The sequence below is a fragment of the Narcine bancroftii genome, chromosome 9 (genome assembly GCF_036971445.1).
Source record: "Narcine bancroftii isolate sNarBan1 chromosome 9, sNarBan1.hap1, whole genome shotgun sequence".
NCBI classification, from domain to species: Eukaryota; Metazoa; Chordata; class Chondrichthyes; order Torpediniformes; family Narcinidae; genus Narcine; species Narcine bancroftii.
In genome coordinates this window covers 107,818,007-107,962,185 of record NC_091477.1, presented here as the reverse complement: position 1 = coordinate 107,962,185, position 144,179 = coordinate 107,818,007, and the positions used below count along the sequence as shown (strand labels likewise).

Below are 144,179 nucleotides of genomic sequence, written 5' to 3'. Positions count from 1 at the left end.
TTTGAGTTTGACACCCCTGCTATAGTTTATTGTACAAAGCCAGATGAATAGCAATCAAGGTAATCTCCTTTAGAGCGCTGCCATAATTATAATTATATATGATTCTTTTGGGAAATTGCTGTTCCTATTGAGATTTAGTCTGTAATAATTGTTATCGCAATCTAACCATCTGTGAATTGTTTCCCAGATCAACAGGGTGTTCATGAAAAACCACCATGCCTTGGATGTGTTTCACCCATCACAAACGAAAATCACATCATAAATAAAACAAGTTCCCATGCTACTATAACATTCAACAATAACAGTACATATGAACATTACTTTCGGATTGCAGAGGTGTACAACTTAACTCAGCAGGTTAGACTTCTTTTTACAAATATATTAATAATTCAGTTTTTTTAGATATTTGAATTTTCTAAAGGAACATAGCCCTTTGAATCTGTTCCAAAATTCAATGAGATAATGGCTGATCGGTAGCCTTTGTGCCACCTTTATTAAAACTTTTACTACCATATATTATACTTACATTCTTGTCAGGCCTGGTTCTAATTTTGCATTATGTCCAAATGTGCTAAATTCCACAATCACCACAAATAGTTTCTCATTGTCAACTCTGACAAATTATGTCATGTTTGTGTTGTATATAAGTATGTTTTTGGGAGATAAATTGGGGCAGGTTTTTTAGTGCAGGTCACGTACAAATATTTTAAAACAGATCTTATTTAAAATACCGGAGCTCTGCTTATACTAGACATGTCGGCCCCAGAGCCTTTGCAAAAGCTTTGGAAAGTGCTGCAATTCACTAATAGATTGTTGTTTACAAAAAGGCCACAGATGAAAGAACTTGTCGGAGCCGCAGATTGTCTGGAGTGGAACTTGCTGTTCTAAGAGGGTCATGCAGTTTTTGCAAGCAGAGTGAGAGAGAGAGAGAGAGAGAGAGAGAGAGAGAGAGAGAGAGAGAGAGAGAATTTAGTTCTGTAGTTTTACGGTCAGCAGCAGCAGCAGCTGGGACTGGAACAGGACAAGCTGGCAAGCTTGTGGAAAACCACATTTAGAAGACAGGTTGTGAGTGCCTGATTCAGCCTGGTCAAAGCCCTTGTGGTTCATGCAAGAGGAGAGGACTGGCTGTCTAATGTTTCACTTGAAATAAGAGAAACAAAAAGAAACTCTGTAATGATCTGAAAGAAAGAGGTTATCATCTGGAGAACCCCGAGGGGGCAAGTTTCTTCGGTAAGACACGGAAGTGGCTGATTAAAAAGGAATCAGTTGTGGGTGTCCAACAAACAACAAATCTCTCTCTCTGAAAACTCACAAGAACCTTCCTGAGTGGTAGCCATTTCAAGCACCAAAGCCTGGTGAACTTCATAAATGTTACATTCTGTGCACAGTATAAGAATTGTCTGCAACCAGTAAACTTGGAGGAATGAGAAGTGAGATTGGACTGTGAATCAAATAACTTTTCTGAACTTACACATGCATTACATACATATGCGCTTAGAATTAGATTAAGTTAGGTTAGTTAAGTCAACAGTGATAAGTTAAAGTGTGATTCTGTTTTCATGTTCAAAGATCATTAAAAGCAACTTTTGTTTAAGTAACCATTTATCTTGGTGAATATCTATTGCTGCTGGGTTTTGGGGTCGTCTGGGCTCGTAACAATACCTATGACCTCTGCTTAATATTCTGAAAACTCCATGCTTCAGGATAACAATAAATATTCCAGGGAAGATAAACCTAGGCTGTGTGATCGATCACTGCATGTAATTTACCTCTAAAATTATTCCAATAAACTTATTCTGTGTTCCTTCCAATGTATCTTTCAAAACTAGGATGCCCATAATTGCCCAAAATACTTGAGATGTTGTTCAAACATAGTCTTTCTACCTCTGCATATATACTCTTTTTTCCACTCGCCAACATTCCATTGACCTACCCCTTAATCTGAATCTGCCCATAGCATTTTTAATTATTTATGTTCATGGACTACTAATTACTATGGATGTCATCTGTCACAATTGTATCTCCTTTCTCTTTGTATTTTAATGCTTTCTATGTTGTTATGTAATTAGTAAAATGTACATGTGATTTTTGTTTTAAATCATGTGAGCTGTTTATTAATAGAAAATATTTACAATCTCAATGTAGAATCAAGCAGGATACCTCAAGTTCCATCCTGCCAATTTGAGTACTTGTTTATTTTCTCTGCTCTATATCCTCCTGTTCTGCAATTTCATAACAAAGTTTAAAATTGGCTGAGCAACTTTCAATTCTTTGAACTTGATCTAATAAATTTTATCAAAAGTCTATTGGAAATCCTTATTAACAACACTGATATGCTTACCCTGCCCATTACATTAATCACCTCTTCAATAAATTGGTCCAAGCTCATTTGCTGTAACCTACACTTGGGTTTCTATGATCAATTGAAAATATAGTTTCCCTTTTGTTACAGATAACAGCAAATTTCCTAAACGCATATCTATTTTTCTTATTATCCAATTCAAAGGAATGTATCAATGCTAAATTTAAAAAAAAATTAAATGTTGCAGTTAGAAATCTGCCCCTACTTAGTTAAAATTTCAAAATGGGGACTACGCAGTCTAAAGGATTTTTCCATTCATTAATGCCATTATTTCCTTCACTGCTGTTCTACTCAATTAACGATTAAATTTAAATATAAGCTACCTTGGAACACATGGTTTATTTCTATTTCCCACCATTTCGAATACAGATGCAAACTAATAATTTGACATGCAAAGTAATAATTGGCAACACCCCTAAACAAGAAGACAGGATCGTATTTAAATATTACCTTTGGTACAGCCACACAATGAAGAAAATAGTGGAATTGGGGGGGGGTATTTTTTTCTCCCGCATTAAACCTTTTCATGAACAGGATGCAGGTAGTAAAGCTGTCTCAGCAACCCAGGTTTCATTCTAACCTCTTTGATCACCTAGCACTTTTTCCTGTGAGACACAGGGGTTTTCCCAGGTGCTCAGGGATTCTCCTATTCAGGAAGATTAACTGGTTCTTGCAAGTTATATGAGGAATAGCTGACTGATGGGTAGTTAATAGTAATGGGATATACAGTATATGAGAGAATAGGTTACAATGAAATAAATGGAGGAATGGGATCGATCTGAGAATCAGCACAAATTGGGTAGATGATGTGGTTATGAAGTATGATACATTTTTTCATGATTTTAGCAGCCTCATATTTCTGGAATAAAAGTCATGGTAAAATACTCTGATCTCTAAGATTATTCAATGAAAGCTAGGAAGATGTAATTTGTCTGAATGACCTGCATTATTCAATCTGGACTGGTAATTTTCTTCAGCAATGGCCATTTTGTAGAGAAACCTTTTCTGAAACAAAATCATTTTAGCTTTTACTCATCTAATCATTCAAAATCTTCTAAATCTTTACCCTTATCTGCACAAATTTAGTTTTATCAGTAGAATGTAAAGTTTGCTACACTTTGTTATACCAGTATAACAAAACTCTTAATATCTTAATATCATCATCAAGTTTGGGGACGAAGCATCTGTGATTGAACTTGTTTCAACAGGAGATGAGACAGTCTACAGGGATGAAGTCCAAAGACCGACAGCGTTGTGTTCAGAGAACAATCTTGTCTTGAACTCTTCAAAATCACTTAAACTAAACTTCAGGAGGAACAGTATAGTTCCAGACCCATTATATATCAATGTGGAAAGGGTCACTGCTTTCAGGTTTCTAGATACACATTTTGCTGAACATCTTTCCTGGACTACCAATACAATCAGAGTAGTTAAAAAGGCACAACAATGTCTCCATGCCTTGAGGATTCTCAGGAAAATCAAACTGCAGGAGAAATTCTGATGTCCTTCGCTCACTGCTCCATTGAGAGTGTACTGCATTCCTGCATGGTTTGCCAGCTGCACTGCAGCAAACAAGAGGGACCTTCAGAAGGTCATCAATATGTCCCATAGATTATCGGCTGCACACCGCCCTCTTTGGAGGATTTATTCAGCTCTCACTGTCTTAGCAGAGCAGCCAAAATCCTGAAAGACCCTGGTCATCATCTGTTTGAGTTCCGTTATCTCATGGACAAACAGACTTAAAAAGAGTTTTTACCATAGAACCATAAGTGAATTGAATACCACCAAACATTGAATGTTGTGTTATTGTTTTTATATCTTATTTGTTTGATGTATGTTGTGCACTGTCAGGATGTGCACTCAATTTCATTGTACTTGTGCAATGACAATAAAAGGTTATCTTATCTTATTTCAACATTTTTTCCATAGGCCACTAACTTAATAACACTTCTGCCTTGTTTACCTTTGGAAATTTCCTATTACTGATTGGTTATTTATCGGTTGAACCTGCTCAAAATAGTGAGGGACTGTGAAAGCAGGGTGTTCCTAACATAAAATATAAAAACTGCTTTGACAGTTGGTTAAGCTATGGCCATCAACTGACAAAGAGTGAAGGGTAAATTGTACTGATATTCCACTTCATCATCTTCAAATTTATTTCTGGTGCTGATCTTAAATAATAACAGATTTGCTGTATCTGTGGAAAAAGAAACAAAGTGGATGTTTCAGATTGGTGACCTCATCAGAATGTCTCAGGTCAATTATTGTACCCGTCTGATGAAAGATCATTGATCTGAAATAACAATCTTAGTTCTTTCTCTACAGACGCTGGTTGTTCTGCTGGGAGTATACCCAACATTTTCCGATTCTCCTCACCGAGAGCAGGTTCAAAGTGGAAGATTATGTGACACATCTGCTAGGAAACTGCACAAGTTTAAACTGCACCATTAAATTATATATTTATTTCAAAGACCATCTTGGTCAAATGGTCTTGACCACAGCAATCAATTGAACTCTAGTTTATGATTTATTCCTCAGGATTTTTAATTTGCTTTTAAATGGTACCTTTCATTTCTCTTTGTCCTACCTAATTAAGCAAACCTATCTCATTTATCTTTGCATGTTTCTCCCTATTCTTATCATGCACTTTGGAGGTTTGAAGAACTTTTATATATTTAGGTCATTTAAATTTAGACAAGCAGCACAGTAAAAGAGGTTTTTGGCCTACAAGCCCATGCTGCCCAATTACACCAATTGACCTTCAACCATGGTGCATTTTGAAGAGTGGGAGGAAACAGGAGCACCCAGAGGAAATGCATGTAGATACAGGGAAAACTCCTTACAGACAATGCCAGATTCGAACCCTGGTCGCTGGCGCTGTAACAGTATTGTGCTGTTTAGGTAAAATATAATTGTTAAAAAACTTAGTCTGAGTTAATTCCAGGAAGATACTGTCATATCAAGAGTTACAGAGCATTTGACTCATAGTTCAAACAACTTAATTCATCTGCTATGAAAACATTGCATAGATTAGAATGTTTCAAAAGCCAATAATTGTTTTTGTTGGAAATCTGTTCAATAAATATTATTAGTGGAAAAATTGCTGCTATGCTACCATTTTGCCTAAGCCACTTTAATTTATGTGTTCTGTTTAAGACTATTGATTTCAGATCTAACCACACAGGTAGTATAATGTTTTGGAAAAATAATGTTTTAGAGTTCTCATCTGAGAAAACAATTAAACTTTAATCTTAACAGAATGTTTGCAATCCTAGTGCCAAATATAAATCAAAATAGGTTGATGTGTGAAATCTGTAGTCAATCCATTAATAACTGTTTATTTTTTGAGATACATGTGAAAACTGACTCATATTTTTAAAATAATTAAATGATTTTCCTCCCAATCCTTTTGTTAATAATATTTAAGACAAAAACATCCTTTTCATTTTTTGATCAGAATATTTTGTCTTTTGTATCCAAGATGGCTTAATTCTGTACATTTTAAAAGAAAGTAGTGTGAAAAAAAATAAACATGGAAACAAAATAAAACTTTTAAAATAATTGTATTGCATGGGGTGGGGGTGTTTTCCACACTAATGCTACACTGTTCATATTCTTCAAACTCAGGTGGTGGCTGGAATGAAATACAAAATGACATTCTTGAACCAGGAAACAGAATGCAGCAAGGATAACCCTTTACCTTATGAAAATATTACTAGCTGCCCTTTTAAGCCCGATGGTAGAAAGGTTAGTATTTTAAGATGAACATCTGCATTGTTTATCACTTTCTTGAGGCCTATTCACACTCAAAAAAGCCCACATTTAATTTTTTCCAAAAACAAAATACTACAGATGTTGTAAAGCTGAAATAAAACTGGTGTTGGAGATTAGAAAGGAAAAAAAGTGAAAGCCTGAGGAGGAGTAAATAGGAACAGAGGTACAGAGGAGTCTAGTTCAGCTTACCAATTGTTAGGTCTGCTTTGTTCATGAATGAGTGAGACAAACACCAGGCTGAGTCGAAATCAGGGTTCTTTGTTCTTTATTACCGGATTGTAACACTTGCGACTAACCGTGTTAGTCGGAGAATGCATTCTGCCGTTATCAGCAAAATGGTGATTTTTTATACCCTTGGATATGTGCTTAGAACATCATCATATCATTACTTGTCCAATGACTAAAACTGTTGCTATCCTTTCCCTGCTAGCTTCCTGCCTCTCAATCCATCAATGTCTCTCTTATCTTGTAAGTACAAGGATGCATTCACATCTTGTTACAGCCCTGTACATTCCCATCTCATGATGTTTTACCTAACAGGAGTACAAGGACACCTCCCCTTCTTGTTACAGCCCTGTACAGGGTAACTCCCTACACATTCCCATCTCATGATGTTTTACCTTACACTATGCATGTTCCAGAACAGATTAAAGACTGCAGAATGTTTAAAGCAGTGGTTTTCAAACTGCCCCCAAACTCAAATTCCACCTTAAGCAGTTTTTATGCCATAAGTACTCTGTGATAGCTAAGGGATTGTTTAAGGTGGTATGTGAGTGGGAAGGGAAGGTTGAGAACCACTGCTCTAGACCCAATTGTTAATGAAATATTTTGCTTGAGAAAAATTGTCATTGGCCCATTTCCTTTGGAATTATGTAACCATGCACATAAAGAGTCAATTAGGTACAATTAAAACAATGGTTTTCAAACCTTTTTGCTTCCAGTCACATACCACCTTAAGCAATTCCTTACTAATCACAGACCACTTATGGCATAGGGCTTGTTTAAGGTGGAACGTCAGTTTAGGGGGGCAGTTTGAAAACCACTGGTTTAAAGAAACAATGTAGAAAAAGCACTTGTGGGAAACTTTGGGTAGGTACAATTACCACTAGTAATGGAGCTATGGTTGTAATAGCTTAGGTTATAGGTATTTATAGGTATATCTTTTTAAAATTATTATTATTTGCAAAGATGTGTATAAATAATTGCGACGTGGGGGCATACTTATCGCTGTGGGCTGGGGTATACCCACGTGGGGTATTAGATAAGAATCAGAATTTCTTATTATGAACATGCCACAAAATTTGTTGCTTTGTGCCAGCATTACAGTGTAAATACTGCTATAAATTATATTTCAAAATAAATCAATAGTGTAATAATAATAGGGGAAAGTGAGAGAGTCTGTGATTCATTGTGCATTTAGAAATCTGATTGCAGAGGGGAAGAAGCTGTTCTTGTTCAGGCTCCTGTATGTACCTCCTTCCTTCCTGATGGTAGCAGAGTGAAGAGGGCATGACCTTGGTGGTTTTGGTCCTTGAGGATAGAGACTGCTTTTTAAAGACATCGCTTCTTGTAGATGTCTTCAATTGAAAGAAGGCTGATACCTGTGATGTCACTGAAGATGTTTCCAGTCCTGTGGATTGGCACCTCCATACTCCATAAATCTGTGGACATACATGATATAATGAAAACTGACAGTTCCAACCACACAATTCATTCAGCAGGAATTCCAATTTGATGAATACCTAGTACCACTCAAAGTTAGTCTACTTTAATGCGATCCGAACATCTTTAAATCTAAGCAGGGATCACTCCCTTTGTAATTCCCTCGGACATGCCCAACAACCCATTCCCAGACTTGGAATTTAAAAGAAATGCATTTGAAGAAATAAATCTATATTGTTATTTTTATTAAAATAAAGAAATAATATATTTTGTCTTACAGCTCCACTGCAATTCAGTTTTAATTGAACAAGTCTGGTTAAAATATATTACGGGAAAAGTGTCCTGTCGCCCTCATTTAGATGACCCGGTAATTTTATTATTCATTCTTTGTTCATCATATTAATTTCTGCAAGAAATTACACTTTTGACAGCATTTTAAAGGTGATCTGATGATCCTGATTAATATGACAAATTTCAACTTGTTAGCTTGATAGATTATTAAGTGGTTCAATTTCTGGCAAGGTGAAAAACATGAAATTTGTGGGCATTTTAATAGCAAAAAAGGGTGACTTTTTTAATGCTCCTTTATTTATCCCTATTTATTAGACTTTAAACATTGTTTAACCCTGCCCTTTTCCAACTTCTCATATTAATTCTCTGCTCTTAAATTTCCTTAAATCTTTTCTCATTCGGAATGTTTTGCTTTCTGCGTTGCCATTGCTCAAGTGACACTTCTGTTAATGCCATTTTATAATTAGTCCTCTCCACTCTAGTCTGACAAACAGGCTAACAGCCTATTCCAAAGCTATTTTTTTGTCAATTTCAAGTATTTACATTCTACGATTTAAAAACTCCAAGTCATAGTTATTTTGTCAAATAACAAATTTGTGTGTGAAACTACCAATTTTTTTTTCCAAGCGTGAAAAGCAAACACATTAGAGAAGGGCCACAGCTAACATTGGAAACAGAGCTGGCTGGTCAGCAAGAAATTATGGTTTATAAAACATCTTTACCATTGATAATATTGCAGGACCTTTAATTCAGCTTTTATTTTTCATTTCCCTCTAATTGTCTCTCATCCACTGTTTATTTTTCTGTCTACCTCCTTTCCAAAGGTGGGGATGCATGGTCCAATATTGCTGTATGGTACCATCATTTGGAGTCCAAATGATGTACAAAGAACCTGACCCTGAGTCAACCTTAAGCTCAGTGAACATAAGAACAGAAGAAATGGGAGCAGGAGTTGGCCATTTGGCCTGTCAAGCCTGATCCGCCATTCATTGAGATCATGGCTGATCTAGCTGTGGACTCAGCTCCACCTACCTGCCTTTTCCCTATAACCCTTAATTCACCCAGCTATCAGAAATATATAATTGAACAGAAAAGGGTGCAAAAAAGATTCATGAGAATGTTACTGGAAAAGTAGGCTTGAACTGTAATGAAAGGCTGATAGGCTGAGAATTTTCTCCCTGGAGTACAAGAGGATGGAGTGAGTGGGAGTAGGGGGAAATCTTATAGAGGTTTACAAAATCACAAGACATGATAAATAGACAAAGCATTTTTCTCAGGAAAAAGAAATTTAAACCGAGAGGGCACAGATTTAAGGTGAGAGGGTAAAGATTTAAAAATGACCAGACACTGATGGATATAAGGAACAAATGGAAGTGGTAGACATGAGGACAATTACTATGTTCAAAAGATATTTAGACAGTAAATGGGTAGAAAAGATTTACAGAGATATGAGGCAAATGTTGCAAACTGTACTAGTTACGTCAGCATGTTTGTTGGGCTGAAGTGCCCATTTTCAGCTGCAGAACCCTATGACTCTTCTATGCAAAAACTGATCAAACTTTGTTTTAAATATATTTAATGAGTAAGCTCATCCTGCTTCCTTGGTTAGGGAATTCCACAGATTTATTACTCTCTGGGAAAAGCAGTTCCTCTTCATCTCCATGCTAAATGTACTCCATGGGATCTTGAGGTTATTTCCTTTAGTCCTAGTCTCACCTATCTTTCCTCTATCCTTTTCATAATTTTATGTTTTATAATACCCTCTCTCATTATTCTAAATTCCAGAAAACATATCCCAGGTGACTGAATCTCTCCTCACAGGCTAGGTCTCATCTCTGGAATCAACCAGATGATTCTCATCCGAACATTTCTCAGTGAGGAAACCAGAACATGCACACAGTACTCCAGTGTGACCTCACCAGTACCCTGTACAGTTGCAGCAGAATCTCCCAGCTCTAGCAATGAAGGCCAACATTCCATCTGCCTTTTTAATTACCTGTTAAACCTGCATACCAACCTTTTGCAACTTATGCAACAGCACTCCCAAGTTCTTTTGTGCCACAACATGTTACATTCTTTCACCCATTAAATAATAACTTGATCTTTTAGTTTTTCTTTCCAAAGTGGATGACCTCACATTTATTATTAACATTGTACTCCATCTGCTAGAATCTTGACCAGTCACAGCCTATTTACATCTTTCTGCAGACTCCTCATCCTCCACACAATTCGCTTTTCCACTCCGTTTCATGTCATAAGTAAACTTTGGTATGCCACATTTGGAATCCTCTTCCAAAATGTTAATATACATTGTGAACAGTTGTGGGATCAGCCTTGACCTCTGCAGCACTCAGCTCACCACTTATTGCTAATCAGAGCAACTCTCTGCCTTCTATTGATTAACCAATTCTCTATTCATGTTAATATTTTACCCCACATTCCATGTATCCTTGCCTAATAGATAAGTATTTTAAGCAGCAACCTGTCGAATGCCTTTGGATATCCAGGTTTATAACACTCACCTAATTTCCAACTATCTACTGCACTCATTATATTCTCAAAAAATTTTATTAATCAGATAGAACCTAGCCTTTCTGAATCCATGCTGCATCTACCTGATGAAATGATCTCTATCCAAATACGTTTCTATTTCTTCCTTAATGATAGCTTCAAAAAATTTCCTTACGACAGATGTTAAACTAACTGGACTATAGTTGCCTGCATGTTGCAAACTGCTTGAATTATTGTATCTTCCATTTGTATGAGAAAATCAATCATACTGTGATCACTTTCTTAGAATATCCCTAACTACAAGATCATTAAATTTATCTGTCTTGCTGCACAGGATCTGATCTAAGGTGGCATGTCCTCTCTTGTGATTCAGTAATATGCCCTTCAGGAAAGCTATCATGGATGCATTCTAATGACATCCTCTCAAGAGTGCGCAAACCAAACTTTTTTAATTTTTGTTTTGGCCTCTGCACTGCTTCCCTCATCTTCCTCCAGAAGTCCCATAATCCTGCCATATAACCATATAACCATATAACCGTTTACAGCACGGAAACAGCCATGTCGGCCCTTCAAGTCCGTATATGAATTTAAAACTTCCCCAAATGCTCTACCAAACAATCACCTGAGGCCACTGATCCTGGTCCTCCCCAGATGTTGACTGACCCGTTTGTACCTTTGCCACTTGCCTGGAACTAGTTCCAATGCCCCAGCAATCAAAAAACTTCCCTCCGACATCGCTACTCAAAAGCCACATATTCATCATTGCTATTCTTACTCTGACCAGCAGGCGGTGCAGGTAATAATTCTGAGATTTCCACCTTCGGGGACCTACTTTTTAATTTATCTCCCAGCTCCCTAAATTCGACTTGTAGGACCTAATCCTGCTTTTTTCCTGTTTCATTGGTACCTACATGTACCATGACACCTGACTGTTCACCCTCCCCTTTGACTGTCCTGCAACTATTGGAAGACTTCCCTGACCCTTGCACCCAGGAGGCCACACTCCAACTGGGAGCCCTGTGTGCAGCCACAGAAATTCCTGTCTACTCCTTTACCTTGGAATCCCTCCCAATATTATAGCTCTGTGATTTTTTTTTCCTGCGTTCCTGTGCGACAGAACTCAATTCATAGTAAGATCTGAGAGAAGATGATATTACTGTATATTCCTTTCCCTTCCTCTTTCTACCTGTACCATCCTCTACATAGGGCCGACATGCCCTGTTTCCGTGCTGTAAACGGTTATATATATCAGGAATTAAATCTAATCCCTGTATTGTCGAATGGATAATTATTGCCTTCTTTTGAATATCTTTTATCTTAAAAATACTTTTCCATTTTTAAGTATTAGTCAATATCATTTCCTGATTAAATGACTTCCTTCTTTTTTTTTTTGAAGACTTTATTAAAAATTTTATAACATGAATACAATAGAGAATTACATTTAAAGAAATATTTTAAAAAATCAAAATGGTATGATTACAATATTACATCAGAAACCCCCATTTTCCTGCCTTCTCCCCATAACCTATGACACTTTTACTAATCTAGAACTTATCCTTTAAATATATCCAATGACTAAGGCCTCCACAGCCACCTGTGTCAACAAATTTCACAATTTCACCTCCATCTGACTGAAGAAAAAAAATTTCTTCTCTGATCTAAAAGGATGACCAATTATTCTGAAGCTCTTCCTGAGTTTGGTCCCAGACTCTCCCACTACTGGAAACATCTCCATGTCTACTTTACCAAGCCCTTTCAACATTGCATAAGGATTCCCCCTCATCCTTCTAAACTCAAATGGGTACAGGCTAGGGTCATCAAACTTTCCTCATATGTAAACCCTTTCATCCCTGGGATCTTCTCCAATGCTAGTACATCCTTCCTTTAATATTGGGCCTAGTATTGCTCACAAAAATCCAAATGTGGCCTAATAAAGTCTCAGCATTACATCTTTACTTTTATATTCTATTCTCCCAAAATGAACATTAACATTGCATTTGGCTTCCTTACTACCAACTCATCCTAAGAGTTAACCTTCTCATGTAATCTATACTAGGACTTCAACGTCTCTTTGGGACTCCTTTTAATGAATTCTTTCCCCATTTAGAAATTAATATATGTCTTTATTTCTTTTACCAAAGTGCATGAAGATGAACAGATGCTATATTCCATCTGCTCCGTCATTGCTCATTCTCCTAATCCATCTAAGTTCCTTTGCAGACTTCCTACTTCTTCAACTCTACCCATCCCTTCACCTATCTTCTTATCATCTTGACTACAAAACTTGACTAGAAAACTATAAATTTCATCATCGAAACCATTTAGATACCATGTGAAAAGTAGTGGGCCCAATACTGACCCTGTGGAACACCATTAGTCACTGGCAACCAGCCAGAAGAGGCCCTTGTTATTTTCACTCTTTGAACTATGCCAGCCAATCTTCTTATCCATGTTAGTGACATTCCTACAACACAATTTTTAGCAGTCTCATGTCAAAGGCCTCTGACATTTGATGAAGGAGTCAAGCCTGAAATGTTAGCTATGCATCTCTGCCTTTGTTACATAAAGGACACTGACCTGCTGAGTCTCCCCAGCATTGTGTGTTTTTACTGAAAATCCAAGTAAATACATTCACCAACTCTCCTTTGTCCTGCTTGTTACTTCCTTAAAGAACTCCAAAAGATTTGTCGTAAAGATCTTTCCTCAAGGATACCATGCCAACTTCGGCCTGGTCTATCTTGTACTGTACAGGTACACCCCGACTTCCAACCAGAATTGGGACCGAAGGATCGGTCATATCTCGAAATGGATGCAAGTCGGAATTTTGCCTGTTCACGTGGATACCAGAGTCTTAAGCAAACTTTTTTTCATTATAGATTTGATGATTACAACTTAAAGCTTCCTGAATTTGTCAATCAACCTTGGTGAATCTTTCCACATTCTGGCCTATGCTAACCTTGTTAGTTGATGTCCTGAGATCCGTAGGCTGGGTGCGGCCATCTTGATACTTGTGCACATGTGCAACTCTTCTGTTGGCGCATGCGTGGTGGGATCACCTATTGGAGTTTGGTTGATGCATGCTCAAGAGTTAAGTGCCCTGATGATATTGAATTCACACCCTTAACCCATCACGCATGTGTCAACCAAAGACTCACGCATGCACACAGGAATCAAGATGGCCACACCCAGCCTATGGGCCCCAGGAATCTGAATAACAAGGTAAGTATACACATTTTGGTTCTTACATGCCCTGTATCCCAGTTAAAGTTCGTCAAATACAACATAAACTCTGTAAATTTTATATTTTTTCTAATTAAAAAAAAATTTGTTCATATGTGCAGATGGACATAAGCCAGGAAGTATCTGTACTTTCAAATACCTCAAAACAACATTCTTAATAATGAACTCTATAAGCTGGTCACCATGAAAGATAGGCTAACTGGTCTATAGTTTCCTGTTTTTTTGCCTCTCTCCCTTCCATAAGAGTGGGAGATATTTGCAAATGCAGATTGATTAAATCATAGAAAGTGATACGAATCTAAAATTATTTGCTTTGTTTAAAATTTCTGACAATAATAATGCATTTAGATGACTTTTTATACAAGATTTTTTGAGTCTGTATATTTTTCAACATTATAAATCCATATTTAAGGTGTCACAGTTAGTATTGCTATTATAATAGCACTTAATATTGCCTCACAGTTCCAGCAAAACAGCTTTAATCTTGAGTTTCAGTGCTGTGTGTGAGGAGTTTGAAAGTTCTCCCTGTAATCAGAAGATCACAAGAAAATGGAACGGAAGTAGCCCATTTGGCCCATTGAGTCTGCTCTGCAAATCCCCCCTGAGCTAAATTGTTCTTACATCTAGTCCAAGTTCCAGCCTTTTCCCCAAATCCCTTAATACCTTGAATAATTAGATACCTATCAATTTCCCTCTTAAACTCTCCCAATGACTGGCCTCCACAGCTGGATGTGGCAACGAATTGCACAAATCCACAACCCTCTGGCTAAAGAAATTTCTCCTTATCTTTGTTTTAAATGGGCATCTTCTTATTCTAAGACTGTAGGTTTTCTCCAGGACCTCTCATTTCCTCTCACATTGCTAAGATCGATGGGTTAATTAGCTAATGCAAACTTTATCTTTTGTAGATGAATGATTGAATCTTGGAGGGGGATTAGTGGGTGATAGATGGGTCTATGGGGTAAACAAGTGAAAGGAAATAAGATTGCTGTGTGCGCCACCATATACAGTTAGTTGAATGGCATCCTATCCTGTAAGGAATTATGGAAATATTTAAATTTAAGATTGTAATACTGTATCTGCCAATGTATAAGATGCCTCCTGTTTTAGAACACCCCCCCCCCCGAATTTCTACCTAAAATGTAGGTTTTGAGCTATATTCGCTGTATAAGGCTACCCAAACTTACTACCCTAATAGTCCTTTACCAACTATCCCACTGACAAGTGAGGTAATGCTATCACAAAATTTTAAAAGCAAATTATCCAGTAAAGGTTTAAATCTTATTAATATATTTTGAAATAAACTACCTTTGGCTCCTTTAACAGACCGTTTAAAGGCTGTACAGAGCTGACAGCAGTCAAATTGGGCAGATGGACCCCAAGGGAGACTTTGCTGTTAAGGTTTGGATTTTATACAGTGCAGGGGAGTGCTGAGACTTCACTGTAAAAGTTTGGATTTACTTGGCACATAAGGGTTCTGGGGTAAAATTTTTAAAGTTCAAATACTGTCTTATATGTTGGCATATACGATAAATCTAATACGTAGACAGTACACTTTAAGAAAAGTGAAGAAAAAAATCTAAACTTTTGGAATGGTGAATTATTACAAAGACATTTAATAACATTAAATTTCCCACCCAATAGACGATCACTTTGCGACTAGCAGGATGGGGACCATTTTCAAGAATGTCCTTTTCCCAAAAATCTAAAATACAGTCAAATTCAACAGAGGTCCACTCCTCTGCGGAAGATACAGCTATTCCTCATACCAGCACCTGCCCAGGTGAACCATGGAAGCCCATACATTTCGTTAAACCAGCTCTTCCACTGACTAAGGAGCACCATGACAGTGGAGAAGATGAAAGTACAGAGGAACATCATTAAAGTCTTTTAGGCACAACAGTCTCTGCATTCATGTAAAAATAACATGAACTAAACACTACATAAAGATTTATGGTTGTAATTTCAAAGTTCTTGTTTCAAATAAACCTGGTCTTTTTTCACAAGAGTTATTTTATGGAATCTCTCAAGTATCACGAAGGTGGGGGTACATAATAATCTGCAAAATTTTCACCAATGGATTTGTATTAACAATTGCACCAGTGCACACATACTCATGGTGCCAACATGTGAAGCTTAAGTGATTCCATTGAAATATATTTTTTTAAGTGTGAAATGTGTAAAATTAGAAAAAGGACTACAGTGGTTTAAAATAACAAGTTCAGTTGATGTTCTGCCCTATATGTAACACTGGACAACAAATTTTTCCAAAAGGTTTGCTTCCTGAAAAAAAAAAATTGGGGATTATGATAGACAACTTCAAGCTGAACACAAGATAATTTCAGATTTGCTGTATCATGTATGAAGTTGGAGAAACATTAAATTAACTCTGCATGTTTAATCACATGGTGATGTTGACACATTGTGTTAGCTCAACTGACCTAAAAATGTTTTCCTGCTGATCTTCATTGGTACTCAGCATCTGATGCCTCTCATGTCAGTGTCCAGGATTAGATGGATTCTGGTTGCCTTGATGCAGCTTTTCCATGATCGCAAAGTCCTGGTAAAACCTTTTGCCATGTTCATCACTGAGTGCTCCAAGATCTGCAGGGAAGATGTCCATGTGCGAACTGAGAAAAATGAATATTCAATGACATGTTGCACTTCATGATGTTGTCTGCTTGAAATAGACTTAAAATATGACAGGAAATCACAAAAATAGGTTATATCTAAAAATCTGTAGGTGATAGGAAAATTTTAAGCTGATTTTCCTGATCAGCAGCCCAAAATCCATAATATGCCCAAAGGTGTTCAGGAACAAGTTGTCCTGTGAAATTAAACAGACCTTATTACTCACCAAATAATGGGTACAACTCCAATAATTCATGGTCAATTATCTAAATCATAATGGCTCATTTGGTGATTTCTCTCATGCTCCCTTGATGTTTCTCACTGTAACCGCCTTTCTCATTGTTCCTCGAAATTTGCCAAGGCCTCGGTTCCTACTCTCCCTTGAAACTCACTGGAACTCTTGTTCCTGAATTTCCTCGAAGATCACTGCAAAGACTGTTCGCACATTTTTGTTTTGCAAATCATTGAGGCCCCATATCCTGCACACTTTTGAAGCTCACCAGTTTTATTGTAAATTGTTTTTATACCACCGTGTAACATCTGTTGGCCATTAATTTGGAAAGAATTTTCAATAGTCCAGAGAGCTTAACAGGCCAGTACTAAAGTTCTGAGTATTTTGGACTAATGGAGTTTTACTGTAATAAGTACTGGCAGTAGTGTTTCATTTGTTACTAGTCCTGACAGGCAACCAGAAGCAATTGCAGAAAATGTTGGATATATTCAACAGGACAGATATATCTGTGCAACGGTAAATGGATGCTGAATGTAGTGTTTAATACTAAATAAAAACTTTGTATCTGTCTTCACTTGAGAAAAGGATGCTTCTGAAGTAATGTTGGAATGGATACATGCAGGTATTAAAAAAGTCAGCTTCTTTGGCTTGGCTTCGCGGACGAAGATTTATGGAGGGGGTAAATGTCCACGTCTGCTGCAGGCTCGTTGGTGACTGACAAGTCCAATGCGGGACAGGCAGACACGGTTGCAGCGGTTGCAGGGGAAAATTGGTTGGTTGGGGTTGGGTGTTGGGTTTTTCCTCCTTTGTCTTTTGTCAGTGAGGTGGGCTCTGCGGTCTTCTTCAAAGGAGGTTGCTGCCCGCCGAACTGTGAGGCGCCAAGATGCACGGTTGGAGGCAATATCAGCCCACTGGCAGGGGTCAATGTGGCAGGTACCAAGAGATTTCTTTAAGCAGTCCTTGTACCTCTTCTTTGGTGCACCTCTGTCTCGGAGGCCAGTGGAGAAGTCAGCTGAAGAGCTTATTTCAATCATCAGGACCAGATGGGATGAATCTTAGGAATCGGAGGATAATGTGAGAGAATGTTATGGGGACACTGACAATAATCTTTCAAATCTTATCAGATGAGGGCATCTGAGACTGATGAACATTACTCCCTTGATCAAAGATAAGTTTATGTGCCAGTGAATTTAACTCTATTGGTGTAAAAGATATATTGATCTGGGGGAGAATTAACAGTAACCTGGAAGAAAATACATTTATTAAGGAAATGAAGGTAACATGCTAGATATAGACTTCCTGAAGACTTTTTATATGATGATGCATTAAAGGTACATCAGCAAAATTGAAGGACATGGCATAAAAGTGATAATGTTAGCATGGATGCAAATTCTTCCCATTGGCAAACAAGTATGGATCAGATTGAATGCTTGTTTTTAGACTAGAAATGTGATCTGAAGCATTTTGATATGGATACTGAAAAGAGACAATGATGATATATTTTTTTTATAAAATGAAGAATACTGTTTAAAATGAGTACAGAGTCAAAGGGTCCTGGGGTATAAGTGCACAAGTCAATAAACATATATAATTTTGGGCTTTATCAGTAGAGGCCCTGAGAACAAAAAAAAAGTAATGCTGGACATTTATAAAACATATGCACCACCTCATCTGGAATACAGGAAAGACATAATATAATTGGAGATGGTCCACAAAGGATTTACAAGGGTGATTGCCAACATGAGAATAGATAGGTTAGGACTATTTTCTTTAGGGAAGTGAGGGTGAATTGATAGAGGTATACAAAATGATAAACATTTTGAAGAGAATGGATAATGTTGATGGAGGGATCATGTTCTAAAGTTCATAACTAAGAAGGGAATTAATCACATTGTGAAGAAAAATGCACCATGTGTTTGGAATCTGGAATACACTATACAGTGGAAGCAGTCCCACTGCATCCATAAAGAATGGATTGAGTAAAGTGAAGGAAAATTTGCAAAATTAAGGAGAAGGGTGTGGACTGGAACTAATGATGTGGGGAGTCAGTGCAGTACTATGTACTGAAAAGCCTCGATCTAAGCTGAAAACATTCTATGATTCTTATTGATTAAAAAAGCAATTCTTGTTTATCTTGCAGTAACTCCATCTTTATTAATTGTGTTTTCCTTAAAATATGACATTGAAACGGTTAACATTCACCCTGCATTCTTTGCCAGCTGCTCCACTACACCTAGCAGGTCCATTTAATCTGCACATTGCGCACAGTTCAGAGTGGTCCTGTCTTACATTTTCAATGTCTTTTCTGCCATTGAGACTGACTTCAAATATCAAATGCTTATCTTGCTGGATGGCCCAGAATGCGTGATAGATATTAGAGACAGCAGCGTGGAGACCACTTGGGAAAGCCACAAAAGGTCTCATCACCAGAACCGTCCAGAAGGATCGATTGAGACTTTGCTGCGGACCAACATCTATGAAATACCAAAATAATCTTCAATTATATCCATGACCTCCTACCACTTCAAATGGCTTAACCATGTGAATGGACTGCTTTTCTCCTGAAGGCCATAGTCATGCTAAATTTCCAAGTCATAGGCACATTCCTGCTGCTGCTGACCTTAAGCAGCTCTACAGTTTATTGCTCATAGATGCATTACAGAAATCATCCAAACTCAATGCTCAAGGACAGAAACCTTCATCTACCTTTCCTTCAGCCTATAGGAGTGAACAGATTTACCATGTGGAATCATGGCAGTGTAGGCTTTCACAGTCTGCGGTGTTACAGAGCTCTTCTCACAACTTAGAGCCTCCATTAACATGATCACGCCTGTAATAATCTTTCATTTGGTTCTGGAACCATGCACCAATCTTCCATCTCCTACTCTTCAAGTGGCTTTATACTCATTCATCCTCTTGTATTGTGTCCATGTCCATTTTGAGTCCAAAGTACATATTCTGGCTGATCAGTAATGCAGCATATGTACATAATCAATAGAGTAACAGAAAATGTGGTAATGGTGATGTGAAAAAGTATGCAAGTATTTTTCTGGGCTATTTTCAGATATTGCTCCTTCCCCCCCCCCCCCACCCCCCACCCTGAAGGATTTCTGGTATGTCGAGCTGATACACCTGTGCCAAATGTGCAAGTATCCATCAATTTTTCAATAGGGTCCTTAAACAGATTAGGGTGTTAACTTGCATATTTAACTTTCATTTGTTTTATGGAACATGCTCTTGTCATTTGTAACCCCACCTGGTTTAGAACAGTGGTTTTCAAACTGTTTCTTTCCACTTACATACCACTTTAAGAAATCCCTTACTAATCACAGGGCACTTATGACATATGTGAGTGGAAAGAAAGTTTGAAAACTACTGGCTTAGAATATCCACAATTTTCAACTGTTGATTATGAGTTATTTAACTATAGTTTAAGGAACAAGTTACAGAAAACACTGCAATATGCATTTTACCAAATAAGAAGAAAAATAATCCTGCTGAACACTGAAATCCATGCTTGAGTTTTTAAACATACCATCATTTACACTTTAGAGATAATTTAGTGGAACAGGCTAATTCTTCATCTTATTGTTATTTATGTTCACTTGTCACCCATCAATGTGTCAAATATATGGCTACAAGGTTAAAATTATGTCAACATGGTATCCATTTTCAGTTCACAAAATCTTGATGAAAGCAAGTCTCATTTTCCACAGGGTTAACACCTTCAATGTACAGTGGCAGAAGTCTTAAATTGTGGAGCCTTTCTGGCAGCTGTAATGTGTTTCACTCTGTCCCTCAGCACATGGTCTTGCACATTGGAATGTGGTGGTTTATAACATTTGTTTGTGGACAGCTTCTTGAAGTGGAAAAATGGCAAGCTTTGAACTGACCAAACTACCTCTTTAAAGAGTTGATGATCTCCCCAACTGTGGTTGATGTTTACCTCAATATGTATTTCCAGGCTGACAGTACAGCATTAATTCTTTCAGCTACACAGACATCTTTGAGTTTGGTCTGAGCCCCTTTTCGATGGGGTAAACTAAACTAATCAAACACAAACCAGAATTATTCTAAAGCAATTAAGTACACCAAAATATAAATACATACATGATACATGCTAATCACATGTCCGTGAACTACTCTTTGCAGATGATGCCGCTTTAGTTGCCCATTCAGAGCCAGCTCTTCAGCGCTTGACGTCCTGCTTTGCGGAAACTGCCAAAATGTTTGGCCTGGAAGTCAGCCTGAAGAAAACTGAGGTCCTCCATCAGCCAGCTCCCCACCATGACTACCAGCCCCCCCACATCTCCATCGGGCACACAAAACTCAAAACGGTCAACCAGTTTACCTATCTCGGCTGCACCATTTCATCAGATGCAAGGATCGACAATGAGATAAAATGTTATACAAAATTATTTAAGGCACAATATAAAATAGTATAAAATGTCATATTCTAATAAGACATCTGCAATCTGTATATTAACAGCAACTCCTGGCATCTCTTTCTCTACAGATGCTCAATTCTGCTTGCATTTCTCTTGCAAGGTACCCTCTAATTCTGAACAATACTTTCTCCTTGATTCTGGTGTTGAACAGGTCTGTCAATTGCTTCACCTCTCCTTTATCTGAGACCTATATTATCCAAAATCATGTCTGTGACAATTTGATGAATACAACCTTCCCATTTGGTTGTAGTATTCTCATCATGTTTGTCTGCTGTAAGCCCTTTTGAGGGCAACAGAATATGGAAAATAGCCTTCAAGGTTAACTTGCAAATATAATGAAAAAAATAAACAAAACATGTATTTCTGCTTCATAATGTGCCTTAAATAATTTTGTATAACATTTTATGTGATTAGCATGTATCATGTATGTATTTATATTTTGGCGTACTTAGTTGCTTTAGAATAATTCTGGTTTGTGTTTGATTAGTTTAGTTTACCCCATCGAAAAGGGGCTCAGACCAAACTCAAAGATGTCTGTGTAGCTGAAAGAATTAATGCTGTACTGACATATTTAGGTTAGACCTGGCTTGCAGAGCAGAATCAGAAGGTCCAGCCATACAATTATGGAATAAACAATGTAATGGAATATTCAATATCTCTTCAAGATCTATTTATTATCATAGTAATAAAACAGTGTAATATTAAATGAAATTTCTTTTTGTCTGCTGCAAGGCACATAGATTTACCACCAGCAGGAATTGCCTAAACACCTCTTACTGTCAGAGAGAAAGAATCAAAAGAGAGTCCCCCCCACCCCCCCTCCCGAGTCACTGAATGTCCATAGATTTATCTCCAGCACTTCAGCATCTCCAGCATCCAGACAGAGTCAGTCCAAACCACCAGAAACCTGAGTTCCAGATCTGAACCTCTGACATGGTTAGGAACCCTTTGGTGCCCTTGGCACTTCCTCGTATCTCGGTTCCAATACCTGGTACTCCTCTAGCAAGTTCGAGCCAGTCTTCAGCAGTCCGCAGCCTGGCGCAAGTCTCCCTACAGCTGCCCACAGTTTCCGCAGGTCCCTTGTCTCATGTAGCCAGCAGCCGCCATGTGCACTGGTCCCTCCAGCTGCAGAGGTCTGCCACCATGGTCACCATCCTGCGGGTCATCACCTCTGCTTCTCCCTCTCAGATGGGGGTGGGGAGGGGGAGGTTATCTTCTGGTGCTCTGCTTCAGACCTCCACTTCCCCAGAGTCTAAGGCCCCTCGTGGCTGATACCATCATTATAGGTGCTGCCATCTTGGGCGTAGACTGGGGTTGCAGAATTTCAAAAACCACCATCGGCTCCCTCTATGGGCCATTCAAAGCCTGTATGTAGCAGACGGCAGTCAAATGGGCAGCTGGACTCCATGGGAGTGCTGTATCTCCTTCATTACCCGCAGGTCCGCACCAGTGGCAGTACTGCCATCTTAGATTTCAGATTTATTGTCCGAGTACATGCGACATCACATTCAACTCTGAGATTCTTTTTTTCCTGTGGGCGCAGCAGAATTACCACTAATTGGTAATGCAAAAATTAAGTGCACGCACCATAAACATGCAAACAATCAAAAGAACTCTAAACAGATTGTAGCTTGACTGAGAACACTCAAGACCAGAGAGAGTACAACACACTTTTATTCAGAAAGAATAAGACACAATAGTCTTTGGACTGAACTAGGGTTTTGGTGGGGATCCAGGGTTTATATCGGGATATGTGGGGTCAGAGTCAGTCCTTAGAACATCACACTAGTAATGAATTCCCAGTTCACTACACAGATAATGAATGAAAACAAACACAATTCCGCAATACAGGAAGAGCAAAGAAAATCAAGTAAAAGTCCTTAAATTAGCCCCTGATTGAGGAGTCTTGATGGTGGAGGGGTTCATCGGTCGTCACATGATTATACAGCCTCTGTGACCACATGGGTCAGTCAGCACAACGACACGTAAGCGATACAGATTAGATTTGGACACAGTAACTACCTTATACTGTGTTTCAGAGAACACAAACTTTAAGTAAAGGTCTGAGGATGGAAAACACCAAAAATGATGCGGAAAGAAATGTTAGATAGTCCCAGTGGGGATATTATACAACAAATCAGCTGGTTGCTAAAACAATTAATCCCTGCTGAGAAACAAAGAGTCACCAAATGGTTGGAAGCAGGTGGGGAAAATAACTGGTGAGTTGACCTGTAATATCCAAAGGTGAGAGTGGTTAATAACAAAATCTATCAGAAATGCCTTGTTATTGATCAGAAAGAGTGTCCAATAATAAACATTACTTTGCTTCAGTCTGTTGGCTCCAGAGCCACCAGGTGAAAGCATCAACCAGACTCACCTCCACCCACGTGGCCTCCGCGGCGGCTCTGGGAAGCGCGCATGCGCAACGGGAACCAATCAGCACGGTGGGCCATTTCGTTGTTGGGGCAACGAAGGACGCACTTGCAGAAAGATGAAACTGAAAAGGTTCCTCCTGCGCTATTACCCGCCAGGTGAGGACGGGGAAAAGGGCAGAGATGGCGATGCGGGTGGGGGTGCGAGCAGGGCCCTCACTGTCTGCCTGGTGAAACCGGGCGGGGCTCGCAGACTGAACCCGGGATGGGGGATGGGAGGGAAATGGGGGAACGACCAGCCAAGATGGGGCGGTGGGTGGTGGGTTGAACTACCAGTCAAGGTGGAGGTGGAGTAGGGGGGGGGGGTGGAACTTCCAGTCAAGGTGGGGGGGGTGGGGTGGGGGGGGTGGGGTGGGGGGGTGGGGTGGGGGGGGTGGGGGGGGGGGTGGGGGGGGTGGGGTGGGGGGGGGTGGAACTACCAGTCAAGGTGGGGTGGGGGGGAGGGGTGGGGGGGGAGGGGTGGGAGGGGTGGGGGGGGAGGGGTGGGAGGGGTGGGGGGGGAGGGGTGGGGTGGGGGGGGAGGGGTGGGGTGGGGGGGGGAGGGGTGGGGGGGGGGTGGGGGGGTGGAACTACCAGTCAAGGTGGAGGTGGGGTGGGGGGGGAGGGGTGGGTGGGGGGGGGAGGGGTGGGGGGGGGGTGGGGGGGTGGAACTACCAGTCAAGGTGGAGGTGGAGTGGGGGGGGGGTGGAACTTCCAGTCAAGGTGGGGTGGGGGGGGAGGGGTGGGGTGGGGGGGGGAGGGGTGGGGTGGGGGGGGAGGGGTGGGGTGGGGGGGGAGGGGTGGGGTGGGGGGGGAGGGGGGGGAGGGGTGGGGGGGGAGGGGGGGGGGTGAGGGGGGAGGGGGGGGGTGGGGGGGAGGGGGGGGAGGGGTGGGGTGGGGGGGGGAGGGGTGGGGTGGGGGGGGGGAGGGGTGGGGGGGGGGTGGGGGGGGAGGGGTGGGGGGTGGGGGGGGAGGGGTGGGGGGTGGGGGGGGGGTGGGGGGGGTGGAACTACCAGTCAAGGTGGAGGTGGAGTGGGGGGGGGGTGGAACTACCAGTCAAGGTGGAGGTGGAGTAGGGGGGGGTGGAACTTCCAGTCAAGGTGGGGTGGGGGGGGTGGGGTGGGGGGGTGGGGTGGGGGGGGTGGGGGGGGGGTGGGGGGGGTGGGGTGTGGGGGGTGGAACTACCAGTCAAGGTGGGGTGGGGGGGGAGGGGTGGGGGGGAGGGGTGGGAGGGGTGGGGGGGGAGGGGTGGGGTGGGGGGGGAGGGGTGGGGTGGGGGGGGAGGGGTGGGGGGGGTGGGGGGGTGGAACTACCAGTCAAGGTGGAGGTGGGGTGGGGGGGGAGGGGTGGGGTGGGGGGGGGAGGGGTGGGGGGGGGTGGGGGGGTGGAACTACCAGTCAAGGTGGAGGTGGAGTGGGGGGGGGTGGAACTTCCAGTCAAGGTGGGGTGGGGGGGGAGGGGTGGGGTGGGGGGGGAGGGGTGGGGTGGGGGGGGGAGGGGTGGGGTGGGGGGGGAGGGGGGGGAGGGGTGGGGTGGGGGGGGAGGGGGGGGGTGAGGGGGGAGGGGGGGGTGGGGGGGAGGGGGGGGAGGGGTGGGGTGGGGGGAGGGGTGGGGTGGGGGGGGGAGGGGTGGGGGGTGGGGGGGGGAGGGGTGGGGGGTGGGGGGGGGTGGGGGGGGTGGAACTACCAGTCAAGGTGGAGGTGGAGTGGGGGGGGGGTGGAACTACCAGTCAAGGTGGAGGTGGAGTAGGGGGGGGTGGAACTTCCAGTCAAGGTGGGGTGGGGGGGGTGGAACTACCAGTCAAGGTGGGGGTGGAACTACCAGTCAAGGTGGGGGTGGAACTACCAGTCAAGGTGGGGGTGGAACTACCAGTCAAGGTGGGGGTGGAACTACCAGTCAAGGTGGGGGTGGAACTACCAGTCAAGGTGGGGGTGGAACTACCAGTCAAGGTGGGGGTGGAACTACCAGTCAAGGTGGGGGTGGAACTACCAGTCAAGGTGGGGGTGGAACTACCAGTCAAGGTGGGGGTGGAACTACCAGTCAAGGTGGGGGTGGAACTACCAGTCAAGGTGGGGGTGGAACTACCAGTCAAGGTGGGGGTGGAACTACCAGTCAAGGTGGGGGTGGAACTACCAGTCAAGGTGGGGGTGGAACTACCAGTCAAGGTGGAGGTGGAGTAGGGGGGGTGGAACTTCCAGTCAAGGTGGAGGTGGAGTAGGGGGGGGTGGAACTTCCAGTCAAGGTGGGGTGGGGGGGGTGGAACTACCAGTCAAGGTGGGGGTGGAACTACCAGTCAAGGTGGGGGTGGAACTACCAGTCAAGGTGGGGGTGGAACTACCAGTCAAGGTGGGGGTGGAACTACCAGTCAAGGTGGGGGTGGAACTACCAGTCAAGGTGGGGGTGGAACTACCAGTCAAGGTGGGGGTGGAACTACCAGTCAAGGTGGGGGTGGAACTACCAGTCAAGGTGGGGGTGGAACTACCAGTCAAGGTGGGGGTGGAACTACCAGTCAAGGTGGGGGTGGAACTACCAGTCAAGGTGGGGGTGGAACTACCAGTCAAGGTGGGGGTGGAACTACCAGTCAAGGTGGGGGTGGAACTACCAGTCAAGGTGGGGGTGGAACTACCAGTCAAGGTGGGGGTGGAACTACCAGTCAAGGTGGGGGTGGAACTACCAGTCAAGGTGGGGGTGGAACTACCAGTCAAGGTGGGGGTGGAACTACCAGTCAAGGTGGGGGTGGAACTACCAGTCAAGGTGGGGGTGGAACTACCAGTCAAGGTGGGGGTGGAACTACCAGTCCAGGTGGTTGCCCAGTGAAACTGGACTGAGAGGTCACAACTACAAGATAATTTTATTGTCATGTAATAAAACAGAAAAGTGATATTATAGAAAATTTCCTTTAGTCTATCCTAAGGCAGACAGATTCACTATCAGTAGAAATTTCCTTGTGCCCCTTACATTCAGAGAAAGAGAAGCAAAAGAGAGTACCCCCAGAGTCACTGAGTGTCTGAATTTCCCTCCCACAGCCTCCACAGCCACATGGTCTTTAGTCCAGACCATCAGCAACCCAAGCTCCAGATGCTAACTTCTGAGGAAGCTTCTAGCACCTTTGGCACCCAGTTGTGATACTTGGTACCCTTTCAGCCAGTCTCAACCAGTCTCTAGCAGTCCACAGCCTGCATGGATTCATCACTTTGAGTCACCAACAACTAGCTGCCTGTGTGTTCTTCAGCCTTAGAGCTTAATGTGAAACTGGGAAGAGAGGGTACCTCCAGCTAAATGAGGCAGGGTAAGGAGTTACTGCCAGCTAGAGGAGCTACTGCCAGTCAGAAGAGGTCTTCCAGGTCAGGTGAAAGTTGGGCAAGGTGACGCTACCATGCAGGTCATACCCAAGAGGGCATAACCTTCCAGGTCAGAAGTGTGAGTGTTAGGAGCCATCCAGCCATATGAGATTAGTATGATGGAGTACTGCTGGTGATGTCAGACCAGGGAAAGTGTGAATTGCTTCCCACTTGTCAGATGAGATCTTGATTAAAGAATATTTCTTGTTGGTTAAGGTGATGGATGAAGTAAAAACAATGCTGGAGAAACTCAGCAGGTCAAACAGTGTTCTTTATCTTCTTCTTTGGCTTGGCTTCGCGGACGAAGATTTATGGAGGGGGTAAAAAGTCCACATCAGCTGCAGGCTCGTTTGTGGCTGACAAGTCCGATGCGGGACAGGCAGACGCGGTTGCAGGGGAAAATTGGTTGGTTGGGGTTGGGTGTTGGGTTTTTCCTCCTTTGCCTTTTGTCAGTGAGGTGGGCTCTGCGGTCTTCTTCAAAGGAGGTTGCTGCCCGCCAAACTGTGAGGCGCCAAGATGCACGGTTTGAGGCGTTATCAGCCCACTGGCGGTGGTCAATGTGGCAGGCACCAAGAGATTTCTTTCGGCAGTCCTTGTACCTTTTCTTTGGTGCACCTCTGTCACAGTGGCCAGTGGAGAGCTCGCCATATAACACGATCTTGGGAAGGCGATGGTCCTCCATTCTGGAGACGTGACCCATCCAGCGCAGAGCAATGATAAAGATACAGAACCAACATTTTGGGTTTGAACTTTTCATTAAGGTATGGGCAAAATGGTATGCAGTGAGGGACAGGGGAAGGCACAGTCCCACAGGTAATAGGTGGATATTGGAGGGAAGGGATTCCAGCAAACAAGGGGAGGGGGACGGAGTCATGAAAGTGGAGAGCTGGAGGAAAGAAGATAGAGTGATGGAGAATACAGATAGACCCCGACTTATGGCTCAAAGTTACGATGATCAGAATCTGTTTCGAATAAAAGTAAGTTGGGGTCTACCTGTATCAACGTGGTTGCTTTTCTTTCTCTGAAGATTACTTCCCAATTGTGCTTTGTCAGACCCAATACCATTTTTTTTGATTTTAAAAAAAAAGGTGATTTGGAATGCATGCGCAGATTTCCATCGCTAGAGAGAGAGAGAGAGAGAATGCGCGCATTGGCAATCTGCATGTGTGTTCTGAATCACAATGTAGGTTGCAAAGAGACGCCACTGCCCCTAGTTACTAGGTATAATCTTGGGCTCCCGGGAGGAGCGGGGTCATTGGCCTCCTGCTGCTGCCAGAAGGCTGAAGTTCCCACCGCCACCGCAGGAGGCTTCCGGCAGGAGCAGGGATGTCGGGTCAGTCTCCCAGCAGGAATGGCTCGTGAAACCACCTGTACAGGTGGACCCCAACTTACAATAATTTCACCTTGCGATGTGAGTCACAGAACTAAACCCCATTGTAAGTAATATTCTACCTTCAGAGGGGAAGAATGAGGAGTAGGCCAACATTAATGCCATCTGGTTGGAGAGTGTCAAGGCAGAAAATAAGGTGTTGCTTCTCCAATTTACGGGTGGTCTTGGTTTGATAGTACTTGAGACCATGGACAGGCATATCAGGGCAGGAGTGGGGTGCAGAATTGAAGGTGGTGGGTGAGGTCCAGTACCAGGCAGATGAGATTGAAGTGAAGCAGGAGCTTGCTATGTGAGGCTGGGTTAACAGTGCTATGGGAGGGCTCAGTGATCAGGTGAAGCTGAAGTGAAGGGGCATTGTTTGCCAGGATGGGCTCTGATTGCTAGCCAGATGCAGCTGTGGTGTGAGTCTGCTGCCAGCCAAGGCTGGATTGCTTGCCTAGTAAGAGTAGGGTAAGGGTCATTCCAACTCACGTAATGTGCCATTTAGTATTTTAATGTCTATGCCCTTTACTTTGTTGGAATCACTACTTTTATTTACTTATTTACTAAGTTCCCAATCTCTCAAACTATTAAGACTCATTAAGGTTAGAGGATGTGGTTGGAGGGATGAATTAATTATAAAATAGATAAATTCTTTACTTAATATGGGGACAATTAAAATAAATGCTTTTATTTTTAAATAGGAATTATTTTGGAATATGAAAAAGGAGGGGAAACGAGGAGCAAATCCATTGATCTGCTTGACTTGACTCCAGTGTAAGTTTAATTGATTCAAGTCTTTCTTCCTCAACTAAATCTCTCAACATCTTAGTTTCTCCTTTGTCTTCATCTAATTTTGCAAATACAATGACATTATTTATCTCAAATAGTAAGAACATGCCTCACATTCCAGTGATAAAGAAGATTCTGTTAATTATCTGTTATTTTGTAATTCTAACTTATCCGACTACTTTAAAGTGTTTCAGAACTACAGGTCACTGTTCCTCCCCCACTCCCTTTCTTCACTGGACTAAAGAATTCCAGTCTCCCTTTTCACCCTCTTGATCGGCGTACCCTTTTATTTAAGCTAGAATCCTTTAATTTTTTTTTCCCAATATACCTTTTATAATATAAAAATTGTTCACAGTACTCCGAGAATGGTGTAACCACAATTCTATATCTTTAACATGTGTGCCTTTTAATTTAAATTAGCACCATTTGATGAATTTGCAGTGTTCAGGTATGAAATGTAGTTTGGTTGGTTATATACAGTACATATTTTGCCAAAATAGGCAGCATGGTTAGCGTAGCAGTTAGCTCAACGTTGTTACATCACCAGTGATTGGGACCTGCGCTGTCTGTAAGGAGTTTGCAAGTTCTACCAGTTTCTGCATATTCTGGGTCCTCCGGTTTCCTCCCACTCTTCAAAACTTACTGGGGCTTTTAGATCAATTGGATGTAATTGGGCAGCAAGGGCCTGTGGGTTGAAAGGGCCTGTTACTGTGCAGTACGTCTAAATTTAAAAAAAATAAAGTTATTTTAAAAAATCAAAGGTAGTAAAAAAATATGCATGGAATGCACTGAAATTTTCAGATATGTTCAGAATCCTTTTAGAATTTCAAGAATTAGCTTTCACTTGGTAGAATCTTTTATTTTTAACATTGATACTTCAATTAATTCTTTGGTTATCAGCTCTGCTGGATCTTCTGGCTGTGAAAGCTATTGAAGTTGATGCTTTTTTTCTTTCTGTGCACACAGTGCAGACACAGATGTTGTAGTTCATGAAATTCAAAGGATTGAGCCACTTGTCACTGCATCTCGCACAGAACAGGTGAAGCAACTGGTCAAAAGGCTCCAGGAAAAGCTCAGTCAACCGGATGATCACAAATTCTATCTTTTTAAGGTGAGGAGTTTTCCCTTTGTCAGTAAGCATTCTGCAGTGCCATAAATTAAGTTTACCTTTAGAACAAAGTTGATTTCGGGATTGTTGACATTGGTCTAATTCAGAGATGGAAGTTAATGCTTGTTCCCCTGATGCACACTATTAATATCAATGAATAAGCTAGTTATCTGAGTGTATTGAGACAATTAGGTAAGTGGGATCATTTTGTTTCACATGAGGAAATGCATACATTTTCTGTTCATATTTTGGTGCTGGTTGAGTTTCTAAATTACAGAAAATTTATTGGAGAATTTAGACAATCCTAGCATGGTCTAAAGATTTGGATGCTACAAGAAATTCAACAACCATGCAAATGTGGTCTGTTAATACATTTTTAAATGGCATATCTCATAACTTCTAGCTTCACATCGTTTGTTTACTTTCACTGACTTACCAAAAAAAATCTCTATCGGTCATCATGAACCAAATATGCATGAACTAATTCACAGTCATCACCATTCAGCCCTATTCTGAGTCTCACACATATAAATTTCACAGGTGCCACATTTTTCACAGCTGATACATTCTAACAGCTATTCAACCATGACAAGGACAACAAAAAATGTTGTTTGACTTTAATATACGACCTTCATATGTTCAAAAAATGGTATATAATCACACATACCATCATCAAACTAGTCAATGCAATGATATTTAGTGAACCAATTCTGGAGCTCTAAGCTTAAGTCAAGACTTTAAGTCCTATCTATTTTGTGTCTACTCATACATGCACATTAGGGGAATTCTACTACATCAACCTATTTTTTAAGGACTAATTCACTTAACTATTTTAGTCTCTTCTCTGAAGGGGATTTAGCTGTCAATAATTACTATTGCGTGTGGTGGGTTCCCCCTCCCAACCAAGGAAGAGATATTTCTATCTAGCAAAGCAGTTTAAACACAATTATTTTATTTTAAATGAAGCATATTATATTACAAGGAATAAACTCTAACAGAGATTATAATTTTGCAAAGGATTTCTAAAATTCAAGTGCAATTCTTACAAACTAGAGAAACATACCAACGAGTTCCAAACGAATTGTCCATTGCAGAACTGAGGCTGAGGAGTAATTTCCATGTCTTCATCTCTGTAACTTCAACTCTGCCATAACCTTTATCACTTTCTAATTTTTATACTTTTGCTTGTATTTGTTGTAATGATCTCGCCTAAATGGAATGTTTTGCTACTGCAGGTTTGTGGTATTGTTAGCCTTGATCAAGTGAAATGGCTGGATTATTGTAGTTTTAATCATTATTGTAGTATTCATATTGTTTCTCTTGTTTGTTCCAAGAAGTTGATAAAGGATATAATTGACGAAAAAAAAACTACTGAACAACAAGTATCTTCAACCTTGGACAATTTCAGTTCACATGAAGAAGTCAATACCTTACTTCCATCTTTCTCACTTCAATTCCTGAAGAATGCTTGCTTTAATTTGTGCCAGTGGCAGGAGAGAATGTCCAAAATGACAATATTGTCTTAATGTTCCTTTCTCCAGATTCTTGTTCCCTGGTCTTCTATTTTAAAAGTTAGAGCTTTTAAACTTTAATATTGTCGATGTAGCTTGTGGTCCTAAAAATAAATTTTTTAAACCAATTGATGCTGATAATTCCAAGGTAATTTTAAAGAATCTTATAATAAAGAAACACAAATTAAGAGGAAAATCTTCCTATTTAAAAAAAAAATTGAAGCAAGCATTAACCCTTCCATCAAAATGAAACGTGCAGCAAGCTGAACAATGCACTAGCTAATTTACAATTTTAATAGCCACTGTTCATGAAGATTGCCATAAATGTTTGGTAATATTTCTATTTGGTTTATACCTAGGTACTTCGGGCACATATATTGCCACTGACAAATGTTGCATTTAACAAGTCTGGCTCAAGGTAAGTGCCTGCTTTTTTTTTCTTTTAACCTTTGTGTTTGAGAAGTTGAATTGTTCTGACCGTATCATCAGTTTGAAAAGTTAGTGTCCATACTTCCAGGGAAGGTGTAAGAGGACACCTGGCAAGACGACAAATTTGGAGCCTTTACTAAACTTACAGGCAGATTTTTTTAAAATTTCCACTTGGCAATCAGTTTCCGTATAAATTGCCCTATGAATAATCATCCATTTCAATTACTTGAGTTATTATTTGAACAAATTCTGTCTATATTAAATGTTTGTTTGAAATCCTTTGAAGTCCCATGGCATCTTCATTTAGTATCTCAACCAAAAGACATCTTTGGAAAGACTCCCAATTATTAATAACATGGCATCCTTAACTGTGTAATCATGTCTTAAAATATGGATTAAGCCCTCAAAATCCTCAGTGGGAGGTGTTGCTATTTTGTAACTTTTAATATTGCAATCCATGTTGCAAGCAGTTGAAAGCTTTTTTTTTAAGTGAAGTGACTCATTCTGAATCAAGTAGGCACTAATTTTACAGTTGGAAGAAACCAGACTGGTCAAAACGCTGTATTGACTCTCAAATTCCACTATTAACAATACAACTTCATTATTTCTACATTTCCCAGAACTGGAGAACATTAGGAAACCAGAACAAATATTTAATGATTTCTGTGAACTGTTAGGTTGTAGCGTGATGCTGGAAATCAGAAAAAAAAATTGTTATCTGTCAGTCCACATTAACTTTAAATTGGGACAGTGGCTTTCTGCACTGGCTGATAATTTTTCTGGAAGTACTTTTAACTTGCAAATGGAATTCCATTACCTCATTAACTGAGACATTGTATTAAAAAATCCCAAGTATGTGCCATCTTGATAGATAATCTTGTGAGTGTTGCTTTTGCTACAGAAGTTTATAAAATTTAACTTTGTTAATTCTGTTTTTATCTTAATTTAGTTTTGAGTTATCATTAAACATTAGGGATTGAGGATAGGGGATTTCCAAAAAATACTTGAACCAAGACATTTTATATGAAAACAGGCAAAATATTTCTGTATATGTGTAATGCATGTTTCCTGTACCTCTAAAATTTATTTTGCTTTTATTTGGACAATTATATTTTGATGAAGCTAACTTTCTGTTTTGTACTTCTAAGATTTATCACAGGAAGCTATGATAGGACTTGTAAAGTATGGGATACCATCTCAGGAGAAGAGCTGCTCACTCTTGAGGGTCATAGAAATGTGGTGTATGCCATTGCATTCAACAATCCTTTTGGGTGAGATCAGTAATTTAGTGTTCATTAATAGATGTGCTTATAGCTCAGTAGTTAGAACACTGGTCTTGTGAAATCAGGGGTTACTAGTTTGTTCCTTGCTGGGGCCTCATTTATAATTTTCTCATCTGAGCTTTAAGTATTACAGTTTTGGGAAGTTTAAAAATAGGTTGCACTCCAAATATATTATGCACTTATCCAATCAATAATGTTAATTGTTTTACTTGTAAAATATGTTGAGATTATCGTACATTTAGTGTGAGGTTTAGCACTTTTTCAAACAATATCTCATATTATAAAATTTAAATATGCGTTAATATTTGTACATAACTGTGAGAAATATGTTAGTGCTTCAGTACAATTGCAGAGTCGCATTTGAACCAATAGTTGCATGATATAATTTTAAAGATTACAAGTGTCAATTCTTCCTATTTCCTCTTCATTATTTAAATGGATGATATCCCTATTTCCCAAGGAATCAGGTAAATTAGAGAACACTGTACCAATACAATTAAAATGAATGAGTACAACTATGTCAGACTTTTTATGCAAATTAATTTCCTTGGCTTGCCCAACCTTTATTGTGAAAAGATAGTAACTGAACAGCAGTTACTTAATCAGATAAAGAATCACTGGAGGAACTCAAAAGATCATACTGTATCATCAAGATTTTGGGTCTGAATCCAAAGATAAAATAGGAAAAATGACATTTATAAAAGGGGAAAAGAAGCTGAGTGAGGGGGCCAGAGAGTATAGAACAGAAGGAATGGAAGATGGAAAAACAGGTAGAGGGAGAAACCATCAGGAAAAGGTGGTGGAATGGGGTGGAAGAAAAGTTAGAGAGGGAGAGAGTAAAAAAAGTTAGCACTGGAGTCTGGAGTAGGTAAAGAAAAGATGGAAACTGTAGAAATAGATGGAGGAGGGAGTTACCGAAAATCAGAAAAATCAATATTCAAGCTATTTGGTTTAAGGCTGTCCAGGAGGGATATGATGCATTGTTCCTTAAGTTTATGTTTCTGCCACCCTGACAATGGATGAAGCCAAGGACAGACGTGTCATTGCAGAAATGGTTGGGGGAGTTTAAATGATTGCCAATAGGAATCACTTCAACTAACTTGAGCTTCAACTGAAAGCCCCTATAAGTGATGGCAATGCTCCTTTCATATAGAAATGAGCATCATGGGTTCCTCCCTATTCTCCACCATAACTTTGAAATGTGACAAGCCCCTGGCAAGTGATTTAAATTTCCAGGGCTTTAAGGCTTTTCAGCTCAAGTCACAGTGAAGAACTTTTCACAGAAGCTTAACTCGGATGAAAGTGTTGAAGTCACCATTAATGTGTGTACTTTATTTTTATTTAGAGACAAGATTGCAACTGGCTCATTTGATAAAGCCTGTAAATTATGGAACTCCGAAACAGGCAAATGTTATCATACGTTTCGTGGACACACTGCAGAGATTGTAAGTTAATTTACATGAGAGTTGCATTAACAACTGCAACATTTAAGACAGAATTGATATTTCAACTTCACATGCTAGGCCAGTTTCCTGGCCACATAAGTTCACAAATAGATCTGCTTTGTGATTTCAGAAAAGCTGTAATTTTACAGATTTTTATTAATTTATTATTGTATGTCTACATTTCTGTCTTCTTTATGTATTGCTTCTAATATGACATAATATTACTTCTTTCCTTTGGATTCCTGTGATTCCTTGTGAAAATCACAACTAGTGCTTTCAAGTAAATGTTCAGAGTGGATTCACACAAATACTGCAATATGTTAAATCACAAATTGATGAGAAAAAAAAACTGCATATGCTGGATATAATCAATACAGATTGGCAAGAACATCTCCTTCACAATCTCCAACAGTACTGGAGCACCCCAGGCCTGCGTTTTTAGCCCCCTGCTCTACTCACTTTACACCTACAACAGTGTGGCTCAGTACGACAAGACCACCATCTACAAATTTTGATGATACGATACCAAGATAGTGGGCTGTATATATCTTTTTTTAAAAAGGCAATGAGTCAGCATACAGAGGGAGATTGAAAGCTTGGCTGAATGGAGTCACTTTCTTGGAGGATTTTTCCTGCACCCAGCACATGAATGGCATCATGAAGAAAGCTCGTCCGTGCCTTGGCTTCCTGAGGAGCTTGCAGACATTTAGTTTGCAATTAGAAACCCCGAAAATTTTCTGAAGGTGTGTGGTGGAAAGTGTGCTGACTAGCTTCAGCATGGTCTGGTAAGGGGACACCAATATCCCTGAATGTAAAGCCCTCCAAAAGGTAGAGGACCCAGTGCAGAAGATCACAGAAAAAAATCTCTGCCCACCCCCGCCATCCAGAACGTCTACAGTGAACATTGCTGTTAATCATCAAGGAATCAAGGATCCATATCACTCTGCACGTGCTCTGTTCTTGCTGCTACCATTAGGAAAGAGCTATAGATTCAGGAACAGCTGCTACCCCTCCACCATCAGACTTCTCAACATCATACTTAATCAGGGACTTATTTAAAGACTCTTAGTTTTGAACTTTATTGATTTTCTTTATTCTCTGTATTGCACAGCCAGTTTGTTTACCTTCCTTATCTGTTTACAATTCTTTATTTATATCTATAGGCACATTGCTTACAATTTTTTTGCACTATCAAGAAGTGGTAATTTTGCTTCACCCACAGGAAAAATCACTTCAGGGTTGAATGTGATGTCATGTATGTAGCCTGATAGTAAATCTGAAATTTAATAAACTATATAAAAAATGGCAATAGTCAGCATAGAGAAGAGAGATTGAAAATTTGACTGAATGGTGCGTTAACAATAAGCTTGCACCAAGGAGCTGATTGTAGACCTGAGAAAGAGAAAACCAGAGGTCTATGATCTTGTGATAATTAGCACATCAGCAGTGGAGAGGATGAACAAATTTAAAATCCTGGTAGAGACTATCACAGAGGATCTTTCCTGGACCAAACATATTCAAGTCATTGTGAAGAAGCATGTGAGCACCTCTGCCTCCTCAAAAGTTTGCAGAGGTTTGGTATGACATTGTAAACTTTGGCAAATTTCTATAGATGTGCAGTAGAAAATGTGTTGACTGACTACATCACACCATGGCATGGGTGCACTAATACCTTTGAGTGGAAAGTCCTGCAAAAGATTGTAGACACAGCCAAGCACATTACAGGCAAAACTCTCCCTACCATTGAGGAAATCTATGTGGAACGGTGCTGTCGGAGAGCAGCAGCAATCTTCAAAGATCCACATCACCCAGGGCATGCTCTATTCTCACTGCTGATGTCAGGGAAGAGGTATGCATGCCATGTTCAGGAACAGCTGCTACCCTTCTCCATCAGACTCCTAAGCAGCAGACTCAATCAGAGACTCATTTAAGGACTCTAACCTTACACAATATTTGTTACTTAAAATTATATTTTTCTGTATTGTACAGTCTGTTTGTTTATATTTCTTTATGTATTTACATTTTATTTGTTTACATGTATATGTTGTGTATAGTTTATTTCTAACATTGCCAATAAGTGGTATTTCTGCGTCACCTGCAGATAAAAGAATCTCAGGGTTGTATGTGATGTCATATATGTACTTTGACAATAAATCTGAAATCTGATTTTTAATAAATTGAGATTAAAATGTGGGAATAACATTTATTATTTTCATTTATTAAAATAGCATTATATCCATTCTTGTGTATTGAAATGTTTTATCTCTTGCTTTTCTGTGAAAAATTAATGAAATGCATCCTGAAATGTTTTGCTCATGGTGTTTTGTACATGCATATATAAAACAGTATCCTAGCATATACTGCCATCTTCAGGTCCACACAATGTTATTACTCTGGTTTAGATGAAGCATAGCCCGAGTTGAAACAGTTTATTTCAAGCTATTTGATTGAAAATACATTTTTTCCTGGACTGAAACTTGATAATGACAATTTCTACATTAATTTGTGTTATTATGGACATTCTTGGCTTAAATGATGTTGGTCAGAAAATGTAACAATTTTGCCTACTTCCTTAAAAAATCGTATTTGTGTAAATCTATGAACAGTAATGTAATTGTCATACCTATCTTTGTACTCATTCTCTTGGTACCTAATTACCTACTGTGAACAGTCTTGGCACCTTTAACCAATGCTCTGAACTCCTTAGTCATCTGAATCTTTGTTGAACCATTTAGCGCCACAGGTGGATACCCTAAACCTCTGATTTTCTAGTTTGACCTAGTCCTTTCAGGTCACAAATCATCCCATTAAACCCTGATTCTCCAATGGCTGACCAAACTTACCCTGCCAAGGTCCCAGCCAGGCATCTGATGGTGAGGACACTGTGTATACCAGGCTTTCTGGCCCCTTCCTCAGACTGGAATAGTGCATTATTCCTCTAAGCATGTTCAATAGGAGATACTAAGCTGGGCCCTTGACTGAAACAGAAATAGGCATCTCACGTCCTGTCCTATTATGTAATTGTTATATTGTAACTCTTGCTTTGAACTTCTAGTACACCCAAATGGTGCACTAAATGACCATTGTCATGGTGTATCAAAAGCCTTTATAATTGTGGACCTGCTGGTGAAAGGGAGTTGCACTTTTCCATATTTGACACATTGATGATTATCAAATGGATACATGAAGTTAATCCAATGGATGTAGTATATTTGGACTTTAAGAAAGTTTTCAATAAGTCCCGTATAAGAGATTAGTGTACAACATTAGAGCACATGGGATTGGTGGATAAGAAACTAGTTGGCCAGTATATAAGCTCCTTATATACAGTATAATATTCAGTTATTGTAATCATTAAAATATTCTTTAGTAGTTATCTTCTATGAGAGTATTTGTTAAACATCTTATCCATACAAATTGAAAAAAAATAGTTTGACCACTTGAACTACGTAATTATACCATTTATTTTAGACGTACAGCATGGTAACAGGCCCTTTCGGCTGACAAGCCCATGACGCCCAAATTCACATACAATTTAGCTATACCCCCAGTACATTTTGAATGGTGGTAGAAAACTGGATCCCCTGTGGTTTGGGGTGGGGAGGGTGGGGTTATGGAAACCCATGCAAGCATGGGGAGAATGTACCAACTCCTTACAGACAGCATGGGAATTGAACGCTGGTCCCATTCATTAGTGCTGTAACAGCTTTGACCTAACTGCTACCCTAACTATGCCGCCCTAAAGAAGACATTTTTTTCCCTGATGATAAAATTCTTATTTTGTACTATGTACTGGTCTTGATGTTTAATGAGAGAAAAACCAAATGGAGTTAATTTGAATGCTCACTTCAAAAAGATTTCCCAATGAAGTGAGGAGTAGGTGAAGAATCCTACTGAAATATTATGCCTTAATTCTTCATCTCTTTAAAATAGTTATCTACACTAATTTGCAATTTATTTCATTGCAGCATCCTTTTGAGATCTCATTATGATTCCTTTTTGGAGCTTTTTCTCATAACAATGGAAAATCACACAATCAATTATAAAGTAAATGTACCTTCATGAATAAATAGATCATGTAAATCTCTTGTGTATATTTTCCTTCCATTAGATCATTGATTTTAATATGAAGTAGGATCCGTTGAGCCAGGGTAGCTTACAGAAGTTATTGATGTAGATTCTATTTGGGGGGGAAAAAAGCCTATTTTTTTCATACAGAATATAAAATGAAAATGCAGAGTTAAAAAGAATAAATAATATAACTCATTTATTTATAAATGTTTTACTTTTTGACTCCTATTTATCTAATTCTAGGTATGCTTATCATTTAATCCTCAAAGTTCCCTAGTTGCTACTGGTAGTATGGACACTACAGCAAAGCTCTGGGACATACAAACTGGGGAAGAATCTGTGACTCTTACAGTATGTATAGAATATATTCACTAACACTTCTTTTCAGTTTATGTACTGTACCTTCAAGTTATTTTGATCTCCTTGAAACAAACTTACATTTTGATACTGAAAAACAAATAAGCTATGGATGTGTGAAGCTTAAAATAAAATCTGAAATTGGTGGAAATATTCAGCAGGTTGAACTCCAACAGTAGAGCCCAGTGTTTTAGTGAACCACAATACCAGAGAAGTAGAGGATATTTTATACTAATTGAGGTTAAAAAGAAGTGATAAACAGAAAGTCATATTTAGAAGTTACACAGTATCGATAGGAAGTAAAAGGTAACCAATGTTTCAGACCAGAGCCCTTTGTCAGGCATCAGGAAAAGCAGGTAGACCTATAAATAAGAAGGTGGGGGAAGGAGGTAGGAAGGGGAAGTGGAAGAAGTGTAGGTTTTCGAGTATGGAGAATTAAATGTTCATCCATTGGATTATAGAATACACAGATGGAATATGACGAGCTATTCTACTGTTTGACCTCACTCTCTCAGTGCAGGAGACTGAGGACAGGATGGGAATTGGGAAATTAATTAAAATGGCTTCCAACTGGAAGTTCAAGATGGCCACCATGGACAGGAGGCAGGTGCTTAATAAAGCAGTTACCAAGTTTGCACTTGGTCTTGCTGGCGTAGAACATGCCATACCAAGAACATTGAATAGAATGGGTGAAGTTGCAGGAGGTGCATGTGAATCACCTTTAAGATGGAGAGGATTTTTTTTCTCTGAGGATCATGGGTCTTTACTGCTCATATTCTCAAAGGGCCCCAGATAGACTAGAAGGCAGAGTGAAGATAAGCCACTTTCTTGTTAAATGGTGGAAAAGTCTTGAGAGACAGAATGGCCTCCTCCTGTTCTTAAATCAAATGATTGTATGTATATCCATATGGTTTTGTTTGCTCTTCTTTCTCTTCCTTCAACTAAAACTTTTGAAGTGAACTAAACTTCGGAAGTTCAGGTTGGCCTTTTCTGATTAGTTTATTTCTTTCTTTCAGGGTCATTCAGCTGAAATCATCTCTTTGTCATTTAATACAACAGGAGATAAGATAATAACAGGCTCCTTTGACCATACAGTTTCTGTATGGGATGTGGGATCTGGCAGGTATGTAAGTTGTTTTGTGCTTCAATGTGTTATTTTTACTTTGGAAGATTCCAGCACAAATTTGAGATTTCTTAATTTATTTTATAATGCTTTGCATCTTTGTACAAATGATGTAGGGGAAATGGAGTTCACCACAGATGCTACATCACATTTATTTCTTTTTTGTTCACATTAAAAACTCATTATTTTAATCATTATATTCTTTTGGTTACATTCCTTTTAACATCATATACCTCGATACTTGAAACTTTGTCAAGTGGCTCTGGAAAAAATATAATGGACGCCTGGGGAAGATTCACAATATTATTGCTTAGAGAATAGGCTTAGTCAAGTGTAATATGGACTTTATAAATTCACACATCATTTACTGTGTTTTCTATATTTCAGCAATTACTAAACATAAAATCATTCCTAAGCCTATCATAACACCATGAAGGAATCTTTATAACTTGAAAGTTCTTTATTTCTTAACATGATATGAACTTTTCTCTAAAAGATTTGATCTGTGTGATGGGTCCCTTTTCTTGGATGTGTACAAGGATTTGCAGCAGTATTATTCCAATTTGCATAAGGTGCAAAGTATTGAGTGCAATAGAACAAGTTCTATATACAAAACCTCACACAATGACTGTTTTGTTCATAACCTGCCATTGAAGAGGGTGTTATGTGAAGTGAATCAATTCAGCAGTAGGTGGTTGAAAGTGTATTATTATAGATGGGAGTTGCAGGGAATAGAGACGATCACTGAGTGGAGAGAGATGCTAGTGGGTGGGCATCTGAGAAGATTGGGGAGAATTGGTTAGGGAGGATGCTCTGATTCAGATTTATTGTTGGAGTACATACATGACATTCACATACAAACCTGAGATTCCTTTTTCCTGTGGGCGCAGCAGAATTACCACTAATCGGTAGTGCAAAAGTAATCTGTACAAAGCATTAACATGTAAACAATCAAAAGAACTGTAAATAGATGATAATGCAAACAAACTGACTGTGCAATACAGAGAGAGCAAAGAAAATTATAAAGTGCACAAGTAAGAGTCCTTAAATTAGCCCCTGATAGTTTGTTGTTGAAGAGTTTGATGGTAGAGGGATAGCAGCTGTTCCTGAACCTGGTGGTGCAAATCTTGTGGTGCCTCTTCCTTTTTCCAGATGGCAGCAGCGAGAACAAAGTGTATGCTGGGTGGTGTGGGTCTTTGATGATTGTTGCTGCCCTCCAATGTCAGCATTCCTGTAGATGTACACAATAGTGGGGAGGGTTTTGTCTGTAATGTACTGGGCTGTACCTTTTGGAGGGGTTTACACTCAGGAGCTTTGGTTTTCCCATATCAGTCCATGATGCAGCTGGTCAGCACACTTTCCACCATGCATCTATAGATGTTTGCCAGGGTTTCTGATGTCATGCCAAATCTCTGCAAACTCCTGAGGAAGTAGAGGTACTGACATGCTTTTTTCATGATGCCGTTGGTACGTTGGGTCCAGGAAAGATCCTCTGAGAACCTAAATGTGCTCACCCTCTCCACCTCTGATCCCCCAATGATCACTGGTTTATATACCTCTGGCTTTACTTTCCTGAAGTCAACAATCAGCTCCTTAGTTTTGGTGACGTTCAGTGCAAGGTTGTTGTTGGTGCACCATTCAGTCATGTTTTCAATCTCCATCCTGTATGCTGATTCTTCCCCTTTCTTTATATGACCCACTAACTGAGCTACACCATCATCGGTGTAATGTGAGTATAGCAGGGGGCTAAGAACACAGCTCTATGGTGCTCCAGATCTGATGGAGATTGTGGAGGAGAAATTCTTACCAATCTTCACTGATTGTGGTCTGGAGGTGAGGAAATCTGTGATCCAATTTCACAGTGGCGTGTTAACTCCCAGGTCTTGAAGTTTGCTGATCAGTTTTGAGAGGATGATGGTGTTAAGTGGCAAACTGTAGTCAATAAAGAGCATCCTGATGTATGTTTCGTTGCTGCCCAGATGTTTTGGGGTTTGTGTAGGGCCAGTGAGATGGCATTCGCCCTAGACCTGTTGCTGCAATAGGCGAACTGGAATGGATCCATGTCACAGCTCAGCCTTTCAAAACACTTCATCACTGACTTAGGGTGTGAAAAAGAAGGATGGTAGTAGTGATCATGAAGCAGAAACTACGTGGACGGCTTGGCCTGGCTGATGAAGTCATGCTTCCTGTAAATATTGCTATAACAAACATCTGGTTAAACAGTACATGGGCCTTAGAAGTGTAGAAAGAATTTGCTAATATTATGAGTTTTCTGCATGCATCCAGAAATGAAAGTGTTAGAACGATGCATGAACTTTTGTATCTATTCTTTGCTCTCATGTCCAAATGTAAGGACAGTTGGAAATTAAACTTCTGTGTGCAAAATTTAAACAAATCATTTTTAATTTTGTGATCTATTAGGAGAATGCATACCTTGATTGGCCATCGAGGAGAAATCAGCAGTGCACTGTTTAATTGGGACTGTTCACTTATTGCAACTGGATCGATGGACAAAACTTGCACAGTGAGTTTGGGACTAAATTATGTCGGCACACTGTGTACTTTTTAACAGTCTTTGAATAATTGGAACTGCAGGCTTCAATAAGAATGAAGCTTCAGTATGAAGTAGTTCAGCATTGACATTATTGGTTGACTGGCCAGAAGGGAAAGAGTGGGAATAAAGAGGGCCTTTCTCTGGCTGGCTGCTGGTGACTAGTGGTATTCAACAGCGGTCAGAGTTGAGCCCATTACTTTTCATTAATTTAGATTATGAAATTGATGGGTTTGTGGCCATGTTTGTAGGTGGAGATACAAAGGTAGGTGGAGGGGTGAGTAGTGTTGAGGAATTTGTAGAGCGACTTGGACAGATTGTAAAAATTAGCAAAGACGTGGCAGATGGAATGCAGCATGGGAAGTGTATGGTTGTGGTAAACCACTGCTGTACTGTGATTGGCTACTGCTGGATGGACATGTCTCCCAAGACCGATCCTACCTATATAACCCCTTTGCATGCTCCCCATGATCAGTCGATGAGGTTGGTTGCTGCTCCTGTCCGTAGTCAATAAAAGCCTATCAGTTTCTTTTGTGGTCATTGATGGGGCATTCAATGGTCATGCACTTTGGTAGAATGAACAAAAGAATACCATTTTTTTTTAAATGGGGAGAAAATTCAGAAAGCAGACATCCTTGGGGACTTTGTGCAGGATTCCCTAAAAGTTAACTTGTAGCTTGAGTTAGTGGTAAGGAGGGCAGATTCAATGTAAGCGCTCATTTTGAGAGAACAAGAATATAAAAGCAAAGATTTTGTATTTCCCCTAGTCTCAGTTTTAAAATTAAACCAATAAAATGGAAGATGAACCTTTGTGATATATAATTTTAAGAGATATGACGAGATTAGAGCATTGCTAATGTTTCAATTTCTGGCTTCCATTGTCCAGTGAGGTTAAGAGTTTGTTTCTTGCTAGAATGGACCAAAGAAGTTGCAAACAGATAATTTACTAAAGGCATCGGTAGGAATATTCTTGCTATTCCCAGTTTAACAAGGAAATTAGCTGACAATTCCACAATTTATTTTAAACATTGTTGTACAAAAGCACCTTTGTGTTTTGTGGGTTGCACAGTTAATGGAGTGGTTATTGCAACATTGTTGCAGTGCCAGCAACGTGGGTTCGAATCCGGTGCTGTCTGTAAGGAGTTTGTCTATTCTCTCCAGGTCTGAGTGCATTTTCTCTGAGTGCTCCAGTTTCCTCCCATCCTTCAAAATGCACTGACAGTGGAGGTCAATTGGGCAGCATGGGCTTATGGGCCAAAAGGGACTGTTACCATGCTGTAGGTTGAACGTTAATGCATCTATTTCCTGATGACACCCAGTTCTACCTCACTGCCATCAATTGTGGGCTCTTCTTCATATTTGAAACACTGCTGTCCTACACCGACTAGTGAATAAGCACACATTTCTTCCTAATAAATACTTGATTTTTGATTCTCAAAGCAATTAGATTGATTTGTCATAACTCTTTCTTACTTGGGCTTGGTGATTAAACAACTACTTGATTCCTTTGTATTTTCCATTACTTGTGACTTTATATACATATTTTATTCATTCCCAAGACTATTTGCACCCACCTCCATAATATTGACTGTTTTGTTATTTGGCTATTCTCCCAACACTGTAAACTTAAGTTCATTTAAATTTTTACAGCTTTTGTCTTTATTAGGTTTTTAACCCTATGATCTCTGGTAGATTCCTGGTGTAACATTTCTTTCCCATGGCTTTTTGTTCTCTTTCAAATGAGAAATCTTTAAAGATGACTTGTGTATATTGATTATTTTCCAGATGTGGGACGCAAATAGTGGGAAGTGCGTGGCAACTTTGTCTGGGCATGAAGATGAAGTACTTGATGTTTGTTTTGATTACACAGGGCAACTTATAGCAACTGCATCAGCCGATGGTAAGTATAATAGCAGCTGAGTCCATAAAAAGGACCATATATTTCAATATGCCATTTTTATTCTTGGTGCATGTCATATAAACCACAGATGCTGGAAATATGAAAAAAAACCTCAGAAACACTCAGCAGGTCAGGCATTAGCAACGTAAAGAAAACATTAATATTTCTCGTCCAGGATGATGAAGAGTTCTGGATCTGAAATGTTAATTGTTTCTCTTTTTATTGATGTAGCTTTATACAGGATTTTCTGTTTTTAATTTGTTTCTATGCAAATAATATGAAGAGTAATAAATATACAATACAGACAGCCCATGAACTACTAACCATCAATGCATTTTAATTTTCATTTAAATTATATCACTTAATATTCCATAAGATTGATTTGATAATTCAAACTTTAATTACTCTGTTAACAAGGTAAATAATTATCAAAATATTTCAGTTCAAGAAGTGGAACGTAGCTTGGTGAATTTAATTATTACATGACATAAGCTATATTTCTTTCTTTCTGAGACCACCAAATCAGAATTTGCAAAATAATTAAATGACCTTTGAATTGAAAACATTTTGAAAGAATTTGATTGGCATAAAGAGCTTTTGTATGTCTCCAGATTGGGATAGCACTACATAAATGCTAATCCATTTACACTATCCATTTACAAGGTAATAATTAGACCATAAGACATGATTTAGGAGCAGAATTAGGCCAGAGTTAAGTCAGCTCCACCATTCAAATCATGGGTGATGTATTTTTCCTTTCAATCCCATTCTCCTGCCTTTTGCCCAAAAAATTTGACACCCTTACTAATCAAGAACCTATCACCTTATGTTTTAAATATACCCAAATTTGGCTTCCACAGCTATCTGGAGCAACAAATTCCATGGATTCACCAACCTCTGGCTGAAGAAACTTCTTCTCATCTCCATTCTAAAGGGGTGTTCTTTTATTCTATATTCTCTGGTTCAAGACACCCACCAATGAAAATATCTTTTCCATATCCATGCTATCCAGCCCTTTCAATATTTGATATGTTTCAATGAGATACCTCCTCATCCTTCTAAACTCCAGTGAGCACAGACCCAGAGCCATCAAATGCTCCTCACACAGTGATCCTCTCATCCCTGGATCATTCTTATAAACCTCCTATGAACCCTCTCTAATGCCAGCGTATCCTCCCTTTTATATCGGCCTGCATACTGCTCCACAATACTCCAAATGTGGTATGACCAATACATTATAAAGCCTTAGCATTACAAGTGTCCTCTTGAAATGAACACTTACATTGCATTTGCCTTCCTTACTATGAACTCAACCTGCAAATTAGCCTTTCCGGAATCCTGCTCTTGGACCCTCAGTCCCTTTGGATCTCCACTTTCTGAATTTTATCTCCATTTAGAAATTAGTCTATGCTTTTATAATTTCCACCACAGTGCGTGACCAAACGCTGTATTCCATCTACCATTTCTTCACCTTTTCTACCAACTGATCCAATTCCTTTTGCAGAATTCCTGCTTCCTCAACGCTACCCACTCTTCCACCTACTTTTTTATCATCTACAAACTGGGCCACAAAGCCAAGAATTTCATCATCTGCAACATGAAAAATAGCAGACCCTGTGGAACCCCACTAGTGATCAGCAGCCAGCCAGAAAAGGCACCCTTTATTCTACATTTTCCCTTCTGCCAGTCAGCCAGTCTTCTATCCATGCTTGTACTTTTCACATAATACCACGGAATCCTATTTTATTTAGTATTACCTAGTTTCCATTTCTTGACTGAAGCAAACATCAGGAAACTTTCCATCTGTTATGATTGTATCAAGTTGTAACTATTGGAAGAATTCATGTCTTTATTACCCTTGTACTAATAGTACAATGCTGAATGTACTCATTATTATTTTGAAGGTACTGCAAGAGTTTACAGTGCATCCAGCCGCAAGTGTATGATGAAGCTAGAGGGTCATGAAGGAGAAATTTCTAAGGTAGGTTTTGAAAATAATTACCAGAGGATGGTTATATTAGATGTCAAACTAAACTATTTAATTGAAGTTGGGCTCAAATCAAGCATAAATTCGGCAGACCTCTTAATATGAGCCCTAGTCTATGAGTAAGACTATGACTGCTCCTTTGTGGCATTTCTGCAATGGACTTTGATTCAGTATTACATTGGCACTGCTGCAATGGCAGCACTGCTGATGGTGTGCCCCTGGGGAGCAGAGACACATGGTTTTACCACCCAGTCCTACTACTGATGGCTCTGTACAAGCTTTAAGCTGCCTGTTAAAGGAGCAGATGGAATTTTAAAATTCTGTGCCAAAGGTGGCGGCACCTGGGCTGGAAGCAGGCTTGTGGGGTTGCAGACTCTGGGGAAGTAGTACCAGAAAATCGGGAACAATCTCCGTTTGAGATGGAGCAGAGGAGATGACCCTATAGGGAAAGTGACTATGGCCGTGAACCATCGAGGGGCTCAATAGCTGAAGAACACACAGGTGACAGTGGCAGGCTGTTGGCGACTCGAGGTGAGGAACACATACATGCTGCGGGCTGCTGGGGACGCAGTCAAGGACTCACACTAGGGCAATGGACAGCTGGAAACTGGCTGAAGGACTAGCAGATATCAAGACCAGGATGCAAGACGGTGCCAAGGGTGAGAACGGCTCCCAAGGGGTCTCAGGCACTGAAGAATTCCTGATCATGTTTGCATCTGGAGCTCAGGTTGGTAATGGTTTGGATTGGTCTGTGGGGCTGCAGAGACTGGGAGGGCTGGAGGCAAATCCACAGACACTCAAAGACTCTGAAGGGACTCTCCTTTGCTTCTCTTTCTCTGACTGTAAGGAGTGCTGGGCAATTTCTGCTGATGTCCAATCTTTGTCTCCCTTTTGGCAAACTAAATGCAATTTCATGTAATATTACATCTGTTTTATTACATGACAATAAGAAAGAAAAAAGAGTCTCCCTATCTCATCTCTTTCATGTGTTGGTATTTCCTGTACATACAGAACTTTTTCTTTGAATTTCCTCCGTGTTCATATTTATCTTAATCTATTTCTCACACTTCCCATTCTCTTTTTTGCAATCTCTATGCTCATCTTGGGGTTAAAGACTTTCACAGATATCTCAACCATACTCCCTCTCACCTTGCTGTCTTCTAGCTTCTCCATCTCCCACTTCAACTCTGTTGATAAGACTCTCCACAGCAATGTCATGAAGCTGTCTTCTTTGTTCCTTAATCATAACATACTCTCTCAGATTTCAGATTTATTGTCAGAGTATATTCATAACATCACATACAACCCTGAAATTCCTTTTTCCTGCAGGTGCGGCAGAATTGCCCCTTATTGATAGTACAAAAATAAACTGTACACTGCATTAACATGCAAACAAATAAAAGAACTGCAAACAGATAACGAATGTAAACAAACTGACTGTGCAATACAGAAAGAACAAAGAAAATCAATCTCCATTTCCCATATATCTGTCCTCATTCCCTTCCTTCCCAAGGTTCCCTTTGTCCTTGCCTTTCACCACCAGTTTCCACATCTGATGGACCATCCTCCATAATTTCTGTTACCTTCATTTGGATTCCTGCCAGCAGATACATCTTTATCTTTATTCCATTCACACTATTTAGAAGAGACCATTCCCTTTGTAACTGCCCAGTTCACTCTTGAGTCTCTTTCAACTAGTCCCTATCTCACAGTACTTCATTTTGCAACCCCATGAGTTGCAACACAAACCTATTTATCTCTTCCCTTCTCACTTTTCAGGGACCTAAACTGTCTTTACAGTGAAGAAATATTCACTTGCTTTTCTTCCAACTTCATTTAATACATCCAATGCATACAAAGTGGTGTCCTCTGTACTGGAGTAATCAAATACAGATTTAGTGACTGCTCTGCAAAATGACTGTTCAGTCAGCAGGAGCTTCTAGTTGCCAGTCCATTTAATTCTGATCTCTCTGCCTTTGGCCTCCATCTTTGCTTCAGTCAAGCCAATAAAAGCCAAGGAACATGTATGTATATTTAGCTGTCTGGACATGCCCCTTTGGCTGACTGGTCCTCTCACAGACTCCTGAATAAAGGTGACCGTCCCACAGCTTCCTCCTCAGTTCAGGACAGTTGACCAGCATGAATGTGCCTTTGTGAATAAAAGCCTATCAGTTTTGCATAACTTCCAGTCATTTGGAGTAATTGATGGTGCGTCAATTTTATTAACAATAAATTTTGATAATGGAGCAGATCCTAAAACCAGCGAAGTTGGAAATCAACCCACAATCGCCAGAAGCCTCCAATGACTTGGAACTCTGGCTGCATTGCTTCAAAGCGTTTCTGCAGGAATCATCTACTATCATTCAATCAGAGAATGACAAACTGCAGGTACTACATTCCCAGATCGGGCCTCTGGTATATTCAATAACCATGGACGCCGAGTCGTACCCAGAGGCAATGAACGTCCTGAAGGGCCAGTACTTTAAGAAAATAAGGTCTACACGAGAGACCTCCTGGCCACTCTATAACAGTGACCCAGGGAATCGAGTGCTGAGTATCTGGGTCCTGTGAGCTCTCTGATTGGCCTGCAACTGCAAGGCCATGACAGCCACGGTGAACACTGAGGACCTGACCAAGGATGCTTATGTCACAGGCATTGGGTCCAACTACATCCGGCAGAGACTGGTGGAGCAAGGTGAGCTCAACTTGCGAAAGGCAGTTGAACTGGAAGGCATGCTAGATTATATGGAAGCCTACTTGGCCAAGAACGCAGCGGCCTTGTGGTTGCCATGGCTGCTGTCATCTTGGGAGGGCTGTGTCCCACCAGCAACCCGACCACGGCCATTGTACTCCACAAGCACTCGAAGTGCTACTTCTGCAGCCTGAATAAGCACTCGAGGAAATTCTGCCTGGCGAAATATATGGTTTGCTCTAACTGTGGGAAGAAAGGACATTATGCAAAAATATGCAAGTCCAAGTCACCTTAACCCAGCAGTGCTGCACGCGGGCTGTGGGCATTGCCATCTTGGACACAGCCATCTTTTAAATCCAGCAGTGCCGTGTACGAGCCTTGGGGGCCACCATTTTGGACATCGCTTTCTTTGGACCGAACACTCTACCGGATCTACGGACAGTGATCTAATACTGGCCTCTATCACACTGGATCAAGGTAGTCCACACCCATTCACCAGATTGATGATGGTAAACACCCATGAAATAAGCTCCCTGTTCAATAATGGGAGCATGGAGAGCTTCATCCACCATGACAAGATGCAGCATTACTCCCTTACAGTAAAGCCAGTAAGCCACAATGTCTCCTTGGCCTCAAATTCCCATATGGCTGATGTTTGTGGCTACTGAATTGTATAGTGACTCAAATTGTGCAGGGCACAGAGTACAAAGACTTTAAACTCCTGGTGATGTCACAGCTCTGCACTAGTGTGCTACTGGGGCTGGACTTTCAATGCCACCTTAAAGTTTGACAATGGAATACAATGGGCTCCATTCCACCCTCATTGTCTGTAACCAGCAGTTTTTAAACCATCCACTGCGCTCCACCAGCAAACTCCCCCCCCACCCCCCGGCCTCTTCCCCCACTATTTGCAGCCAGAAACCCGAAGATTGCCCACTGTGCGTGACCTGTGGATTCTCTACTCAAGATCACTCTTGTTCATTAACTTCACCCATGACTGTAAACCTGTTGCCACCAAAAGTAGGCAGGGACAGGGTCTTTATTTGGTTGGAGGTGCAGCAGCTACTCAATGAGGGGATCATTGAAGCCAGCACCAACCCCTGGAGAGCCCAAGTGGTGTGGTGATGAATGGGGAGTAAAACAGAATGGTTATTGACTACAATCAGATCATTAACAGAAATACTCAGCTGGACGTGTACCTCTTCCATGCATATCTGATACAGTAAACCAAATCACTCAATATCGGATATTCTCCACTATTGATCTAAAGTCAGCTTACCACCAGCTCCCTATCTGCCCGGAGGACCACCAATATATTGGTTTTGAGGCAGATGGCCACCTCTACCATTTCCTGAGAGTTCCCTTCAACATCACCAACAGGGTCTTGGTTTTCCAGTAGGAGATGGACCAAATGGTAGACCAGTATGAGCTGCAGGCCACATTCCTGTATCTGGACAATGTCACCAATTGCGGCCATGACCTGCCAGATCATGATGCCCAACTCGAAAAATTCCTCCAGGCTGCCCAGTTTCTTAACCTTGCATACAATAAAGCTAAATGTGTATTTCGCTTAACCCACCTTGATATCCCTGACTGTGTCGTGGAGAACAGAATCATTGGTCCCCGACCCCGATTGCATGCACCCAGTTTTGGAACTCCCCCTTCCCTGCAACCTCAAAGCCCTGAAAAGGTGCCTGGTCATCTTTTCCTTGTATGTCCAGAGGGTCCCAATTATGTGAAGTCCCGCCCCCTCATTAAATTCACCTTTGCTCTGCCATCAGAGTCCTGGGTGGCCTTCAGCTGCATTAAGTTGGATGTTGCCAAGGAGAGTGATGTATCTGACTTTGTTCTAGCTGCTAACATTAACCAGACGGGCAGACATAGAAATAATGAAAATGGGTGTAGAAGTAGGCCATTTGGCCCTTCAAGCCTACACTGCCATTCATTATGATCATGGCTGATCAATAACTAGTTCCTGCCTTCTCCCCATACCCTCTAATCCCCTTGGCCACAAGGGCCAAATCTAACCTACACTTAAATATTGACAGGGAACTGGCCTCAACTACTTCCTGTGGCAAAGAATTCTACACATTTACCACTCTCTGAGAGAAGACATTTTTCTTCATCTCAGTCCTAAAAAAATTCCCCCTTATCCTTAAACTATGGCCCCTGGTTCTGGTTTTTCCCAGCATTGGAAACAACCTTCCTGCGTCTAGTCTGTCTAAACCCTTAAGAATTTTATGTTTCTATAAGATTTCTCCCTCCATCTTCTAAATTCCAGAGGATACAAGCCTAGTCTATCCAACCTTTCTTCATATGCTAATCCCTCGATTCCCGATATCAGCCTAGTGAACCTTCTCTGCACCCCCTCCAAGGCAAGGATGTCCTTCCTCAGATAAGGCGACCAAAACTGCACACAATACTCCAGGTGTGGTCTCACTAAGGCCCTGCACAGCTGCAGCAGGATCTCCCTACTCCTGGACTCAATTTCTCTCGCTATGAATGCCAACATACCATTCACCTTTCTCATCACCTGCTGCACCTGCATGCCCACTTTCAACGACTGATGTACAGCAACATCCAAGTCTTGCAGCATCTCCCCTTTTCCTAAACAGATACCATTTAAATAATAATCCTCTTTCCTGTTCTTGCCTCCAAAGTGGATAACCTCACATTTATCCACATTATACTGCATCTGCCAAGTCCTGGCCCCACTCACCTAACTTGTCCAAATCACCCTGCACTCTCCTAGCATCCTCCACACAGCTAACCCTGCCACCCAACTTCGTATCATCTGCAAATTTTGAGATACTGCTATCTATTCCCGCATCTAAGTCATTGATATATATCGTAAACAACTGCAGCCCCAGCACTGAGTCCTGCGGTACCCCACTGGTCATTGGCTGCCATTCTGAAAAGAACCCATTTATTTCTACTCTTCCTGTCCCTCAACCAATTCTCTATCCACCTTAATACCATACCTCTTATTACCGTACTCTAAGTTTATACACTAGTCTTCTGTGCAGAACCTTATCAAACGCCTTATTAAAGTCCAGATATACCACATCCACTGGTTCTCCCCTATCCACTCTACTGGTTACATCCTCAAAAAACTCTTATTAGATTCATCAGACATGATTTCCTCTTCACAAAACCATGCTGACTCTGAGTGATGATACCACTACTTTCCAAATGTACTGAAATTGCATCTTTAATAACCAATTCTAGCACCTTCCTTACTTCTGATGTCACGTTAACTTGTCTGTAGTTTCCAGATTATTTTTTTCTCCCCCTCTCTCTCCCTTCTTAAAGAGTGGGGTTACGTTGGCCACCCTCCACTCCTCAGGTACTAATCCAGTATCCAAAGGGGTTTGAAACCTTATCACCAACACATCCACTATTTCCTGGGCTACTTCCTTCAGCACTCTCTGATGCAGACTATCCAGCCCCGGGGATTTATCCACCTTTAATCCCTGCAATTTAACTAATATAACTTCTCAACTTACAATTATTTCCTTTAATCCCTCCATCACAATAGATCCCCGATCCTCAATAATTTCCTGTAGATTAGTTATGTCTTGCTTGATGAAGACAGAACTAAAATAGTCATTCAAACAGTCTGCCATACCCTTGTTCCCCATGATCAACTCACCTGTTTCTGTCCACAATGGACACACCTTTGTCTTAACTAACCTCTTTCTCTTAATGTATCTGTAAAAATTTTTACAGTCATTTTTTATGTTCCCTGCCAGCTTCCTCTCATAATCCCTTTTACTTTTCCTAATTAATCCTTTTGTCCTCCTCTGTAGAACTCTGAATTTCTCTCAATCATCAAGGATATTATTCTTTCTGGCTAACTTGTAAGCTCCTTCTTTGGATTTGACACTCTCTCGGATCTCCCTTGTTAACCACGGATGCGCTACCCTCCTCGATTTATTCTTCGTACAAACTGGGATGTACATTTTCTGCACTTGCTCCAAGCTCTCCTTAAATGATTGCCATTGCATTTCTACTATTAGTCCTTTAAGTACCATTTGCCAATCTATTTTAGCCAATTCACATCTCATACTATCAAAGTTACTCCTCTTCAAGTTCAAACCCTTTGTATCCATATCAACTCCGTAGCTTTTCTTTTCCCGCACCCTCCATGGCCCCAAAATTCGACACTCCTCTGTCGAGAAGGAGGCCCAAGCCATTGTTGAGGTGGTATGGCACTAGAGGCACTACCTCGCCATCAAATGATTTACTTTGCTGATTGACCAATGTGCATTTGCTTTCATGTTCAACAATCAGCAGCGAGGTAAAATTAAAAACGACAAGATATTGAAGTGGAGAATTGAATTTTCCACCTACAATTATAATGTACCGGCCCGGGAAACTCAATGAGCACCCAGATGCTCTATCTGCAGAACATGTGCCAGCACACAACTAGATCAATTGCAAGGCCTCCACAATAACTTCTGCCACCCTGGGGTCACTAGGTTCTTTCACTTTATCAAAGCCTGCAATCTGCCTTACTCCAATGAGGCGATCAAGACTATGAACAGAAACTGCCAAGTCTGTACGGAGTGCAAACTTCTATCGACCAGACAGAGCACATCTGATAAAGGAAACCTGCCCCTTTGAACGCCTGAACATTGATTTCAAAGGACCCTCCCTTCCTCTGATTGTAACGTGTATTTCCTCAACATCATTGATGAGTATTCATTTTTCCCATTAACCATCCCCTGCTCGGACATGACCACTGCCACATTTATCAAGGCCCTACGCAATCTCTTCACCCTATTTGGGTACCCCTGCTATATCTTTAACAATCGAGGATTCTCCTTAATGAGTGATCAGCTGCATCGGTACCTGCTGGCCTGATGTATCGCCACGAGCAGGACCACCAGCTATAACCCCTGAGGGAATGGGCAGGTGGAAAGGGAGAATGGTACTGTCTGGAAAACCACCCTCCTAGCCCTGCAGTCTAGAGGCTTTCCAGTTTCCCACTGGCAAGGTGCCCTCCCGGAGGAGCTCCACTCAATCAGATGGCTCCTATGTACAATGCCACTCCACATGAAAGAATGTTTTCCTTCTCTCGGAAGTACACTTTAGGGACCACGCTGCCGGCAGGGTTGATGTCCCCAGGGCTGGTCATACTCTGGAAGCATGTGAGGATCAATAAGTCTGACCCGCTGGTCGAAAGAATCCATCTCTTCCACACCAACCTCCAATATGCCTATGTGGTGTACCCCAGTGGGCATGAGGACATGGTCTATGTTAGGGACCCGGTGCCCTCAGGAGTTCCCGAGACTATTACCAATCACCCCGCACCCTCCTTCACCTATTGTTACCCATGATTCACCAGGGCCATGGCGTGTCACCCCAGCCCCAGCAGATGGCATGCCAGACGTTGCCACACGTCCACCTAGCCGACGTTGATGACTACATACAGGCATTCCAGACTGTCCAGGACTCAACAGCTGCACCGCCGCCGTAGCTGGTACTATGACAGTTGCAGCGGTAGACCAGACCATCTGAAAGACTAATTTGTAATAACACCTAATTCACTTCATGCTGCCGGACTCTTTCTAAAACGGGGTGAATGTGATAAAGCATTATATGTATATTTATCTGTCTGTACATACCCCCTTGGCTGACTCTACATGTGACTCCTCCCACAGACTCCTGAATAAAGGAGACTGTCCCACAGCCCCCTCCCCAGTTCAGGACAGTCAACCAGCATGGATGTGACTCCATTCTATTGTTAATAAAAGCCTATCAGTTTTACACAACTTCTAGTCTTCTTGATGGTGCATCACATGTAATATTTGTCAGGGCACATTGCAGTTTTGTGACTTAACATTTGAATTTAAAAGTTTCAAGTAATCACCTACCCTTTCCTCTTTGTTCATAGAGTTGTCTGCATATTTTCACTTCATTTTGTTTCTCTTTTATTTTCTTGTCTCTTACTGCCTGATATTTAATAATTTTTCTCTCAGCATCTGCACCCTATATGTATTCTTCCACCTCTTCTCCTCCAACTAATTTAAAGCAACTTATTTTCTTATTTTTACAGCTCTGAAGGCTCATTGACCAGAAACACCAACTCTGTTTCTTCTCCCCATTGGTGCTAAGCATTTTAAAATTCCAGCATCTGTAGTTATGCTTTTCTCAAAGTAAATATTGGACCATGTACAATCTGGTAAAAATTCACCAATTTTGCATTCCTGTTTGAGGAAACTGACCTTCTGATTCAGAAGGGCATCTTCAATAAGTGAAAGAAGCTCCTGCCAATGTGACTTTTGGCCGCTTCTGGGCATAACTTGGTATACTGCAAAATTGCAAGGTTCGATGCGAATTCCGAGCAAAATGGATGGTTTCAGTCACAGAGTCTCATCATATTTTGGCTGGGAAGAACAGCAGCAGTTTCATTGGAGTACTAATCAATACTGTCTGCAGTTTCTTCTCGGAGATCATAACAAAATTATTTACTAACCAGCAGCAGCGAGTTGAATTAATAGTGGGAGAGAACACATTACAAAATAGGATGACAAAATTATGGTTGCAGGAAGTTTCTGCTACATGATTAACATTTTTATCATTTCTTTTTTGTACTTGCGGTGGTGCAAATGTCAGTGTGATGAGTTAGTGGTATGTGAAGGAGTTAAAATAAATGTCTTTAGTATGAGGTGATAAAGTGCATGTCATTAAATATGTTATTTTCAAAATGACCATTTCATGTTCTGTGTTATTAATATTTTATACAATTGTCAAGCTATATGACCTTGAAAAATTAAAATTAATAATTAAGACCAAGTAAACCTTACAGAACTCATGAGATAAAGTGGGTTCGGCAACTCTTTCCACAAAGCAAGAGTTCTATGCTTTAAATTATTCTCTCTTAAATGTTCACAGTAGAATATTTGCCTATCTCCGAGAGTAAACTTTCCTCTGTTAACATTCAGGCATAGATAATTGTCTTTGTGCATAGCAAAAATGTAATGGTGAAAATAATTAATTGCCGATTCACTGGGGACTTTAGTTTCTCCCTAAATGATTTTTATGCATGGTCCTTTTTAGCTGTACAATAAGATGAAGTTTATATTTCTCATGAAACTGAGTTATCATTAGACTTTAATGCATTTCATTTTCCCTTAAATTAACATTTCTGTAATTTAAAGTGAACAAAAGGAGGAGGTCGATTGAAATGATAAGGTTACCTATTACTTTTAACAGAGTATACAGGAGCTTCTTTATCAAAGAGTAAAGGTAATTCTGATTAAGTCCTTCATCTATGGTTGAACAAAGCATGACATTTTGTACATCATATTTAGGGCAAATCCAGTCTGCGTTTTAACCATAAGTTGCATTGCTATTTTACAGTCCTTGAGGCTTTGAGCAAATCAATTTATTTGAATGCAGCATTCTAATGTTTCAATATATTTGTCAGATTTGCTTCAATCCTCAGGGCAGTCGTATTCTTACAGGAAGTTCTGATAAGACTGCCAGGCTTTGGGATCCTCGCACAGGCCAATGCCTTCAGGTGCTAGAAGGTCACACTGATGAAATTTTCTCGTGTGCTTTTAACTATGAAGGAAATACCGTTATTACAGGTACTGTAATTAAATGGATCGTGGATCGTATTAATCCAAATATTTTACTACATGACAGGATGATAGAAGCAGCTCAATAATGCCTTTCAAAAGATTGTTCCACCCCCTAAAATGACAGAATGAGAAGAAGACGAAATGAACTGACCCAGTGTGTAAAAGTAGATGACACAATTTTCTTGTTTGTTTTCATTGTGTGATGACATTGTTTCATGGGTTTAATGTATCGTATAAACGTTGAGTGGGTGGGGAGGGGGGTGGGAAGGAGGGAGGGAAGGGAGGGGGGAAAAGGGGAGAAAATGACACTGTGTATATTCAAGAGGGAAATGTTTGTGTGTATTTTGATCAATATGGTTCATAGTGTGAAAAATAAAAATATTTTTTTAAAAAAAGAGAAAGATGGGGTTTGCTGAAATAAAAGCTAAGATATGGAACAAAATGGATTGCACTTTCAAGTATTGGAGGCCAAATGAGCACCTTTGATGTATAATCCTATTATTGTTTGGGTTTTTTTTAAATCCTTTTTCTTCACACCATGTACCTGTAACAGCAATATTCTTTCCTAATTAGCAGCATTGTGTGGGGCAGCTCAGTGTATACAAGTCTTTATTGGACAACCAGGTGTAAATTTTTAAATTTGTTTTAGAAGACATCCAGCATGATTGCAGGCCATTTCAGCCCATAAGCCCATGCCACCCAATTACACCCAACTGACCAACACCCCCTGGTATGTTTTGAACAGAGGGAGGAAACCAGAACACCTGCAGGTAACCCACATAGACACGGGGACAATATACAAACTCCTTACAGACAGCACGGGATTCAAACCCTGGTCCCAATTGCTGGCGGTGTAATAGCATTGCGCTAACCATTATGCTAATGGCGCTGCTCATTAATTAGATCAGTGTTTGAATGGTTAATCCTTTAGATGAGCCACTTGTAACCATGTTTAATTATAGTCTTCCACATCTCCTTCATTTATATTTATAGAAATGTGGCTCATTGGTGAAACTTTAGTTATTACTATTCTTGACTGATGTGTCAATTGATCTACCCCCCCCCAAATTTGTGAAGTGAATATTTTCTCAATGTTCAGTAAAGCATATTCTATCTGCACATGAGGTTATTACAGGAAGCTCAGATTACATCACTTGGAAAAGTGTAACATGTCCATTATTATGTATGATATTTTTGAACTCTGGCTTACCCGTAGTACAAAAAAATTTGTTTTTTTTAAATTAAAATAGGAAGCAAGGATAACACTTGTAGGATATGGCGCTGAATGAAGAGGAGTTATTAAACTCAACAAACTCCAGAGTAAGTTCCAATCTACAGTATTTCCCATATTCCACATCTTATAGAAAAATGTGAAGAATTGTCAGTAGCGTATTCAATTCAGTCTTGAGCAACTCCAAATTTCATTGTCAACTGTTGACAAATGAGACAGCTCTCGTCATCAATGGAAATGATATGCTATACTGACTGGAACAGTATCACTGATAGAACAATACTTTAAATACAAGATTTTTAATAAGAGATTAAACCTTAACATGGTCAATGATAGAGCACTGCCAAGTTTTAACTCTTCCAATGCTTTCAAATATTCAAAAGTATACTTGATTGCAGTTGATTTTTGTGATTTGTTGCATTGAATGCTTTTATATAGCATAATTATTCTGATGTTGGACTATCTAAACCTTGGTTTGTATCCAAATAAATATTTGACCTGTGTATCAAGAATTCCTTCATTTCTCTCTTGCATGCTTGATGAAATTAAATGCAAATTCGAAAGCAGTTACCTTAATAAAGGCTTATTTCTTATGAATATGCATTCCAGCTGAAACCTTGCTTGCCAACAGTGCAAATTAAGAAGTTTAGACTCTGCCCCATAGTATTTTTCTGCCGTAACATACAAAGAGTCTCAAGTGATTTCCCGAAGTGGTTAGGATTGCATGTTTGAAGACCAGTCTTCTGAACTGCATTCAAAAGAGACAGTTTGATGTGCCAAAGTGGAAAATAAATTTTACGGGCCCTTCTCACACACAGGATGGGTCATTGTAACGAATGGTCTTGGTCCTTTGGTTTCTGATGGCCAAGGCCCTGTTGTGCTTGAAGCTCCCTTTGGTTAGGGCTTATTAACTATGATGCTGTCATCACACAACAGGGGTCAATAATATAGTGAAGTTAATAAGCATTTCATCTGGTTTCCTCTATTGAAATGTCTTGAGGCTTAGCCACGAGCAAAAGATCATTGCACCTTCCCAGTGATTATTAATACTAATCAAGTATGTACATTTAATATTCTCCATCATGGAAAGCCATTCCATTTTTCTTTTATGCACACACATACACCTACCCTCTTGTACCTTTTGAAAGATGCATTATCCAGCACTGATCCTGGCTAGCTAATGGCGCAGGTGGGTATAGGTTTTCAATCTCTTGTATGCTTATTGTGGAATAAAACTGGAAAACTCCAAGGTTTTGAACTTCCCACACCTAGCACGTAGCATTGCTCTAATTCCCACACCTAGCACGTAGCATTGCTCTAATTCCCACACCTAGCACGTAGCATTGCTCTAATTCCCACACCTAGCACTGCAGTAATTCCCGCTCCTAGCATTGCCGTAATTCCCACACCTAGCCCCTAGCATTGCTGTAATTCCCACACCTAGCACCTAGCACTGCTGTAATTTAAGTCGATGGAAGGTGAACTTCTCCCCAGTCAAATTAGAAACTTTTGAAAATGAAAGACCAGGGATTGAGAGTCATAATGCAAATGTTAAATTCAATTAATTTAAGATAACCACAATATTTATGTGAGGCAATTTTCATTACAAAAGTTCTTAATATCCACCTTCCTAGTTAACAGCATGGGAGTGTCTTCAATGTGGTACCTTTGGTAGAGGAAGATAGAGGGAAGAACACTGGAGCTCAGAGGGACAAGCACAGTCCTTTTACCTTTAATCAATATTTATTGTGATATACATCCATTATGAGTTCAATTTCATGAAATGACATGAATACAGTTGGGATTCATACAAAGTTTTTATACTAATCCAGAAAGTATTGCATATTACTCAATGTGCACATTTTCTAATCTGTGGCACTATTTTGATAGAGAAGTGTTATAGATTTTGAGAAATTGTTTTTTACTAATTTGAGCAAAGTACAGTAAAAATTTATGGTATCCAGAATTCAAGCAACTGCCAAAAAATTGAGGAAAATAAGTTTAAAAAAATTAAAAAAAATAATAGGTAAAAAATACAAAAGTTTAAAATTGTACATGTTCTCTGAAGTAACACAGAAGTATTTGGTGAAGATGGGAGCAAATATCCAGCAATGGGAGTGCCTTGGTTGAGCTTTGCTGGGAGCAACTGTTTAAATAAGGTGTGTGAAATGGTGTCATCCAGGATGAAGAGCTGGTTGATACCATTTGCCATTGGGGTGACTCTCTTAATGTCTCCTTATCCCCGCTTAGAGGTGTTATCAGTGATTTTTGGGGAGGGGAGGGGGGTTTAATTATCTATGATGTTATTGTTTGTCTTTCAGGCTACTCTGTGGTGAGGGATGAAGCAGCAGATGCAGCCGCAGTTAAATGTTTTCAAAGCATATGACTGAAAATAAAGTAAAATGCTTTAAGGTTTATATATTTTTGCAAGTTTGTTCAGAGTAAGTACAGGGTAGTATTTTTGTCTTTTAAACTGTTTATTCTTAATGCAGGTGTATTAGCTAAGTATTGTAAAAGTAAATCTCAAACAACCAGAAAATACACTTATCCAGCATCTACCAAGCTCCATAGGTGTCAGAACAGGAGGTTTTTTTTTGCTGTAAATGGAATGTGAAGTATTATAAATTAACCAACATTTTTTGAATAAAATCTGTATTCTTTTGACCACAATTATTTGTTTTAAAAACTAGTTTTTATCCTTAATTGTGACATGCCAATGTGCCCCTCTATATTGTGCTTTTAAAAGTTGATATTTCAGAAGAATTATATTGTTTTGAAAATTAAATAAATATTAGGACTAAAAATAAACTGCTAAAGACAATTCATCTCTTTCAACTTTGCTGCTAAAATTACAGAATTATTTTGCCTTAAAATGAGGAGAAACTATAATAATTCCATTAAACAGAATGTACAGTTCCCAACTGGATTAATTCACATTTATTTGTTTTTATTTCCAATGACCATAGTCCCTTGAGTGTTTCCTGGCTGGCACCATTTTGGCCAAGGTTTTGGTTTGGATATGTAGCATTTCTTGATATTACATTCTAAGGCTTGACCTATCATTGTGTGACTATTTCAACTGGGTAAACAACATCAGTACATTAAAATAATCATTGCAGTGAGCTGTCTAGAACTCGACACTCACTGAAAAGTTGGTTATTCAAATGTACAAGCTCACTGTACATCCAATATACAGTGTTAGTAAGATGAATGTAAAAAATATTTTTTCCAAAGTTTACCCAAAATACATGCCACACAAATTTACAGATACAGTACAGGCTTGTCTAAACAATATATGGCTTGCGTATGTCATTGTTTTCATGTGAATTGTACACATCAGATAAAAGATATCAATGTATTCAGCTATGATGTGACAGCTCTTACACACTTATCTTGCAAAATGAGTACATTGTACGCCCGCTCTAATAGTGGGGCTACTTCGGTGATGAATAACATATTTATCCACATCTAATCACTACATGATCGCTTCAACTCTGCAATTAGTACATGGCAGAAACACCTTATGTTGGGTATGAATAACAAATTGCTCTTTGACATAAATACAACTGCTGGTTTTCACATGTTGTATACAGTACCATTTGGGGTGACCCATGTGCAGATAATGAATGATTAGTCACTTCAACAAAAAGACAACCTGGCTTTCAAATATTCATACAAATCAACTTCAATGTCAAATAGACTCTTATTATTGTATCTTTTTGACTATGAAATAAAAATTCAAATTAATATTTAGCCAAATTCAAGAAGCCAGTCAAACAGACTGCTTGTTGGAAGCTTTCCTCCCTCCTCTTGTAATTCACAGAACTGCATGATTGCAAAAAACAGATCTTTGAGCTTCCAGGCTTTCTGGTCAGTAAAGTGGATAACATCTAAAAACTGAATCCAAACCAAGAAATTGGTTATTGCATAACAGATTATTTTGCCTTCTATATGCAACAGAAAAGAGAAAGAAAGCTATACAATATTATTTCTATATAAAGTCTAATCATGTTTTTTAAAATTTTTATCTCTGCTTTCTACACTGGTCATTCCTTTTATTTGTTTACCTTCCATCAAAGAAACAAGGAATTTGAAATTATGTAGAGTCTAAAACAAAATCAGTGTTCCAAATCACATTGCATTTGATAATTTTTGTCTTGTTTGAAGTTGCTTTACCATGGCATTGTTACTAGACACTGTCAAATTCACATTATGATAAATGTAGAGGAATGATCTAAGTTTTTATGTGAAAAAGGATGAGTTGTTTAGAGGATTATTTCTATTAATATGCACTCAATGTATTTTTAGTTCATTCACAGTCAGTCTTGGAGGATTTGTATGTAAACAAACAGTATAACAAGTAGAAATTGGGATGAGGACAATATAAATTCACTGCTAGACTATATTGGTAGAGATTGCTGGACACCATGAAAAGCAATAAAAAAAACAAGGGGGTGTGATGTAACTTTGTAGTGAGTAATCCAGGTTGTGATTGTTCAGAATCCCCTGTGTTTAATACATGTAGAAGCAAACACAGGAACAGGCCCTTCAGCCCAGCATGTCTGAACTGACCATAATGCTGATATGACTAATGCCATCTACCTGCACATGTGACGTGCAGAGAGTGTGAGTGATATTTTTTGACGACAATAAATAATAAGATGATTGATTTCTCTTTGTAACTTGCTTACAAAAGTGTAAAGTAACAATTTTAATCATAAAAGTATCAAGGAAAGTTTGAAGGTTGAGATTAATGCTGTTTTCAAGCTGTATCAATGATTTAAATGATTAATATAGCCAAGTTTACTGATAATACAGTGGATGGCACTGTGGTTTGTGAGAAGGTTGCAAGGAGGCTTCTGGGAGATATGCACAAACCAAATGTATATGTGTGAATATCGCAGAAGGAATATAGTGGGGGTGGGGGGGGGGAATGTAATCTTTTTGGTGGAAAATCAGTTTTTTAAATTTGTCAAATATTGAAAGGTATTAGTTTTCAGGGGTAAAAACACATGCTGGAGAAGCTCAGCAGATCAAACAGTGTATTTTATATAGCAAAGCTATAGATACATAATCAACAATTCAGGCTTGAGGTCTTCATCAAGGTATGATCAAAATGTAGGCAGGCACTTGAACAAAAAGGTGGGGCAAGGGGAGAAGCAAAATCCTGCAGGCAGGAGGATAAGAGTCCTGGATATCCATGGATATCTAAGTCATTGAAAGTGAATGTGTAGGAACAGGATGTGATTAGGAAGACAAATTGTATGTTGGTGTTTATTATAAAAGGGTTTAAATACAGGAATAAATATGTTTTATGCATTTGTTCCATCCCCTAGTAATATGTACCCAGAATATTGTGTATAAGTTGGCAATCAACCAAATGGAGGGGTGGGGGCTAAATCCAACAAAATGAGATTAAGTAGATGGGGCCTAAATTTTAAATAAAGAGATGCTCTCATTGAAATGCACATTTCTTAATACTGTAGGTTTTGACACACTAATTGTAGGAATGTTGTTTCCTCTGGCTGGGCTTGGAACCATGAATCACAGTGTCTGAGATGAGAAGAAATGTCTTCAGCCTGAGGCTCTCTACCTAAAAGTGTTGTCGTAGCTCAGTTACTGAATATATTCAGGCCAAAAGCAAGAAGGTTTTTAAATATCAAAGAAACAAAAAATATGGCTTTAGTGCAGGAAAGTGGTTCTGAGGTGAAGGATTAGACAAAATGTTATTGAATATGGAGGTCTGAATGGTCTATAAGGAGAAGTTCGAAGTCAGGGGGCCTCAATGGGTAGAAATGGTTAGTTAACATTTTGGATAAGGTCCCTTTATTGAGTGATGTGATTCAAAATTTCTACTTGTGGATGTTCCCTGATTTGCTGAGTCCATCCAACTTCTTAATGCTTGTTCAAGATTCCAGTATCTGCAGTTTTTGTATTTTTCTACTGAATTGCCTATTAATGGTTCAATTTCTAAAGTTTTTTTTAATGATAATCTACCTATTTATACCTCCTATGAAATATTTTATATCACTGGTTGAAAAAAGTAGTGTTTTTAAAGTGTCTGAAAATACTTTCTGTATATAAAATAATTAACTCATGAATAATTCAGCTCTGTTGCTTTGTGGAACCTTTTTGCATACAAAGATGTTGTCACATTTACTTAAATAATAATACATTTCACTCGGCTTTTTCAGGTCCATTCTACGCTAAGAATAGGCCTGAAGAAGCAGAAGCAGCCCTTTAAATTGCCGTTCAGGTGGCAGCGTTTAAAGCACAACGCTGGCCAGCTGAAGGACACAGCTGCACAGGATGTGGCTCTGAGCGCCCTCGGCTCCTGCCCAGTGTCAGCTGTGATCAGCAGCCTGACCCTTAACATCTGCTTTCAGCCAGTTGCATTCAGGTGGAGATCTCTCTTGGAAGAGGGTTACGTAGCTTGCCTCAAGAGTGCCTCCTGCACATTCAGAGGACCTCAAAACATGCGGCTTATTGCCTAAACATGCGGCTTTACATGCGAGGCAATTGGCCACCTGAAAGAGCCTACTGAAACATGGCTAATAGCTTTCTTGGGATGTGAAGAACTATATAAAAATAAATTAGCCTCAAAGTTCATTGTTTGTGCTGAAGCACATTAATCAATTTTCTTGCATTTTGATTCTGTGACCAATGCTTTGAAAATCAATTGTTCCCGAGGCCCAAAGCCTTGGGTGTTATCGCATCTGTTTTGCATGAAGAAAAGCTTTCCCTTTGCACCTTGCACAAAGGTAAACAGTTAAATCTTGGCTTGGGGCTCTAGTTGCTAACCACTGCAATTCCACACCCCATTGCCACACTGTCTGTCCTTGTACTGCCAAGTTGAGGTCACCCACAAATTGGAGGAAAAAATTCTTGTATTCTTTCTAGGCAGTCTCCAACCAGATAGCACCAATGTTGATTTATCCAATGTCCATTAACCCATTCCCTTGGTCTCTCTCTCTTTCCCTCATTCCTCTGTCTCCCTTCCACCAGTTCCTCACCTCCTTCCCCTCTTTCTATCAAAGAGCTATCTTTCTTAATCCTCTCCTCTTCCCCCATCACCTCAGCTTTTCCTTTTTAGTCTTGAACCTATTACCCCTTACCTGTTAGCTTGTGTGCCTCTCCCTTTTTCTTGCCCCCACTGCCTGATTTTCAACGCTCCTGAAGAAGAGTTCAAGCCTGAAACTTCACTTGCCTTTTACTTTCTATGAATGCTGGATGGCCTAACTGAGTTTTGTGCTCTACTCTAAATGTGTGACTGTGGGGGAAATTGCTTGAGGAGTTGGGAAAGGTTCATGAACCAGGTCAGGACAAGGACCTGTCTTTAAAACTGAAATTGGCTCAATTGCGTAATAGATAGGAAATATCACAAAGTTCCAGAGTGATGGGGCTTAATCAGGAAAGCATTATATTTCTTTGCACTATTGGAACTATTGCTTTATTTATCGATGTGAGTACTGATAAAGATGTACCAAGCAATTACATTTTAAGGCATTTTCTTTTTTCTTGGTTACAATTTGAACATCTTGACATATTTTGACCATAACTGATTTCAGCATATTATCATAATGATTATCATAATTATCATGTAACAGGAATATCAAAAATACTGCAGATGCTGAAAACCTACAACAAAACAGAACGGTCTGACCTTCTGAATATTTCCAGCATTTTCTGGTTTTAGCCCTGTAATGTTTTCCAGTTGGGGTGATTTGATATTTCTGATATTACTTCATAGATAAGTAATTTTCTATTCATTTTTGCAAGTTCCTTGAATGTTCAATAAACTACCGTAATACACATATTTTGTGTAGTTTAATTTGATCGTCTATTGAAAACTACTGCCAAATGAAAATGATAAGAACCCTAAGCAACATTATAAGTGATTTTTAAAAAAATAATGAAAAGGAAGTTACCTTTTGAATCTGCTTTTGCTGAGACTTTTTGAAGTAAATCACTGGAAACCCAAGTTCGGAAGCTGCAATCCATTGCAAAATTGCTCTTAATTCAGCATCAACACATTCAGGACTCAGGTCAAAGTTCAATACAACAAAATCCATATGGCTATTGATTGTGCAAAGTGCTAGCTGCGATACATTTTCTGAAAAAAAAATCAATAATAGACACAGGTGAAATGGTTGGCGTTCTAAATATGTTGTTCTATTATTGAACACAAATATAAATCTTACCATCCATACACTCTTGGTTATCTTTTACGGTCTCCTTTTCACTGATGATTTCACTAGTGAAAAAAAATCTGACATGATTATTTAGAATTTATTAAGTAAAGTGATGGAGGTGAATCCTCCCTTTTATTTGCTTCATCTTCCTCCATTAAATTGTAGGTTACAGACCTAATTCCCTTCCTTATCAACTCCACAATGGCTATGAGTTTTGCTCTATTATTGGACATCCAGAGAGAATCTTGCTGAAAATTATATTTGGCCAGGTAAGACAACATCCAAAGGTTATCCAAATAAGCACACACTGAAAGGATCCCAGAGATAATGCATGGTAAACTACCAACTGCTTGGCTGTGGGCACATGGTCCTTAGAGACCCTTAGTGATTGCATATGTTTATTTGCACCTGTGGAGCACAAGAGGAAATGCAGCAACATTTGTGCTTGAGCTAGGGATGGGTGAGAAAGCACCAATTATTTAAGACCTCTGTGATCCTGGGTAGATAGAGAACAAAGCCTCAGGGTTGAGATGCTTGAAGAATGTGTCCCAGATTGATGAGGCAGTGGACTGTGATTAGTTATTGAAGCAACCGTTTGTGAGCCTAGAATTAGGTATGGAAATCAGGTTAGTGGCAAAGAGATCTGGGTTCAAGTGATATTGCTGTTGGATTGGCCTAGTATGGAGAAGACAAAGGTGAGAAACCAGGATATTGGTGTTAGAATATTAAAGGGGAATTAATCAATGTGGGTTCATTGTGCTGTGCTTTTGTTCTGTTCCCGGAGGCCTCATTTAAATTGTGCTATTGTACTTATGAGACCATGGCAGGTCTCATAATTCACATAGTTGGGGGTTTACCATGCACTAACTTTTTAGGAGCCTTTCAACTAATTGAAAGATCTAATTTCCTGGGCATTGTTCCAAATTATTGCAGGAGGAACTGTTGCAATTGTTTAAAAGTTGATGTGGAATTTAGTTCATGGCAGTTAGAACAATTTGTAGCTGAATGTGGAGATCTGAATTTCTGGAAGTGAGTTAATGAGGAACTGAGCAAATAGTGAAATAATAAAAATTGTGTTTTGGATTAAATCTGGTCCTGCCCATGTGTGCATGCAAACTTGCCCAACAATTGGATCAATCACTGGAATGCAGGGTTCTTGAATGACCTCTGACATTGGACTTCTCATGGAAGCCGATGACAGAATGCCAACTTCCACCAGTTTTCTAACAGTTATGCTTGATAATCTCATATACAGATCTGTAGCATCCTATGCCTGGATCAGGATCAGAAACTTCAATCACTTCAATGGAGAGATATAAGCTAGTATGATTTTTTTTTGTATTTTTGTTTGATTTTTATGCTTGTGAATAGCATAGCTATTCAATTTTTTTTAACAATTTTGACAACTGACACACCTCTGCTCTCAATTTAAATGGCTGACAAAGGGCAGGCTTCTTATTTTCGGCAAGCAAGCTTCCCCAAGCAAGAGCTGACTTCAAGAACCAAGTTGCCACTGCTGGTAAGAGCAAACCTGGCTGGTTCACCTCTCATCATGACAAGCTGGAGGAGAGCATGCTGCAAGTTAAATCTGGACAGCAATCATATGTAGTCCACCATGGATTTAAAGAATTTTGGGCTGCTGATCATAAAAATCACCTTAAAAATGTCCTTTCATAACGATATTTTTTAAGATTATAACCTATCTTTGTGATTTCCTGTTATATTTTAAGTCTATTTCAAGCACAGAAAACCACAAAGTGCAACGTGTCATGAAAATTCAGTTTCTGCCTTTGCACTTGGGCTTCTTTCCTGCTGATCTTGATGCCATCAGTGATGAACATGGTGAAAGGTTTCACCAGGACATTGCAACTATGGAAAAGTGGTATCAGGGCAAATAGAATCCATAAATGCTGACCAACTATTCTTGAACACTGACATGAGAGGCATAAGATTCTGAGTACAAATGAAAATCAGCGGCAAATATTTTTAGGTCAGTTGAACTAACGCAATGTGTCAGCATCATTGTGCAATTAAACAAACTAAATTCAATAGAATTTAATATTTCTCCAATTTCCTATGTGATACAGCATCACCTACGGCTCCTAGAACGCTTCCACCAGCGTTGTCTCCGCTCCACCCTCAACATTCATTGGAGCGCTTTCATCCCTAACATCGAAGTACTCGAGATGGCAGAGGTCGACAGCATCGAGTCCACGCTGCTGAAGATCCAGCTGCGCTGGGTGGGTCACGTCTCCAGAATGGAGGACCATCGCCTTCCCAAGATCGTGTTATATGGCGAGCTCTCCACTGGCCACCGTGACGGAGGTGCACCAAAGAAAAGGTACAAGGACTGCCTAAAGAAATCTCTTGGTGCCTGCCACATTGACCACCGCCAGTGGGCTGATATCGCCTCAAACCGTGCATTTTGGCGCCTCACAGTTTGGCGGGCAGCAACCTCCTTTGAAGAAGACCGCAGAGCCCACCTCACTGACAAAAGGCAAAGGAGGAAAAACCCAACACCCAACCCCAACCCACCAATTTTCCCCTGCAACTGCTGCAACCGTGTCTGCCTGTCCCGCATCGGACTTGTCAGCCACCAACGAGCCTGCAGCTGACGTGGACATGTTACCCCCTCCATAAATCTTCGTCCGCGAAGCCAAGCCAAAGAAAAACAGCAAATCTGAAATTATCTTTGTGTTCAGCTTGAAGTTGTCTATCATAATCCTCATTTTTCTTTCAGGAAGCAAACCTTTTGAAAAAATGTGTTGTCCAGTGTTTAAGGGTAAGAAAATTGCTTCATACTTATTTCTTCCCAACTAACCTAGCACAAATTCATCAAGCAGATTTCCCTTTGTAACTGTCCCTATCATGAGCTGAGCAAAATGTTGGGTGCTACTTTTCTCTCGAATCCACACAGCTTAAAACTGGCCAGTCCCAGCCATTATATTGCTGATAGGAATTAAATCAGGCCACTGAACTGGGCTCAAGACTATAACATAGCAAGGGGAAGCACAAAAATTCTGAATTATATTCAGAAGCTTTCTGTGTCAGTTATTTTATAAATAACTCAGTATTACTGTAATAGTTGTGAACAATTGTGGATAGAAGAATGTAATACTAATTTAAATACTTTTCTTCTTTTCCATGGTTGATATGAAGGCCCCTGTTATACCTTGTACATCTTAAAAAATGGTTATGACTCTAAAAGCAATGGGTGGCATTAAAAGAGATTCAAAGATTTCAGGCCTGATTCATCCTGACCTAAACCCATGTACTGAAGTAAAATGCAAAAGTCTGCGGACACCGTGGTTAAAGTAAAAGCACACTGCTGGAGAAACTCAAAAGGTAAACTGTGTATTTCATATAGCAAAGATAAAGAAACATAACCAACTTTTTGGGCTTGATCCCTTGATGATCTTTATCTTTGCTTTATAAAGTACACTGTTTGGCCTGCTGAGTTTCTCCAGCACAGTGCTTTTAGTAAGCCCAAGTATTTACTGTTTTCTCTCCTAATTTGATCCTGGTCCCTCCCTCTCTCATTTCTTCTTTTTAAGTCCCTCACAACATATACTGCATTCATCTTTATAATTTCTCATTTCTTTCTTTCTCTCAATAATTCTATATGGCTGAACTCAACCTGAATCTGAATGGCTCATAAAGACCTAACTTTAACTTAGTACATCAAGTTATTTCCCATTGAACTCTGGTAGAGGGAAGCCAAGTTTTAGCTCAGGGAAAACATCTGAGTGATAAGGTACAATAGGGATAAAAATAAAAGGGAAACTTGTATTAGACACAGAAAACATTTTACCTCAGAGAGTCTCGATAAGTGACAGAGTGAAATTCAAAAGAAAATTAGGAAAGCAAAAAAAAAGAAACATATCACTAAAATAAGCAAGAAAGAAAATTGTAGAGACCTTGACATTCATTTTTCAAAGTTCCCTCACCATAGATGTGGAGCAAAAAGGTTTGGAGGATGGTTAACATTTGTTTAAGATGGACAGTATAGGCTTTCATTTGGAAAGACACCGAATAATCAAATGACAGTAAGTATAGATCGGCAAGGAGAAGGGCCTCCAGGTTACCTTGGCTGAGGTTTTAGAGAGATAATAAGGAAGTTTGGTGCTTAATGTAGCTTGCATGGCTTTTATCAAAACTTTTGATAAGGTTCAATGTGGGAGGCTGGTCATTAAAGTAAAAGTCCATGAGATACAAGGAAGATTTGATTCAAAGTTAGTGGCAGAATGTAAAGGGACAGGTTGACATTAACAGAGTTTTTTGTTATTAGAATCCTGTCATTACTGAGGTGTCACAGGGCTCAGTACTCAGTGCCTTACTTTCTCTGATATACATTGATTTTGACAAATGTTAGATGGACAAGTGCAAGGAAGGTCAAAGACAGAAAACCACAGGTCAGTTGGTTGAAAATCTGTCATCTGGGAAAATGTTGGAAGCTATCTCTTAAGGCATTGTAGCATGCAATTGAGAAAAGTTCAAGGTAAACTGACAAAAGCCACTGTTGATTAGTGAAAGGGAAGTCAATTTGACCCATTTATTGGAGATCTCTTACTGGTCCAGGAAGTGATCTTGGACGATCTAGCTGTACCCCAGAAAATTATTGTTAGCCACCTTTCAAGAAAGGTAAAAATAAATAACCACTTTCAATACCCACTGCACATCCGGTGGCCATTTAATGAAAACAGTGTTTAAACATCAGTTTAAATATCGGCACAATATCGAGGGCTGAAAGGGCTGTACTGAGCTGTAATCTTCTATGTTCTAAGCTCAAACGGGTAAGATGTTTCTTGCTGTGGGAGAGTACTGGTCTAAGGATCAGTAAGAGTTAAGGATTGTTCTTCAAAGACAGAGATAAGACAAAATGTTTCTTCTTCGTGGGCTTTGAGTGTTTGAAATTTTTTCCTCCAAAGGCAGTGGATGCAGAATTTTTCATTAATTTTTAGATTGAGTTAGATAGGTTTTATTAAAAGAAAAAAATGTGGAAAGTTACTATAGGTAGATAGGAGTGTGGAGTAGAAGTTACATTCAGATCGGCCATGATCTTGAATGCAGACATGATTCCAGTTGTTCCACTCTTGCTCCTGTGTGTGTGTGTGTGTGTGAGACATCTGGCAGTAAGCTTATGGTCCACATAGCCCTTTTCTCCTGATGCTGCTGACACCTGGACTACTGACAGCTGGCACCTCACAGCACTGGAGAAATACCACAAACTCCAGATGCACTGATAACTAGACAGAATAGCCTGCATCTTCTTGCAGCCATCATCCTGGCTTGCAGGCTCTACTTATATTCAATCATATTTCTGATAAGCAAGCCAATTTTTTGAATCCCATTCTCCCAAACACACACCTAACTCCAGGCTCTCAGATAACCACGTGGAGAGAGGAGTAAGCCCAAATGGAGCTTCCCACCTATGTTGGGAATTCCTGATCCATGGCCATTCAAAATTGAGAACATTGAATCCTCAATCCTAGGGAATGCATTATTGAAAAAGAAAGGTTGTCAGTTTAGCAAAGGGCAAACTCATAAATCCTTGAAAATTATTTTTTTATTCCTGTGTTTTAAGCATGACACCAACCTGGGTAAAATGTGTACAGAGGGAATCTCCTGGTAGGCATCCAGATCCACCAAGCCAAGACTACTTGAAGTGCTGCTGTTCCCATTGCTAATGGAGACAAAGAATTCAAAGTCAAACAGGAACATTTCTCCACTTGTAAGCATATCATTCAAGAAAGTGTATAAGTAGTAATGAACAATGCCATTGCAACAATTGAAACCAATCCTCTTTTTTGTACAAATAAATTACAGTAAAACTCCTGTTATTTGGCATAAATGGGGATTGATAGATGTCAGATAAGTGATTTTTCCAGTTGTTGGAGATTGCATATTGTGTGATTGGTGAGCCAAAGGCAAAGCATACTAATTTTAAACATCAGTATTTTTATCTATTTTATTGCCAGTTGCTTGAGGTTGCCAGTTGCTAAAATTCCGGTTAACAGGGGTTTACTGTACATCCTAATCATAGCAAAGAATCAAGTACCTTGGGAGGATTCTCGGTTATATAGGGGCAATTATCAAGGTGTTCACTAAGCAAAAGTGAGTTTAAAAAGCAGTGACATGGCAGGACAACAAGTGTTATGCTTGACAGCCCACTGGTTGTCACTTCAAAAGTGCAAAGAAAATCAATTTAGTTCAAGGCTGCACAGGAGAGGCCACTTGTGTGGACAGGAGATGATGAAAGCTGGGATGAGAGCTTGGAGTGAGGGTCAACTAATACAACAACCCATCACATTCATGCTGGAAGGATTGGCTGCAATCTCCTTTTAAATCTCTGTGAAAAGTTGGTTCAGATTCTTCTATTCTTCTCAGCATATGATACATATGTCCACCATTGAAGACACCCAACTATAGGAGCTGGAGTGGAACCTTCACCTTTGTCATGAACTATGTTTGGCTCAGTTAGCAGGATTCTCACCTCTGAGTCAGTAGGCAAGAATACATGGCTCAGTTTGTAGATGTGGGCACGAGGAATGAAACTGAGACTCTAGTGCAACTCTGAAGGAGTGCAATGTTCTATGAGGTGCCATCCTTTGATGTAATAGTAAGCTGAGATAGTGTAGCCTCTCTAGTTGGATGAAAATGATTCCATTGTACTGCAAAACTCCTGGTACTGGAGCACCCTGAGGAAACTCACGCAGACACGGGGAGAACATAGAAACTCCTTACAGACAGCGCAAGATTCAAACCTAGGTCACTGCCATTGTAATAGTGTGGCGCTCACCACTAAGCTAAACATGCTGCCCCATTGCCATATTTGATGGCTATATCTTGTTGAATGGTGTAGCAGGCTTGATTGGCCTACTCCTGCTCTGACATCTTGTGTTTACTTGTAGGGATAAAGGAGGTCACGAGGGCGGGGGTTGAAGGAAGGAGGAGTGAGGATGTGGTGAGCGTTTGGGTTGGTGCAGTTTGGAAAGCATTGACAACCAGATTGAAGGTTGGGCCCTGTCAGAACAGGAGCTTGTGTAGTCAGACAACACAGACAGACCTGGCGTATGGGAAGCAGTTTGGAAGAGTTACATAATGTTGACTCTACATACGAGTTTCCATGAAAATGTTTAATTTCCTCAAGGAGATTATCATCAAAAAATATGAAGGTCTCATGCATGCAAATAATATTCAACTTCACTTGGATCTAACTATGCAAAATATTACTTCTGATGTCAATTAATTGCTGCCTTAAGATTGATTCTTCATGACATTCTTCTGAACTGGTCTGTTTCCCTACCTGCTTAACTATTTGTTCCAATGTTTCATTTTAACCACTTTCAGGTGGCCAGAATACCTGACTGTAAAGCCGCCTATTCTACCCCAACGCGGCTGTCAGGTGGCCACCTGAAAGTGGAGAACCCGGCTAGGAGGAGCACTTGCCTAACCCTCCTCCTGTTGGTATATTCTCCAGCTGGGAGAATTCCCCCATTGCACCTGAAAGAAGCAGTGGGACTATGGCCACAGTCCACAGGAGCTGGCATTCGCTCAGACATGGCTCTCCTTCAGCCGGCACGTTCAGGTGACAGGAAGGCATCTTCTCCGTGGCCACCTGAACGTCCCAGCTGCACTCCCCCAGCTGCGTCTGCCAGCGCGCTATCCGCATCCGAGCACCTGAAAGCAGATTTTTGTGTGATGGATAGGAGAAGGCTCGTGAAATAGATTCATTTTAATTTGCTGGAGGACTGATTAGATCCCTAACATTTTGTAATAAGCCTGCTGTGTTACGACAATAAATTTAAATTACAATCACACAGCCTCTCATTCTTCACTGAACACATAGCAATACTCTTAATGACCTTTCACTTAGATGAAGATAACTACTGCTATCTTCCGCATGGTCTTCCTCATTAATGAGCTGTGACCAGCTCCCCATGCTGTCATCACTGGTGCTTAAGCTGCAGGGAGTCTCTTCAGGTGTGGCCTTCTCTGTCGCCACCAGATTCTTCATGTAGCTGATGGAGCTAAAGTAGAAAGAGAAAATCAATTAACAGACAAGCTGAAAGAAAAAAAAACAATAATTTGCCATTCCTCCCTTAATCCATACAGTAGCTGGAAGGTTGGACAATGCACTTAGTTTTTAGACATGCAGCATGGTAACAGGCCCTTTTGGCCCACAAGGCATTTTACTGCACAATTACACCCAATGAGCCTACAACCCCCGGCATGTTTTGAAGGGTTGGAGGAGACCCATACATACAAACACGGGGAGAACATATACATTCCTTACAGTCAGCGTGAGACTCAAACCCTGGTCCTGAATGCAGTGTTGCGCTAACCACTACTCTTAACAGAACTGCCCATGGTTTCAAAGTCTTTCCAATGACATTCCATCCAACAGGACATAGTTGATGCCAATTGGAATCAATTTTATATTACTTGTCAGCAGACCTGTGACTTTTTCTTTTTGTGAACAAAAACATCATGGGTTTTGTGATTCACTTCATCATGATCTCCAAAGTGTGTAGTAAGTGTGTAGCAGATAGTTTTGTGAACACTTTCGGTCATTTCTGAGGCAGTTTTCACACGTTGGTTGGAGAATAGAATTCAGACACAGGTAATTTACAGAACTATGTTGTATTTCTATGCTATAATTGAAATAAAGTGCTAGAACTAGCCATGAGTGGTGACCTATGCAATGGTTGCATAATGGGGTTCATTGTTGCAGTGGATTAGTCATCTGACATGCATCCATTAGTATCCCTCACCAATATTATGAAAAACAGATGATCTAACCTTTATAAGGTTGCTTCAGTGGGAGTCTGGAGCATTTGTAACATTACAACAGTGACTAAACTTCAAAAGGATTAGCTGACCTGAGGTTCTAAAAGTCACCAAAATAATGCAGGACTTCCTTTTTTATCCATTAAATGGTAAATACTGGAAAACAAAGTTGTATAATTATCAGGCAAAATGCTACTGTGAGTTTTGTACCACTGAAGCTAATAGAAAAGGTGATTACTCACCTTCTTATGGATCTGAATCATAATTCCAGATATGACTGAGACATATTAATGCAAAGAATGTGGCTGGTCACATCAACACAGAATGCTTCATTCAGCCGGCAAATGCCATATTAGCTGTTCCTCACAATAAAATTTGAGCAGTAGAATATTAATATAATCCATCCAGGCTATGGAAACACAAGAGAATGTGGATGCTGGAAGCCGGAACAAAAAGCAAACTGCTGGAGGAGCATAGCAGGTCAAACATCAAGCATGGAATTAAAGGGTTTGATGATTAAGGTCAGAACCTTACTTCAGAAGGATGAAGGACTAGGAACATAAATAGATAAGAGAAGCTAGAGTTGACAAGCAGAGGGGAGATTTCATGGGATGTTTCAATATCAAGGAAGGTCTTAAGCAATTAAGAGAAATGTGAAGAATAAGATGATCGACAGAGCCATCAAAAGGAGCCTTGAGAAATAAAATCTGAAAAAAGAGCAGTGGAATCAAATTGTATTTCTGCTTTTCAAAGAAAGTAGTTATACACTTGAGGAAAATAAACATTGTGGAGTTATAAGGAAAGAAATGGGTTGATCTTTTAATGACCTTTCAAAGCTGTGAGATTCAATAAAAGGTGGTGGAATGGGGAGGTGGCAGGAAACAAAATAGTTAGATGTTCATTTATTTCAATTAATTGAGATGACTAATTCTTAAGTTTATTTTTAATTTTTGCGAAAACATTTGTAAAAATTGAAGCAGAATAATTTAATCATAAGTGTGGTGAAATAGAACAGCTTAGTATTTCATGATAAGCTTCATCTCATAAAGTGTGACCTTGCTCCACCTTGATGGAGATGATGGATGAAAGAATGCCAAAAGACATGAATAGGTCAGTTCAAAATGCAAGAAGAAACTAGGTTAATATTCCTGAGTCATTTTACTTGCAAGTAATAGGAGAGTCCATAGCAGTAAAACCTTCACACAATTTTTGAAAAAGGTGTCTACAGTTCGTGGAATCAGGATCATGACTGTAGAGAAGGTCATTATTTGGCTCTTGATCTGTGCCATTTATAGAACAATCCATTTAGTGCCATTCCCTTGCATTTTCCCTGCTGCCTGTAAATTACACTAGGCAACAGTTTTTAAAAAAAGGTTTGCTGCCTAAAAAAACATTGGGAATTATGTTAGATGATAATTTCAGATTTGCTGTATCAGGTAGGAAATTGGAGGAACATTAAAATAAGTTTTATTGAATTTAGCATGTTTAATCACATTATGGCACTGAAGCATTGCGTTAGTTCAACTGATCTAAAAATGTTTGGCCGCTGATTTTCATTTGCACTCAGCTTCTGATGCCTCTCATGTCAGTGTCCAACAATAGTTGAATTCTAGTTGCCCTGATAGTACTTTTCCATGATCACAGTGTCCCAGTGAAACCTTTCACCTTGTCCATCAATGACAGCAGGGAAGAAGTACAAGTGAGAATGCAGAAAATGAATTTTCAATGACATGTTGCACTTTGTGGTTTTGTACACTTGAAGTAGACTTAAAACATAATAGGAAATCACAAGATGGGTTATATCTATAAAACACTGCATATATGAGGATTTTAGGTGATTTTCGTGATCAGCAGTCCAAAATACATAAAATACAGCCAAAAAGTGTTCAGAAAGCGACATCTTCATTGTCCGGTGTTATTTACCTTGAAATCGTTCCTAATTTTATTTTGAAAGCTGAAGTTGAATCTCCTTTTATCACACTTTCAACTGGTGAATCCCATGTTATAACTTATGACACAGAAGCTTTTCCTCTCATCACTCTTGAATCTGTTGCCAAGCACTTTAAATCTGAGTCCTCTGGCCCATGATACCTTTACAAAATGGAATAGTTTCTCTTCAGTTGCTCTAACTCAGTTTGTCAAGATTTTGTGCGCCTTTTATTAAATCTCTCCTCATTTTTCTCAACTCCAAGGAGAACTCCCAATTTGCTCATCTCTCCTTATAGTTGAAATCCTTTATCTTGGGATCTATTCTATGTGCTCTCTTTGAAGTCCCCACATAATTCTTAAATCTGGCAACCAGAATTGGAGAGACTGTTCCAGTTGTGGCTTTAAAAGCATTTTATAATACTTACCATGTAATGCAGTGCTCCAATGCTTTATTAAACCAATGTAAAGCATTTACAATATATTAATGTTCACCTCTTGCTGCACCCATTAAGGTTTGTACCACTATGTGTTGTCTCTTTATTCTTGCTGACAAACTGGATTTGTCAGGTTTAAATATTAGCCACATGCCTCTGTCCATTCTAACGGTCTATGTCCTCTTTAAGGCCATAAGAAATAAGAGATGAATTAGGCCATTCAGCCCATCAAGTCAGATGTATTTTTCCTCATTCTTCTGCATTCTCCCCATAACACTTACTAATCAAAAACTTACCACTACTCTCCTCATTACTTACCATTCTAAGTTGAACCAATTGTCAATTTGAAAAATTTATCTTGCATAGCCTTGTCAGTCATGAATATATATACCAAGAAAAGTAGTGATTGCTCCACTGACCTCAAGAAAATTTCCCTCCGGTTTAATAAACAACTAATTGCTTATTTCTCTCTTCTGTCCCTAAACCAATTTATTTTCAATGCTGTCACCGACTCTCTTATTCTCCAGGCTTACATTTGACTGACAATCAAAAATGTATCATGTCAATTAGGGTTAATAGGTCAACTGGAAACAGTCTTTACTTAAAACAACAATATTTCCCCAGCAATGAGAGTTTATATTCCTGTTACATGCCAAAGGCTAATAATGTATCATTGGGAATTGAGCAGATCAGACAGTAATTATCCAATCTTCTAATAATTACCTGAAATAGCCAATCACACAAGTGCAATCTCATTTGTAATTATTAATGGATATTTTCTCTCTAACGATGATGAACTTCCTCTGACCTTGAGAAGGACTCTCATTAACAAGTGTCTTTGGGTGACAACAACACAACCACAGAAGCTTGTGACAGCTAGTTCAAGATTAAACCTGTTAAATTTAGACTTACAACACAGCAACAGGTCCTTTCGGCCTGTGAACCCGTGCCGCACAATTACACCCAATTAATCTACATCCCCTGGCACGTTTTGAAGGGTGAAAGGAAACCTGAGCCCCCAGGGAAAACCCACGCAGACACAGGGAGAATGTACAAACTCCTTACTGAGAGTGCAGGATTCAAACCCATGTCCTGATCACTGGCGTTGTAACAGCATTGCGCTAACTGCTACGCTAAACATGCCGCCCCAGTTACCTCCAGTGAAAAAGAGATTATCCCTGAGGAGCAGCCTGTAAAATGGAAAATAATTTAATGAAAAACTGCTCTAAGCCAGAAATAACTCAAACATTGACATCGCCAGAGTTAAAGGGCTTAAACTCTTCAAGCTTCTGTGGATTGAAAGGGAGCAGATTTTGCTTTGGCCCTTTAGTTGTGTGCTATTAGTCTTCAAAAAGTAGGTAACAAATTGGTGTTTCCTGATTATTATAATTATTACAATATTCCAACAAGTATTTGGAGGACAACATCAGAACAATTTGTTGTGACTCACCTCAATTATGTACCTCCAGCTATGGTACCAATCTTTATCATACCATCACAACCAATCTTGGCACTCTCAATGCTGAGCATAGAACCAGTAGGTTTAAATCCTTCATCCAAGATGAGTACATCTAATTTATGTCCAAAACCGTTAAAACTTTAGTGAATCGAAAGAACCAAAGACTTGTTGATCCAAACTGAGGATTTTATTAACTAAAAGACTGGAGCATATCACAAGTAGGTCGACCAGTCCAGAATGACCTGCTCTGGCTAGGAGCAATCCTTTAAGACCTGCCAGTAGGTGTGGCTACACTCTCAGCCAATCACAGTCATCCTACACTACCATCTGTACGTATGTACATATACACATTGGTGATAGAATCTGTACTATCACAATGGACATAAGCAATATGATTGTACTCTATCAAAATGGTAAGTAGAATGATTCCTTGCATCCTGTCTGGCATTTATCCTTCATCCCACATGAAATTATTTTCCTCAGCATCTCATATCTGTTCTGGTACCAAATTGGACATTGTGTTTTCCTTTATGTCTGAAGCACCTAATTGTCTGGAAAGTATTTGGGAGTTCTAAGTTTGTGAAATGGGCCAATTTATTCAAACTAAGCCTTGCCTTTTTCAGACAGTCAAACTATATTGCCAAGAAAATTCTGGAATGCAACAAAACATTTGTCTCTCGCTAACATCATGTCCTACACTGACAAGTGGCAAGCAATGTTTGCACCACACAAGAATCAGGCAATGATGGCATCCAATAATCATCCATCTATTACCCTCTGATATTCAATGGCCATGAATCCCCAACTATCAATATCTTGGAGGTTACCGCTGACCAGAAGGTGAACTGAAGCAGATCAGAGGCTGGGAATCCACACTCTTCAACTCACCTCCTAACTATTCCACCATCTACAAGGGTCAAGTTAGGACTGTAATGGAATAATCTATATTTGTTAGATGTGTGCAGTCTAAACAACACTCAAAATGCTTGAGATGCAGGATGTAGCAGCCTGCTTGATTGGCACCCTATCTACATTCGTTCATTTTCTCTACCACCAATGCAAAAATCACTTAATTGACTCACCAAGGCTCCTTAGAGAGCCCCTTCCATGACCTCTACCAGCAGGGAAGCAAAAGCTTGGAAACACCACCATCTAGAAGTTTTGCTCCAAGCCATACTAGAAATATATCAACGTTCCTTCCCTGTCAGTGAGTTAAAATCTTGGTATCCTTCACTTAACAGCATTGTGGGTACACCCACAACTCAAGCTCTGCAGCCATTCACCACCACTATCTCAAGGGGAATTAGGAATGAGCATTTCAATACTAGCTCAGTCTGCAAAGCCCATCTCTCTGAATGAATTAAAAGAAGACTTATTTGGCTGGCATGCTCTTGCCAGTTGAATCCATTCCAGGATTACTGCCAACTCAAAATCAAAGTGCAGCAGTTGCAGAAAATCTGAAATAAGAAATGCTGGAAATATTCCAAGAATGAAGCTGAATCCGAGGAGTATCAGACGGATTGACCACCTGATGAAAGGTCAGTTTCCTGACGCTACGAATTTCCATTATTTTCTATTATTATCACGATCCCTTATACAAAATGATTCCCTTATTATTCACTAATATGACAGAAATTCCACAACACTTGTCAAAGGAACATTTTGTTTTTATATATATCTATAGTGATGTTGAATTGATAGAATTTTAATTCAACCTTTTAAAACTTTTTAAATTTTAGAGGTACAGCACAGTAACAGGCCCTTCTCGTCCATGAGCCCATGCCAGCCAAACATACCAAATAACCCACAAACCCAATATGTTGACCAAACTGGATTCAAATTATGGTCGATGGCACTGTGTAATAGACACTTTCAACTTGCATTCAGTGGATGAGAAATTTACCATTATTAAGTTCTATTGTCTTGGCATTGAATGGAAGGAAAGAGGATAGGAACCTGACCTGTGATGCTATTACTTTCACAGAGAAGAGTGAACTATTGTTTCATACTGTGGCATTATTAAACCAGCCTTCCTTTGAAATGGATTTTAATTCATATCTAAACAGAGCCATTATTTGTCTAAAAACAGTCAATCGACATTACAAGCTGTCCAGGGAATTAGTGAAAGCAAATATGTTAATTCATTTATTGCCATTATTTAGATCACTTTCATAAAATATGTTGGAATGCATTCGTGAGTGATTTGAAGCCTCAAATGCAATAAATGTAACATTTTGAAGGAGCCAATACTTTGGTGCTAAACTTATCTTAGAACCCTCTTGGGAATGAATTGCATCCTGTAGTGAGGCCCCTGTATTGATCACTCCCTCTGGTGTTAAAGTCCTTGGAACTAATTAAGGAGAGATAAATAGAACAGCTAATCAATACTCTCACATATGTTTAATGTTGGTAACCAATTTTCTGCCCTGTGGCTCCAAAGTCATTCTACTGCTAGAGATTTTCATTGTCTCATGTTGCTTACTGGGTCATAATAATGAGTCATTGTTATATGACTAACAATGCGGATGGGGTGCTGTTCCAGTAAACTGAACTATCCTATGCTTAGGGTTACATTCCAGTTTTAACACAAAAATATAACAAAATATTTTTTCAAATGTTATTGCAGATCACTTTATTTTGGTATTTACCTCAATCCCAGGGAAGCAGATTCAGTTTGCCCTTCAGAATCAACTTCAGTAAGTTTCTTTTCCATCACTCTCTTAGCGCTGCAGACAGCCTTTCCCTGAGGGCATAGCTTGATCTCCTGCTGATCATCCTCTATGTGAATTAAAGGGACTTCCCTTGGATAGCGGGACATTTTCTTTTTCTTCACTGCTGCCCGCTCATGTGAAGTGATGCTCTTCTTGTTAGACACTAATTTTGGTTTCTCTGCTCTGTGGACATCCATCTCACATCTTTTACTTACAATTCTGGAGTCATGGGGTGCAGTTTCAATTGAACTCTGTTGGCTGCTGCGGATTGATTTCCCACATTGAATAGTGTCTGCTACTACCTTGGTCGGACACCATTCAGTGCATTGCTGCGCAGTTCCTGACAACTGTTCACTGCCCTGATTGTCAGCTTCATCACAGATAATTTTATTTTTTCTCATGAGGGCCTCAATGGAATTTGACCAAGTTTCACTTATCAGCATGTCAGTGATATGGTTGGTTTTATTCTTCTGATATAAACAGGAATCTGTTAGGGATTTATACAGGTTGGTGGACAATGCTGCATCATCAAGGTGAATGTTCAATGTGTTTCTGCGACCATTCTGAGCAAAGCTGTCAAGTGAGTTGGCTTTCACAGGGGGAATTACTGTTAATCTTCCCTCTGATGCTCGTCTGTCTGGCATTGAAGACTGTCTGACACATACAGTTGTTCGCCCAGCAGAGGGGATCAGCATATTGTGAAAATCTTTGTTGGCTTTCATCTCTTTGCTTTCTTTATCCAGTTCATGGAGCATGTACCTGTAAAACTCTTCTGTTATACTCTCGGTACTAGACTGTTTTGACAGGCATGTTGTATTTACACCGAGGTGCCCATTCTTTCTGTACACCTGCTGCACAGCTGCATTTAAAATATTGCTGGCATGCTTGCTGGCATAATAGTCCAGCAACAGCTCAAATCCCCAGCCTTCATTTTCCATCTGATTCATCATGAAGTTGGAAAACTCATCGGTGATACTCTCGCAGCTCGATTGCTTTGAGATGGAACTGGCCCTGCTTGTTGTCTGCCCAAATTTAGTCATGGCGCCAAGGGCAGCCCATGAGTTGTTGGAGTCTGCATCCTCTTCTGGAATGCTTTCATAACTGGATGTCTTTCCCCTGCTCCACCTGTCACCCAGTAGCCTGTTTCTCGCTAGCCCCTGCCCTTGCCTCACGGAGTCTATTACTGTGAGTTCAGCAGAATTCACGATTTTCGCTGTTACCTCATGGGCGAAGTTGTTAATTTGGTCTAAGGCATCGTCAAAGTTCAATGATTCATCAACCACTCTGTTCATTAGTTTTTCCTTTAGCTCAGGCTGCTCTTGTGTTTTCCTTTTGATTTCACTAAGTCTGGGTGGCTTAAGTCTCTTGGTTGTTGAAGTCTGAGATTCCTTACTCCTTGTGTGAGCCCTTGAGGAAGATGTCTGTGGAACCAGGAATTTCTCGTGGTCTCCGAGTTGCGTATTCCATGGACAGAACCAAGGCTGCTTGGCGTTTGTATTTTCAAGATAAATGGCTGCCATTTCTGTGGCCATGGAAACAACTGTTTTGGATACCTGGTCAGCAAACCCATTTATTGAAAGATTTGTATCATTTGACTTTTCTGCCTGAAATGAAGATTTAGATGGACTTAAAGTAATTTGTTGACTTATCATAAGGAGGTTCTGATCTTTATCTGGCTGAGATTGGGCTCTGATGTCTGTAAGTGCACTGGCGTAATTACATGTATGAACTTGTGCTGCACGGCCATATCTGCTATCCATCTCACAAGCATCAATGGAGAAAGATGAATTTGTATCTTTCTCACATACTTTCTGCTGATCTTGTGGGACAGCAACATTGGTGATTGCAGTTCCAGAATTCTTCGATCTCAGTTGATTGGTTAAATTGTGTGCAATATTTGAACAGTCACTATTTCTCCTGCTGTGAAGGCACTTTGAAGTCAGGTTCACCTGCTGCGACAACTCTGCCCCAGCAGATTTCTCCACGAAGATTGAGGGGTCTGTCCGGTTCTCTTCATCAGAAGGTATATGACCAAATTTTTCAACACTATCAGATGTATTACAGTTCACTGATATTCCATCCTGATCGCTGGGGGGTTTTAAATCCTTGTTTATTATTCCATCATCTTGAAAGAGTATGGCAACATCATTATGCCCAACAATGTCCTTAATTTTCCTGCAAGTGAAATACAATATACTGAAGAGAGACTTATTAGCACTTTCAATAAATATATTGGTTGTATTTACACTGGAATTATTTTCTTTTTCTTGATGTTTGTTTTCCACTCTACTATTTGCTTCTTCAAAAGAATGTTTAAGAATTAAATTTGACATATTCAAGGCAAAATCATCTTTTGACAATTCCTCCCAATGGGAGACTTTTGGTCTTGTCACTGTTTCAATTATTTTTTGGTCCACAGATTTCATAAATCCGCCAACACTTCTGTAATTATCTGGCTTTGTAAGAATGGTGGCTGCTTCTTTGAACAGCACCTCAGCAATATCGTAAGCAAATGAATCCACGCAGCTGCTGATGCTCACACTGCACTGGAGGGTAACCGCAGCAGAGGTTTCTGCAGCAGACAGGAGGCCACTTGAAGCAGCAGAGAAGCTAATATCTGGCTCATCATTTAACCCTGCAACTCCTATGGCACTGGCCACCTGGGTCACACCATGGAGAGCTGAAGAGAATGAGAAGTTCATGTTACCACAGTCAGAACCACAGAGCAAGGCTTCGTCTCCTTTTTCCCCATTGCAAGGAAAATGCTCTGTGATATCATATAAGGCTCTGTCCATCTGTAGACTCTCAGTAATATATGGGCTTGAAATAGTCCCTATCACATTTGCAGCACAAACCAGAGCCACCTCCACAGAACTCAGAGGCAATCCAGTCGACGTAGAATTATTCTGGTCAATTGTGTGTTCCTGTACATAACCTGAAGTTTCGTTCAATGGACGAGAAGCTAATGTAGGACTGCAATGTTCTTGCCATTCTGAAACATTCTCACAATTGTCTGGACTTTGAACAATAACAATTTTGGGAAGAATATTCCATGGTCGAGAAGGATTTAATAAGCTTGCTTTTGTGTTGCTGGGTGAAAGGGCATCAATGCTTTCAGTGGAGATGCTGACTGCAGCCTCTGTTGTAGATGTAGGCTCTGATTGAGACAATCTAATAAAGGCATCCTGCAAAACTGACTCTGCTAAATTTGAAGCATAATCACCATCCGTGCAGTGATTCTCCTTCAGAGATGGGGAGGTACTATTTTTATCTTCTGTGTCCTGTATGTCTACTGGCGTTACTGGAATGTTGGTTTGAAGGTGCATATCAACACTTTCGATCGTGCAAGCGTTGTGGTATTCCTCCAGACTAGAGTTTGCTGAATGGTTTTTATGAGGAGATTTTAAGGCAAGTCTTTCTCTTTGTGTATTTCTTTCTGATTTATGCCTCCCACCTCCTCTTTCTTCAGGAAAATGCTTACCCTCACAGCAACACAATGGGGCAATTTCAGAGCTTTCCTCATCTGCACATTTATGCACTAAAATATCTTGGAGATTGCATGTCTTATGGCAAAATAAATTGTCTTTGTTTTGTCGCATTTGTAAGAGAACCCTGGATTTTGCTTTTGATGGTTTAATACCTCGTGCTGGATCAAATCCATTATTTCTGGGAGGGTCTGAAAAGAAAAGAAAAGTTTAAGAGCATTGTATCTATTCAATTCATATATTGTTCTTTTCAATTTGAACAATATTTTAATACTAGATATACAAATGGGAATCTTTTACTAATGTTGCATTTTAAACTGTGACTCAAATTTATTTATACAGTTTAGCCTCTATTTCTTGTTCATCATAGCTCCAAATAGTCTATAATTAATCATAAATTTATAAAAGTGACCTTTAAGGATGGAAAATGGCATTGAGGTAAAAGATTTTCTTCAATGGGGAAACAGAGGGTTTGAAAGGCCTATTCCTGTTTCTACTTGATTTTAGTTTAATTTAGAAATACAGCATGGCAACAGACCCTTTTGGGCCATAAGCCTGTGCCTCCCAATTAATCCACAAACTCCTCCCCCTTCAATGGTGGGAGGAAACTAGAGCATCAGGAGGGAGCCCACGCAACATCGGAAGAATGTACAATCTCCTTATAGACAGTGCTGGATTTGAACCAGGGTTGCTGTCTCTCTAACAGCATTGCACTAACCGCTACACTAACCGTGCATAGCTTCTCACACTCTTAATGACATGTTCATTGCAGAATTATTTGAGGTAAAGTGAATCAGCAGAACACTGAAAGAACTCTCCAGGTCAAACAGCATCTGGGGAAGCAAAAGGTGATGATTTGAGTCAAGACCCTGCATCAGGGTTCAAAGTTCATAGACTTTGATAATGCTTTTGGCAACATTCATGGAAGCATTCTGCACACACACACACACACACACACACACACACATGTGTATATATATAGATATATATATAGATATATATAGATATATATCTATATATATACACACATACATACAATCCTCTATATATACAGTATCATCAAAGCTTTTCCTCCAACTTTACAGGCACAGAGGATTACAGTGAGTTCAGTTTATTAAGGAAGAGTAAAGAGGGCATTTTCTTCAATATTGCCATTGATTGATTGATTGATGCACAATATAAAGTATTCTAAGTGACCAAGGAGCATATGGGCGGGGGGGGGATGGTGGTGGGGGTGGTGACTGCCTCCCCCCCCCCACCAAATTTGGACAAAACAGTGGGGAAAACAATATTTCTTTTAAGTTGCATGTTGTGTGATTTGTGCCAACTGTGTATCGTTGATTGATAAAAAGACTTTATTAGAAATTGGTACTTGTACTTTTATCCGTGTTAAATTTCAGGGAAATCAAACCCTCTGCCCCCCTTAACCAAAGAGTCCCCACATGCCCATGTAAGTGACATTGGGTGGACAGTCTTCACATCCTTTGAAGACTTTATGTTGCAGCTGCATCTGCTCTCTCCATTTATAAATCACTGGAAATGGGGAATGTGGTTGCCTGCCCATCAACTAGATTTTCAGACTTGAGAAGCTAGCTTTAAAAAAAATGTGTGTAGGAAATCTTCATTGTAAAATAAAGTGTCCAGTCATCATGCACAACAACATTGTTTTAGAGAGTGTTAATTATGCACATTAATTTTGATTTTGTCTAGTGTTGGCTGTAGTTCTCATATAACATTTAAATGAGGAATAAACATTAGTAGAGATCTTTTTGACTAATAGTTTTAAAAAAAAGTCTTGCCTTTGAGGTCATTGCTGGCTTCATCTCCCTCATCGGTGAATTGTTCAGAGGCAGTGAGAAAGTCCTCTTCAATGGACGAACCTGAATAATTAGTCTCCTCCTCTGTCTTCCAATTGGCAGTGTTGACAATATGTTTTTTCTTTCCTTTGAAGTAATCTAGTCCAATCATGCATTTGTTGATTTCATAGATAACACAGGCCATATCATTCTTTCTACACTTTCTTGCTGACTGAAGCAAGCAGACATCAGGGGGTCTGGGCCATTGACCAGGAGGTGGGAGGCACTCATCTTCCTTCTGATCCAAAAAAAAACATCGATCAACTTGGACATGGCACTTGATTAATTGTCTATTTAAAATATACATAACAATTTAAAAAGAAAAATTAAAATCAGCAGTGTTTTAATGGAGCAGATTTAAAAAATTGCTGGAGGATCTCATCAGGTCGGACAGCATCTATGGGTAAAAACGGTCAGTCAATGTTTCAGGTCTGGTCTTTTTATAAATAAGAGATGTTTCCATCTCTCCTTTACCAAATTCTGGACAATTTTTCTTTCTCTCTCAAACTTTTCTCCCCCTTCAATGTTTTCTCCCTTTATGTCTTTCCACCTTTCACACCTTCTGTCCTCTACCCTAATCACGTCTGTGCCCCTCCCCAGCTTTTCCCCTTTCTGAATGTACATAAAATCACCCCCTTCTAATCTAATAAAGGTTGCATATCCAAAATGTTGACTGACCATTTCTCCTTATGGATGCAGTCTGAACCGCTGAGTTCCTCCAGCAATTCTTTGTCTACTTAAGATTCCAGCATCTGCAGCTTTAGTTTTCTCTAGTGTTTTAATGGAGTTAGCAATGGTTGTGTTGCAGAGTTGTTGTTGCATTTTAAGTTTACCATAATAGCTTATGGCACCTATTATGCTTTTGTTGGATTCACGTATGTGGCTTTTAACTTTTCACAAGATCAATGATGTGCCAACTGTTAAAGGAGTAAAACACAAAAATCTGCAGATTCCAGAGTCGGTGTCAGAATCAGAACACATCTAATCAGGGGGAGGGGGGCATTAGGGTAACTGCTGTCCGTGGGGGGTGCGAGCGGCAGTTTTGTGTGCCATTGGTGCCGTTCATATTCGGATGGGGGGGACACTAACTCATTTGGAGGGGGACCTGTCCCGTGAATGACCCCATTGCCCCATGACGCCGACCCTGGCGGACTCCATGTTGAAGTAAAACTGGAGAAACTCAGCAGGTCAAGTAGTGTCCTTTATATCGCAAAGGTAAAGCAGTGTCCTTTATATTTTTCCATCTGGGCACTCTCCAGGCAGATGGCATTAACATTGACTTTTCCGGTTTCTACTAACCTGTTTCTTCTTCCCTCTCCCCCTTCCCTTCCCCTTTCCAGTTCTCCTCCTTACCTTCCTCCTCCCTTCACCTTGCCATCCCTTCTCCCCTTGATCTCTGTTGTCCCCTCTCTCCCTTCTCCACCCCTTCCCCCCTACTCTTGTTTGGACGCCTACTGACATTTTCCCATTCTTTGATGAAAGGCTCAAGCCTGAAACATCGGTTATGTATTTTTACCTTTGCTGTATAAAGGACACTGTTTGACCTACTGAGTTTCTCCATGTTTGTGTGTTTTTACTGCCCACTGTTTAAGTCAGCTGGGAATAGAGCAACACAGCAGAGTAACTGGCCATGCATCAGAAAGACTTGTTCCTTCTGCAATGTCTTTGGCTGAGGTGAAAAATCGACCTTCAGATCTAAGAAGTGAGTTCTGCAGGCAGGATTATGCTTGCACAGACAGATTTGTTATACTCTTTTGTGCAAAGTGTTCTGGTTGCTATGATGAATGGGACAGGTAAGCACTTGCCTACACTTTATATTCTGGATCTAGATCTAAGGAAAAGCTGCTCTTCATTAAGGAGGCTGATTAGAACAAAAAGGGACGCACAAGCCTTGATGAAGGATTCTGGCTTGAAACATTGACCATGTTTTTTTTCTCCCACTGATGCTGCTAAAGTTCCTTGCAGATTGTTTTTTGATTGGAAATTTTAAAAAAAAACTTTATTTCTCTTCCTTCCAGCTTGTGTGTAACAAAGCCTTAATAATTCAGACAATTAGTGGCTATTCAGAGAGCAGATTAGTAAGAATACCCTCTCTAACTTGAGACACTCTGGAGAAGAGATCACTGACATTCTCATAAAGGTTGATGAATTTTAGGCTCATTTGGAACTCTCTTTCCGAACACAGTTCTGTTTGATATTTATAATGTCTCAGTTTTTATTGAAGATTCTGAATAAAGTTTTAGAAATAAATAACATCTAGCTATATTTTGAAATATGTATCGAATATTTTAGTCACGTATTTATGATTATATCATCCTTATATTATCATTCTGTTCTCTTGACCATAATTTCACATCTATCAGGCAACAATAATGAAACAGAAAAACAAATGCCCTATTTGCTCATTTCAAAACTTTCATTTCATTAATTTGACCAATAAATAACCCACAAGCACTGCAATAAAGAACTTTTACTCCCTGTTCCCATGCTCCAGATTTCCAAAACAAAACATTGCCCGACTAATTAAAAATATAATGAATCTATCACAAATGATAATAAAAATTTTACTATTCAGTTTAATTAAAACACAGTTCTCTCAGGACTTGTTAAAAAATGGAAAGAAATTTATGGGCAATAGTCTGGTGTAATTAGCAAAGTGAACTCACTTTTGCAATGGTGATTGCTTTAGAAAGGAGATGAATGAAAATTGGCACATGAGCAATACCGAGTGACTCCTCATGGCTTCTACAGAGCAGAACTAAGTGTGAATGATTCATTTGTATGAAACTTACCCTCCATTACAATAATTTATTTCAAAAAGTAATTCCAAGGAGATATTTTGTTCTCCAGTAAAATTTAGTTGTAGGAAGCTCAGACAATTGTGGTTATTTGACATATGATTCTGGAAGAAATCATCAAAATATTCCATAAAAGCAGTCAAAAAATGACTTCGCACATGATGTAGAAAATGGACCCAGCTAGGTTGCTTTTGAAATTGTACTCTGGCCATTCAGTAGTGATGTGGGAAGGCCTCATTTTAATGCATATTACCAAGCTTGGATTGCCATGGGTATTTTTCAGATCCCTCTGCTCCTTCGTCAAACATCTGCATTTAATTATTGAACTGATGATGTTGCATTTGTTAAGTACAGTGGATAAGAAAGGTTAAGAGGGATATGAGTTAAAAGCAGGAAAATGGAACTTGCTTGGTTGGCATGAGGGACGTGAGCTAAGGGGGTATTTCCATGCTGTAGAACTATCATTGCTTCAAAGAAACAGAAATGTAGAAGGCATCCAATTTCAACAACTTTGCATAGATTTTCATGAGTTTCAAGAAGTTTGCAGATCGCTGGGTTTTGTGATTTTGCATTTTGATATTATAATGAATGTTTATCAAATAAACTAAAAGTTATGCTTTTCTATATGTGGTACTGATCAGGAATATCAGTTTTATGGTGTCATGGAAATCAAGCTCCTTTAGATCATTAAAGAGACAAATCATCTTTGCATTTCCTTGCAAAAAGTATTTATGCTTAAGTCAACTGCAAGGGTGTAATTTGAATACTATTATCCTACTTATGAAAACAAGGAATTGATTATTGAACATTGATTTGTTTATATGGATAAAGTCATTGGTGAAGGTTAATTAAGGATCTGTTTAATTGCAGCCATTCACATTATGTTTCCTGTACCCAGGAGACATTGCATATCGGTTCCTAATTACTCACCGAAGAGATAAACTGCCAAATCCAGATTATTGTATCCTAATATTGTTCTTTAAACCAAACCTCAGGAGATCATCTCCTATTAATCGAGTTAATTTCCCTTCTCTGACACCAGATGTCCTTTCCTCTTTCGATGAAATATTATGTTGTGGACCAAGCAGCTATATTAACACCTCCTAACAATGAACTGTGATACTATTAACATCAAGAAAATGCCAGGAATTATAATTTCAATCAGAGGTGTGATGGAGATTGCAAATTTATTTTAAATAATGATGCAATAAAATAAACATGTTTTTCTCAATATTTGCCAATATGTTTTTGACATAATGCTAAGAGACCAACATCATCATTTCAAACCATAGAACCATAAAACATTACAACACAGAAACAGACCCCTTTGGCCATTCCAGTATGTATCGAACCATTTTTTTTGCCTAGTCTCATTGACCTGTACCTAGTCCATAGTCCTCCATACCTCTCCCATCCGCGTACCTGTCCAAATTCTTCTTAAATGTTAAAATTGAATCCGCATTCACCACTTCAGCTGGCAGCTTGTTCCACACTCCCATTACTCTCTGTGTGAAGAGGTTCCCCCTAAACTTTTACCCTTTCACCCATAACCCATTGGCTTCTGGCTGTATCTCACCTACTCTCAGTAGAAAAAGCCAGCCTACATTTACTCTGTCTATGCCCCTCATAATTTTAAATACCTCTATCAAATGCTCCAGGGAATAAAGTCCTAACCTGTTTAACCTTTCCCTGTTACTCAGTTCCTGAAATCCAGACAATATCCTAGTAAATATTCTCTGCACTCTTTCTATCTTATTGATATCTTTCCTGTAGTTAGGTGATCAAAACTGCACGCACTACTCCAAATTTGGCGTCAACAATATCTTGTACAACTTCACCATAACATCCCAACTCCTATACCCAATATTTTGATTTATGAAGGCCAAAATACAAAAAACTCTCTTTACAAGCCTATCTACCTGTGATTCCACTTTCAGAGAATTATGCATCAGTATTCCCAGATCCCTATGTCCTACTACACTCCTCAGTGCCCTACCATTTATAGTGTATGTCATTTCTTAGTTTCTCCTTCTAAAATGCAACACCTCACACTGCTTTAAATTCCATCTCCTATTTTTCAGCCCATTTTTCCAGCTGGTCCTGATCCCTCTGCAAGCTTAGAAAACCTTATTCGCCATTCACAATGCCTCCATTCTTCGTGTTATCTGCAAACTTGCTGATCCAATTTACCACATTATCATCCACATCATTGATATAGATGACAAACAACAATGGTCTCAGCAGTGATCCCTGAGGCACGCCACTAGTCACAGTCCTCCAGAATGAGAAGCAGTCATCCACCACTACACTCTGGCTTCTTCAGTCCAGCCATTGTCCAATCCAGTTTACTACTTCACCATGAATACCTAGCATCTAAACCTTCCTGATTAACCTCTTATGTAGGACTTTGTCAAAGGCCTTACTGAAGTCCATGTAGACAACAACCACAGTCTTTCCTTTGTCAATTTTCCTGGTAAACTTGTCAAAAAACTATACAAGATTGGTTAAACACAATGTACCATGCACCAAGCTATGTTGACTATCCCTAATCAGTCCATGGCTGTCCAAATATTGTATATCCGATCTCTTTGAACACCTTCCAATAATTTACTTACTACTGATGTCAAGCTATAATTTCCAAGGTTACTTTTGGAGCCTTTTTTAAACAATGTTACATCATGAGCTATCCTCCAAACCTCTGGTACCACACCCATGGCTAAGGTCATTTTAAATATTTCTGCCAGAACCTCTGCAATTTCTACACTCAAAATCCAAGGAAATATCTTGTCGAGCCCAGGTCATTTATCCACCTTTATTTGCGTTAAGACAGCAGGTACCTCCTCCTCTTCAATCTGTATAGGTTCCATGACCCCACTGCTTGTTTTCCTTACATCCCATGACTGTGCCAGTTTCCTGAATGAATACAGATGTAAAAACCCCATTTAAGATCTTCCCCATCTTTTTTAGCTCTATAGATAGCCGACTACTCTGATCTTCAAGGGAACCAATTTTGGCCCTTACTATCCTTTTGCTCTAACCCTTTGTGATTTTCCTTCACATTGTCTTCCAAAGCAACCTCATGTCTTTGTTGAACCTTTCTGGTTTCTTTCTTGAGGTTTCTCTTGAATTTTTTTATACTCCTCAAGACCTTATTTGCTCCATGTTGCCCATACCTGCCATACACTTCTCTCTTCTTCTGAATCAGATCCATATATCCCTCTTTCCTCATGCCTGCTAACTTTGCTTTTAATCCTGATAGGAACATACAAACTCTGTACTGTCAAAATTTCACCTTTGAATGTCCTCCACTTACCTCGCACATCCTTTCCCAAAAACAACTTATCCTAATCCTTGCATTCTAGATCCTTTCTCATTTCCTCAAAATTAGCCTCTCTTCAATTTAAAAGTCAACCCAATGCCCAGACCTATCCTTATCCATAATTAACTTGAAACTAATGGCATTATGATCACTGAACCCAAAATGTTCCACTACACATATTTCTGTCACCTGTCCTGTCTCATTCCCTAATAGATCCAGTGTTGCACTCTCTCTATTTAGTACCTTGATATACTGATTTAGAAAACTTTCCTGAACACATTTGACAAACTCCAAGCCACCCAGCCCTTTTACAATATGGGCGTTTCAATTAAAATCTCCTATTATCACAACCTAATGTTGGTTTCAAATATAAATGGGAACAAGTGTAATTTTTAACTCAATGCATTATAATGTCTTTCAACAACCCATCTTTCCAGTTTTCCACTTCATTACATGTATATTGATTTCTGGCTGACATTTACTTTTACCCATGCCTCATATGTTCTTTCTGAATGCCTCATCACATTTTATAATATTTTCAAAGTGGTGTTAGATTTGTGAATTTGAGTGATTATCCTGTTTGGTGATCATGTTCATTAAACACTTTTGTTATCAAAATGTGCCAGAGATACAAGTTCTGTACCTGAGTATCATCTGCCTTGTCTTGGCAGCTTCCTGGAGCAATTAATCCACTCACAAGCATAAATTCATGATCTTTCATCTGGCAAATGTTTAATGACTTGATGAGGTATGGGAGGTCAGGTGACACAGTATCCAATTTCTAAAAAATCAGAAATGAAAAGAAAAGCAGTCAGCTTATTTATTCATTCAATGCCTATCTTTCAGTGACCTTTGACTTTGACCTCACTAAGGAATAGGCACCTCTACCCCTCCTTAAGAGCACCTTGGGAGACTTTGGTGAAAGGCATTACACGATTACAAGTTATTGTCAAAAGCATTACTAGAAATCATGTATGGGACGAAATCATTCCCTTTCCCAAAGAATTTTAATGAGCCAGATTTAGTCTGTGATAATTCAATCATTTTGCATTCATTATCATCAATATTAGCCTTTAATTTATGATTAATCAAATGTAAATTTCATCTGTATCCTTGATAGGGTTTGAACATAAATCTCCAGATTATTACTTTGTACTTTTAGGGCAAAAACTAGTATTGTAGGTTGCCACCTTTTCTCACATTAAATAATTCAGATGGTATAGAACTAAATTAAAAAACAGAAAACTCTGAAAATACTCAGCAGGTCAGACAGTACTTACAGAATGATAAAGAAGGTTAAGTTTAGGACAACTTCTCATGAGAACTTTCATCAAAGATTATTGATTAAGTTTACATAGGTTGGCACCACTTAGTGGGCCGAAGGGCCTATTCTGTAATGTAATGTTCTAAATTTAAACTGATGAAAGATCATCACTGAATGATTAACTCCATTTCTCTCACCATACATAATGCCTGACCTGCAGGGATGAGTTTAATCTGGCATCATAGTCAGCGCAGACACCATGGACCTAACCCTGTTGCTATGTTGCACCTATCTCATGTTCAATTAGTGACATTCCACACAATTTTATCCAAAACCCAAAGTCCATGCTGAAATAAACAGAAGATAAATTCAGATAAAGATGTTGAGCTCATCCTAGCCAATATCTCACAGGGCCACATTTGTTCTCAAGCTTTTGGAGGGTAATTTTACTCTTGTTCTCTTACCTTTTGCAGTTCCTTACTTTTGAAGTTTGCATTCACTCCATCAAGGTTCACAAAACAGATCTAGAGAGATGACAACAACATCTGACCAGCTCATAAAGAATCAAATAGCTTAGGGTTTATAGGAAAAGTGCAGAAAAGGTCAAGAATTATGACTTTAAACGTAAAGGGCGTGAGTACTGAGGAAAATTAGAGAACCTCAAGCCCTCGAAATAGGAAAATACAATCAAAAAAATGGATACAGCAGAATAGGACATTTTGGCCAAACACACTTACTGAAAGAGCCATTCAATTAGATTTGTTCTCCAATTTCTTATATTCCTTCAAATAATCTTCTCCAAATACTTATCCATTTTTTCCTACATTATTACCAAACCTGCTTCCTCAGTCTTTCAGTTACCTTAATTCTTGAGGATGTAGAAAGGTAGAGCAGAACCAGTCGATGTCATGAATTGAATTTTTAAAATGTCACATACACTGAAATATAGTGAAAAGCTTTGCATTGCACGTTCCCAAGTCAATTCAACCTGTTCTACATGAAGCAGTTCAAAAGACAGTAAAACCCCTGGGGATTGGTAGATACCAAATGAGTGAATTTTCCAGTTGCTTGAGATTGCATATTGTGTGATTGACAAAGTAATGGCGAGGTGCACCAATTTTAAACTTCTGTACTTTTAAAATCTATTTATCTTCTGCGATATTTTTGCTGGTGAAGTTGCCGGTTGCTATGATTCAAGATTACAGGAATTTGATTGTAAAAAAAAGTGTAGCGTATAGTGTAACAGAAAAAATGTTCTGTTAGAATGGTTGGAGTGAATGTAAAAAGAGGATCTGATGGGAGCAGCACATTCTGATGCCACTTTTTAAATTAAAGTGTTTCAGTGCGCAATTTGCAGCATGTTCTAGTCCTAGGTACCAATAGAAACAACTCAGAATCAGAGAGGAGCTTTTACCTGCCGACCTTCTATCTGAGAAAGGGTGGGGCATTTTTTACAGGGCAGGGAAACAATCGGATCGACATCAATGAGAGGGAAACTGCAGCTGCTATTTTGGAAGTTGTCAACCAAAGAGTTTAAAGACCTGAGGACAGAGACAGATGCTCACTTTTGAGACCTTTCCTTCCAAAGGAGCCTTCGCCTTCTGTTCTGATCTATTACCATCTGTTTCTTGCCAGCCCATGGGATCAATGTTGGTAGCAGAGAGACCTATGGAAACGAGATCTCCTCAGCTGGTTTTTTAATGTAATGCCGTTGTCAAAGAGTGGACAGCCATCTGTCCCGTGTGTGGGGGAAGATCCTTGGAGATACTACTGTTTAGTGACAATCATAGGCTTCTCCACCTGATTTCTCAGTTTCATTTTACCATATTAATTCTTGCTGATTTCATGCAGTGAAGCCAAGAAAACAGATCCTAATAACAAAAGTATTTAATTTTTTTATGGATTCATGAATGACAAATATTAAATGTTTGATGCAATCGCTCTTACTTTCAATAAAGATGTGAGTATGATCCCATTGAATTGTAGTGAACCTAACAGTATAAAAGCATTGATTTGTTAGCAATAGAACCACTAATTTTACTGGGTTACAGGCTGGTGGAATTATTTCAAAGTTCAAAGTTCAGATTTATTGTCAGAGTACATACATCACATACAATCCTGAGATATTTCCTGCAGGTGAAGCAGAATTATTACTTATTGGTCATGCAAAAAACTGTACCCAAGAAGATACATGTAAACAAATAAAGAAGTGTAAACAATCTGACTGTGCAATACAGAGAGAATTTTTAAAAAATCAATAAAGTGTAAAAGTGCGAGTCCTTAAATGAGTCCCTGATGGAGTTTGTTGTTGAGGAGTCTGATGGTGGAGGGGTAGCAGCTGTTCCTGAACCTGGTGGTGTGAGTCTTGTGGCACCTAGACCTCTTTCCTGATGGCGGGAACGAGAACAGAGCATGTGCTGGGTGATGTGGATCTTTGATAATTGCTGCTGCTCTCTGAAGGCAGCATTCTCTGTCGATATTTTTGATGATGGGGAGTGTTTTGCCTGTGATGTCCTGGGCTGTGTCCACTATCTTTTGCAGGGGTTTCCACTCAGGGGTATTGGTGAACTATACTCGTCCATGATCCAGCCGGTCAGCACACTTTCCACCATACATCTGTCGAAATTTGCCAGGGTTTCAGATATCATACCAAGCCTCTGCAAACTCCTAAGGAAGTAGAGGTGCTGATGTGCTTTCTTCGCGACTGTAGGGTTTGTAGTGTTTTCAGACTGCGTTCTCAGTCAATGGGTCACATTGCAAACCAGCGGGCCCCCCAAATATAGCAGGAGCACAAGATTCTGCAGATGTCAGAATTTGTCAATATGTCAGCAGAATCAGGAGGAGAGAAGGAATGGTCAACATTTCAAGCCGAAACTCTTCATCAGGACTAAGGAAAGTTAGGATAGAAGTAATGTAAAGAGGACAGGATGAGACAGAGTCCCAGCATGGGACTGGCTCTTCCCTCCCACCTTCTCCTCTTGACACTGTTGGGTTGCTCATCTGTCTTAAGATGGTGGCACTCCTGGAGCTGCTGTTTAACTCTTCAGCTGTTGTCTCCCAATCAATCGTCACCCCATGTGCAAAAATCATCACCGTTCTGAGCATTTGTGCTGAAAATCCCTGTGCAAATCTTTATTAAATATCCAATGAAAAGCCAGATAGGAAAGCCCCAGCAATACCTTTAACCACCATAATAACCAACTCCTTTAACGTTCAGACAGAGTGTGCAGCTTCTTATCAAAGCACATTCATGTTAGTGAAAATAGGTTCAACCTAGATTTACAGGGAGCCAACAAAGTTTAGGGTTAGGAAGAGAAACTTTGGAAATTATGGCTTTCTCTTTCCCAGAGATGAGAAAGTCAAGGAGTGATGTGAGGGAATGTTTTGAAGCTTTTGAAGGGTGTGTGATAGGCAGTGATAGATTGTGTACCTTTATGACCCTGCTGAGTAAAAGAACTAAATCATCTACTTGCTGCCACAACTTTGGTGAGGTGAAAAAACTCCTGCCTTTTGGCTATGCTTCTGACTATAATGGATTTTGTGCGGTTGGTTGATTTATATCATGTTGTGGATTCATAGGGGAGCTTCTGCCTGATTTGAGAGAACAGTTTTCGAGCCATGGGCAATTGCCATGGTCTCGTTCCAACCGAGCATGGCGTGCTACTTATATCCTCCAAGGAAACATGTTGGTCAGTTTTGTATTTTAAAAAAAATCTTATTTGAAGGATTGCAATCAGTCACACAATGTAGCAATTTAGATATTCACCAGAAGTGAAAATAAGCGGCTACATACTGGTGTGGTAAACTGGTTAGAAAGTTGCCAGCATATTGTACAATGGGTTAAATTGGCAAAGTTAGCAATATGACCAGACAACAATGAAATTTCAATGACTTTCATCCCTCGTGCCTGTATTAAAATATTGCCAACATTCTAAGGTCTTGGCATGTATACAAAACATTTTTTCTCTCTCTCATTATTGTTGTCTGAAGAGGGTACACAAAATCATTGAGGACCCCTTCCACCCTGCACTCAGCATCTTTCAGTTGCTCTGAAAGTTCTCATATAGGAGAACTCGGCTGAGAAACAGCTTCTTCCCACGGGCAGTGAAAATTCTGAGCGACCAAAGGAATTTCTCACACCAACCATCCCAGACTCTCATATTCACGAAGCAATAATTTTTTATTTATTTGTATATAGGGATACTTTTCCTGCATGTGTACTTTATCTGATTGGGTGTCTGCGTGCTTTGCACCGTGGACCGGAGAACACTATTTCGTCGGGTCGTACTTGTGATTTAAACTATTTGAGATTTTCCAACCACCTGATAAAATGTCTTTGAGCTGAGAAGTCATCTCCTGTTTTCCTCGTTGCAGGTGCTGCCTGCTTTTGAGTCTCTACAATACATTATATGTTTATTTTCGATTTTCACACCCAAGGTATTCAGCTTTTGCATTTCCCATGATTGACATATTCTAGAATATGTGTACGTGTACAACAGCTACAGATGCTCAGTTTCACTCGAGATTATTGGAGTTAATCCCGGAAACTTTCAAATGTCACAAAATCTATTTGAGATACTCAAATTATTGCAAAGCTTTGCAGAGGGTGAGCTGACATTATGGAAGGATGAATGTACATGGACAAATGATGCACTTTACTACTCGCTTTGCAATCCAATTTCACATTCTAATGCACAACATAACAATGCAAAACTATTGATGTCATAAAGATGTATTGAACTCATCTGAAGCTTAGAAATAGTATCAAGATAAAATATTAGGTTGAATTAATATTCATGCAGTAATGCGTAATAAATTTCTTTCTTTGATTTTTAGCTATTTGTCATCTCGGAGGTATTGATGCATGGTATCTTGTTTGATTACTTTGTTCAATCATTTACTGGGCTGATGGGTTCAGTGAGTTTATTCCAGCCTTTTGATTTAGTCTCACGATCCCATGCTAATTATTTTGTATTTATTTACATTGAAATGCATTTACCATCACCAGCTTAGTTTCAGAAAAGGTTGCAAACAATTTTTAATTTACAATTATTTGGATTATTTGGTTTCCTTTAATTATCATTTTTATTATCTACCACTCAAAATCAAAAAATAAAAACACATAAATTGTTAAACCTAATACAATAGGTTTCATAACCATTAAATTCTGGGTGTAGTGAAAACAGAAACTATTCAGCAAATCAGCCAAGCATATTTTGCTGTTAAATTCTGGTCTGAATTTCCTGTAGGGCATTGCATGGCACATGAAAGAAGAGTGTAATAAATCAGCACTAGTGAATTCTTTTGGGTTTTCAAATGTCGATGAAATTAGTTCACTGTGGATCAGTTGTTTGAAAGGACTTTTCAACATTCAGTACTGGATAAAAGAGTTTGGTCGATAGAGAAACGGCACCCATTCAAACAAGTCACTATGTCTCAACCACATCAAGTATAAACTTGCACAATGAATGACATGAAGAGAAGTCCTGACAGGAATTCATCTTTTTAAAACTTAAATATTGCCAGTAAAAGGACTATAGGATTCACAAACTGATCTGATCACAGAAAGCATCGGGAAATATGACAGAGCCCAGCTGATGATGTTGTCTTATTTGTCCTTAGTTTCACTATAATCCACCCCAGGCCAATGCCACACAAATATCTAATGTTAATGTCAATACATCCACTTAAATAGGATGGCAACATGGATGAATTTCATAATTTCTGCTGAGAAAGATAGAAAGATTTGCTTTTATGTAGCACCATTCATGTCTTTTCAGCTTATTCTGATGGGTTTAACAGCTGGCACTATATTTTTGAAATGTCATAATTAATGAAGCGTGTGACATCCAATGTTCACAAAGTAAGGTCCTACAAACTGAAATGTGATAATGTAATAATGGCCATTGATGTTTCCTTCTTTTCTGCAAAATATTGTTGCGACATAGTGTAGAGCTCGTCGAAAGAACCAAAGACTTGTTGATCCAAACCAAGGCTTTTATTAGCAAAAGACAGGAGCTCTTCACAGGTGGCCGACCAGTCCGGAATGATCCGACCTGGCTAGGGACACAACCCTTTAAGGCCCAGACTGTAGGCGTGGCTTAGCTCTCAGCCAATCGCTGTAAGCACAGTCACTACACTCTAGATACTGGAACTATATACATTGGTGATAGGTCTGTACTATCACACACAGTTAGTGTGGTGGTTAGCACAATGCTATTACAGTGCCAGTGGCCTGGGTTCGAATCCTGCGCTGTCCATAAGGAGTTTCTACATTCCCTCTGTATCAGCGTGGGATTCCTCCAAGTGCTCTGGTTTCCTCCTACATTCCAAAAATGTATGGGGTTCATAGGTTACATGGGTGTCTTTGGGCGATGCCGTCTCATGGGCCAGGAGGGCCCTGTTCTGGTGCTGTATCTCAAAAAAAAATTTTAAAGTTAAAAAAATTAATATTTTGTATTCTACTTTCCTTTAAAAGAACAGCTTAATATCCCATCAAAAAGACAGCACCCCAAGCAGGGTAGCATTCCCTCAATACGGCACGGAACATCAAGATGTATTTACGTGGGCTAGTAATTGAAGTGCTCCGCTCTAGCAGGTAAGGGCAATGAAATGTGACTTTAATTACACCTAGCAGTAAGAGGAACTGCATGTCATGGATGTGAGGATGGCACAATAGGACTGCAGGAGGTGTAGCCACTCCACAACTCCAGTGACCAGTTCTATCTGTCATCTATGTGAAGATTGTGCCTGTGAGTGAACAGGTGATTCCCATGAGCTCCAGGTTTCTTCTGCTTCAAAAAAAATACCATCATGTTGGTGGTTAATTGACAAATTTTTAAATGAGCTCATCCAGGTCTTTTGTAGGAGATGAGGGGGGAGGAGAGTTGGAGGAGTTAATGGATTTGTGTGAGAAAATGGGTTATTGGGAAATATGGGAGAATGGAATTGCTCCAAGAATTGGCATGGATGCAATGGGCTGAATGGCATCTTTCTAATTTGCAAGGAAATATAAAATGTAATCATGCAACAAGAGTTAAGTTTGATAAATAACCTCTAATTGTCTCAATTTTCAATTGACCTGTTCAACAGCCTGATAATCCTGAATCATCAATTTCCAATCATCAATTCTGACTGACTAATTAATTAACCACAAGTCTGCCTAGGATTGTCTGACTAATCCTTATGCTTGGCACTTTAGCGGTTTCTGGGCTTAACGAAAAGTTCAATAATTTCAGGTAACGAGAATTTTCTGTTTTTTTATTTAAAAATGGTCACTAGCTAAATTTCTGTCATTTGGAAATTTCAGTAATAATTCTGTTTCTCCTATTTTATTCTTTTTTTGGCCAATCGATTATTTCTTTACTCTTTTTCCTACTTCTCTGTTACACCTCCTTTCCACCTTATCACAAAACTTCCCTCTTGTTATCTTATTTGTTCCTATTTTTCTTTTTTTATAATCTGTTTTCAGCTAACAATAAATGCTCCAATAAAAGATTATTGAACTGAAATGCTAATTCTGTTTTCCTTCCTTCCAAGATGCTGGCTGGCTTACTGAATATTTCCATTATTTTCTATTATATGTTCTGTTATATCTGCCATCTATAAAATTTGCTTTTGTTTGTGTTATTCATATGATTCTATCATCGATCCTCCTCCTCTGGTGACTAACAAACCCATTTTGATGCTTTCCTCTGAAAAATGACAAGTATCATCAATCCCGACATTTGTGTATCATTTTCATAATGGCATTGATGAGGAACACTGATACTCCAATGGATAACATTTATTAAGCTCTACATTTAGGCATCTGAATACCTAGGAATAAATCATCAAGGATCCACACCACCCAGCACACGCTCTGTTCTCACTGGTACCATCTGGAAAAAAGGTCTAGGTGCCACAAGACTCACACCACCAGGTTCAGGAACAGCTGCTACCCTCCACCATCAGACTCCTCAACAACAAATTCAATCAGGGACTCAGTTAAGGACTCTTACTTGTGCACTTTATTGATTTTTTAAAAATCTGTATTGCACAGTTGGTTTGTTTATATTCATTATCTATTTACAAATCTTTATTTGTTTGCATGCTTATGCTGTGTATAGTTTTTTTTGTCCTACCAATGGAGGTAATTCTGCCTCACCCACAGATAAAGAATCTTAGGGTGGTAAGTGATGTCATGTATGTATTCTGATAATAAATCTGAAAGTACCACTACACCTAATGTATCTTACCACAGGTTAAATGAAGGATTTGCACTTTGCTGGTACATCAATGATCTCTCTTCTTCTCTGCTTCCTCGTTTCTCCTTTTCCTCCCATATGGAACAGAAAGCAATGTATCCAGGACCCTGAGCATCCTGGCCTGGAACAAAATTATCTGCCTAATGAGGTCTTAATTGTAATATTCATTATTGTGAACCTCCAAGTCAGGACAAATGAACATGCATTTCTCTCAAGGCAAATATTTTTTATGACCACATTCTGTGAAATACAAGAGTTCTTTTCAGCCTTTAGACTCGACCCTTCATTACTACTCAAGTGTATTTTTTGGAAGAACGAATGTTGTTATTTGGTATCAATCAAATCTAAATCTCAGAGTCATCTATCAGCAGTTCTTCAACTTCTCACCATCTGGCTGTGCTTTTAGATGACGACAGCATTTGTTCTACTCTGAAGCAGAGAGATGCTTAATTAAGCTTTAAAAATTAAAGCGCTGCACATATTCACTGCCTATCGTAAGCTGATACAGTGTTAACAGAGCTACAAGCAGTTTGCATTAGTAAAGGGATAACTCTTCAGAAATAGATCAAGGTGGGAATGGTTGATGTCGAGATTATACCCATGTGGAATATAACTTCAGCAATTATGCAAAAAAACATGCAACTCTAATTACATATTTACTACTTAGAAATTCATTACTGATTGGTTTACAAATCGATTATATAGCCGTATCTTCACAATTCAATCCACCTCTGTTCACTGCTCTGGTTTAGATTGAATTTATACACATACAGTATTTGCTGATTGATTCTGGAATGAACGTTGACTTTGGGTGCGAATGAAGCAGTCAAAAGAGCATAGCAATTTCTAGATTTATGGCCATCATTTGAACCTTCATTTTGAATTACAAGCCTTTTAATCATCTTGGCAAATATGACCTTTAAAACAATGTGTATTGATTGCAATAAAAAGCTTATCATCAAAACAGCACTGATTGACGAGAGCAAAACACTAATGGGCTAATGTTATGCAAAAGAATATTGAGACTCGGTCACATAAAACAGAAAATTGAATTCAATATGAGACTAAAAGTAAATAGACCAAACCTCATTTTTGAGTCATTTTGCTTTGGAACAGGTCTTTTGGAGCAACTTGTACAAGCCAACTTTTATGTGAAATCGATGAAATAATTTGTAATATTCTGGTATTTTATGAATATTTGTCGATTGATCTAAAAACAAGTAGGATTAAATGGTATGCTTGAACCTCTTCTTTCTGCTTCTCCTTATGCACGAAATTCTACAACTGCTTTCATTCCAATCACACTCCATGGAGGATAGAAATCTACTGCTCTTTCTTTTTTCACTTCAATAGGATTGTTTGTAAAGATATAAAAGTAATTGTGGTATTCAAAGTGAGGAAACATCTCTGATCTTTGCAAATTTGTAAATGGTCTCACTTTTGACTCAATTCTCCCAAGATTGTCTTCAAATCTCAGCAAAATATCACTTTACTATTTTAACTCTGCCACATCCGGAGTCATTTTTGGACTTACACACACACACACACACACACACACACACACACACACACACACACACACACACACACACACACACACACACACACACACACACACACACTTGTTAGGCAAATTGCTCAGGGAAATTTACTGAGGGGTAAGTAGAGTCTTCTGGTCTATATTCAGCAGAAGTAGTTAGCAATAATACAAGTTAAAAACACACAAAAATACTGGAGCAACTCAGCCGGTCTCTCAACAACCATAGGAGGTAAAGATATATCACCCACATTTCAGGCCTGAGCCCTTCTTCCTGGAAAATGAGAAAAGAATAGGAAGATGTCAGAATAAAGACAGGACTGGCAGGGGAAGGAGTCCAGTCCGAAAAAAGGTGTTAATTGGATATCATAAGGGGAGAAATGATTTTGCCTCTGTGAAATGAGACAGAGGGAAAAGGGGAGTGAGTGAGAGAGAGAGAAAGAGAGAGAGAGAGAGAGAGAGAGAGAACTGGGGGTAGAGTGACATGAGGAAGAAAAGGGGAAGGGGTGCTAATGGAAACCAGAGAAATCGATGTTAATGCCATCCAGTTGGAGGGTGGCCAGATGGAAGAGGAAGTGTTGTTCCTCCAATTTGTGGGAGGTCTCTGTCTGGCAGTGCGTGAGACAATGGATAGACATGTCGGCGAGGGAACGGGAAGGGGATTGAAATGAGTGGCCGCTGTTGCAGTGGGCAGAGCTGACGAGCTCAATGAAACGATTTCCCAGTGCATCTGCTGACTTTTGCGTTTCAAACAAGAAAGTCAGCAGACATTGCTCACTTGCAGTTAAGTGATTGATTTTAGAAATTATTACTTTCAGCTACTCTTTGATTTATGTGCTTCTGAGATTAGGTCCTGCAGCTCAGACTGGAAGCAGACAAGCACTTGTACTGATTGATTAAGCTGGGACCAGAATGAACCTGTTTGAAGTGTTTTATATTGATACAGTTAATGTTGAAATGGCTGTCGTTGATCAATGCTGCTTTATTATTTTACTCTTGTTTGCATTGATTTATTGGCATCTATTTTTCTTCTTTCCTTGTAATTATGACTAGCCCGTACAATAATAGCGGTGATGCTGGAACTGCTGTGTAATGGCAGCATTGCCACTGGTATGACCTGTGGAGAGCAGGGAATAGAGATACAGTGCTCCTCCCAGGCATAATTCCAATGCCATCCACAAATATGCTGATGACACCACAGTTCACAGCAGAATCACAAATGGCAATGGGGAAGTGTACAGGAGAGAGATAGATCAGCTCATTGAATGGGGTAACGACAACAACCTTGCGGTCAATGACAACAAAACCAAGGAGATGATTGCGGACTTTAGGAGGAAGTCAGGGGAACATAACCCAGTCCTCATTGAGGGCTCAGTTGTGGAGATGGTCAAGAACTTCAAATTTCTGGGTGTCACATCTCCGAGGATCTGTCTTGGAGATCACAAAGAAGGCTTTCCAGCGGCTATACTTTTTGAGGTTTCTGACCACCAAAGACTCTCGTAAACTTCTACAGGTGTACCGTGGATACCATTTTGGCTGGTTGCATCGCTGCCTGGTATGGGTGTGCTAACTTTCAGGGTTGTTAACTCAGCCTGTGACATCACAGGAACCAGACATCATTCCATCAAGGACATCTACGTGAGGCAGTGTCTTTAAAAAAGCAGCCTCTATCTTCAAAGAGCCCCCACCACCAAGGCCATGCCCTCTTCACTCTGCTACCATTGGGGGAAAAAGATATCGGAGCGTAAAGGCGAGTACTCAGCAGCACAAGGACAGCTTCTTCCCTGCTGCCATCAGATTCCTGAATAATCTTTTATTTCTTCTGATTTATGTTTTAGATGTCATAAGGAAGTTGGCTCCTACTTACATTCTACTTGATTATGTGAGACGGTGAGACCTTTTTGGTAGAGAATTAAGGAACCTTTAGAAGCTATTTTCAAATTTAAAATTTCACTTGATCCTTTGGTATTTTTATTGGGCTATATTAAGAAATTGAGCTTTGGAGTTAAAATTGAATAAATTTCGAATTGCTTATTTGAGATTAGCTTTAGATGGGGCTCGAAAATGTTTGGCAACTATCTGGAAAAATGAGACTAATTTGAGTATTCAAGAATGGCATTTGGAAATGAGATCTTGTATTCTGTTGGAAAAGATAACATATAATTTACGTAATAATTATTCTTTTTTTGTTAAAACCTGGAGCCCGTATATGGAATATATGAGGTTGAAACATTAATTTTTTTCCCAGGCATTGATGGTGGTGCCCCAAACTGAAGGGTGTTATGTTAATTGATCTCCTCTTCTTCCTTTCTTTATTTGGGTAGTTGGGGGGGGAGAGTGTTGGGAGGGTGGGGTGGGTTAAGATAGGGGGATGGGCAGTGGTAAGGTGTAAAAATGTTATGTACTTGTTTGTATTTTTATTGTATGATTTATTATGATTAAATACAATTTTCCAAAAAAATCAGATTCATGAATAATCAGTGAAATAAAGACACTGCCTTACTTTTTGAGGTGTCTGACCACCAAAGACTCTCGTAAACTTGTATTATTTTTTAATTTTTGTTATAGTCATGTTGTAAGATGGTTGTAATATGAATGCTTTTGCCACAAAACACCAAATTTCAAGACTTGTTCATGACAATAAATTCTGATTTTGAGTCTGACTGCCAACAGCTCAGCACAGGCCTTAAATGGCCTGTTAATTGAACTCCTTTGAAGAAGACCGCAGAGCCCACCTCACTGACAAAAGGCAAAGGAGGAAAAACCCAACACCCAACCCCAACCAACCAATTTTCCCCTGCAACCGCTGCAACCGTGTCTGCCTGTCCCGCATCGGACTTGTCAGCCACAAACGAGCCTGCAGCTGACGTGGACTTTTTACCCCCTCCATAAATCTTCGTCCGCGAAGCCAAGCCAAAGAAAGAATTGAACTGATGGTGGTTTTATTTTAAAAGATCTGCCACCATGGGGCCTGTACCCACGACGGCGGCCCACCTATGATCAGCAGCATCCATGAGGGGTTGCAGACTCCAGAGAAGCAGAGGACTGGTGCAGGACACCAAAAACCAGGAGAACACCTCCCCCAACCCCCCACTTGGGAAGGATAAGCAGAGGAGATGACCCATGGGATGGTGACCACGATAGCGGTCTGGTGAGGGACTCTGAGGCTGAAGAACACACAGGTTTGGCAACTGGAGGTAAGGAACATGCGCAAGCTGTGGGCTGCTGGCAACTGCAGTCGAGGGATTCATACCAGGCTGCGGACTGCTGGAGGCTGGCTCAAGGCTGGCTGAAGGGGTACCAGGTATTGGAACTGGGATGCGAGACGGCGCCGAGGGTGCTGAAGGTTGCCTGATAATGTCAAAGGTTTGGATCTGGAACTTGGGCTACTGATGGTTTGGACTGGACCCTGTGTGGCTGCATGGGCTGCGGGAGTACTGGAGGCGAATCCACGGACATCTGGGGACTCTGAGGGGATTCTCTTTTGTTTCTCTTTTTCTGTCTGTAAGAGATGCTTCAGGCAATTTCTACCCATGATGAATCTGTCTGCCTTATGGCAGATGAAATCAAATTCCGTGCAATATTGCACGGTTTTTATTACATGACAATAAATGAATGTTGAATTAATTTGAGTTTTAGAAAAGTAAACAGGCTATTCATCCCACTAAGGCTCTCTAGCAAAGATTTCCATTGTTACTGAAAATCTTGCTCATCTAAATCCTACACTTGACCCTCTTCATTCTACTTCTATCTTCCTCAAGACAATTCCACTACTCCCTCCATTCTCATCATTCTCTGGGGAATGGGGAGGACCACAGCAGTTCTGCAGCATTTTTACTTCCCAAAAATTTAATTTCTTCGAGGCATTTAATTCTAGTCATACGCAGAAGTGCTTGCTTCTGTTCATTTCTCCCACAGGTGTTTATCTAACTTCCTGTGAAATGTATCTAAGTATTTCACTTCTACCACTGTTTATGACTGAGCTTTCCAAATTCTTACCACTCTCTGATTAAAAGTAGTTCCTGGATTCTTGTTTGGATTTACTGATGCTGTAGTCCATGGTTTGATTTTGGATAACACATAGCAGAAACATCTTCTTTACATTTAACTTTTCCAAACATTTTATAATCTTAAAGACCTCTATCAGATTACCCTTCAGGTTTCCTTTTTCCAGGGACAAGGAACGGTAACCTGATAAAATTTTCTTCATAAGCATGTCCTATAGGGTTTGGTATTTTGCTGGACATCTGAGGCTGAAGAACCTTGAGATGACTCAAGGCAAGGAACCCACGCAGGTGGCGGACTGCTGGTGACTGGCTGAAGGGTACCAGGTATCTGAGCTGGCATGTGAGAGGGTGCTGAGGGTGCTGGAAGCTTCCTGATAGCATCAGAGGTATGCCACTGGAGCTCGAGTTACAGATGGTTTAGACTGAAGGCTGTGTGGCCGTGGAGGCTGTGGGAGGGCTGGAGGAAAACCCATGGACTCTCAGTGACTCTGGGGTGACTCTCTTCTACTTCTTTTTCTCTGACTGGGAAATTTCTGCTGAGAGGGAATTGTTGTCTGCCTTACAGTAGATTAAAAGAAATTTTGTTTTAATGCACGACAATAAAATAATCTTGAATATTGAGTTTTCTCCAGTACCTCTACTTCCTTATTGTATCATGGTATGCTGAACTGTATGTCGTCTACATGTGTTCTAATCAAAGTTCAAAGTTCAGATTTATTCTCAGAGTACATCTAAGACATCACATGCACCCTTGAGATTCTTTCTCCTGTGGGCCAGACAGAATTTCTACTTGTCAGTAATGCAAAAAAAAAATTCAAGAAAAGATATGTATATGAAAGAGATAAATGTAAACAAAGAAAGAAATGCAAGCAACTGACCATACAATGCAGAAAATAAATATTCAATAATAAATAATATCCAATGTAAGAGTCCTTAAATGAGTAAGTTTGTTGTTTTGCAGTCTGATGGTGGAGGGGTAACAACTGTTCCTGACTCTTATGGCACCTATACCTCTTTATTGATGGCACCGGTGAGAACAGAACACGTGGGGTGTGGGTCCTTGGTGATTGCGGCTGGTCTCTTATGGCAACATTCCATATACATGTTCTAAATACTGGAAGAGTTCTGCCTGTGATCATTTGCCAATTACCTTTTGCAGGGCTTTCTGCTTGGAAGTATGGGTGCCCCCATACTAGGCCATGACGCAGCTGGTCAGCACACTTTCCACTGCACATCAGTAGAAGTTTGCCAAGATGTTTGATGTCGTACCAAACTTCTGCAAACTCTAGAGGAAGTCAAGGCACTAGCTTGCTTTCTTCACAATTACATTTTTATGTTGGTTTCATGAAAGGTCTTCAGAAATAATGACTCCCAGGAATTTAAATTTGCTCACCCTCTCCACTTCTGATCCCCCAGTGATCATTGGATCGTATACACCTGGATTTCCTTTTCAAAAGTCCACGATCAGGCCTTTGGTTTTGATAACATTGTTGCTGCACTATTCAGCCAAGTTTTCAATCTCTCTCCTGTTAGCTGACTCATCGGCCCTTTTTATACAACCCACTACCACGGTGTCATCAGCAAGTTTGTAGATGGTTTTATTGTTATACTGAGCCACTCAGTCATTGGTAAAGCAAATAGAGCAGGGGAGATTGTGGAGGAGGTGCTTTTTTTATTTTTTAAATTTAAATTTAGAGATTCAGCCATTTTGGCACATGTGTCCATGCTATCCAATTTACGCCCAATTAACCTACACCACTGGTAAGTTTCGAATGGTGGGAGGAAACCCACGCAGACACAAGGAGAACATACATACTTCTTACAGACAGCGCATTCTGACTAACTTCATCACAGTATCATGTGGCTGCTTCAGAGGAATAGATCAGAGTTCAATCTACAGGACCGTAAGAATGGCAAAGAGGATCACTGGAGATTCCCTTCCCTCATCAATGTGATCTACCAGGATCATAGTCTGAAGAGGACATGCAAAATCATTGAGGACCCCTTCCTCCCTGTATACAGCATCTTTCAGCTGCTCCCACTGGGAAAGAGGTACAGGAGTATCAGAGCCAGCACCACCGGGCTGAGGAACAGCTTCTTCTCATGGGCAGTGAGAACGCTGAACGACCAAAGGAACTGCTCACATTAACCGCGTGAGACTCTCATAGTTCGGAAACAATATTTATTTATTTATTTGTATATGCAAATACTTGTCCTGCATACATATTGTTTGACTGTATATGTCTTAAGTGTGGCTATGTGTCTGCGTGTTTTGCATTGAGGACCGGAGAATGCTGTTTTGTTGGTTTGTACTTGTGCAAACGGATGACAATAAACTTGACTTAACTAGACTTAAAATATTAGGATATAAAATTTTTTGAATTGTCCATTATTGTTTGGATAACAATCTTTTTTTTTTCAATCTTAAAGTACAAAATTTAGTTGGAAGTATTTGTTATTTGGAATATATTTATTTCCCCATCATGTGATCTAAACTTTCCTGCAATATTTCAGAAGAGGTTTTTTAATCAAAAATTTTCTGCAATAATATCAGCTCTCTGTCAAACTCAATCAATCAATGTATATTCCTCTGTTTTGAAATAGTTGCTGCATCTTCTCCATTGCTTGGACGAGCCTTGTCATCATTCTACTCAGAGTTACTTAAATCAGCCAGTATTAGTCCCCATTGTTTTCGTAAATTGCTCTTAACTGTTCATAGCTCCTCGGACTCTCTTCTCTTCTGGTGTCCTGTGCCATGATACCTGAACTTGTTTCTTAACTTTATCAATAATGATTCTGGCATTTCCCTAATATTCTAGGCAGCACTCTCGCCCCTCTTTGCAATCTAGTGCTGCAGTGAATCCTTCCACTGAAAATTCCATTTTCAACTCATATCTCCCTTAAAGATCTAGAAATGAGAAATATTAAGTAATCTTTCATGATGAGACGTAAGCTTCTTTTCTACTGCATTCTCTATATCCCATTTCTTCACAGTTACTAACATTTCTGTCTTTCTCATTTTGTGGTTAAATCTTTAGGTTTTTATTTTACAACCTTGCATTCTAAATCTAGAGATGTTTGAACAATTGGTTTCCTTATTATGGCCTTTCTTACCCTTCCAGCCCACACCATGGATTGAGCTCAATGACCTGCCCTTCACTCAGTACTACAACTATTGTCTTAATTTCTAACCAACTCCTGAGACATTGGTTCGACTCAGGTTATATTTTGTGCTCCCTTTTCCCAAAGGGTTATCTACTTTATGTCCTTCACAGAAATAGTACAAGTTGCTCTCTCCTGCAGAGGGCTATCTGTGTATCTCTTTTCCCTTTATATTTATTTTGCTTATTGTTTCTGGAAGGTTTTAAAAGATTGGAATTTTGAATAATTAGTTGTGATGTGAGCACTCTCATGTACCAATTAAGAACAAATATACATATAAAATCTGGATTAATAAAGGTTTCAGGGATTCATTACAATTCTATGTGAAGTTAACATGACTGCAGGCCTCAAATTCAATTTTTTTTTTGCTTGATATTGCTGTTGACATTTTTCAAAGGCATTTTATTATTAAAGGCACATTGATTTCTGTTTTTAGTCAGTGCCCAACGATGAAATTTTAAATTGAATTTCACTCTTTATTAGACATTCTACAGCAGAACACACAGGAATGAGACTAGAAATGAATCTTGGATTGGCGCTAATAGGTAAAAATGCCTGTGGGAACAGTTCCAAGTCCATTTTTACCCATGTGACATATTCACTACAGACATAAGCTATTTGTCTGTGTTGGTCCTTTTATCGTGTTGTCAATTAATGCAGGAGATGATAGGGAGTATGATAGGGTCCATCAACACAGAAGGTTGTGTGGAACCAGGAGATGATGACCTCCTCTCTGAAATGATGCATACTTCTTTATAATAGCTCACCAGCACTCCCCTCATGCAGTGCTGACTGGTTCCAATGACAGCTCATTGAAGTACAGCCAGTGGCCATGACTTTTTACTAACTATGGGTTGTCATGCTCATCCAGGGAGATGTCTGATCTCTATCACATGGGACAGCTTGATATTCCTCAGGGACAACAATATGTCATTAGAGACATCTTGAAATTCTCTTTCAGAAGATAAATGCAGTGCATGAGCGTATTTCTGTTCTCATTGAACAGTGAGATGCCATTTGCCACTGAGAAACTCAGTTTGCCAGGCACAGGAATGGTGAGTTCTTCTTAAATGAAGAAATGATGCATGTGAGCAGTTATGCAAGCAGGGTCATCACATGTGAACGCACCCCTCTTCTGTAGCAGATGCATGCCATCTCCCTCACTTTCCACTTGCACTTTGTGAGTAGAACCTATACTGAATAGAAGAAAGATGAATGAAAAGGTATAAGGGATGAGACTGCTGTGAACAATTGCTTAGGCTGAATGGCAGCAGAGAACCACCAATGTCTATCCAACACTGAGATAGCTCAGTTTGCAGTTCAGGACACTGATACCTTCTGCCCCCTCCAGCCCCTTTCCCCACATTTTTTTCCCAGCAAAAGGTAGTGGACACAGCCCAGGACATAACAAGCAAAACCCTCCCTACCATCGATAACATCTACAGGAAAGTGGTTGGAGAGCAGCAGCAATCATCAAAGATCGACATCACCCAGAACACGCTCTGTTCTTGCTGCTACCATCGGGAAAGAGTTAGAAGACTCGCACCAGCAGATTCAGGAACAGCTACCCCTTCTTCAACAACAACCTCAATCAGGGTCTCATTTAGGACTTTTATTTTTGCACTTTATTGATTTTTTTTCCTCTTTGTATTGCACAATTTGTTTATATTTCTTCATTTGTTTACATGTCGGGTTTTTTTTTGCACTACCAATTAGAGGTAATTCTGCCTCGTCCGCAGGAATGAGTATGTGCCCATGTGTCCGCAGGAATAAAGAATCTTAGCTCTGTCAATAAATCTGAAATTTCAAGTGCCCAACGGATAAACATTTTGAAATTTTGGGCATTGCCACATTTGATCTCAATAAGCTATTCACTCATAGAACAGTGAATTCGTATTCACAAACCCCATTCAGTGTTGTTTGTAAATAACCACAACCAGGTATTATAATGAAAAAAAAACTCTTTATTGACCCTTATGCAGAAATTCTTTGCTCAATTTGAGTGTAAAAAATTTTTCGCTCCCAGACCCCTACACACTTTTACAGTGTGGCTGCAGTTTAAATTGACCGCATGCATTCTGGAAGAAACTGAACTAATGAACACAATGGCCACCCATGTTCACCTCTGACAAACTCAACAAGAGGGCAGTGTAAATGTGCTTCATATGTAAACAACCACACCGGAGGTAAGTATGCAAGTTTTTTTAATGGAATTTTTCATTTATTTCTGTGTAAAAAAAAACTTAAATGTTTCGACTCAAAGCCTCCATTTCCCTTGAAGAAGTCATTCCACTATTTCTTTAACACAATGAGAAAGCTTGACACTGAAAGAGACTGGCTGTTATTTCAGAATCAGAATCAGATTTATTGTCACGAATAAGCCATGAAATTTGGTGTTTTGCGGTAGCATCAGACTGTAAATATACATATTATAACCATCTTACAACATTACTATAAAAAATTAATAAAATACTAATAACAATAATGGGGCATGAAAAGTAAGGTTCATCTGATGGCAGTGGGGAAGAAGCTGTCCTTGTGGCGCTGAGAGTTCATCTTTAGGCTCCTGTACCTTTTCCCCAATGGTAGCAGATGAAGAGGGTGGTGGGGGTCTTTGAGGATGGAGGCTGCTTTTTTAAGATACAGCCTCATGTAGATGTCCTTGATGGAATGAAGTTTGGTCCCTGTGTAATGTGTGTCGAAAGAACCAAAGACCAAAGAACCAAAGATCCAAACCAAGGCTTTTATTAACTAAAAGACTGGAACATATCACAAGTAGGTCGACCAGTCCAGAATGACCTGGTCTGCCTAGGAGCAATCCTTTAAGACCTCCCAGTAGGTGTAGCTACACTCTCAGCCAATCACAGTCATCCTACACTACCATCTGTACATACGTACATGTACACATTGGTGATAGAATCTGTACTATGACAGCCTGTATGTTGCAAGCCGAGTTAACAACCCTCTGGAGTTTATTCTTGTCCTGAGAGTTGGTGCCTCCATACCAGGCAGTGATGCATCCAGCCAGAATGCTCTCCACGGTACACCTGCAGAAGTTTACGTGAGTCTTCAGTGACATACTGAATCTCCTCAGACACTTAGAAAAATATAGACTCTGGCGAGCCGTCTTTGTGATTGCATCAGAGATGACGACACCCAGAAATTTGAAATTGTTGACCGTCTCCACTACTGAGCCCTCAATGAGGATTGGGTCATGTTCCGCTGACTTCCTGCTGAAGTCTGCAATCATCTCTGGTTTTGTTGACGTTGAGTGAAAGGTTGTTGTCATTACACCATTCAACGAACTGATCTATCTCCCCTTATTGCTGTTACGATTCTGCTGCCAACTGTGGTGTGCCATCAGCAAATTTGTACATGTCATTGGAATTGTGCCTGGCCCCACAGTCATGGGTGGATAGCGAGTAGAGCAGTGGGCTGAACATACATCCTTGAGGTCCGCCTGTGTTGATGATCAGTGAGGAGGAGATGTTGTTTCCAATTCATACTGATTGTGGTCTTCCAGTGAGAAAAGTCAAGAATCCAGTTGAAGTGGAGGGATAAGAGGCCCAGAGTTTGTAGCTTCTTGACCAGCACTGAGGAAACAACAGGACAGCAAATCACAACTTCCTCAGACGTTGGGATATTTGCAGCTTTGATGATTATATTTTTAGTTGGTAAACATGAAGTCTGCAGGTACTGGGGAACTGGTAACAATACGCAAAAGTGCTGGAGGAGCTCATCAGGGTCACACAGCAGCGTGGGAAAGCAAACGTCAGTTGACCTTTTGGACCTCAGCCCTTCTTGCAGCTGATGAAGGGCTCCGGCCTGAAATACCATCTGCTTCTTGCTTCTGACAGCTGCTGCATGAACATCTGAGTTCTCCAGCATTTTTGGGTAGAGTATATTGTCAAATATATTGTAAAATCCACATATGCGCTGAAAAGCAAGTTCGATAAAAGACTACAATTGTAGGCATATATGAAATTATAAAGATAAATAAATTGTAAGAATATGAACAATACAAAGAAAATTACATAAAATTTTTCCAGCTTTACTGTAAGTAAATGTTAGAATGAAATGGGGAATAGGAAGACATATATGATGTGAGCTAACACCTTAACTTCAATATGGAAGTATTCTTCTGTGCTATTATTTCAGTCATTTCATGTTCTTTTGGAATGAGCAGTTTGAATATGTTCTGTCATGTTTAATCTGTGATAAGAGCAGAACATGCTGGAAATACACAATAGGTCAGTTAGCATCTGTGTTGTGAACTAAGTGCTAAATGGCAGCAAAAACTCCTCTTTTGAAGTGCTGCACAACTGCTTCAAGTGTCTTTTTGCAAAATGTACCATTTGTACTAGATTCAAGAAGATTCAAGATTCAATTTATTGTCATGTAATAAAAATAGTGCAATATTACACAAAATTCACTTAAGTCTGCCAGAGCTGCTGTAACGGCAGTGCTGCCGCTGGTGCGGGCCAACAGAGAGCTGGGAGCAGAGACACAGCTCTCCCACATGGTTCATCCACCCAGTCTGACTGAATTCAGCTCTGTACAGGCTTTAAATGGCCTGTAAATGGAGCTGATGGTAGTTTTATTTAAAAATACTGCGGCCAAAGGGTCTGCGACCATGATGGCGGGGCCTACGATCAGTAGCAGCTATGAGGGGCTGCAGACTCTGGGGAAGTGGAGGAATCAGAATCAGAATTTATTGTCATAAACAAGTCATGAAATCTATTGTTTTGTGGCAGCATCACAGGGCAAATGTTCATATTCTAACCATTACAATAAAAAAAATAAAAATAATAGAGCATGAAAACAAAGGCCGTGTCTTCAGTTCATTGATTATTCAGGAATCTGATGGCAGTGGGGAAGCAGCTGTCCTTGTGTCGCTGAGTGATCATCTTTAGGTCCCTGTACCTCTTTCCTGATGGTCGCAGAGTGAAGAGGGGATGGCCTGGGTGGAGGTGATCTTTGAGGATAGAGGCTGCTTTTTTAAGACACTGTAGATGTCTTCAATGAAGTTTTGCTGGCCGAGTTAACAACCCTCTAGAGTTTATTCAGGACAAAAGTTGGTACCTCCATACCAGGGAGTGATGCCACCAGCCAGAATGCTCTCCTGTAGAAGTTTACGAAAGTCTTCTTCACCATATTGAATCTCCTCAGACACCTCAAAGTATAGCTGCTGGTGAACCTTCTTTGTGATTGCACTAACGTGGAGGCACCAGGATAGACCCTCGAAGATGTTGACACCAAGAATTTTGAAGTTGTTGACATTCTCCACTACTGGGCCCTCGATGAGGACTAGATGGTGTTCTGCTGGCTTCCTCCTGAAGTCCACAATAATCTCCTTGGTTTTGCTGATGTTGAGCACAAGGTTGTTGTCATCACACCATTCAACAAACTGATCTATCTCCCTCTTGAATGCTTCCTCATTGCCATTTGTGATTCTGCCCTCAACTGTGGTGTCATCGACATACTTGTAGATGGCATTGGAATTGTGCCTGGCCACACAGTCATGGGTGTGTAACAAGTAGAGCAGTAGGCTAAGTACGCATCTTTGGGGTGCACCTGTATTAAAAATCAGTGAGCAGGAGATGTTTTTTCCAATTCATACTGACTGTAGTCTTCCAATGAGAAAATCAAGTAGGCTATAGAGGCCTAGAGTTTGTAGCTTCTTGACCTTCTCTGAGGGAATAGTGGTATTGAAGGCCGAGCTGTAGTCAATGAAGAGCAGCTGTATGTATGAGTTGCTGTTTTCAAGGTAATACAGAGCTGAGTGGAGAGCCAGCAATATTGCATCTGCTGTGGAGCGATTTGATGACAGGTGAATTGCTGTGGGTCCAGATCTTTGCTTAGGTACATGTTAATTCTGGCCATGTCCAGACTCTCAAAGCATTTCATCACAGTAGAAGTTAGTGCTACTGGGCGATAGTCATTGAAGCAGATCACACTATTCTCTTAGGTACCGGGATGATTGATGCCCTTTTGAAGCAGGTGGGAACCTATGACTGCCACAATAAGAGGTTGAAAATGTCCATGAACACTCTGGCTAGTCGGTTGTTGCAGATTTTCAGTATCCTGCCAGGTAAGCCATCAGTGCCTGACACCTTGAAGGATGTTCTGACATCGCACTCAGAGACAGATATCACAGGGTCCTCAGCCTTTGGTGGGATTCTAGTAGACACTGTTTAGTTCTTCTTCTCAAAGCGAGCAACTCATTGGGTAGTGAAGCATCACAGCCATCTATAGTGTACACCTATGCTTTGTAGGCTGTAATGGCCTGAACTCCCTGTCATAGCTGGCATATAAGTGTCCCTGTCTCTAGCTTTCTCCGGAATTGCCACTTTGCTTCAGAGATGGCCTTCTGCAGGTCGTACCTGGAATTCTTGTAAAGATTCCGATCCCCCAGCCTTAAACACCCTTGTTCTCACTCTCAGCAAGTTGTGTATTCCCTGATACATCCAAGGTTTTCGGTTAGGGGACACCCAGTATTTGCATGTGGGCACAACTCATCCACGCAGATCTTGATGAAGTTGGTGACACCTGTTGCATATTCATTCAAGTCTATGGATGAGTTCTTGAATATGGTCCAGTCCACCGATTCAAAGCAGTCCTGCAGTCCTACCTCCCATAACCATACTTCCACTGTCTTCACCATTGGTGCTGTGGTCTTTGGTCTCGGCTTGTTCGCTGGAAGTAGAAGTACAGCCAGGTGACGAGCACCAGAAAACAGGGAGAAGATTGAGAAGAAGCAGAGGAGATGACCTATAAGATCATTTATTCCGCATTCCTGTCCCTTTTCTGTTTGGGGATCTGAGAAAGACCTAGCACAGGCTTGTTTACAAGGGATAACACTCTAATCATGATTTCAGAGTTGTAGGAAGTTTTGAACTGAACGTTTTCAAGCCTCTGAAAACTATTTGGAACTTGAATGAATTTGCTTCCACGCAGACAATTTTCAGTGTTAGAGAACTGTCATTAGAATTGTATTAAAATTGTAATTGCTAGACCTAAATAGCGAGGGCAGATCTATTTCATATTTATTATTCAAAGCAACAACTTATCAAATTACATTTCATATCATTTGTCAGTCAATAAAATATTGTTTTGACATATTTAATAATGGAATGGCATAACAAATATCAACATTTGATGTTGGTTCTTATCAAGTATTAACACCCCACAAGATGCAGAAAAATTAGAGCAAAAACAGACCCATGTTTCACTATTTTAGATCAATATCGATTGAGATTAAAGTAAAAATTATGTTATTCAAGTCAGCCCCACATATACTGCATGTTATAATTAGGAAAGAAATTTTGACTTTCACCAAAATTGAGTGCTTCAATAATATTCGGACTCCTGACTACCATTCTAATTCTTTCGCTGTAAAACCTGAAATCATCCAAAACTCAGTTGCCATAATCCTAACTCAAGACTCAAGATTCAAGCTTCAATTTATTTTCATGTAATGAAGACAGAGCCTAATTACACAAGTTTTGTTTTCATCTGCAGTAAGCCAGACAAATTGGCCATTGGCAGAAATTGCCCGAAGCACCTCACAGTCAGAGAAAGAGAAGAGAAAGAGTCCCCTCAAAGTCACCGGGTGTCCATGGATTTGCCTCCAGTGCTCCCACAGCTCCTGCAGCCACTCAGAGTCCATTCCAAACCATCAGCAGCCCAAGCTCCAGATCATAGGGCACTGCCATCTTGGGTGCAGACCCCAGAGTTGCAATATTTTAAATAAAACCAGCATTGCCTCCATTTACAGGCCATTTAAAGCCAATGCAGTGCTGATGGCAGTTGGACTGGGCAGTCGGACCCCACGAGAGTGCCGAAACTCCGGATCGCACCCCACTCTCCGTGGGTCCTCACCAGCTCTGGCATGTGAGTAACCTCCTTAACTGACACCAAGTTCAGTAGCCTTTGACTGGGCTTTTTGACTGACATTAACACATAGACGATTTTAAAATTCTCACCTTTATTTGCCAATCCATCCTGGGCTATTTCTTTTTGCCTCATCTAAACCTATAATCCTCAATGACAGTTTTGCACTTGGTGATTCCATACTTATTTATTCCATCCTTGACTATTGTGTCTTCTTAAAACAGACTTCATTATGTAAACTTTGAGTCATCTGTCCTTAATCCTCTTATGCGACTTGGTGCCAGTTTCTACTTGATAATGCTCTTGTGAAATGATTCAAATGCTTTGTTAATTGAAGGTGCGATATAAATAGAAATTAGTGTTGAAATTAGTGTCATTAGTATCTTATGTTTGGATTTGTTGAAATCCCTGTGCATTTCTGCTTCAGAATAACTAGAAAATACAATAACAGCATGGAGGAATTACTAAATTAGTAACAAAATTCTCGCACAATGAAAATCAGAATCTCAGTTTCAGGATTATAATTCAGTGATGTTGTTCCACACAACCCATGCAATGATAATAATGATGTTGAAGAAATCAGCTTTAGAGAATGGTAACACACTTAAAAAGTTTTAAGCATTGCAAATTTCTGGGTTTGCTTCATTTTTTTTAACTGCTCATTTACGTATCAAATACAATTTCAGGAGTTGTGCACTTTTTGAAGATTAGTGCCATGTGTTCTATAAAATCTATTGAATAAGTCCATTGTCTATTTCATAAGAACTTAAGAAATTGGAGAAGGAGTAGGTGATTTGGGCTGTTGAGCCTGCTCTGGGATTTAACTTCTTCAAGTTGTTTTAGAGAAACAGGTTTGAATTCCCTCAGTTTTGTTGTAATGAAATACCATTATTAAAAGACAGAGACCTCTATAAGAAAGCAAATTGAGTCTTCAAAGAAATTATGGATCTACTTAGATGCACTTTATTACATGAACTGAATGTTACACATATCAGAAAATTTACAGCAAGAGGTGAGGGGATGGGAGGAGCTGAGGTATCCTATGTATTCTACTCCTCTTCCTTCATAAGGCAAAATAACCAATGGCAGAAAAAGGATGATTTGGTGTCCAGAACTGATCCCTTCACTCCAGCTCTACTCCTTTCTATGTCAACATTAGAAGAAAGAATTGGATTGGGGAGTTGATGTCACCTGTCCCCTATCTCTTCTGATTTTGGTCCAACAACATCTTCTTCATCATCTTCCCTCAGTAACAACCTCCACAGATTGAGATGTCTATGGCAACCACAGATGGCACAGGAGTTGCTTGCTAAGACAAGTGAGTGGGAAGTTTGTGTTCCTTCACTGCTTGTTCTGCTCAATGTTCTCAATAAAATCCTGCATCCTCTGTCTCCAGAGATGCCTAAGAGTCAGTAGGGATGTTGCATTTTCTTCACTGAGTCTTGGGGAATATCCCTGAAAATGTTCTTCTATCATCCTGATAATCTTTTCCTATGAAAAAGTTTGGAATAAAATGTCAGCTTCTATAGTCTGAAGTCAAACATACGAATGTCAGCTGATCATGATTATCAGGAATGAGCTGTTAGAGTAAGTGGTAGAGACGTCCACTTAGGTTTTTAAGGCATTTAGATTGGTTCATGGGCAGGAAAGGTTTAAGAGGATATGTGCTAAATAAATGCAAATGAAACTGGCTCAGGAAGGGAGCTTGAGCTGCATGGATAAGTATCCAAAGGGTCTGTTACCATGCTGTATAAATCTGTTTATGTTCGAAGACATAGCCTACTCAGCATAGTCGAATATGTATAACTGTAACCTCAGTGCTGGGTATGTTGGCCACAGAAATAACACTGATATTGTTTGACCAATCCAGTGGATTTGAAGAATTTTGTGCTCACAATATCTCTGCTTATTTTTGGACTAGAATATTAGATATTAAAGGTGATGAAATGGTAGCTCAGTTCTTCTGAAAGCAAAGGAAATATTTATGTTGCAATATTAGCACAGTAATTTAAAAAGTGAAATTATTTCAACATGTAATGCCAGAGAATATCAGTGATGGTGTTTTATGACTATTTTAATATGTAATGATTAAGATTCCCAACGGAATATTTAATTCAGTTACCTCTTGCTGTAAATTTTCTGATATGTGTAACATTCAGTTCATGTAATAAAGTGCATCTAAGTAGATCCATAATTTCTTTGAAGACTCAATTTGCTTTCTTATAGAGGTCTCTGTCTTTTAATAATGGTATTTCATTACAACAAAACTGAGGGAATTCAAACCTGTTTCTCTAAAACAACTTGAAGAAGTTAAATCCCAGAGCAGGCTCAACAGCCCAAATCACCTACTCCTTCTCCAATTTCTTAAGTTCTTATGAAATAGACAATGGACTTATTCAATAGATTTTATAGAACACATGGCACTAATCTTCAAAAAGTGCACAACTCCTGAAATTGTATTTGATACGTAAATGAGCAGTTAAAAAAAATGAAGCAAACCCAGAAATTTGCAATGCTTAAAACTTTTTAAGTGTGTTACCATTCTCTAAAGCTGATTTCTTCAACATCATTATTATCATTGCATGGGTTGTGTGGAACAACATCACTGAATTATAATCCTGAAACTGAGATTCTGATTTTCATTGTGCGAGAATTTTGTTACTAATTTAGTAATTCCTCCATGCTGTTATTGTATTTTCTGTTATTCTGAAGCAGAAATGCACAGGGATTTCAACAAATCCAAACATAAGATACTAATGACACTAATTTCAACACTAATTTCTATTTATATCGCACCTTCAATTAACAAAGCATTTGAATCATTTCACAAGAGCATTATCAAGTAGAAACTGGCACCAAGTCGCATAAGAGGATTAAGGACAGTGGAGAGCTCTTGAAAGGGAGTGAACTCCTAAATTAATTCAAAGGGACATAGGAACCTTAATTAATGAAATAAATGGCAGGAGGGAGCTCCTTTGCATTTAGAACATCAGAAGAGCAAGTGGATGGTAGGATCTGCCTCTAGTTATCTACATCAGATGCAAGAATCCCCAGACAAGAATACTGAAATAAATAGCATCTCGTCATGAGGTATGTCAGGGTGAGCTGTAGGCCACTGCATGCGTAGCATTGGAGTAGTTGCAACAAATAATGTAGATACTTTAGGGGAATTAGAATCAGAATCAAGTTTATTGTCATGAACATGTGTCTTGAAATGTTGTTGATTTGCAGCAGCAGTAGGTGAAAAAATGCTATAAATTAAATATTTAAGACAAATAATTAATGGAAAAAGAGAAAAAGTGAGGTAGAGTCCAGAGAAGCAACAGCACCTTATCTTCTGTCTGGGCACTCTCCAGCCAAATGGCACAAACATTGATTTCTCTGCTTTCTGTTAAACCTGTTCGCATTTTCTTTCCCCTCCCCCTTTTCTATCTTTCCAGTTCTCCCCTCCCTTCCCCCTTACCCACCCAGCCATCCATCCTCCCCCTCATTGCTGCTGGCCCCTCCCTCCCCTCATCCACCCATCATCTCCTGCCTTTGCCACCCCCCTCACCCTTTTGTTCAGACGCCTGCCAGCATTCTCTCATTGCTTGATGAAGGGCTCAGTCCTGAAACGTCGGTTCTGTATCTTTATCTTTGCTACATAAAGGACCCTGTTTGACCTGCTGAACTTCTCCAGCATTTTGTGTTTACTACTTCAACCACAGTGTCTACAGATTTTCGTGATTTACTAGAGTCTAAAGCAGTGGTTCTCAACCTTTTTCTTTCCACTCACATACCACTTTAAGTATTCCCTATCCCATCGGTGCTCTGTGATTAGTAAGGGATTGCTTTAAGGTGGAAAGAAAACCACTGTTTTAATTGTATCTAAATTGACTCGTTATGTGCCTGGTTTCATAACTCCAAAGGAAATGGGCAAAATGACAATTTTTCTCAAACAAAGCAGTTGGGTCTAGAGTAGTGGTTCTTAACCTTACCTTCCCACTCACATACCTCCTTAAGCAATCCCTTAAAAATCACAGAGCACTGATGGCATAGGCTTTACTTAAAGTGGTACTTAAGTACCACTTAAGTGGTACTTAAGTGGTACCGTCCACGACGCCAAGCCAAAGAATGTGAGTGGAAAGAAAAAGGTTGAGAACCACTGGTCTTTAGGTTAATTGTCTGTTCATAAATCTGATGGCAAAGGAGAAGAAGCTGTTTTTGTAACATTGAGTGTATGTCTTCAGTCTCCTGTACCTCCTTCCTGAAGCTAGCAATGAGAAAAGGGCATGGCCTGAGTGGTGTGGGTCTTTGATGATGAAGGCTGCTTTTTTGAGACACTGCCTCTTAAAGATGCTCTTGATGAAGAATGATGTCCATGATGGTGCTGACCAAATTTACAACTCTTTGTAGCTTTTTCATTGACACATCCATACCAAACAGTGATGGAACCAGTCAGAATGCTCTCCATGGTAAACCTATAGAAATTTTCAAGAGTCTTTGGTGACAGACTGAATCTCCTCAAACTCCTAGTGAAATATAGATTAAGGCTCTTGTCGAGCCTTCTTCATGATTGCATCAACATGATGGTCCCAGGATGGATCTTCAGAGATGTTGACACCCAGGAATTTGAAGTCATTTACCCTCTCCACTGCCAACCCTTCAATGAGGACTGGTTTGTGTTCTCCTGATTTCCCCTTCCTGAAGTCCACAATCAATTTCTTAGTTTTGCTAACGCTGAGTGCAAGGTGGTTGGTGCGACACCACTCAACTATCCCACTCCTGTACACTTCTTTATTACTGTCTGTGATTCTGCTGACAACCATAGTTGGCAAATTTGTAGATGCCATTTGAATTGTGGCTAGCCTTGGAGTCATGGGTATAGAGTGTGTAGAGCAGTGGGCTAAGCACACATCTCTGAGGTGTGCTATATGGATTGGAGGAGATGTTATTTCCGATCCACACTGACTGCGGTCTTCCAAAGGGAAGACAAGGATCCAGTTGCAGAGAGAGGTGCAGAGACCCAGGTTTTGAAACTTGCTGACCAGTACTGAGGGAATGATGATGTTGAAAGCTGAGCTGTGTCCAATGAACAGCAGCCTGATGTCCAGGTGATCCAGGACTGAGTGGAGAGCCAGTGATATTGCATCTGCTGTGAAGCGATTGTGGGGAGGGTGAATTGTAGTGGGTCCAGATGTTTTCTTAGGTACTAGTTAGTTCTGGCCGTGACCAACTTCTCAAAGAGTTTCATCACAGTAAAATGTCAATGATCCTGGGCAATAGTCATCGAGGCAGCTCACCCTGCTCTTTTTTTTTGAAAACTTTATATTCGTTTTTCAAAACAAACATGGTGTCACTTTTGAAAACACAGTCATTTATAACATATTTACACATTCTTTTAGTACAAATCATTTCTGAGATTCAAGTCAATATCAATTTATTTGTAATTCCCCTCTCTCCTCCCCAAACATCAAAAGAAAAAGAAAACAAAACAACTAAAGAGATAGAAAATAGTAAAGAAAAAAAAAATCAGTGTACTGTAGTCTTTCTAATCTACTTTAAAATTTTTAAATCTGTGAGCTGTTCTTGTAACTGGGCACCAAAGTTCTCTAGATAAGGTTGCCATATTTTGGCAAATGTGTCATATTATTTCTTAAATTATGTTATTTTCTCCATGGGCACGCAGTTGTGCATCTCCGTGGACCTTCGAGGGATGAGCAGGGGGGGTAGTCGGACATCCAGTTGATCACAATGCATTTTTTGCTACTGACATGGCAATATCTACAACCTTAATGTGGAGCCAACTCTTCCTGGGCACAGGTTTGACTGATGCTCTTTTGAAGCAGGTAGGAACCTCTGACTACACCAGTGAGAGATAGAAAATGTCTGCGAATCGGGAGTTGGTTGGCACAGATTTCCAGTAACCTACCAGGGACAGCATCAGGGCCTGACACCTTGCAGTGATTCACCCTCTTGAAAGATGTTCTGATGTTGGCCTTGGAAACAGGTATCACAGGGTCACCAGTTTCTGCAGGGATTCCCACTAGTACATATGAATTCTCTAATTTGGAAGCTGAGACAAGTACCCAAGTAAGATGGGAATAGAGGTTAATGCTAATTTATTAGGAGGAGGAAAAAAAGAAGGCTTGACTGATGCATAAAATATTCACTTGGTTGATCCAAATGATTTTTTATGTGCAAAGTAGAGATATGCTGTATCTAAGCAGCCAAATTAAAGTGCTAACAATTATGCCACACTCTATGGATTTTGAGAAGTTTGAGCGCCTTACAGTTAGTTCTGATGGTTGTTCACTGAAATGTGAGCAGAATTCTAATTTAAAATATGAAAAAACAACAAACTAGCAATAAACATCCTCGTTCTGATCTTTTTCTACTAGAGGCTGTAGGTTGGAGTTTTCGGCTCTAATTTAAGTTAGCATGAAAGAAAGTATAACATTGGATGTGCATTCGACACTGTCAGGCATTCCTGCTGGATCGAGTCAAAGTGTCTGATTTATTTGACTTGATTTCAAGTTGGAAATATTTATTACCATGAATCACTCCAGGCAAAACTGAAAATTATCTAATCGCATCGATATTTTCAGTGCTCATCAATTAAATTTCTAGGCAATTCCAGTTCTGAAAAATCTGCTCCTATACAGTAAAATTCCTGGTATTCGACACCTATGACGATGGTGAATGCCGGATAAGTGAATTTCCTGGTTGCTTGAGACTCCATGTGGCATGAATGGAGAACTAATGGCAAGGGGTGTCAATTTTAAACTTCCGTGATTTTATTTTGCCAGTTGCTTGAATTCCAGATCACAGGGATTTTACTGCATCACATTGTATTCTCTATCTTTCCTTGGCTGTTCCTGCTGTAGTCGATGTCACCTTTAGATTTTTGTGCTTTCAGGGCATCATTTATAAACTGAGAGCATGGTTGAGCTGTTGGCTCACAAATCCAGCAGCCTGAGCCCAATACTGCTCTCCTGCGTTGTTGTGAGGAGTTCTCTCTGTGACTGCATGGCCTTCCCCAGGCTTTACTGATTTTTCACCTACTTCCCAAACATATGCAGGGTGGTAGGTTAATTGGCCATTGCATATTTCCCCTAGTGCATTTATGTGTGATAAATCCAGAGGAAGCTGATGGGAGAATATGGTACAGGGAAAATTAATGGGGGAAATGGATTTCTCTGCGCGTTGGCATGGATTTGATGGGCTAAAATAGAAATATAGAAGTTCTGGACTCATCCTTGAAGTTTGACAATAACACTATTCAAATAGCTATTCAAACCTTTGATTCTTATTTTTAAATATCAACAATTTATTATATAATTTCACAATTTTATGGAATACTGATTGAAAGATAGGTAATATACACATGATCATCACTCCTCAGTTTTGCTTCTTCATTGTTAGGCAAATTGCAGTTGATGCTTTATATGTCCTACAATTAATTTTCAAAGAAGTCGTTAATAATTTCACATTTATCTTAATGCACTGAACAACACTTCATTATCCTTTATAACCATGGTGATCATCCCACATCCAAGATCAGTTGTAGAGATCAAAATGACTGACGTGATCATAGATGAAAAAATAAAATAGAGAGATAGGACTGGAGAAATTTGCCCTAATGCTCTACACAACCAACAACATGGGGTTATCATCATAATATTCAATATACAGCACCTCATTTCTGACCAGCAAGCACCTGGATTAACAATTTAAGCAATATTGATTCAATGATAAATAATGGCCAGGATTCCATGGGATTTCAGGATTGCTTGCTGTAATCTTGAATGAACATTTTTTTTGAAACACCCCAGCACAAAAATTCCAGTGACTTCAATTTAAATTTAGACATACAGCACAGTAACAGGCCCTTTCAGCCCAGGGGCACGTACTGCCCAATGACACCTAATTGACTTAAAAACTCCAATACATTTTGAAGGGTGGGAGGAAACCAGAGCACCCTGAGAAAACACACAGAGTCACTGAGAGAACGTACAAACTCCTTATAGACAGCTTCGGATGTCACATACTGGAGTGCAAAATATAGCCTGCTATGAAACTCTTTCCTCTTATCAAATGATACAAACGGCTGCCCACTGCAATTCAGTGACAGCATCGAACATCAGACAGGAAACAAGCATAAACTCACACATTGCTCTGTTGTATTTTTTTCCCCCACCCCAGTCAATATATGTGAACATCTTGAATTATTCAAATCCTCTTTAGTTGCTGGGTCTCAAATATTTCTTGACATGTTTATAATGGACATACCGTGGGATAATTTGCTCTTGCCTCATCCTCCAGGAATCCAACCTGGCAGAGTTTCTTCTCATTCCGCAACCAATATTCTACAGACTCCAATAAACTATTGCTGCACAACACCTGTGAAAAGAGAGAAACAGCTAAGGTCTTTGATTCAATCTGCAAACTTGTTTCACCATCCGCAAATACTCGCTACCCAACCTGTTTTGATTATTATGTCATTCTCAGTGAATGAAAGAAGAAAAAATGACATCGAAAGGTCAGTAAGCTGCAGGCACAGGGTCTGCTTGGGAACTGTAACATAAATGCAGTAGCAGATGCAGTACAGAGAAAGCAGCTTTAGGAACTTAATATTCCTGTTGCATAGTAAATAGGATAATGGTAAAGCATTGACTACAAAACTGTTGGCTTGATATAGCTAATATTTATAAGCTTTCAAAATCACTTGGATGCTGTTAATAAGTAAAAATGTCATGAAAAGAAATTATTTTAAAGGTTAATATTTAAAGAACGTATATTCACTAAAAGATTTAAATTAACTTAATTAAATCATATAAAAAGATCTAGATTTTTGTTTGCAAGGAGACAATTTCTTCTGTTAACTTAATGGGACAATGGCATTTTCACCAGATCTGATTAACCAGCACATTTTGAATTAGGTCATCTGCAAAAAGCTGGTTCTGCTCCGTTAGACACCATGATGAGTCCATTATTTCAGTGCAGATATGCTGTGGTTAGCAATCTGAAAAGCTGATGACTGTAATTAGGTCTAGGTTTGGGAAAGCCTAGTATCAAGCATATCTACCAGCTATCTGGGTGGATTTCAGTAGCGGGTTGATCCCATTGTTTCCACTGTTTAGTTTTTGTGTTCCATAATGCACTGCTTGAAAGGATGGAATTAATGGTTACATGAATAAAGGAAGTGGATATAAATATTTGAGAGAAAATACATTTTTTAAAAATGATGTGAAATGGAAAGAGATTTAGAAGACATTGAATAACTTTTATACAGGACAGGATCAATGGGCCAAAAGGCTTCAATCTTCCTTCTCTTGATTATGTGTTTCTAATTTGAAGGCCACAATTTATGCTCTTATTCAGCACCTCATTAATTGAAAATGCACCTCACCAGTTCACTTGAGAGAAATAACCCTGTTTTAAAAATAAATAAACCAATATGGTGGCCCATTCACTATGCACACGAACCGGCTCCCAAAATGGCGGTCGCACATTGGCAAAGAGGCTGGCTCCTAAGATGGCGTGTGGCTTCCTTCATTGAGGAGAGAAAGCCCGCGCACAGGAAAAACCCTTTGTATACACCGGTGACGTCATTTCCGCCGCCAATGGCGGAAACTGAAATGCGCATAAAGTCAGGCCTTCAGGCCCAAATAAACCATCCTTGAGTACGACTCTAAACGTGCATGTTGTCATTATTTCAGCACTGTGTGTAGCACATCGCTACGATTGCTGACCCCGACGGTCCAGACACTATTTGGACCAACGATGACTGACTCATCCACACACACAGTCACGCTGAAACTACTGACCTTCTGGACATCACGGCCATGTGGGTGGTTTGACCAAGCTGAAGCCTAGTTTCAAATCCTCAGACTCAATGCACTTCTATTATGTAGTAAGCTCCCTCTTCCAGGAAACAGGAAGCTGAGTTTCAGACTTGAAACAATCACCTCCAAAAAGGGCAAATATGCAGTATTTAAAGAGCTGCTGCACTTGGATGGTTTGTGGGGCAGACCCTCGTCAGCATTGATGAATGTGATACTGACTCTGGCTGAAGGACACACGTCCTGCATCATGTTTGAACAGGCATTCTTGGAGCAGCTGCCCGAGAACATACACCTAGTACTTGCTGATGCTGATTTCAGTGACCCTTAAAAGGAGGCAGCCTGGGCAGATGTGCTGTGAAGGGCTAAGGAGGAGAGCGTGGCGGCCATTGAGCAAGATACGAGGCCCCACAAGCAGTTGGGCTGGATCGGGCCCAGCAACAGAGCACTCACAATCAAGTGAGCAGTGGTGTTTCTACAACCAGTGATGGGGCACAGAAGCCCACCATTGTCGCCCACTCGGCATGTTCCTGGGAAACAACGGGGGAAGCTCCTGCTGATGGCTATGGCAGCTGGCCACCAGGACAGACTCTTGTACATCTGGGACAAACAGTTCAGACGCAGCTTTCTGGTCAATACAGGAGCAGAAATCAGAGTCCTACCCCCAACGGGGCACGACACCCTCAGCAGGAAGACTGGACCCATTCTGAGGGCAGCAAACAGCAGCGCGATAGGGACCTATGGCACCCATACAGTCCAGCTGTAATTTGTCAACTGCTAATTCACATGGAACTTCACACTGGCTGCCATGGTCCAACCGCTGGTGGGGGCAGACTTTCTGCAAGTGCACAGCCCGCTGGTCGATCTACAGGGGAGAAGACTCATCCATGCCAAGACGTTCTAGACATTCTCCTTGGGTGAAGCCAGGTTACCAGCACCACAGCTGAACTCCATCACGCTCTCAGAGGATGTTCATCAGGATTCTTGTGGAATACCCATCGGTGTTGGCCCCACCGTGCATGTCAACCATGTCCAAGCATGGAGTGCAATGTCACATATTGACACAGGGACCAAAGCATGGAGACGTCCCCCGGAAAAGCTCTGCCTAGTGAAGGAGGAGTTCAAGAAGATAGAGGAATTAGGGATCATATGGTGATCTGACAGCCCTTGAACATGGTGCCAAAGGAAGCCGGGGGCTGGAGACCATGTGTGGACTTTTGCCAGCTGAACAAGGTTACAACTCCAGACCACTACCCCATGGCACACATACAGGACTTCACAGCGAACCTGATGGGGAAGCATTTTTTCCAAAGTAGACCAGTACACCTGGTGATTTCATCCCAGTCCCATGGGGGCAAGAGGAAGCACCTGTGGTGATCCTGGACAGACTATGTGAGAATCTCAGTATCCTGGCCCCATAACGACATCACAGCATGGACAGACCCAGACTTGCATGCCCAAAGACCTGCAGAAGTGTAAGTTCATTTTTGTAGGAAGGGGCGTGCATTGGGCACTGTTGCAGACATTTAAGATGCTTAAGAACAACAGATTCATGGGGGGGAAAAGAGGAGATTTTCATGATAGACCGATTTAAACTGGCCCATATAGATTTGGCCCAGCCAGTGGAAGTCCAGGCACTGAGGCACAGGGGCAGATCGCCAAAACAGAGACCGATCGAGACTTTGGGTTTTGGGAGGGGCATTGCTGGTTTTGGTGGGGGGGGGGTCACGTAGCGGCCTACTCACTATGCACGTGAGCCAGCACCCAAAACGGCGGTTGCCCATTGGCAAAGAACCGGCTCCCAAGATGGTGAGGAGCTTCCTTCAATGAGGAGAGGAAGCCTGCACATGGGAAGAACCCTTTGTATTCGCGGTGACATCATTTCCGCCGGCAAGGGCAGAAACAGAAATGAGCAAATGTCGGGCCTGCAGACCCAAATAAAGCATTCTTGAGTACGACTCTAAATGTGCCCATTGTTGTTATTTCAGCGCTGAGTGTAGCACATTGCTACACCAATTTACTTTCTTGCCCTGTTTACATAGAAACATAAAGATAGGAGCAGGAGTAGGTCATTCGACCCTGCTCCGCCATTCAATGAGATCATGGCTGATCTTAAAGTTCAGTACCCCGTCCCCGCCTTCTCTCCGTCACCTTTAAGAAACATCAATGTGGGGTCATCTTATAACAGCAGAAGGGTATCTTCTGAAGCAGAGTTGATGATAACTCGTATTTATCTAGCATTCATGTTCACATGGGCATCTTATTGAGACCCAAGGAGACAATGAATTCCCGAGTCAACAATTTTAGAAGGCTTGAACAGACCTTATTAAAGGAAAGGATTTAAATGCACAGGATGAGGGTAATTTGATGGTGTCCAAATGATTGAAGGCACAACTTCAGGTTATGGGTGAAACAGAAGGGAACATATGGAGGAGGAAATTTAAATTTAATTTTTAATTTATAAAATGTTACTTTAGTGATACAGCACGGTAACAAGTGCTTCCGGCCCACAAGCCTATACCACCCAACTACAGCTACGTAACCATTTAACCAATCTACCCCGTACATTTTTGGAGGGTGAAAGGGAATACCTGGAGAAGACCCATGCAGGTCATGGGGAAAACGCACAAACTCATTACAGACTGCACTGGATTTGAACCTAGCTGCTGATACTGTAATAGCATTGCACTATCTGCTAAGCTAAATGAAATTGATAAGAATGGATTCAAAAAGTGCAGAAGAGTTTCAATTTATAGCTTGAAGCAGGAAGGCATTAGCAACTGGAGAGATGAGGTTTCTCTAGTCCCTGCTCAACTGTTAAATTATTGGAGGGTGTGTCTGAGAAAGAGAATTTTAAATGCACCTTGATTTCTTTTTGCTAGTGTCAAAAAATTGTATTAGCATTTTCATATAGCATGTGCTTTTACATCACCTAGAATCACGAACCAACATCTGGGTCTGTATATTGTGGAACAACTGTAATTTATTCTAAGACAATGATCATCAAGTTTGGAATCCAAGGCTTGGAGATTTGCTGGGGGAAAGGGTGGTGGTGGGGGGGGGTGGGGGGGGGGGGAGAGTGGGAAGGATTGCTACTCACTTCCACTCTGGGAAGTAGAGTGCATGCAAAGCCCTGTGGGTGAAAATCGAAACCAACTGCAAATCCTGGTAATCTGAGATAAAATAGAGAAGTCTAGGAGAACTCATGTGATCAGGCAGCATTTGTGTAAAGAGGGTTCGTGTTTCAGGTTGATGCTGAATTTCCCCATGATCTTTGACAATGAACGCTAGCTACTAAGTCACCAAGTATTGAAATGTGGATATCCAACAGCCTTGTTCTGTAGGCTGCCCTGCCAAAATGTTCTGTGGCATGCTCCAGTTGAGCAGGGACTGGAGAAGCCTCATCTCTCCAGTTGCTACTGCCTTACTGCTTAAAGCTATAACTTTAAACGCTTCTGCACTGTTTCAATCCATCCTTATCAAGTTCAAAGCTATGTAGTCATTTAGGAATCTACTGTGGAAAAATATAATTTCTTGAAGTAAGTTTTATGTCATTAAAATTAAATCATATAAAACCTGCATCTAAGTTATTAACATGATTAGATTTCATTTTAAATATAGATTAAAATTTAGAAATACAGCATGGAACAACTGGTTCCATTGGCCTTCCGGCCAATGAGCCCATTCCCCCCCAATTAGACCACAGTACATTTTGAAGGGTGGGAGGAAACCGGAGCACCTGCAGGAAATCCTCGCAGACACAGGGAGAACATACAAACTCCTTATGAACCAGGGTCGTCATTACTGTAGCAGCATTGCCCATTCTGTCAGAATGAGTCAGCTCCAGACCTTATCACGCTTAATTCAGGCAGAGATGAAAGAGTTGAAAACAAGCTTATTGCAGCTGAATCGAATAATGGATGACCTGAGGTAAAATACTGCTTCTTTTATACTGATAAGAGAGTTACATTTCATAATTAAATTGAAGATGCCAGATAATTTAAAACATTAAATAAAAGATTTTAATTCTCTAATCACATTTCCCATGGTACTTCTGTAATGTTTATTTTCAATTTGGAGAGAGGTTCTCTGCTTGGTTGCTCATCACTGTATGTTTTGGCAATGATATATGATGATCCTTGCACCTACAACTATCAGACTATTGCAGAAAAATACCTTGGGGTGTGATGGCCTGTCAGCTGTCAGATTCATGCTTTTTTTCTGTTGTTGTGCAATCGAGGAGTGCATTTTTCATTGAGATGGTGAGATTATTTACCTTTTTACAGGCTGTGATGGAGGCCTCTGCATTGACCGTGGATCTCTCAGCTTCACAGCAAGGGATTGCTTCAAATTGCTCTGAGGGTTGACGCATTTGCGATGCTTCAGAGTTACTGCAATAAAAAATTTAAAGTTTACATAAAGTCTGATACGCACACACACCAGAGTTGTACTTGCTCATTGAAACTTCTGATGGAAGCATTGCCTTGTTTTTAACATGGCCTGTAATTCCAATCATTTGCTGTTTTCTGCATAAATGAAGGATTGGCATTGCTTGTTGAACCCTAACCATTCCAATGCAGGAACAGCTAAGGTAGAATCTTATCCCAATTCCTTTCTTTAGCTTGAATGCCATTGCACGGTTGCTTTGGTCACACTTCAAAGGGAAGCATCCTAACATTGGGTCCACAGCTACAGGAGATGGATTATTGGGTGCTTCCTTACTAACAGCAGCCCTCATACAAGTCCCAGAAGGGAGTCGGTGATGTGCTGGAGAGAACAGTGGGAGCCTGGCAATAACAGCTGGCTGCATCTGGAGGGAATGCTGTAGAATTGATCCTTGAGCTCCTGAATATTTGGTTACCTTTCAAAAGATGGTGGATCTCCAATTTTAAACAAAATATAAAAGAAGTACTAATTCCCTGCCTCAAAATTAAGTTGTTAGCGAGATGTGTACACCAGGAACATATCCATTGATATTTCCTATTGCTGAACTCAATGTTGTTCATTGGAGAAGGTGAAAGAAAGCAAAGCAAAGTTCCTTTCAAACTTCCTCTCAAATATAAAGGAGTCTATTTTTGCCAATTGGGTCCATGGCAGCTCACACAGCAATCCCATTCTCTCACTAATTTTCTTTGTAACCTATTCCCCTCACATCAAGTCCCTCAGACTTCATCATTTACTGCACGCAGCAGACAAATTTCAGGTGTCAATTATCTATATCACTGGAATGGAGGATACCAGAATACCTGCAGGAAACCCACACCATCACAGAGGGAAGGTGTCAACACGGCACAGACTAGTCATCAGGATTGAACCAGGATTAGTAGAGTTTTGAGGTATCAACTCCATTACTTGTGCCACTTTACCATCCTCGCTCCAAGTTTATTCACTCTGCATGCATTCATGAATGATGTCTGTCCACATGCATTCACTATTTTCACTTACCCTTTCTCACTGCCTCTCTATTGTCTCACTTCCCTGTCCCTTCTATATAGTTTTTCTCTCTTTAATTCCTGAGCTTGAGAATAGTCTTTTCAATGAACAAATTTTTTCCCCAGATTTTTGGATCTTTTCAATAATAGAACTGGTCACCTGTCGAGAATCTGTTCATTTTAGATAAGCATATATCTGAACCACAAGTATAATAAGAGCATTAAATTATATCCCAATCACACACTAAAATCGAATAAACCATTTGCCATTACTCTTATTTGTTCATTCTGTACAATTTTAATGTAACTACCTCTTCTTATCCATTCTATTCTATAGTGCATGAACTGACAAACTCTGTCAGAACTTGCCGCTTATACATGGGATTCTAATAGATTTCACTTCCTACTCCCTACAATATATTTCATATTCAGTGGGCTAACCATGAAGATTTATTCCTACTGCGTAATTTGTAATAGAATAGTGATCTCCATTAACAGCTGTGAGAAGGAAATCTATACCTCGTGAAAAGTGGTACAATCGTTGGTGTTCTGCTTCACAGCTCCTGATCTTAAGTGTTGTCTGTACTGAATTTGCCTGTCCACTCCATACAAATGGACTTACTCCGGATTTTCTAGTTTACCCTCATAGCTTGTCAACCTGCTGGTGGGTGAAACATGAAAGCCTGCAGATGCTGTGATGTAGTAAAAACACAGAAATGCTGGAGGAACTCAGCAAGTCTCACCGCATCCATAGGAGTAAAGATATATGACTGATATTTCAGGCCTGAGCCCTTCTTCAAGGTTCAGGCCTAAGGACGCAGTGAGACCTGCTGAGTTCCTCCAGCATTTCTCTATTTTTACAACATGTTGGTGGGTTAATGGCGACTGCAAATTATCCCTTAATGTAGGATAACGGCAAGAAGAGTCATGGGAGAGTTGATGAATATGTGTAGGAAAGAATGAGTTTCAGAAGACAAAGAGATGGAGAATGGGATTAATGACTGCTGCCTTGGGCCAAATATCTCTTTCTGTACCATTCTAAACATATAAGAAGACAAAACACCATAAAATAAGAGCAGGGATAGGATGGAGCCCCTCAAGTTTGCTCTGCCATGAAATATTATTATGACTGATCCGGCTCTGGTCTCAATTACGATTTTGTGCCAGTTCCCCATTGCCCTCAATTTGTTACTCTTTCAAAAATGTGTCTACCTTCCTTTTTAACTTTCCTTTATGATTAAGCCTCCACAGAATTCCAGAGATTTACTTCTCTCTGCAAGAAGATATTTTGACCTACTCCAATTGCAACTTGTAACTATGTCCTCTTGTTCAATAATCTCCCAGTTGTCATTTTAACATTTATCCTTTCATGATCCTTTTGGACTTTATATGTTTACATAAGATCACCACTCATTCTATTAATCTCCAAAAATTATAATTCAAACATTTTTAGCCTTTCACAATAAGCCACCCATTTCACCCAGAAATGAACATAATGAATCTCTCCTGACTACTTCTAGTGCTGGTACATCCTTTCTTCAAGTCAAGTTTATTATCATCTGATTGCACAAGTACAACCCAACAAAATAGCATTCTCTGGTCCTCAGTGCAAATCAAGCACACCACAACCAGACATAACACACAGACAAATAATAAATCTGCAGGACAAGAATTCATAAATAATAATAAATAGATAAATATTGTTTCATAAATATTGAGTCCCTGATGGTTAGTGTGAGCAGTTCCTTTGGTCATTCAGCATCTAACTTCCTGTGGGAAGAAGCTGTTCCTCAGCCTGGAGGTGCTGGCTCTGATACTCCTGTATCTCTTTCCCGACAGGAGCAACTGAAAGATGCTATGTGTGGGGTGGAAGGGGTCCTCAATGATTTTGCACGGCTTCTTCAGACAACAATGCTGGTAGATCATGTTGATGGGGGAGGGAGACTCCAATGGTCCTCTTTGCCCTTCAAGTTTTGTGGACTGGCTTTTCATTTCTCTGCATCATCTGTACTACACTATGATGCAGCCAGCCAGGATGCTCTCAATAGAGCTCCTATCGAAGGATGGCATCATGATGGCTGGTAGCCTTGCCCATTTCAGTCTTCTCAGGAAGTGCAGTCACTGTTGCAGCTTCCTGACAAGTGAGGAGTTGTGTGTCCATGATAGGTCACTAATAAAGTGAACTCCAAGAAACTTGGTGCTCTCCACTCTCACCACTGCAGAGTTTTTGTGTAGTGGAGGGTGGTCATTCTTGGTCTTCTTTAACTTCCCAGTCATCTCCTTCATCTTGTATTAATTAAGGACTTGAAACCATGTGTATCATTTTCATCATTGTGTCAACCTGGAGGTTCCAGGACGGATCCTCAGAGATGAGGACCCTCTCCACTGCTGACCTCTTGATTAGGGCTGGCTTGTGTTCTCCTGATATCCCCCTGAATGTTTAGAGTAAATAATTTAGGATCAAAAATTGATCCTTGAGCACTCCTCTTCAGTCTGAAAAACACCTACTGTAAATGCTGGCATACAGTACAAGACGACCATTGTATAGATTAACCCCCAGAATTTCCACTTAAAGTGTAGGTTCTGAGTTATACATGCTGTTTTCAGTCTATCCAAGTCTAGCAATGAGCACTGACCAGTGGAGTGATGCTGTCACAATATTTATATGATATTATGCTGTAAAAATTTAAATTTTATTAGCATATTTTAAAGTAAGCCACCATTGGCTCCTTTAACAGGCTGTTTAAAGCCTATACAGAGCCATGGCAGTTGACTGAGCTGATTGAGGGGGAGCACAGAGACTTCACTGTTAAGGTTCGCATTGTATTTTTGCTATGGGGAGTGCTGAGACTTTGCTATCAAAGTTTGGATTTTATACTTGGTGTCTAAGATGACCACTGGTTTTAGGGTGACATTTTAAAGTTTCAAGTCTTGCCTTCTACACCGGTATATACAGTATTCTGAGTCTGTTTTCTATGTGATGACCCATCTTGAATCCTTGTTCATACACTTTCCAAATACCTGAGCTTTCATCTTGAGCACGAGTCTTTATGTGGCACATTAATGAATGCCTCTGGAAATCCAAACTCTATTTTTACAGTTTCCCCTGCAAGATAAGGGAAGAATCGTCTTTTTGTTTGCATTTTGGAAATAAAATGAATCACACTACACTATTCATTCATTTAAATTAAATATGTTTGGTCACTTTCCATTATATGAATATTTAGAAGAATTATTACAGTACAAATCCAGTTATCCAAAATGGTCGGGACTGGGCCTATTTCAGATAAATGATATTTTTGGATAACTGGTCATTTTTTTTTAAAACAGCCCAGTACCAACAGCAAATCACTTGTAACAGTGTTTAAACAATAACAAACAACAAGGGAAGGCTTTTAAAGCATGAAATAATGTTTAATTCTCACCAAAAAACATGAACAAAATAAGATAAACCCAACACCAAAAACTAAAAATTCTACTCAGAGGTTTTTCCAAAATTCCAAAACTTTTCAACCTATGACATCAGTTAGGCTCCGATAAAATTTTGGATAACTGAGGATTTCTGATTTTTATGGATATCCTCAGTTATCCAACCAAAATTTTTTTTTGGAGTTGAATCAATGTCACTTCCAGGTCCAAAAAAAATTTTGGATAACTAGATTTTGGATAAACCAATTTTGGATAATTATAGTTGTACTGTATGCACATTGATTGTCTGTGAACAGAACAGAAATGTTTTCAATACAATTTCAGTTCGTGATTTCTGGGATGTCTAACAGTGTTGGTGCTAAATTTTGTCAGTGATCTACTTAGGAGTTTTGTACAGGCCAATTTTTGTAAAACTGCTGTGATTTGCTGGGCTTGAACTGAACTTGATGTAATGAAATGTTGACACAAGAAACCATCGTGGCTGCACCAGCTCGTTCATGCTTGCTGAAGTGAATACAGAGCTTGCAATTTGTGCACAATTAAACAGATCTATTCTGATGGGTGCTGATCAGGGACGTGAATGGAATCACCAAAGATCTTTGAATTTGAGGAAAAATGGGACATTGCTGTTTTGGAACGTTCATTTATCTTCACTGCGTACATGCTCTAATCCATGATGTTTAATTAACTTTGTCTTAATTGTTGGCACATTATGTTCCATCAAATCATTGCCAAATCCCATTTGAAGGCAGCACCAGTCTTTAGATGCAGGTTCTCATTTGTATTGAATTGCAGGTGTTTCATAAGTGCTCTGTTTTTGTTTAGTTTGAAACACTGAACACTTAAATTTGATCTTCAAATTAGTAGAATGCTACTTATAGAATTCTTTACCAAAGGATAGTTCCTGATGCAAGCATTTGTTGGAGAACTCATTATTTTTTTAAAGAAATTCAACTGAAAATGACAGAATTATATTGATTCCTTTTTACTAACTATTCAACTCAACAATGGTCATATACTCTTGTCATCCTCCCTTCTTCGCCCTGAAGACTTTGGTGCTCATGTCCAAATTTTCACCAGGTTCATCTCTCTGCTTCATAGCATTAAGGCTTAATTTTAAAACTGATACTTTGCTTGCGAATCCCTATGCCATCATGTATAATCCTGTCCCTTCACGAGACTGTGATATCATCCAGGAACTGACTCAAGTGGGTTGCCTGAAAAATGTTTGAAAAACATTGACCTACACCATTCGTCTCCCAAGGCCCGATGTGATTGGAGTAAGATATATCTATTCTTACTCAAATTGTCCAGCAATTAATGACGACAGTCAGCCTTCTTGTTATATTGCTGAATCTACTGGTTAATTTTCAATCATTGGTATAGAGGGATATTTCAGCTATTTTCATCTCTCACCATTTTAAAAAAAATTCTACTTTTCCATTTTTTTTTCTGTCCTGACAAGATATCACTAACAATCGATTCCGTGGTGAAATAAACCAGGAAGATGATCTCAAAAAACTGAAATGTAAAAGCAATCATTCTGAAGCATGCACATGAGGTTCTCATCAAAAATAATAGCCCTTCCCAATTTACAGCATTTTTAGGCATTTTCTTCTACTGACTGCCAATACAAATTGATATTGCTGAATTTTAGCTTTCATTTGACAGGATTAGCCAGTTGATTTCAGGCAAAAAAAAATCTTGTAATTGTATTTTCAGCTCTGTCTGAAATTTCTCTTTTCTGCTTGAGGTTTACTGATGTGCGATTTCAATCACACTTCCATGGGCTGCTCCCATCATTCAGATTGACAAGGCTAAGCCTGAGATTAATTTACCAAGTTGGCCTGAAGTTCGTTAATCAATTCTGTTTGATGAGTGTCTAGTAGTAAAATTAGAGAGAACGACTAACTCAAACAATGTATGAAAGTTATCAGAATGCTGCACCAGGAGCATTTTACCAATTAACTTTGGCTGAGGTGAAGGAATAAGCCTGGAATATTGCTTTAGCCCAGTGGTTCTCAATCTTTTTATCCTCCCCTCACATGCAATTCCACCAAGACCATCTGTAAAGTGAAGGAACAACACCTGATTTTCTGCCTGGGCATTCTCCAACCGGATGGTATTAACATCGAATTTTCTGGTTTCTGCTAACCTGCTCTCCTTTCCCCCTGCTCTTCCCTTGCTTGCTGCTGTGCCCTCCCTCCCTTCTCCACCTGACTTTGCGACCACACCTCTCCCTTACCCTTACATTCAGATACCTGCTGACATTTTTCCATACCTTGATGAAGGGCTCAAGCCCAAAACATCAGTTATGTATTATTTTACCTTTTTATATACCTTTGCTCCATAAAGGACACTGTTCGACCTGCTGAGTTTCTCCAGCATTGTGTGTTTACTTCAACCACAATGTCTGACACTTTCATGTTTTACTTCAATCTTGAGTAATCCCTTACTAACCACAGAACATCTATGGCATCCTATCAATGGCATAGCTTGGGGGGGGGGGGGGCGAATGGGGTGGGGTGTAGGAGAGAAACATTTTTCAAAAGTGGCGCCTTTACCCCCACCCCCACCTCCGTCCAACACTGCTGACATTAACACCCCCTCCAACCTGGCTATGCCGTAAGTGCTCTGTGGTTAGTAAGGGATTACTTAAGGTGGTAGACGAGTAGAAGATTGGTGTAAATGTTATATGCCACCAATTAGGCGAACCACTGCCTTAGCCTAATCCTGCTGAGTATTAAATATCAATACAGCCTTGTATTTTAAATAGTTTTTAGTTTATTGCTGCTTTAAATTATGTACATTGTACATTAGGTAAGAAATATTTGTCTGATAGTCTCATTCAGGCTAACCAATCTAAATGTAGGACGAGTAAAATATAAAAATGTGGAGACATTGTGATTGAAGTAAAAACACAATGCAGGTCAGAAAGTGTATGTAGCGAAGATAAAGATATTTCACTTGTTTCAGGCTTGAGCCCTTCGTCAAGATATGAACAAAATGTAGGCAGGCACCCGAACAAAATGGTGGAGGGGAAGGGCAGGGGGAGGAACACAGTCCCACAGGAAGGATGAGGGTACACCAACAAAGAAGGGGAGGCTTTGTGAATGGAGAGGGAAGGGGGTGAAGAGCTGGAGTAAAAAAGACAGAGGGATGGAAAAGAGAGGGAAAATGGGGAGAAATATAGGACAATATGCAAATGCAAAAATATGTTAAATAAATGAAGTACCAAGAGAAACTGAACACTGTGCAGAATAGAGGAAACAGATACCTTATCTGCAGCTTTTCTTTGGGATGGTTCTCGGTTTCTGCTCTACTATTTCTCTGTGCCATATATCAGCATGGCTCAATTTGTTATGTTTAGTCACTAAACGTTAAAGTTGTAGGTTACAGCTCTCACCTGAATGTGAGTGAACAAAATTAAGGCTGACGTTTGAGTGCATTAGAGATTGAGCGCTGCGCATTTAGATGGTGAAGTGTTTTCAAAGACTCTCTTAGTGAAGCATCATCTACCATTAGTCAAAATGACTGCTATGGATCCCATGTCAGTAATTGAAAAGAAATCCTCACTCAAGAAAGTAATTCTTTTTGCTTTTTTTTGTGGGCTCTTACTACACAAGAACAGCTTCTTCATTTGTATATAAAATGCTAAAAGGAGGTCAAAGTACTTCATTTGTTACTTTCTTTGGCTTGGCTTCGCGGACGAAGATTTATGGAGGGGGTAAAAAATCCACGTCAGCTGCAGGCTCGTTTGTGGCTGACCAGTCCGATGCGGGACAGGCAGACACGATTGCAGCGGTTGCAAGGGAAAATTGGTTGGTTGGGGTTGGGTGTTGGGTTTTTCCTCCTTTGCCTTTTGTCAGTGAGGTAGGCTCTGCGGTCTTCTTCAAAGGAGGCTGCTGCCCGCCAAACTGTGAGGCGCCAAGATGCACGGTTTGAGGCGTTATCAGCCCACTGGCGGTGGTCAATGTGGCAGGCACCAAGAGATTATTCACTGCCTTAAACAAGAGAAGACTCAGTGAAAATCCTTATGTTCTGAGTAGTTTATGGAAAATATTTGTTTAGTCCTATTCAGTTCCCCATTCTCACATTTTCCCAATGTTACAATAGGCACTTTCAAGCAGGGAAAACACAGACTGTAAAGGTGAAGGATCTTTGCCTTTACGCCTAAAGATTTACCTTTCTGAATGCGCCATGGCCGGATCTCAGGTGCTGATTTCAACCCTTCTCGGGGAAGGATAATTGGTGGAGCGCTGCGCTCTGCCCGCCTGACCTTAATGTACAGCTGCTACAAGCAGCTAGTCAGGGGTGGGTTGATGATGCTATCAGCCTGCAACCATCTCCCTATTCCTTCTCCCTCCATGACCCCCTCAAGGTAGAGGCGGCGAGCAGGGGCAGCGGGGGCCATCAGGGCAGCGGGAGCCAGTGACAGTCTCACCGGGCCACTTCAGCCTTCAGGGCCACTCTTTGCGGCTCAAAACGCGGCGGAACAATGGCCGTCTTCCCTACCTGTAATCCTCCATGTGGCTGGAACTGTTCTGGAAACCACAGAGTCGTTCCAGCTGTGTGAGGGATTATGGGTAGGGGAGACAGCCATTGCTCTGCCACATATTTATGATGGGTGGCACTACGGTACCAGTCACCCCCCCCCCCCCCCCCCCACACATCGGATCCAGAGGGCACTACGAGGCACCTCTCAAAATTAATGTGACACTGGAGCAGCCTTTTAGGGCTGCTGTCCGAAAGGTAAGTTTTAAGTTTTCGATCCGCTCTTGTAGCCGGCCTCCAGGCATGAGGCCTGACATGAAATGGCTTAATGATTGCATCTGTTCCATTTCCTGTTTTTGTCTTGAAATGACGCATTTCACCACTTCTCATTTCTGCTCTTACCTCATTTTTTTATCCATATGTTGATCATTCTTCCAATTCTCTATCTCCATCTCTAGGGGAAGCTAATTTACTCCTATGGTTACCTAGGCTACTTCTTCCTATCCCATCCCACTTTGAGCTCTCTATTGTAATCTCTGATCTATTGTAAACTTAAAGACACCTCTTATTTCAATAAGGCACTTTACAGGCTTCCAGATGGAATATTGATTCACTAATTCTAGATTATTTTTAAAAGGAGTTGTTGGTAATAAATCTGATATTTTCACTAAACTTTCACCAGATTTGTCAATTCTTTATGTGGCACTTTACCATTTCTCTTTTGTTCTACCCTGCTGCTTTCCTTCACTTTTCTTAATTTATTTATTTAATGCACATCTCCTGCCAAGCCCAGCATTTATTGCCCATCCCTACTGCCCTTGAGGGCATAATAATGTTACTAACTTAATCAACACAGCCCTCATAATGGGCTGCTTCATTAAGAGTTTCAGGCCTCTGATTCAGTGATTGATGAAGGGATAATTTCTTTCAAATCATGTTGAAATGGACCTTGAATAAAAACTTACAGTGACTGTTTTCCCCATGTGCCCTGTGGCCTTGCTGTTCTACATGCTGGAAGTTGTAGATATGTAAGATGCCCTCACAAAATATTGGCGAGTGTTCCATGCCCTGCCTGTTTGTAAAACTTATACCAATGTTTTAAGGAGGGAATGATTAAAGTGATAAATGCAACTGATGAAGTGGTTGCTTTAATCTGGATAGAGTCAGGTTTGGACCATTATAACAGAGACCCTTGTTCAGGCAACATATTCCCAACATGCCTTGCATTATGGAGTAGGAAGGGAGACATTTGATGCATAATACACACCTACCATCCTTCTCAATTTGGCATGCGAGTTCAATTTTCAATTAATAATGGGTTCTGGGATGTCGATGATGTAGAATTTGATGATAGCAATGTTATTGAATGTCTGAGGTAATTGTTTACACTCTCTCATGTTGAACGTGATTATCACTGTCTAAGATTTAGTTGCTGAGAATGCTACTTTCCACAAGTTATAGTCTGAATACTAGAGTTAACATTTCAAGGGTCTAATGAAATGTCTCTGACCAAAATTGCTATGTTTAACTTACCCAGATTCTGCTTGACCTGTTGAGTGTTTCCAACAGTTTTT

At 40.0% G+C, this 144,179-nt stretch overlaps 3 protein-coding genes across 7 annotated transcripts in view; 2 read left to right on the top strand and 1 right to left on the bottom strand.

The window, feature by feature from the left end:
• The window catches only part of LOC138742603 (kininogen-1-like), a 26,824-nt gene extending 9,537 nt beyond the window's left edge, over positions 1–17,287 (top strand). Inside the window, exons 4-7 of the mRNA XM_069897236.1 lie at positions 188–357; positions 5,990–6,109; positions 8,079–8,165; positions 15,485–17,287. Of these exons, the coding sequence (XP_069753337.1) occupies positions 188–357; positions 5,990–6,109; positions 8,079–8,165; positions 15,485–15,724 (617 nt within the window). The 3' untranslated portion in view covers positions 15,725–17,287. The remainder of the gene's footprint in view (positions 1–187; positions 358–5,989; positions 6,110–8,078; positions 8,166–15,484) is intronic.
• Positions 17,288–23,133: 5,846 nt separating this feature from the next.
• Positions 23,134–60,763, top strand: daw1 (dynein assembly factor with WDR repeat domains 1). 5 transcript variants are annotated; one of them, XM_069897228.1, is made up of 15 exons: positions 23,134–23,370; positions 23,483–23,682; positions 28,977–29,049; positions 30,031–30,175; positions 32,043–32,101; positions 33,261–33,383; positions 34,741–34,840; positions 39,155–39,262; positions 40,285–40,391; positions 42,813–42,915; positions 44,728–44,842; positions 46,747–46,823; positions 56,957–57,119; positions 58,364–58,433; positions 60,666–60,763. In XM_069897228.1, exons 1-14 carry the CDS (start codon positions 23,237–23,239, stop codon positions 58,396–58,398), a joined length of 1,542 nt encoding a protein of 513 aa, XP_069753329.1. In that variant the 5' UTR covers positions 23,134–23,236; the 3' UTR covers positions 58,399–58,433; positions 60,666–60,763. The 5 variants fall into 5 exon arrangements, with proteins under 5 accessions (XP_069753329.1, XP_069753331.1, XP_069753330.1 ...); XM_069897231.1 differs by having other exon boundaries at positions 23,279–23,395; XM_069897230.1 differs by lacking the exon at positions 56,957–57,119.
• Positions 60,764–62,050: 1,287 nt separating this feature from the next.
• On the bottom strand, positions 62,051–142,313 carry sphkap (SPHK1 interactor, AKAP domain containing). The gene is made up of 12 exons (XM_069899114.1): positions 142,297–142,313; positions 133,527–133,641; positions 127,698–127,808; positions 95,046–95,105; positions 93,961–94,098; positions 87,144–87,438; positions 81,797–85,535; positions 74,402–74,566; positions 72,133–72,219; positions 66,546–66,598; positions 66,273–66,457; positions 62,051–62,241 (listed from the first exon to the last, which is right to left on the bottom strand). The coding sequence occupies exons 1-12, from the start codon at positions 142,311–142,313 to the stop codon at positions 62,095–62,097; spliced, it is 5,112 nt and encodes a 1,703-aa protein (XP_069755215.1). The 3' UTR covers positions 62,051–62,094.
• Positions 142,314–144,179: the final 1,866 nt, after the last annotated feature.

Bases quoted from the DNA above. Each gene is read 5' to 3' on its own strand.
- daw1 (XM_069897228.1), top strand. From the start codon at position 23,237: ATGATGCGGAAAGAAATGTTAGATAGTCCCAGTGGGGATATTATACAA. The intron at 32,102-33,260 runs GTAAGTGCCTGC...TGTACTTCTAAG, and splicing joins TTTAACAAGTCTGGCTCAAG to ATTTATCACAGGAAGCTATG. The intron at 40,392-42,812 runs GTATGTAAGTTG...GTGATCTATTAG, and splicing joins TGGGATGTGGGATCTGGCAG to GAGAATGCATACCTTGATTG.
- sphkap (XM_069899114.1), bottom strand. The intron at 127,809-133,526 runs GTAAATAATCTC...CTCTTTTCACAG, and splicing joins CCATCACAGCCTGTAAAAAG to GTGTTGTGCAGCAATAGTTT. The intron at 66,599-72,132 runs GTTGGTGTCATG...TTTTTTCACTAG, and splicing joins TCTGTACACATTTTACCCAG to TGAAATCATCAGTGAAAAGG.